General features: G+C 34.4%; 15 protein-coding genes, 4 long non-coding RNA genes, 1 other non-coding gene and 2 pseudogenes across 29 annotated transcripts; 10 read left to right on the top strand and 12 right to left on the bottom strand.

Moving 5' to 3' along the window:
* The first annotated feature begins 5,852 nt into the window (after positions 1 to 5,852).
* On the top strand, positions 5,853 to 10,267 carry LOC142525322 (uncharacterized). 2 transcript variants are annotated; one of them, XM_075629581.1, is made up of 13 exons: positions 5,853 to 6,075; positions 6,233 to 6,322; positions 6,644 to 6,709; positions 6,805 to 6,878; positions 7,319 to 7,398; positions 7,852 to 7,949; positions 8,258 to 8,331; positions 8,708 to 8,792; positions 8,894 to 9,051; positions 9,164 to 9,206; positions 9,435 to 9,500; positions 9,707 to 9,784; positions 9,965 to 10,267. In XM_075629581.1, the coding sequence occupies exons 1-13, from the start codon at positions 5,977 to 5,979 to the stop codon at positions 10,031 to 10,033; spliced, it is 1,080 nt and encodes a 359-aa protein (XP_075485696.1). In that variant the 5' UTR covers positions 5,853 to 5,976; the 3' UTR covers positions 10,034 to 10,267. The 2 variants fall into 2 exon arrangements, with proteins under 2 accessions (XP_075485696.1, XP_075485697.1); XM_075629582.1 differs by having other exon boundaries at positions 5,855 to 6,075; positions 6,233 to 6,298.
* A 2,843-nt stretch (positions 10,268 to 13,110) lies between these two features.
* LOC142524415 (protein BYPASS1-LIKE-like) lies at positions 13,111 to 15,170 on the top strand. The gene has a single exon (XM_075628400.1). It carries the CDS (start codon positions 13,792 to 13,794, stop codon positions 14,956 to 14,958), a length of 1,167 nt encoding a protein of 388 aa, XP_075484515.1. The 5' UTR covers positions 13,111 to 13,791; the 3' UTR covers positions 14,959 to 15,170.
* A 1,137-nt stretch (positions 15,171 to 16,307) lies between these two features.
* LOC142525540 (17.6 kDa class I heat shock protein 3-like) lies at positions 16,308 to 17,773 on the top strand. The gene is made up of 2 exons (XM_075629855.1): positions 16,308 to 16,498; positions 16,773 to 17,773. Exons 1-2 carry the CDS (start codon positions 16,357 to 16,359, stop codon positions 17,207 to 17,209), a joined length of 579 nt encoding a protein of 192 aa, XP_075485970.1. The 5' UTR covers positions 16,308 to 16,356; the 3' UTR covers positions 17,210 to 17,773.
* Positions 17,774 to 17,866: 93 nt separating this feature from the next.
* LOC142525538 (uncharacterized) lies at positions 17,867 to 20,299 on the bottom strand (annotated as a pseudogene).
* A 2,536-nt stretch (positions 20,300 to 22,835) lies between these two features.
* On the bottom strand, positions 22,836 to 25,625 carry LOC142524618 (putative mediator of RNA polymerase II transcription subunit 26c). 3 transcript variants are annotated; one of them, XR_012814918.1, is made up of 8 exons: positions 24,987 to 25,625; positions 24,795 to 24,863; positions 24,608 to 24,690; positions 24,458 to 24,528; positions 24,252 to 24,352; positions 24,063 to 24,153; positions 23,269 to 23,412; positions 22,836 to 23,162 (listed from the first exon to the last, which is right to left on the bottom strand). XR_012814918.1 is itself a non-coding variant. In XM_075628653.1 (8 exons), exons 1-7 carry the CDS (start codon positions 25,338 to 25,340, stop codon positions 23,304 to 23,306), a joined length of 882 nt encoding a protein of 293 aa, XP_075484768.1. In that variant the 5' UTR covers positions 25,341 to 25,625; the 3' UTR covers positions 22,836 to 23,162; positions 23,269 to 23,303. The 3 variants fall into 3 exon arrangements, 2 of the variants coding, with proteins under 2 accessions (XP_075484768.1, XP_075484771.1); XM_075628653.1 differs by having other exon boundaries at positions 23,269 to 23,416; XM_075628656.1 differs by lacking the exon at positions 23,269 to 23,412.
* A 1,818-nt stretch (positions 25,626 to 27,443) lies between these two features.
* On the top strand, positions 27,444 to 36,020 carry LOC142524879 (sterol 3-beta-glucosyltransferase UGT80B1-like). 7 transcript variants are annotated; one of them, XM_075629023.1, is made up of 18 exons: positions 27,444 to 27,653; positions 28,269 to 28,830; positions 29,115 to 29,257; positions 29,970 to 30,224; positions 30,365 to 30,476; positions 30,758 to 30,928; positions 31,059 to 31,122; positions 31,240 to 31,297; positions 31,393 to 31,570; positions 31,813 to 31,943; positions 32,019 to 32,121; positions 32,396 to 32,472; positions 32,679 to 32,726; positions 32,921 to 33,070; positions 33,533 to 34,524; positions 34,734 to 34,781; positions 35,274 to 35,619; positions 35,967 to 36,020. In XM_075629023.1, exons 2-15 carry the CDS (start codon positions 28,407 to 28,409, stop codon positions 33,737 to 33,739), a joined length of 2,121 nt encoding a protein of 706 aa, XP_075485138.1. In that variant the 5' UTR covers positions 27,444 to 27,653; positions 28,269 to 28,406; the 3' UTR covers positions 33,740 to 34,524; positions 34,734 to 34,781; positions 35,274 to 35,619; positions 35,967 to 36,020. The 7 variants fall into 7 exon arrangements, with proteins under 7 accessions (XP_075485138.1, XP_075485145.1, XP_075485139.1 ...); XM_075629030.1 differs by having other exon boundaries at positions 27,447 to 27,653; positions 28,723 to 28,830; XM_075629024.1 differs by lacking the exon at positions 27,444 to 27,653 and adding an exon at positions 27,805 to 27,938.
* Positions 27,454 to 27,884, bottom strand: LOC142524882 (uncharacterized). Its single transcript, XR_012814985.1, has 2 exons — positions 27,797 to 27,884; positions 27,454 to 27,695 (listed from the first exon to the last, which is right to left on the bottom strand). It is a non-coding gene; the product is annotated as an uncharacterized LOC142524882 (long non-coding RNA).
* On the bottom strand, positions 34,647 to 35,267 carry LOC142524881 (uncharacterized). Its single transcript, XR_012814984.1, has 2 exons — positions 35,054 to 35,267; positions 34,647 to 35,017 (listed from the first exon to the last, which is right to left on the bottom strand). It is a non-coding gene; the product is annotated as an uncharacterized LOC142524881 (long non-coding RNA).
* A 531-nt stretch (positions 36,021 to 36,551) lies between the features above and the next one.
* On the bottom strand, positions 36,552 to 39,425 carry LOC142524880 (phospholipase A1-IIgamma). Its single transcript, XM_075629031.1, has 4 exons — positions 39,218 to 39,425; positions 38,672 to 38,721; positions 37,549 to 38,189; positions 36,552 to 37,353 (listed from the first exon to the last, which is right to left on the bottom strand). Exons 2-4 carry the CDS (start codon positions 38,682 to 38,684, stop codon positions 36,748 to 36,750), a joined length of 1,260 nt encoding a protein of 419 aa, XP_075485146.1. The 5' UTR covers positions 38,685 to 38,721; positions 39,218 to 39,425; the 3' UTR covers positions 36,552 to 36,747.
* An 8,173-nt stretch (positions 39,426 to 47,598) lies between these two features.
* On the top strand, positions 47,599 to 48,965 carry LOC142524509 (uncharacterized). Its single transcript, XM_075628534.1, has 2 exons — positions 47,599 to 47,932; positions 48,632 to 48,965. Exons 1-2 carry the CDS (start codon positions 47,684 to 47,686, stop codon positions 48,809 to 48,811), a joined length of 429 nt encoding a protein of 142 aa, XP_075484649.1. The 5' UTR covers positions 47,599 to 47,683; the 3' UTR covers positions 48,812 to 48,965.
* A 6,633-nt stretch (positions 48,966 to 55,598) lies between these two features.
* LOC142525431 (abscisic stress-ripening protein 2-like) lies at positions 55,599 to 56,868 on the top strand. The gene is made up of 2 exons (XM_075629723.1): positions 55,599 to 55,920; positions 56,531 to 56,868. The coding sequence occupies exons 1-2, from the start codon at positions 55,675 to 55,677 to the stop codon at positions 56,672 to 56,674; spliced, it is 390 nt and encodes a 129-aa protein (XP_075485838.1). The 5' UTR covers positions 55,599 to 55,674; the 3' UTR covers positions 56,675 to 56,868.
* An 8,237-nt stretch (positions 56,869 to 65,105) lies between these two features.
* LOC142523994 (protein FAR1-RELATED SEQUENCE 5-like) lies at positions 65,106 to 65,970 on the bottom strand. Its single transcript, XM_075627719.1, has 2 exons — positions 65,838 to 65,970; positions 65,106 to 65,752 (listed from the first exon to the last, which is right to left on the bottom strand). Exons 1-2 carry the CDS (start codon positions 65,968 to 65,970, stop codon positions 65,106 to 65,108), a joined length of 780 nt encoding a protein of 259 aa, XP_075483834.1.
* A 5,126-nt stretch (positions 65,971 to 71,096) lies between these two features.
* LOC142525563 (cellulose synthase A catalytic subunit 6 [UDP-forming]-like) lies at positions 71,097 to 77,680 on the top strand. The gene is made up of 14 exons (XM_075629875.1): positions 71,097 to 71,707; positions 72,266 to 72,461; positions 72,554 to 72,780; positions 72,921 to 73,023; positions 73,101 to 73,272; positions 73,956 to 74,222; positions 74,299 to 74,644; positions 74,896 to 75,033; positions 75,126 to 75,251; positions 75,362 to 75,574; positions 75,689 to 75,962; positions 76,111 to 76,307; positions 76,390 to 76,740; positions 76,811 to 77,680. Exons 1-14 carry the CDS (start codon positions 71,627 to 71,629, stop codon positions 77,390 to 77,392), a joined length of 3,273 nt encoding a protein of 1,090 aa, XP_075485990.1. The 5' UTR covers positions 71,097 to 71,626; the 3' UTR covers positions 77,393 to 77,680.
* Positions 77,681 to 77,848: 168 nt separating this feature from the next.
* Positions 77,849 to 80,526, bottom strand: LOC142523995 (uncharacterized; annotated as a pseudogene).
* Positions 80,527 to 81,959: 1,433 nt separating this feature from the next.
* LOC142524834 (uncharacterized) lies at positions 81,960 to 85,536 on the top strand. The gene is made up of 3 exons (XR_012814973.1): positions 81,960 to 82,167; positions 83,194 to 83,856; positions 85,097 to 85,536. It is a non-coding gene; the product is annotated as an uncharacterized LOC142524834 (long non-coding RNA).
* Positions 85,537 to 86,351: 815 nt separating this feature from the next.
* On the bottom strand, positions 86,352 to 87,869 carry LOC142523996 (peroxidase 12-like). The gene is made up of 2 exons (XM_075627720.1): positions 87,729 to 87,869; positions 86,352 to 86,615 (listed from the first exon to the last, which is right to left on the bottom strand). The coding sequence occupies exons 1-2, from the start codon at positions 87,867 to 87,869 to the stop codon at positions 86,352 to 86,354; spliced, it is 405 nt and encodes a 134-aa protein (XP_075483835.1).
* Positions 87,870 to 88,294: 425 nt separating this feature from the next.
* On the bottom strand, positions 88,295 to 89,936 carry LOC142524830 (uncharacterized). The gene is made up of 4 exons (XR_012814972.1): positions 89,719 to 89,936; positions 89,603 to 89,626; positions 89,298 to 89,364; positions 88,295 to 88,714 (listed from the first exon to the last, which is right to left on the bottom strand). It is a non-coding gene; the product is annotated as an uncharacterized LOC142524830 (long non-coding RNA).
* A 2,514-nt stretch (positions 89,937 to 92,450) lies between these two features.
* On the bottom strand, positions 92,451 to 94,310 carry LOC142525448 (phytosulfokine receptor 2-like). Its single transcript, XM_075629744.1, has one exon. The coding sequence runs from the start codon at positions 94,095 to 94,097 to the stop codon at positions 92,967 to 92,969; it is 1,131 nt and encodes a 376-aa protein (XP_075485859.1). The 5' UTR covers positions 94,098 to 94,310; the 3' UTR covers positions 92,451 to 92,966.
* A 2,697-nt stretch (positions 94,311 to 97,007) lies between these two features.
* Positions 97,008 to 100,735, bottom strand: LOC142525449 (uncharacterized). Its single transcript, XM_075629746.1, has 2 exons — positions 100,298 to 100,735; positions 97,008 to 97,564 (listed from the first exon to the last, which is right to left on the bottom strand). Exons 1-2 carry the CDS (start codon positions 100,526 to 100,528, stop codon positions 97,328 to 97,330), a joined length of 468 nt encoding a protein of 155 aa, XP_075485861.1. The 5' UTR covers positions 100,529 to 100,735; the 3' UTR covers positions 97,008 to 97,327.
* A 4,975-nt stretch (positions 100,736 to 105,710) lies between these two features.
* Positions 105,711 to 106,286, top strand: LOC142523997 (uncharacterized). The gene has a single exon (XM_075627721.1). It carries the CDS (start codon positions 105,711 to 105,713, stop codon positions 106,284 to 106,286), a length of 576 nt encoding a protein of 191 aa, XP_075483836.1.
* Positions 106,287 to 108,443: 2,157 nt separating this feature from the next.
* On the bottom strand, positions 108,444 to 110,597 carry LOC142525447 (uncharacterized). Its single transcript, XM_075629743.1, has 2 exons — positions 109,966 to 110,597; positions 108,444 to 109,444 (listed from the first exon to the last, which is right to left on the bottom strand). The coding sequence occupies exons 1-2, from the start codon at positions 110,450 to 110,452 to the stop codon at positions 108,681 to 108,683; spliced, it is 1,251 nt and encodes a 416-aa protein (XP_075485858.1). The 5' UTR covers positions 110,453 to 110,597; the 3' UTR covers positions 108,444 to 108,680.
* Positions 110,598 to 119,630: 9,033 nt separating this feature from the next.
* On the top strand, positions 119,631 to 119,737 carry LOC142525707 (small nucleolar RNA R71). Its single transcript, XR_012815157.1, has one exon. It is a non-coding gene; the product is annotated as a small nucleolar RNA R71 (small nucleolar RNA).
* Positions 119,738 to 121,896: the final 2,159 nt, after the last annotated feature.

Below are 121,896 nucleotides of genomic sequence, written 5' to 3' on the forward strand. Positions count from 1 at the left end.
GTTCTGTTATCATTTGAAATTATGATATTTGAGAAATTATTATTTGATCATTATTATGTGTTCTGGGAATACTACACATCGTAGAATCGAAGTCAGATCGAAGAACAGATTGATTATGGAATTGTTATGAATTTCTGATTATATGGACTAAAAACCGGACAGATTTAGATTATTGATTGATTACAGATTATATCGGATATGGGTTATGATTTGTAATTGATAGTTGTTGATATGGTATTCATGGGGATATTGAGATTGTGCCGTTATGCCGATGATTTGAATTAAATTCAGATTAATCAGATTCAGTGGTAAATTGAGAATGGAATATTGATATTATGATTCTCGATATATCGTTTCAGATTTACAGAGACAGTCTTGAGTTCAGAACTGATATTGTTTCAGACCGGGACTACAAACGAAAGGTATAAGTCAATGTGGTACCGGGAGAACGACTCGAGTATGATATACTTGAGTTTCTCTAAATCACATACTTATTGTTATTATATGCATTGATTTGATTATTATATGCTGTTCTATTGGTTTATAGGAAGCATGTAATAGATGAGTATTAGACGAGTGATCTTGTGACAGAAGTGCCTAATAGTGGTGGGATCGCCACGGGCACATTGCACGATGTCACAAGATAGTGTGTTGGCGATTGTGCCACAGTCTGTGACGGATAGGTCAAGACACTGGATGTTTGGTTATATCGACGTGGATAGAATCAGAGTTTCTTCTATTATTGCTGGTCGATATAGGAATGCCAACGTCTGGAAATCGGGATCCCTAGACTAGGATTGAGTCTAGTCTGAGTCGTGGAGTCACGAGCATTGTCGACAGTTTTATATTGATTATGTTTCAGATTTTGATACATATTGCTGTTATCTGTCCATGCTTTTATGTTTATCATATGATTGCATGTTCGTTGATTTATACTGGGATTATATTCTCACCGGAGTTATCCGGCTATTGTCGTGTTTGTATGTGTGCATGACAACAGGTGGGACATGTTCAGGGTCGAGGAGACGAAGATAAATCGTGATTAGAGTGGAGACCACAGACTTGACATTGCTATAGATAGGGTTCAGACACTTGATACCTAATTATTAAACCCTAGTTTGAATGATTGTATATATAGTATAGGACTTGTACTTTAATACTGATATGTGTATTAGATTGAATCCCATTACATTCCGCATTTTAAAAGAAAAAAAATTTTTAGACCCTGTTTAGTATAATTGATTAATTAGTCCCAATGATTATTAAGAACATGATTAGCGTCCGGGTCCCCACAGTTAATATAACTAAATACACATTTTTTTACATGTTCATAAGGACTCAATCACTAACTCATATGAAAAATATTTATCGACATACTATATTGAAAACATTCTAATTAATTCAGCGCATTTGCAGAAAATTTTCTAATTAATTAAGAAAAATTAATTTACAATAATCATATTTAATCTGTTTGGGCTAACACCATTTATTTTATAAGATATTCATCGTAATTCTTTATTTGTATGTTAATCTTTAAATCTGAATTATGATGTATATTGTTTTTCTAAAAGTTCTTAAATAATGATTTAATACATTTATTCGACATTTCAATATTAACATTTTAAAATATATTAATTTTATATTATATGCGTGCAACACTTCTAATCGTGATTATAAAAATTTATAAAAATTCTAAAAATGAATTAGATCAAACATAAAAAAAATTACACAATTAATCAAAAGACAGAAAATAAAAACTAAATAATTATCTATTACCTATAAACTACTAATATCGATTTTTAAATATTGAATTCGGTGAGAGTGGAGGCCACTATGTACTAACAAAAAAAAAGTTAATACTTGAATGAGTCAGACTGTAAAATTAGTTGAAGTAAAAACCAAAGACAAAATGAGTTAATAAAAATATTATAATGGATTAAGTTGAATGAGACTTATATATATAAGTATCTCACTTGATCTCACCTTATGTTTTGTCACTGTACAAAGCGAAAGTTCATGCACTGCAGTGTTCTATATTTTCTTAATTTTTCTCTTGATTTCAAATTTAATTTCATCATCTATTGGTCTTCAAATATTTATTAGAATTTTTTCTAAGCATCTAATCTTAAATGTGATCAATTAACCAAATAGTTATTATACTTTGTATATAATAATAAATAGATTAATATATTTGAAGATAGAAAAAATAATGTATTGAGAAGAATAAAAAAGAATGTTAGAATTAATACTATAATTATCTAATGTCAATTTTAAATTTAACATCCTACATTCGAAAATATGTTTATTGAGGTAAATAATATGATGATAAACTAAAAATAATAATTTAATTATCATTGTAAAATAATAATAATGTGATCGTTATTCGGAATCAGAAAATGATGTACTTTGACTTTTTTTTATTAAATTGTATAAACAATTCTTTCGATATTTTTAGTGGATAAACATGTTAAATCTATTAAAATTAAATAGTAGAATTTAATGATGAATATGAATGTATTAATTCAACTTTCGATTTGAGTTTCGGGATTTTGTCAATATATATATATTTATTTATTTATTTATTTATTTTTCTTTTATTTTAAAATATAAATTTTCAAATTGATGAAAAATGTTTTTTTTTTCTCTACTACTTATGTAGAATATCAAGTATATATTCTACTCAAATGTCTTATAAATTCATATGATATAGTAAAAGGTTATTTGCATAAACTTATTTGTTGGGTACAATAATTGATCATGTTGGGTAGAGTGATTGAAATGTTGTGTTTGAGCTGTTGTACTATTTAAAATGTTTGATTTGTACTCTTACCATAATCTATAGGTTTTGATTTTCATTGATTGCAATTGGTGCAATTATTAGGAGATAAATTGTCTGGTACAATAATTGTCCACGATGGGTAGGCGTTTGAGTTGTTGTATGATTTAAAGATTTGACTTGCATAGTTACCATCAACTATAGCTTTTGGTAAAGCGACAAACGGTCGATCCTACATTATTTGATTGTAAAGCTAGAAGAAACATGTTACATCAACTTTTAGTTTTGAATTGATCCCTTACATGTTACTCGATTTTTAAATTTAGAAGCATTCTACAGTTTTCAACTATTATTATATATTGAATTATAATTTATCTCGTTCAAATTGGATAAATATACAATTAAACTCATGTATATATTATTAACAAAAATATTTAAATGAAATATTTTTTTTGTCGATAATCAAAATAAGAAATAAAAAATTTTTTATCCTCGAGTGAGAAATAAGATATTTAAATAAAGTTATAATTGCTACAATGAAATAGTGCACATATATGCATTTATCACTGTATTTTGCAACTAAAATGTCAAAAAATTCCACATATTATTCTTATATCATATTTAAAATAATTATAAATCCTAATTTTTATTATTTTGAGTTGGCCTTTGTTATGAAAAATCATTGTGAATAAATTGAATTTGAAAATTCTTATATCTATATATATTACATATTAATATATCAACCTAAGTCCAGGTAATAAAAAACTACAAAATGAACTTATTCATCTTCAATGTACACAAATTATATAGTAAAGATATATGACAATTAAAACAATGAAGTAGAATATATGTTCAAATATAACAAAATATATAGACAAGAAAAAATAAAAATATTTTTCTAGATATAAATATTTTTAATAACTTTTTACAGTGAGTTGGAGAAGATAAAAGATAAAAAATATTAACTCTTTTGGGTTACACAAAAAAAATAGAAATGGAAGAAGTGTTTGTCATATAATGAATTCAGTTTCCAAATTAAATGTATACTATAAAGTTATATTTACCATTCAAACTTTATAAATGCAATTAATTTTTCTCAAGATAAGGATACACGAATGATCCTGTTAAGATATTTAAACAATTAGAAAAATTAAATATATTATTTTTCTGGAGATAATACTAATATGACATTAGTAATTTGATTGTGCTAATTATACTTATAAGTTAATATGAAATATTAAAATAAGTATCATAAGAGTCAGTAAAAAGATGATTTATTGTCAAAATTATTATTATTATAAATTACAAATAAATGACAACATTTAATCAATATTTTTTCAAATCAATTCATCAATACTTTTTATGTGATGATAGATTGTTATAATAATTAGGGGTGAACATTCGGTCGGTAATTAGTCATAACCGGATCGAACCGAAATATTTAGCAATAACCAAACCCACCGAATTAATTTTCATAACCGATGAAAACTGAACCGAATTAAAATCGCTAATTCGGTTGGTGTTCGAATTACCGATTAGTTTTTTAAAAAATTGTGATTTAACTTTAATTATATATATAATTTTTTTGAACACTACAGTCTACATAAATGCATAAAAACATAAAATCATATACATCACAAATTTTTCTTTAGAATTAGGTCTGATTTTAAAATTAAAAATTAAAAAATATATTAAAATTGATAAATAAAAAAATGTATTAAATAATAGTATTTATTATATCGGTTAATTCGGTTAGCTGATTTCAAAATTTTGAAAACCGTAACCGAACCGTATTAACCGAATTTTTTTAATTTGAAAACCGAATTTCCGAAATAACTGAACCGAATTTCCGAATTGACTCGGTTCGGTCGGTTAATTCAGTTTAATCGAAATTTTGCTCACCCTTAATAATAATGTGTAGTTTATATGTTATCAAATACAAGTGTAATAAATTAAAGGTGAATAGGAAAGTAAAAACATTCAGTAAAAATTGTTGTCAATTTACATGAAAGAGAATAATAATCAAACAACATTGTAAATAAAAATTTCATATCAATTATTGACAAAAAAGATTGTAATAATTGAATATTATAATAAAATATATGCATTATTGAAAGAATATGACAAACAAAAAACAATATGATAAAAAATATATGAGAAAATTTTAGTAGTTGTCCAAATCTTTTTTTAAAATTAAAAAAATATGTTTTTTTCAAATTAGTTACATATGTTAATTAACACGAATTTTCAAAATTTACAATACTATTATCATTATCTTTTGTTGAGTTAACTAATTTTGTTTCAAATTCTAATTACTTAAACATATGTTTTTCACGTGCAACGCACGTGCATTATTTCTAGTATATATATATATATATATATATATAATTTTTTCCAAGTGTCAGGCACCTTCCAATTTGTGAGGATCACCAACCCCCTAATCGTAATTATATTGGTGGAAACATGGTAAATGGGATATCATATTTTAAATTAGTCTTGGCTGGCGTAGTTTTAGAAATGGAGCCTATTATGACATCGTTTGATTCGATGAGATGATAAATAATTTATAATATAAAAATTATAAATTAATATATTTAGATAAAAAAATGTTATATAACATTAATTTTTTTTAGAATTTAAGCAAAACAGAAATTTATAATAAATCAATATATTATCATTTACACCAAGTTTTGTCGATCCATTCTACACAGTTTGTAGTTGTTTTTTTAAGTATTGTTTTATTCGTGAGAAGAGATGGTTAATAATATATAAATTCGATACGAAAAATCAACGTATAAAAATGAAGGGTAAAACCTATTTCAATGAGCATATATCGTTTAACATGTAAATCCCAAACATATATCTCAATTTATTTAACGGCAGAGGTCTTAAATAAAAAAAAAAAAAACATAAGATTCTTACTAGGCTGATAACCCTTCTTTAGAAAAATAATTTGGATCCTGAGAATCCGACCCGGTTGAGGTATATTTTAATCAATTAAAATAAAAAATTTAATGAAATAATTATATATATATATATATTTAAAAACAATGGGTAAAACCCAAACCCGAATAATCCGATTATTTCGGGTCAGCCATAAACCCGTGCCACCCCTGCCTTGAACACAGCCAATCTCCTCCTGTTCTCAGTTATTAAGCTTTGCCGCCGCAGCCAGCCGCACGGCCACTGGACAGCGAAGAATGTTGGAGGCTAAGAGGTTGAAGAAGGCAGTAGTCCCAGAATCTCTCTTCCGCCACCCTTCTCCGGCTCACCTCCAATCCACCCGCCTCACTCTCAGTGTCTCTCCTTATCCTTCTCCATTTCCACATCCTCTGCTACGAATACACACGCGCACTACACAAATAAATCCAAAAGAAAATATCTTGCTTTATTGTGCCTTGGTGGTGTATGTGCTTTATTTCAATATTCATGTGGGTGGTAATTGTGTGGATTCAGGTCAACGAGGACGCGACTTCTTGCTGGGTTTACATTGCCCAAGGCTCACGAATATACAAACTCCGGGTATGCACCTTAATGCAATCGGATGTGAGAGATATATATGAGCTTTGATTTTATGCCAAAAAAAATAAAGTTGGAGTTGGTCCAGGATTATGTTAGTCTTGTTTTCCTTGAATTTAAGTGCAAGAATAATAAATTTTGATTCCCGCCTCCTGTAAGTAATTCGAGTTTCTGAAAGGATTATTTGTACTGCATTAACTTGTTTCTGTAACTCCTCTACATATCGACTTTCAATATTTGTTAGAAGGGAGGTCAGGTTCGGATTATGGAACTAGAGTCTATAAAGAGTTGCTTATATTTAGCTGAAATGGGATATATAGTAGCTGATATTTTCTCATTTCTTGTCAGATTTCATTGGAGGATTCATTTGTGGGTCGAGGAAAGGAAAGCCTTTTAATCCCTGAACAAACTCAGGTACTCTTATTCCATGCTCGATGCATTGCCCTTGGTAGCTTTATCTTTAAAGACTATAAATCTTCATCAGCTGATCAAATGAGGTGTTAGTGAAGGTTTTAGATGCAGCAGTTGTCAACCGCTGCCCTCACCGGTCTGAAATTCAAAGTATAGTGTGTGCAGAAACAGAAGTTGAGTGACTATTCCCTGTAGCAACTTCATAATTTTACTTTTTCAAGTTTGTACATTTTATCATTATAGAAATTATTGTTGTAGATTATCTCACAGTCCTACTCTGTTTTATCTTTTTGTTCCTTTAACTATTGTGGCAAACATTTGACTAGGATTTGACCTTAAGAAATATGTTTGGTTTATGTTGTGCCCCCTCTTTATCAGGCATACATTTTTAATCTAGTATAACATCTGAGAAAATATTCAAGTAAAAAAGTTGGAGTTAATTACAGTATCTTTCTCCTATTAACTGAGTTGAACAAATAGCATGTGTTTGTTTTTGGGTTGCCTTGCTTGTTTGAAATAGTCTAAGGTTGAAATTATTAAATCTTATTGAATTTAGGCTTATACCGCATTTGTGTTTGTATTTTTTTACTATTGTATTGTTGCCACTCATGCAGATGTGGGTTGCTCATTGATGGGAAGTGTGGACTCCTATGGCCACCTTATTGTTTCTAAAATTGAATCTGGCAATACAGGTGATTGTCTCCTTCACACTAGTGTTCTTTAACTCTTTATTACTTTTCACCTTGTTGAGTTGTTGTGTGTGTATTTCTACGATTTTAATAACCCGCGATGCTGAGTCTTGGGCCATGTAATTTTGCGTGTCAGTTACTGAGATGGTGGTGATTACTTTTGTGCCATTATGAAGTCATGTTGGTCAGTTTTTCTAATCCCTGTTTCACTTGTAGTCTTTTGCAAGCATTTTTTATAATAATTATAGAAGAATCCAAAGTGCTGATGAAGCTAATATGACAGGTTTCTGGCCAACCAATTTATCTGATGCCTGACTTAGACTGACTGAAAATTCATTAAGTTGAGAGCATTGTGAATAGGCTCTAACATCTTTCATGCACAATTACTGTTGGAGGCACAGAACTGCATCTGGTTATTTTACGGGTGGGACTAAATGATATGAATTTTTTTTCCAGATGTAGATGTACTTACATATTCGGTATCTCCTTTGGAAATTGGTGTCGGGGAAGGAAGCTGGTCTGGACTTTGCTTTAATCCAAATCAATTGTCCATGGTACATTATTTCCTAGACCGACTTCCAATAATTAGGTGTACGCATTTTCTTGTTCTGATGCCCATTCAGTTTTTGTTTTTGTATCCTTTTCCGAATTCTACCTTTGCTCATTATATTTTTACGTTGTTTGATTTCAAATACTTGATTCTGGGTCACTTGTTTGATTTAATTTACTAAATATTCAGAAGCAACGGACAATCAGAAACTAATTGCTCTAAAGAGTTTTTCTATTTTAAATTCCTCTTATATGTATAAATTACTACTCTCTTTAGATAATTCTTTGACCTGCTTTTCTGCTTTTGCTTCAGACAGCTGTAGCAGTCAGCTTAAATAAGAGCATTGATGTTTACGACCGAGATATTAATCTCCGCACTTTACGTTCGTGAGTTTTTCATTGCCTTTGTACTCTTTTAGCATTCCTTTTTTAATCTTCAACTTCTCCTGTTTCCTAAATTTTTAGTTTTTTTTTTGCCTGGTAGCAACTAAAAGAGTCTAAAAGACAACAATGTGCTTTTTCATAAAGAAAAAAATCCATCTAAGTGTCATGTGGATTTACAAGAATTAACTGATGTTAAATCAGTTAAGTGTCATGAATGTTATCCTCGCCATGCTGTGTTGAAGATGCATAAAGTTCCATCATCAAATAGGATGTGATACTTATCATGAAAAACAGCAACTATCAGTTGTTTTTCTTTACATTTCTGTTAAGACTGGTGAATATTGTACGTTTATTCTTTCTTATTTTATCTCTGCTTCAGATTATGGTATCCATCTTCGCTCGTTTTCATGAACAAATTTGGCGAGGGTACAAATTCTATGCTCTGCGTCGCAGAAGGTTCCCAGGTTCATGGGTTCTTTACTGTGTCAAACTTATTGAGTAAATCTCAAACGAACTGCTCCATGCATGGTGTTAATACATTGTCTCGTCCCATTACCTGCCACAGATTAGTATATGGGACTTGCGAACAAAAGAGAATGGGGGCTGTGTGCAGAGAATAGTGGGATCCGTTGGGGATATGTTATATGCAGTCAGTACATCTTCATCTGGTTATATTGCTACTGGTGGAGCGGATCGTACTGTGACTGTCTATGATCCTCGCAGGTTTGTGGAATTGTCAAATACCTGAACTAAGAATTGTCCCATGAAATGAGTATATTATAATGTGCCAGTGCTTGGATTAACAGTCAGTCATTTTGTCCTAAACTGAGTGCAGATGGTCAGCTGTGGCCAGGTGGCTGAACTGCTCGAAATATGAGGTTAGCTGTCCCTCATGCATTGTTTTTTTTGTAATGCAAGTCAACATGGTCTTTACGTATATGGAGTCTCAGTAACCATGGCACTTTGCTACTCAAATTGTATCTTGTAACAGTGAACTTGGGCATAAAAACTTATTATTTTATACAAGTATGTTGAATGTTCTATTTGAAATTTTTTGGGCTAAATTTTGATTGACTTACATTTGCTCGTCCTCCCATATTCTGCAGATTACCGGACTTGCTTTTTCATCAGTTGATCCTGGTTATATATACGTGCAAGGAGTTGATTATGAGGTTAGTGCTTTTGCGATAATCCGCCAGTGATATATGAACCTCAAATTTTGACATCATATTTGGGGGATTGCTCCTTCACTGTGTACTATTGCTCAACTTAAATGCAAATAGTGTGATAGATGTGTTTCGTGAAGTCAAAGTGTTTTTTCCTAATATTACCCTGTAATGATTTTTCATAACTGGTTGGATTTCAATTTGCTTTGCAGGTGTTCTGTGGACTATGGAGAGAAAGCAAGAAATCATTTTCGTTCAGGGGAGATTCTAACTGGCTTGGATTCGGCAAGGTTTTTTCTTTCATCACCCTGACCTGATCCTTTTTATCCCAAACGTATCAGCATATGTATAACTTCGTTATAATTAGTACTTGTGGTGCGGTGGGATACGGCCATGTAGGCAGAGTAGAACAATTTAAACTGGCTGTTTTTATCTTCTCGACTTCTGATTTTTGTCCATTTCTACTGCAGTGTTCCAATAGGGATGTCTTAGCAGGATGGTGCGACTCGGGTAGCATATTTGTTGCTGATGTCTCCTAGAATAATGTCCTGAACACCGGCGAAAACATCTCTAACAGCCACCCACCTATGTTTCATCTCAAGTTTTACAAAAGAATCATTGATGCAAGAGCAAAAGTACCCGCAACAGTCCCAAAGGATCACCATTCTCGATACTAATGGTAGCCCCTTAATCTGTAATGCTTTCTTATGTTTGGCTGTTGGTTGGCTTGTATTGAAGTTCTTAATCAATTATAAACTTAAATTTGTTTGTCTTTTTTTTTTGTTTTAAAATTTTTTTGCTACCGAATGTGTTCCAGTACGGTGAATCTAATGGGGGTTGAACTTTGAACATTTCAAAGCCAATAGAGCAAATCAAGCAAAGGAGGAGATAGGGTGTCATGGTTGGCCAAATTTTGATATCAGAAAGGGGCCCACTTTTAAATGAGAGTGACTTGTGCTTTAAAGTTTAATTTTGGACGTTAGTTAAAAAGGACCAAATCTCAATTTTTGATTGATACAAACATTTGGTATGAGCCCTTGCAAGTTGCAATTTATAAGCCCTGCCCTATGTACAGATCTCTCAAATAACAATCGCAGCAAATGTATGTAACCGACGGCTCTCTCTGTAGTTCTCGGGCCTTCCTCTTTCGCGTCATTTTTCGAGTTTGACACTTGGCTCGGAGACTGAATCACGATCCGACCACTTCAATGTTCGTGTAACTAGCCGTGGCTGTAATTTGGGAAAAAGAAATTCAGTATAGCACGTTAATTTCCGAAAATTGAAAATAAAATTAGTTGGGAATAAGGGAATAAAATAAACGATAATTGTAGTTTATTTATCTTAAAAATTAAAATTGTTTTCTAAAAACAAAACGGTAACTGGGTAAATTTCTTGGCAAAAACTTGTATGAGATAATCTCACAGTTCATATTTTGTGAGACATATATCTTATTTGGGTCATCTATGAAAAAATATTATTTTTTATGTTAAGATTATTACTTTTTATTGTGAATATCGGTAGGATTGACCTGTCTCACAGATAAAGATTCGTGAGACCGTCTAACAAGAGAACTGGTCAATTTTCTTTCCCCTCGGGAGATGTGATTACATTCCTTTTTCTTTTTTTCCTTTTTTTCTAGAATTGCGATTACATCCTATTTGTGAAATATACACTAATGATTTGCTGTGTAAGGATAAAGTTTACTATTTTTTAACATAAAATAACATATACTTTTTGTTCTGTTTTTAAGCGTGTTTTTAAATATTTTCAATGAATTTAGAGTAATTTATTTTAAATATATATATGATTGGTAATTTTGTCAACAAATAGTATGTATATATACACATGTATAGACACACTAATGAAGTATTATTTGATTACTAGAATGGTACATCTATCTCTATTAGCCGTATGATCAATTGCCAAACTAAATAAAGCAGGATCGACAGCTATTGCCTTCTTTCTTCATCAGTCCCCTGACTATCTTTTCTTGGATATTGGTAGGCCAAATTCAAATTTAGTTTCTGTTGGCACTTGGCAGCTGTATTTCTCTTTTAAAATATATTTTTTTCCCCAAACACATATTATTTATTGATCTATATATATATTAGATTAAAAATATAATATTTCATTTTATCAATACAGCGTATCTGAACAACGTGATTTGTAGACTAGTGTGTCTGTTTCGTGAGCATGCGATTGAGGTACAAACAGCCTACTATTAGATTAGATAGGCATTTTATTATGGATTAAATATGATTTCATTGACTATTCGCTATTATTCAAAGTATTATGCCAAAAAATAACAACTAAGATTGAATGTCAACAGCAGTATTTGACATGCAAGGGCAGTCATGGACACAAGTCATTGTTTTAAAATATAATAAAAACGTTGTATAAAGAAAGTCAATCCATCCAATTCGATGCATATAACCCTTTCAAAATAAAGATTGATGCGACATAGTTGTAGATAGATTATAACTATAGATACACTCTATATATATATATATATATATATATATATATATATATATATATATTCTCAATCTAATTGTGTAATATCGATTATAAATTTATAATATAAAACTAAAAAAATTACATAAATATTCAATATATATATATATATTTTACAATAGAAATATAGGCATTATTAGTATCCAAATGCGAAATTAATAATTGTAAAGATGAAGGGTTGTTGCTGCAATGGACTTAGTCGTGAGTGGGCCGTGTCCCAAGCTTAAGAGCCAACCAAGACCCAGCTCACCATCGGCCCACGTGTGCACCATCAATCGCTTTCCAATGACTTTTCACACGTGGTCAACTAATTTTATGTATCATTTTATTTTCCACAACAATTATATATATATATATATTTTTATATTAAGAAATAATAAAACAATTTTATAATTTTTACTTCATTCGCTAACAAAAATTCTGCAACGATTGGAGACACTAGCAATAATTGAACTTCACGAAAATAATATGATTAAGTGTAATGAGTCAAATTTATAATACAGATATCAGAGGAAATTTATGTTATGAAAAAATATTATTTTTATAATATTAATATTTATGATATAATGGCATGTCACAGAGGTGTCACACAGTTAGACCTGTGGATATTCACCGTACTCGAGATTTTCTATTTTCCGTCAAAATTTTCTTTTCATAAATACATAAAATTTATGTCTTTCAAATTCTACTGTGCAAAGCTCTCACTAGCCATAAATAATTCTAGTAACAATTTGTATAAGACGATTTTACAGGTCGTATTTTGTGAGACATATTTTTTATTTAGGTCATTCGTGAAAAAATATTATTTTTTTATGCTAAGATTATTAATTTTTATTGTGAATATCGGTAGGATTGATCCGTCTCACAGATAAAGTTTCGTGAGATCGTCTCACAAGAGACTTACTCAATAATTTTAATATATATACACACGCATTAATAATTGATAGATTGGGTAATATTTTCCAAATTTAGTGTGGATTTTTTAAAAAAGATTAAATTGTTTGGATTTTTCAGAAAAATCAAAGTGTTTGGAATTTGGATGACGGTAAAATTAGGAGATCAGACCCATTCCTCAAGATAAATGAATATTCGCTTCCTTTGCCAACAGGCATTCAATGCACGGTCCAAATCTTCGCCGATATAAGCCACTCCTCTTCATTAGGGTTTCAAAATATCCCCTTTCAAAATTGTTCTCTCCTCCTTCGCTATGTCGGATTATTTTGATCCTAGAATCCTCTTTTCTGTTATTTTGATCTTTGAGTTTACTGGGATGTTCATTTAATACGTAAAGGTTGAGTTTTTGGCGTGCGTTTGTGTGATCTTGGTAGTTTTGCGGTGAAGATTTCTTGATATTTTAACGTCTTCGTTTTACATTTATATCAATTTTTAGATCTTTTTGGTGATGTTTTCAATCTTGGTTCTTCTGGCCTTGACTTAATTTTTGTTTATTGGAGGAGGAGGCAGGAAACATATGTATTCTCTGCTTACCTAATTGTCTGGATTTTCAGCTTGGTTTATTTTTTTTATTCCCAGTATTTACCCCTATTCAGTCGTGTGCCTGTGGGAATTCAAGATTTTATATGTGTGTTTGGTATCGTCAGCTGAGGCTGTGTGCCTTTTGTCCCCAGAATTTTTCGCTTGAGCAAACTGTACCAAGGTTTTGACCAAAAATCAAAAGTTCTTATCTTTAAGATTGTAACTGGTCCCTTGAGTCTAATCTGCAGTGTGCTTCTTCAAGATTTTTGTTGAACGTTCAGTCTTTCGGTTATATTTAATCTGAGATATGCCGGCGACAGAGTTTCAAAAGTCGTCCTCGTCGTTATCTTCACCGTTTGGAATTTCCATTTTAAGCAGACGCCGTGATCAGGTCCATTCCATGGAGTCTCCACACGAAGGCACTGCTCAAGAAATGGAATTAGTAGCCTTTCAGAGGCAAGTAGCTGAAAGATTCCAAGATTTGGCGGCGGCAGATTCCGATGAGCTGCTCTCAATACCATGGATTCGGAAACTTTTGGACGCATTCCTTTGCTGTCAGGAGGAATTCAGAGTGATCGTCTTCAACAACAAGGCCTGTTTGAATAAACCTCCAATGGACAAATACATTTCAGAGTTCTTTGAGAGGAGCGTAAAGGCTTTGGATGTTTGTAATGCTATCCGTGATGGGATTGAGCAGATCAAGCAGTGGAAGAAACAGCTGGAGATTGTTTTGTGTGCGCTGGGTAACCAAAGGAGCATTGGTGAAGGTCAGTTTCGCCGTGCGAAGAGGGCACTAATTGATTTGGTCATTGGAATGCTTGATGAAAAAGAATCAAACACGGGTATCGCACATAGAAACAGATCTTTTGGTCGCAATAATGTACAGAGGGAGAGGTCTTCTGTTCATTTCAGGTCACTCTCGTGGGGCGTTTCAAGGTCTTGGTCTGCTGCTAGGCAGCTCCAATCAATTAGCAGCAATTTGGTGGCTCCACGAGCGAATGAGATTGCATCCAATGGACTAAATGTGGCTGTTTTCACTATGAACTATGTGCTTCTATTTGTGATGTGGGCGCTAGTGGCGGCAATCCCCTGTCAGGACCGTGGCCTTCAAACACATTTTGTTGTGCCAAAGCAGTTACTTTGGGCTGCTCCAATAATTTCCCTCCGTGATAGAATCTTGGAGGATTCGAAGAAACGGGACAGAAGAAATGCTTGTGGGTTGATGAAGGAGATTCATGATATTGAGATATGCACTCGGCACATGAATGAATTGACTGATTCGATCCAGTTCCCATTGAATGAGGAAAAGGAAGGAGAAGTGAAGCAAAGGGTTCAAGAATTAGGATTAGTTTATGAAGCTGTTAAGGATGGACTGGATCCGTTGGAACGCCAAGTTAGAGAAGTGTTCCATAGGATCGTGCGAAGCCGGACCCAGGGCCTTGAGTCAATATGCCTAGCAAATACTCCTACTTGATGTATCTTTGAATATCATGAAAGTGTTATGTATGAATCTCGGGCAATGGAACTGACTTGCGTAGAATAAGAAGCGTTGAAAGTATTTTGATATCAACAAAATATCTTTATGTAAAGAAATTAGGTTAAAATGATTGAACTTTATGGTGTCCATGATGCTTTGCTCTTGATCTTTGCTTTTGTATAATAAAATTATTCTGTATATCTGCTTTATCTGGTGTGTGGCCATCTTATGTTTACGTTGGATGGTTGATAGCATTGGTGTCATTACATTTTATTCGCATCTCATTCAATCATTATGCATGTTGAAGCCACAGACTTCACTTTTTTACTGCTACAGATGTCGATTATATACTCTGAAACACTACATGGGAATACAAATTTGGAACAGAAAGTATGAATTATTAAATATTGGGAGCCTTCTGTAAATAGTTCCAGGCAGTTTTTGAAAACCAGTTGTATTTGTTGCCATTAAATGAATTAAAATTGAAGAAGATAACTTATATTTAGCCATATAAAAAAAAATCATCCGCTTTACGATACTGACACGTTTAACGATTTTGACTGCGTGTCGGGTGAATACAGTAAGTCACAACTTATGCCAACAGAGCTCGACTCATTTTAATCAGTTCTTGAATTTGACTACTAAGCGTGATGATTTTCCCCTCTCTTAATTATAACATCGTACTTTTTTTTGAACTAGATAAACTACCACTTGCATCGGTATGCCAGCTCGTGACGATTAATGAAAACAAAGAATCAAAGATCTTAAGATTTGAGCTCTAAATTCAATACCCTTTCGATTTCTAGAAGAAACATGGCTGGCATGTGGAAGACCTAGTTACTGAACAAACTTGAGAGGCCAAGATTGACAGAGGACGTGTCTAGGTGTAACGACAATACAGCGTTTTAAATGCTAAAAGTTGTTTTTCGTGGGCTAAAATCAACAATACATTTTACTCTAGTATAGCTTCTGGGGCCATCAACTCCATTTCCAGCTTTTAAATTGTCATCCAAAAAAAGGAAGCCCGCCTAACAAGCATATGACAAGATAGCTGCATCATGCCTTCATTCAATAAAAAATAAAATTGAAATTTACGAGTATTTTTTGTGAAATGCTCTTCAAAGTTCTTGTTCAAGTTTCTTCGTTATAGGAAATCGGACAAAATTGAAAATTAGAAAATTAATATGTGAAGATACACAATAAATTTAATAAATGAAATTTCTTAACTTATCTCCACGGCAGAACCAATGGAAGAATATAATCAAAGCAACTGGCTTTTTCACAGTTCCATTGGCAACTTCATCAAAGCAAAGCATAAGTTCTTTGCTTGCTTATATACACTTTTTATGTTCTGTTAAAATACATAGCCCTGTCCCCAACTAATGCGATTCCAAAATGGAGCTGGAATTAGGGATCAAACTTGCCAGAGTTGCTGATGAATTCACCTCCGAATTTCAAATCTCTAAAGACCGCGCCGGTCCTGTGTTCTTGTCCCGAGAAACAGAAGCCATGTTCATACTCACTTCACATCTCCACGGTTCTTTCATCATTTTGTTTACTATTTTATTTCTTGATTTCTAAGAGCTTTAGGAGCTTACTTTAAGCGAGATTCAAAGTTGCAAACTTGCATATTCATAAATTTTAACTAAAAATGATAAATTTTGTGGAAAATTTTCACTTTCTTTATATTTCAAAAGTCCACCCAAAAAAGTAATATTTCGAGCTCTAACTCAACATTTTCAAAAATACATCTGAGCAAAGATGATTACCTGCACCGCTGTTATGAACTGTGATTGAAAAAATTTGATCAGGTTACAGGAGAGGGAACATAAAGATCGACATAAACGAGGACGGGACTTTCATCACAGCAAGCGGTGAAAGGCAGGTAAAAGAGACCGTGATTGTGGGGTGGAAAGTGCATAAGAAGGACACTGAGACAAAGGCATTCAAGAAAGCTTTCAAAATTCCTGCAAATGTGAATTTGGACATGATTAAAGCCAAATATAACGACAATGAATCAACTTTAACCATTTCCATTCCAAAGAAAGTGAAGGGAATTCAGGGGATATCTGTCGAGGAAGTTAAAGAAGTAGTTGAGCTGGCTAGAGAAGGATCTGGGAATTTGCAGATTTGGGATGAAAAGGTTGCGAAAAACGAGACATCAGACCAAGAAAACAATGAAATAGCAAAATCCGGGGAGCAAGAAGATAGTGGAGACAATGAAGAAACTCAAGAAGAGATGCCTTAAAAAGAAACTAAATCGGTTCTGGGATCAGAAGCAGGAGGAGATCGTCTGCAAGATGAAGTACATGAAAACGGCTTTCATGGGAAAGTAGTTACCGAGGAAACAAACAGTTTACCATCAGAACAAAGTAAAGTTCCGTGTGTGGAAACTGATATGCCAAAACAAGAATTGAAAAATGAGAACACAGAGGATGATACACGAGAAAGAATTGAGTCTAAAATTGATTTGGGTACAATGCACCTGAAAAATGAAGCTCAAAATGAAAATGAAGAAATTCAAGATAAAGAAAGTGAAAGACACACCAAAGAAGAAGAGGTTCAAGAAGCTGAAGCTGGAAGAGCAGAGGAGGGAGTGCCAAAACAGGGGAGTAAAAGGTGCAAAATGTGTACACCCATTGTTGCAGCAGGATCGGCAATACTTCTGTCAGTTGTAGTATTTGTTATCCACTTTATCAGAAGTAAGAACCAAACTAGCAAGAGGAAAGATTGATAATTACATAAATAAATTATCATGAATCGTGTTTGCTCTCCATTGATGACATGTTAAGTTTGCTTAGGGACTTTAAATTTATGCTCATACCTGTTTACTGTGAAGGCGAATGCAGAATATGCTTTTATCAGATTTATGGCGTTGCAGTATAACATCGAAAGGCAAGAAATATAACAGAGGGAACAAGTAAACTTCATTTTGGAAGTGTCAACCAACAAAGATGACAACTACATTCCATAGTAAAGTTATCTAACACATGGTTTTATCACCACCCTTGGAAGTCATTTTAGATTGATGAACTCCTATATTTCAATTCTCAAGCCTATCAGGAGCATCGGAACTATGTAACTTGAAGCTCGTTGCAAGGTGGAAAATCCCACAACCTGCATCAACACAAAACATATTATCCAGTCCAACAAAAAACAGTGGCCATCACCTACCAAATTGCACATGCGTCATTATCAAATTCAACACGGAAAATCAAAGCACAAAAAACTTAGTGTGTCTATACAAACAATTTTTATTAATGTCCATGTTGGATACCTAAACTTTCCTCAACTATCGCAAAATAGGAATGTCTTATAAAAAGCAGCAAAGATGTTCATTTTTTTTATTTTTTCCAGACTACCTTGTTATATCTTATGGGCTTGCAATGGCCAAATGGCAACAAATGTGCTCGATATCAAGAGAAAATACTAAATGGAGATGAATTCTTTTTATCATCCCACATATATTAGACAGTTCTTTACAACGGATTGGTGAAAGCACGTGCATGATGCATAGATTCATTTAATATCATCCCCGTATATTACAAGATCATAGCTACCATGAGATTACATGAATAGTTTTCTTACTGCATAATAAGAGAGTAGATTAGAATGAGCTAAATTTTCCACGATTTAGTGTTTCATTTAGAGAATTAATTGCATTAAACCACCTTCTTTTGATACTCCAAAAGCTAAAAGCATTGATGTTATCCACAAGCTACAAAGTGGTATTTCTGGTCAATAGTCAATAATCAATCTTAATATTAGTTTCTGCTAAATTATATTGCTTCAGAACAGACTTTTCCTCTTTTATCCAATAATCCCACCTTAGTAAGGCAGGGAGGCTCGCAAGCTAGTTTTTCAAGAATCAAACACAAAACCCACCAAAATTTAAAAAATACATAAGGCTAACTATTTAAGAGTACCTGTTTAGGTCGTAAATCACCAGATGTAGACCAAGGACGAATAGTGGCAGAGTCGACTTCACCGGTAGGCAGAGGCACCACGGGATTGCTGTTGATAAATGGGATGCCTTCCTCTGGCCCCATTGGGCTAATGGCAGTCATAGATGAATCGGGTGCAGGGCCCGGAGATGTGGCCTCTCGGGGCTGAAATGGCCAAGGAAATGCTGGAGAAGATGCCACAACCCCACCAGAACTAGGTTGGGGAAATGGCATGATTTTGAGTTGGTGGCAAAGAGACCTTCACAGCCAACTTTTGACCTTGTTGGCATAATTTGTTTGAGCCATTGTAGTAGGAGAAGTAGAAGAAGCCTGCGCGAGAGGTGTGCCACTTCAATTTGCAGAGTTGTTCACAAATTGTTAAAATTCAATTTGCAGATCGACGTTTTAAACAAAATTTAGATGATACAAAACTACTTATACTGCAATGTCTTGTAATTATCCGAACGCAACTTTTTTCTAATATTGTCAGAGGAATGAAAAAACCAGAATGTGAAGATAATGTTTGCTCTTGTAAAGGGAACATTCGCGCTTGAATTAAAAAAAAAAATTGAAACCATCCCTGATTGTTACATTATCTTCGACATGGAAACAGCATAATTTGTCACTTCTCTATTAATACAAACACTAAGAATCAAGTATCCAGACAAACAGCCTCAAAGGTTGGAAGTATAAAAAAATCCAAATCATACATCTGGCCCATTATTATGCTTAAACAACTCAAAATTGAATTCTAAAGTCTAAACAAGAAAATGAACATGAATACACACAGAAGAAAGTGTAACCTTACTGTGTAAGATGTAGAATTGGGCTGCTTCAAGAATGTAGCTTGGGTAAAGTTACAGAGACCGAAGGCTTTCTGGTTCTGGAAAACGTAGAGCTTGTACTCATATTTGTTCTGAAAAACTTGCAAAACAAAAAGCAATTGAAAGTCATTTTTCACATTTACTGCTCTAGAAAATATCCAGTAGCCACAGTTAAAAAAGTCCCCAGCTTGCGTGAGAAAAATCAAGAAAAACTTACTGACAGAGTCTCCAACTTGAACCTGTGGATTTTTCCAGCCCAAACTACCAGTCACCACCACTGTGGCCGACTCAGAGATTTGATACAGTATAGTGACAAAAGCGAAGATGAAGATCAAAATGGAGGAAAATCCCATGAAATTTTATGGGTTCTTTTCCCTTAAGAAAAACACTTGAGAGTTGTGGTGAAAACTGAAATTTTAAGTCGAGGAATTCAACAGAGAAAACTTGAAAGAAATGTGTGTGTGTGCGGGCTTAGAGAGCTGCCAGGCTTGTATAGACAGCAGAGCTTTATGCAGTAAAAGTATATAAATGCTTGACAGGACAATGGAAACAGTATATTTATGACTAATATTTCAGATAATAATAAAAGATTAAAATTCAAGTACCTTTTCATGCCAATGGTGATGGAGATTATCATTCTTAAATCATTAGTGTTGTGAGTATGAATCTCGAGTACGTATTTGGCAACAGAATCTATGCTCTCTTTACGAGTACGTTTTGACAAAAAATTCAAAATCCTCTGAATATCCCAATTTTGATATTTGCGTGTTTAAAAACCCAATATCAAAGGTGCGCATTCGTACGAACAAGCAAAAGAACACGTGTAATTGTGTAAATGTCCAGTCTGATTGTGTCTTAAAGACATAAAAATTAGGAGTGGGAAAAAATACCGAAATATCGAAAAATCGTACCGAAAAAAAATACCGAACTTACCGAAAAAATCGGTATACCGAACATTTCGATACGGTATGATACCGTACCGAAATTTTCGGTATCGATATCGGTATGAAATATTTTTTTTTTCGGTATTTCGGTATATACCGAAATATCGAAAATAATTTTTTATTATTAATTTTTTTAAAATTTAAGTTCGATATACGACATTTTGTCGGGTTTTCGGTACAACGACATTTTTTCGGTATACCGACAAAATTTTCGGTGTCGATACGGTACCGGTATGAACTTTTCCCATACCAAAAATTCGGTATACCGAATTTTCGGTATCGGTATACCGAATGTGCGGTATACCGAATTTTCGGTATCGATATCGGTATGAAAAAATTTCATAGCGATATTTTCGATACGGTATATGGTACCGTAGTTCGGTATGGTATACCGTACCCACCCCTAAATTAAAAACCCAGCCTTGAACGTGGTGGATCACTCTAAATTACACAGTAAACACCAAAAAGAAATAACTATGGACCAAAACAAATACCAGAAAACAAGCCAAAAAAGTGAACTTCGAAACTTAAATTGGGTGTGAGGAGAAGTGTTTCTTCTCGACTTTGAAATTTGTATTAGTATTTGATGAATCACGATGTATGTGATTTGTGAAATGGAATAGGTAGCAATGATTGTCCAGTTCACGGATTTTTCGAGTTTGTTCAAAAAATATTTGATTCGTATTTGTATTCATCAAATTCGAATTTTTTTCTAAATCACAGACTTTGATATTTTATTAATATATATATATATTAAACAAATATATTTAGAGTCTTTTAATTATTTATTTTCGAACAATAGTTCGAATATCTCGCAAACATGTTAAAATATTTCGATATGAACTCGAACTCAACAATTATTTGAATCGAACTCAATCAAAAGAAATTTACATTTTTCTTGTTTCGAATCGAATTCGATGTCGAATATATTTATTTCGAGCCAAATTTGAACATTATTTTTTTAACATATTCGACTTGATTCGATACATTTAAACTTACCATCCATTTTAGATTTTTATCTTAGTTTTTGCATATTTTTGTACGCTTTTTGATTATTATATGGAGAATAAATTATAGTTTAATGGGAATGGAATGTCGTCATCTCACATTATTTATCAAGAAAAATTCGAAGTATGGCTTGTGACAGAAAAAAAAAATAGAATTTTATTTAGAGAATTAAAGAAGGATTAAAATTTGGCTAATATTTCTATTTTTTTAAAAAAAAATCTCATCGAAAAAGAATTGTTAGAAGGGCATTTTAGATAAAATTATTATTTTTATAATGATAAAATCAAAATTTTAAAAGTGTCTTTTTAGATACTTTTGAGTGTGTGAGCTTTACAAAATGGACGGAACTTAAATATGCGTAGTCTACAATGTCCAAATAGGCCCAATCGTCCAGCCCACTGCAAATAATCTTTTGGTTGTCTAAATTTTATCATAATTTGAGTCTGGTCTCGCAAATTTATAAAATTCGAAAGTCTCCAGTAGATAATATACCAGTCTAAATCAAGTTATATATATATATATATATATATATATATAGTTTTTAAATTATTTATCAAATTATTTCTTTTTATTTAAATTTTATCGATAACAAATATAAAAGAAAGGATCTTTTTTTAACCGAGTGGACAGTGAACCGGACTAAACAATTTTGAACTTGATGTATCCAAATGACAAATTGGACTTCAAAGTCTTGCCCTTGTATCCATTTACACTTGACTTGGAAATCTTTGAGTTAGCATCCTCACCTAATTGGTAGCTGTCAAAAACCATTTATTTGACAATTATTATTTACCCATCTTTGATTCCATTCCACTAAATTACCCAATTGCCAAAAAAAAAAAAAAAAAGTGAAAAGGCAAGCAATGCATATGGTCACAAAAGGGATTCCACTAAAATGCTAGTCAATGTAATTTGTCTTGTTGCAAACTAGATTCTTAAAGCATTTGATGCCTATGTTGTCCCTATTAGTGTTGTAGGCATCAATAGTATTCTTTGACCATAACACTTTCACTAGTCAAAATTTCATAAAATTAGCTTCGCACTCACAACCACTCGGCAGCGGGTTTATTTAGTGCGCGGATGCGAGTTTCTCCGTTACCCAAAAAAAAAAGGAAAAAAACACGAAACGACATATATGGATTCAAAAAACACGATATCGTAACGATTTAGATTCATATTAAATTTTATAAAGATGGTGAATAACACATTTGCATGCTGTAGTGCCCCCTTAGAACTATACAAGTCTGCAGCTATTTGTCCACTGTTGAAAGCAATGCATCTGCCCACTCCCAACTCCACCGAACAATATCACATGGACTCCTCCCTTGACCTTCTCTAAATATTATAATCTTTAATCTTTATCTCATTATTACGTACTATCGTTATTATTCTAGCTTTATTGCAGCCACATGTGAAGCTTCAAATCAAATTAATGCATTCTTCTCCCACTTTTTTCACGTACAGCTAGCGCACTTCATAATCTGCTCAAAATATCAAACACTTAATGAAAAGCCAAAAAATATATATATAAAGCCAAATTACTGATTTTGAACTAAATGTGGGGTAATTAGGAGGAGTTAATGTTACCGCCGGAGTAAATGATGACAAATTTGTGCGGTGAATCAGCAGAATTTTACTGGTAGAGTGCTGGTTCTTCCGTTGTTGGTAATAGCGACTTTCTTGGATTTTGGCATGCTGTCAAACTTCATTGTTTGCTCTGTTCTTTGTCTTCTGGCTTCGTATACACATAAAACATAATACATCAGCCATCAAGCAAAGAGTTGGACTCACTGTTGAGTCACTCAATCAATTTTTTATATATATAAATATTCTTTTTTAAAAAAGTGAAATTAAAATTGAAAAAGTAAAAATAAAGTTTAAAATTTTCTGGTTTATTTCATCCTATCCATGTGGGCATTGCCCACATGATAGAATGGATGGCCAAGATTTGCCCATACATATGTAGGACTCATTTTTTTTTTGAAATTGTATGTGTGGCAAGATCTTACCCGTTGAAATGAAGTGAGGGTAGTATCACATAGGTAAAGAAAGGAAAGAGAAATAGAGGACTGACTAATTATTATTTTTATTTTACACAATGAGTATGATTAAATACTGTAATGATTTAAAACTAATAAATTAATTTTTCACGTGTGGTTATCTTTATGGTTAGTAAATTGGTCTAACCAATTTTTTTCATAATATATCCCAAATTTTTTTAATCATATAAACTATAAAACTAAGTTAATGATTGTTCAAATTTGACTAAAAAAATATCATAAACCAAGATATGAACTTGAAAATTATTAAAAAAAATTCCATCAAACTCGCTATTTACTTTATAGCACTATGTTATTATATCATATTCAACTCAAAAATACCAGTTTGAGTTTCTTGATGATTTCCATGAAGGCGCTTTGCAGATGACGTGTACAAGTTATCTGATTCAATTTGGTAATCTTTCACTTTTTCCTATTTCACAGCAACCAAACCAAATGATCCAATTTAGTGCAATGAAATCAACTTTTTTCTTGAAAATGTTTTAAGGGAAAAAAGATGATGATTCTGACCTTATAAGTTGGAGTCGAACAATAAGAAACTGAACCATTTTGTGCATTCTGAATGTTGTTCTTGAGTACTTGAGCTTGATGGGGTGGTGACTTGTTATCATCTGTTCCATTTCAGTAGGATAATGTGATATAATATATAGATTTAGACCAATAAATATTATACGTAGTATGCGAGAAAATGAGATTCATTAATTTCTTGATTTTACCGTTGAATGGAGTGATTTCTTCCTCTGTTACACTTAATCTCACCCATTCATCAACAGTGTCCCTCCATTTCCTGGAACACAAACCACCACGATTTAAAGAATATGGTGCAGTTTCTTGAAGAATGAAAAACCATTGTTTCTCACACAAACCTGACGAGGATTTTCACCAACCTACGAACTTCATCTGATGAATGTTTTCTCAGTCGAGTGACTTGTCTTCCAATGTCAGTTTCCTTAAAAATGTGCACATATAATCTTAATAACCCAATAACCAATATCGAATAGAAAACGATTAAAAGGGAAAACACATCGTTGATATAGTAATTAATTAATTCACCTTAAGTGCTTTGAATGTGATATTCATTACCACTAGCCTCTGAAGCAGGCCAACCAAACTCCCCTCGGACTAAAAATTCAGTCACCAAAAAATAAAATTTAATAGACTCCCAATAATTCATCAAATTACAAGTTAAAAACATTAACTTTAAAGCACATTCGATTAAATAATAAATTTTGAAAAATGGGAAACCTGGGTGGAAGAATCTAAGAGATTCTTGATTTCAAGAATCTCTCTCAGTTCGATACCATTCTCTTCCTCCTCTTCTTGCACTTCATTCTTTGACGCCATTTTTTCTGAGCTCATTTCTTGAGTTTCATGGCTTACAGGTTCTGTACCATTGCACTTTGGCCCTCTGAAAAAGTGATTCTCACAATTCTGGCACTTGGAAAATACTGGTGCATAAAGTTTCTGAATGATTCCGTCTCTTCGATTCTTCAACTCCTTTTCATGATCAGCAGATGCTAAAGAGATTGCCATATCAATCCAAGTCCAAACATCCAACTCTGAATCCACTACCAAAGAACGAAACTCATCAAAATCCATTCTTAATAAAAGATCTCTTCAAAAAATCGTCTTTCAGTTCAAGATTCTTGCGATAACTTTCTTGAAACAGCGCAACATATTGGCTAAGAATAGAGAATAGCTCATGATAAACAAGAACTCTAACGGGTTCCAATATATCTCGAACTCTTGTTGATTCTCTCGAATGATGTTCAGTAAGCACTGTACCTTGAACTTTGAAGCCGAGGAAACAGGACCAATTTGGGTTGTGTTTCGGCAGGAGAAGTACGGGTGTGTTTTGGATGTATTTAAATGCAAGTGGTAAAGTTTTCGATTTATTAGTATTTTTCAGAAAAATTTAAAAATAAACAGAAAAGTTGCAATTTGAGTTTTAATGTTTCTTACTTGAAGATTTTGTTAGATATATATTATCAAATTTCAATTTTATTTTTATTTGTCCAGTTTTTTTTTTTTTTTATTTGAAAAGCGAACATGAAATGAAACAATACATATATCAATATTACATTAATATTGCATTGACGAATGTATTAAAAAAGACTAAAATTTCAAAAAATAGCGGTTTAAGAATTTTAAAAAGTGAAACAAATTTTAAATTAGAGAAAAAATTTAATTAATCACCTTAGACGGAAGCAAACAAGTCCAAGTCCAACCGCAATGGGAGTCGACATGTAGACGTAGGCCAATGTTTTGAAGAATAATAAGGGATTTGTCCCCTTTTGGGCTCCATTTTCTCAAATTATGTGAAATGGCTTAAATGCCCATAACTAAAATCAACTTTTTATTGAGTTTACAGGTACACTGGTGGGGCTATATTTGTATATTAAATCGAAAGATAAGATTGTTGTTAGCCAAATTGAGAAAGTTGTTGGTCAATGGTAGTAATCGAGGTCATAAATAATCATTTGGAGCACTAATGGTTTTACAAAATTCTTGTTACATTACAATTAGAGTTGGAAAATTTTAGGGGATGGGGAATCGTGCCATTTCTTATTTTTGACTTTCGAATTTCTTAGCCATAAGCAATGAATTTACTAAAATGACATGGTTGGGTTTTGCGGGTTGTGTGGAAGGCCCAAAATTGGCCCAAATAGACAATGATGTTAATACTTTCAAAGTAAAAGTTTTGGTCCATTCAGGAGATCAAAGCCCATGGACCATACTCGAATGTGAGAGGGATCTCATTTTATTTAACTATTGAATGCTTTAAGTTGACCCGACCAAATTACACATAAACTTATACTAGATTTTTTCATATATCAATTTTGCGAAAAATATTTTTTTACATATCTAATTCATTAAATATATATTTTACGCTATAGATACAGATGAAATCGATTCTACTCGCAAATATACATCTGTTAGACCGTTTCATAAAATACTTCCGCACAAAATTATATAAGAATTGTGCTGCATAGATTTCATATTGGATGTTTGATCGTCTTTGTCCAAAAAGTTACTTTGTTGGAGTTTGATCTATGGAATAATAGTCAGACCGTCGAATCAGATGATTGAATGATATATTTATTTTTTCTACTTCGATTTTCATATGGTTTTTACAGTGATATCTATGTTATGTGTTTTGGTGTGTATTTTTCTTGAATTTCTAATTTCTCCAAGTACGATTTAGATTATTGTTACAATCTTATTATTATAAATTATGTAAAAAAATCTTATCATTATAATTTTTTTCATGGATATTTCCAATTTACTAGAACACCAATAATTAGTTTTTGGCAACCTCTTTTGCAAGCGGGACCCATAATTTTAAAAGAATGACCAAAGTTCAATGCTAAACGGGAAAGCACAAACAATAATGTTCGGAGATTGAAAATTTAATTTAAAGATTAATTAACTGTATATTTCAAATATATATATATATAGTTTAGTTTTCTATGTTTAATATTATTTTTAAATATTTATATATATATGAACTAAGTTTTAGAAAGATATAAAATCGTTTATAAATTAATTAAATAATAATAAATATATAAAATTCTGACAAAAAAATAAATAAATACGAGGGAGTATCTGTATTTGACCCCAATCAACTGCCCATGTCATCCACCATCAGAGGTTGGGATCTTTACTAAAACCTTACTACATATTTGCTGTTCTTAAATAATAATAATAATAAAAAAAAAACTACAAATTTGCTGTACTCTGTATTATTATCTGTTCCCAGTGAAACTATTTTTACAGCTTTTGATTTCTTTAAGGCTGAAGGGAGAAAAGTATGAACTTGCCTAGATTCCTTAGCCACAACGTAAATGATCCCTTGATTCCCTAGAAACCCAAGGCGGCTGGAAGAATCTTCTTCTGTCCCATTTCGTAAAGGTTTACTCGCCACCCAACCCCAATCCAAAAGTTTTCGTCTTTCTGTTAAAAAATGAAAGAATTTGTTTATTAGCAAAAAATGAAAGAAATTGTTTATTAGCAAAAAAATGGATCTTTCCGAGTTGGTAAAAAATATTTCGCACTTTTATGTATTTTCAAGTGCTGGCCATTTTCTTGGATTTTAACGCAAAGTTTATTTGTAAACTTCTACCACATAATAATTGAGCTTCCATATTGTGATCTGTTCGCTACATCTGCTGCATATATCCGGTCTTGTTATTGATGGTAGGTATGGTGTGAAACCTTGTCGAATTTCTGAGTACAACTGTTCACCGCGCATTCAGCGCGTGGTGTTGACCGTTAGGTGGTGGTCTTGTTGGTTTTAGTCAGTCTTCTTAATGTGTGATAAAGGTTTAAAAGTTTCGAGGGTTTTAAAATCTTCGATCGCTTTTTTTGGTGTGCTAGATCGTGAGCTTTCTCGTGCTATTTTTCGTTTTCAGCTTTAAGATTTTGGAAGTTCGAGGATAAACTTTTAAATACTGCTATTTGAAGTGTCATGGACTCACGGGATTGCTAGTTTTTTTATGGTATTTTATCCTATGGATTTTTATACAGAGCGTGAAGCTGAGTACTTTGTTGAAGAAAGATCTCTTGCATCACTGTTAGTTTGTTGGATGGATGTCAAGAGTGGTACTAGAGGGGGTGGAGCAGTTTCTGTAGCAATTGAATTTGATTTGGAGTGAATCAGATGACATGAATGGTAATGGCATTGATAAAATGCCATCGGTGTTAGAAAATAAGGCTGAAAACAACCTGAAGATTTTGATGGGTGTGGGCCGAGTTTATGGTTATGATACTCCGATTCATAAAAATAAGTTTCCAGAAAAAGAGCTCAATCGTGGTGTATTAACAGGGACAGTGACAGTGACAGAGGATAATCCAATGGAAATAACAAGGATATATCCAGATGAATTATCTAGTGTTGATCCAGATTTAGCATATCAGAAGAAAAAAACAGTATTTGCATCCGATGATGAGTCTTTAACTGAACAATCTGATTTGTGTACAGCACCCGAACAGAACCAGGGGAGGACAAGTTTGTTGGAGTCATCACCCGTTGACGAGGTTTCACCGTCAAAAGATTTTAGTAGCGGTTCACTACCTCGGGCGCGAAGAGGTTAGCATTTACAATTGTTGGTAACTTATCCAGTTGATTTTTGATATCTGATTTAGTTGCCTTGGCATGGCATCATGTGAAAATTTTAATATAAGCTCAGAACTGGTATTAATGCTGTTGGTGGCTTATTTTGCTGTTTCATCGGTTTTATTTCTGGTATATTTCCAGTATTTACATGGTTCTTTCTCTCTTTCTGTCCATCATAAAGTCAATGTTAAGTAAAGGGAGACTTTCTGTTTGAGATTTGAATGTGTCTGATTGTGCATTTTCCTTGTCATCTCAAGATTTGGATTACTGCATCACAGCACCAGTGCAGAGAACTCTTTTTCTTGACAGCCAAGAGGCCACAATTTCAAAATCTATGATTGAGAGAAGGGTTAATCCAAGGCCTGATCTAAAATTGGATAGACTATCTGAACATGAGAAGGTGACATGAACATCAATGGAATTATATTTCTTTGTTGAATTTGTGGCTTTATTATTTGTTATTTATATTTTTCGTGTATCTGTGTGTTTGAACTCCCTCTGTTACCTTGCATGAGTTCCATGTAGAAGCTACAAGATCACTACAAGGACACTTGCATTTGGTAAATGTTTCACCCTAGGCATATTTCATATTCATTGACACATGTCCCATGAAATTCAATATTTTTGCACACGAAAGCTCTTAGGACAGATTTCTTTGTGATTGCACTTGTGCCTGCTAGCCTGTCTTTCCTTTGTGCTATTCATGTATTATATCTCTGTAGTGTTGAAGAACCACTCATAACTAAAAGGACACTCTCAAAAAGGATATCTTGTCCTATGCAATTAATAGCTCTGTGCTTGTGACCATTATCTGCAAGTGTATTATCTGCCTGGTTTTCCAATATGATGATTTTGTTTTCCTGTAATATATGCTTTCATTCGCTATAGTTTGATGTCTCTTAGCCATTCCTTTAGCCCGTGGAAAAGATCCGTGCCTACTTTTTTTCCTAGTTATATAGTAGGCTTGACTTATTTGTAGCCCATGCGATGATTTCTGCTAAATGCGATGTGCACCTTATTCTTCAACTGTTTTTTTCTTGTATAGATTAAAAGGATATACTAGACTGATGTCGATTTCTTATAACTACTGCTTTTTTACTTTTCGTACCCAGAAAAAGCTAATAGTGAACTTAGTGAAGATACAAAGTGATGGGACTGTGGAGGTCGACCTCACGAAGGGTGCTCATGAAGCTTCTGAGTTGCTAGAGCTCCAGCCAGACCTCCAGCCAGATGAGGCAATTCCTCGTACTACTGATTATATCATGACTGGTTACGACAAACCTATTCCAAAATTAAAGATCGCCCTGCTTATTGTTGGGACAAGAGGAGATGTTCAGCCTTTTCTAGCTATAGCTAGGAGACTTCAGGTAAGCCTTCAAATTTTGGAATTGCTCGAATTTGTGATATTTAATTAATGTTTTCACAATAGTATATAGTTTACTTTTTCATGAAGAACTTTGTGAAGATTTTGTTTCAAATGTTTAACTGACTTCGTATGTAACAACAGGAATATGGCCATCATGTTAGGTTGGCAACTCATTCCAACTTCAGTGGATTTGTCAAGTTAGCTGGGGTCGGTTTTTACCCGTTGGGTGGTGATCCTCATGTTTTGGCTGGATGTAAGAGGTCCTCGACATGCTTGTATTCCTGTGAATATTCTTGGAATTTAATCTAAGATATCCTTGCTGCTGATTATTTATTTTCGCACTAGTAGCTGTTGATACTTGTGTTTTTTGTACTTGGTCCATAACTATAGTTTAAGATTAAAACTATGTTTCATATTTCTGAATTTTTTACTATAAACTTGTAGCCCTTGTAATGCACTTTGCAAATTTTTTATTTTTTCATTAGTTAATTAGCTGATAATAATCTTGACTAAGTTTTTTTAATACAATCACAGATATGGCAAGAAATAAAGGTCTTATTCCATCTGGTCCAGGAGAAATTACCATGCAACGGAAACAAATAAAGGCCATCATTGAATCTCTCCTTCCAGCATGCACAGAACCTGATCCAGTGACGGGTGAGCCATTCAGGGCTCAGGCAATTATAGCAAACCCACCTGCATATGGTTAGTTCTAAACTAAAAGCATTTGGGAACTTTCTCTATCCTTTAAAAACTTATTTGGTAAATATATATCCAAAAGCCACACTTTTTCTTTTTAGTTCGTCTTAAACATATTAGGTTTTTTGGTTATCAGGACATGCACATGTGGCTGAGGCTCTTGGCGTTCCCCTGCACATCTTCTTCACGATGCCTTGGACGTAAGTTTGTATATTTTTGCCTGATCTCTATTCCTGTCTTATCTTTCTAACAAATTGAATCTTACTTATAAGAAAAAAAAAGGAAAAAAAATATTTACACGTGTAATTTATTTTCAGGCCAACATATGCATTCCCTCATCCATTGGCAAGAGCACCGCAGAGTGCAGCATACTGGGTATGTTTCAATTTCATGAAATGCTCTTCTTTAATTTGGATAAATTTACTGAATTTCATGATAAATGTAGACCTTGTATTTCTTGATTGATCCAGCTATCATATATTCTTGTGGATTTACTGATATGGTGGGGCATAAGAAGCTATATTAATGACTTTAGGAAAAATAAGCTTAAGCTCGCCCCTATTGCATACTTCAGCACGTACCATGGTTCGATTTCTCATCTTCCAACAGGCTACATGTGGAGTCCCAATGTCGTCCCCAAGCCAAATGGTAAGCATTTTCCTCTGCTGGTATTATTTAATCAGTCATTGATCTTTACATTATATGTTGATTAATATGATTGATATCTTTGAGATTTTCAAATTATCCAAGTATTTTGCCTTTTTCATTTGGTAAAATATTCCTGTTCCACTTTTCATAGTTCGGTTTCGTGGTATAGACTATGGGTTCTAGATATATTTATATTTTAATGGTGATCCATCACAACTGATATTTCTTTTTCTAAAATGCAGACTGGGGTCCCCTGGTTGATGTTGTTGGCTACTGTTTTATAAATCTTGGATCAAAATACGAACCGACTGAAGAATTTCTTCAGTGGATAAAAAAAGGCGATGAACCAATTTATATTGGCTTTGGAAGCATGGTATGTCGGTTAAATGAGAATGTTTCATATTCTGTAATGGGATCCTTTATGCGTTAACTTTGATTGTTTGATTAGCCTCTTGAGGATTCAAAGAAAACGACGGTTATTATCTTGGAGGCATTGAAGAATACAGGGCAGAGAGGAATAATCGATCGAGGGTGGGGCAACCTTGGTACTCGTATGTTTCTTTCATCTGTTATATGACTTTATCATTTTGCATTTTATTGCTACTCTAGTGATGTCATATGTTCAGGAGTCAGTGTACATCTGATAAGTGGGTTGAAATTTTATCGCGAATCGTTGGCTTGTAATCATCCTACCTTGTATTTGAGCATAATTTGAGAATATAAATCTGCACAATCATATAATATAACCTTTAAAATGTAACATACTCGTGCTCAAGCACACTTGTTCTTCTCAGTAACATTATTTACACTTTCTTTCTATTGCAGATGAAAATATCCCGGACAATGTTTTCCTTCTTGTGGACTGCCCGCATGATTGGTTGTTTCCTCAGTGTTCAGCTGTGGTTAGTCCAGATCCGAAGCTGCATTTGTGTGTATATCTTCTTCTTTTTTTTTTTTTTTTGGGAAGGGGAGTTTGAAATAGTAGCTTTAACATCAATTGATTATCGTTGTTGAATTTAGAAAAATGTTCGAGTACAGATTTTTCATAGAAAGAACTCTGTTCATTATATCCTGTTGCACTCATGAAGAATAACATTGCATTTTTTAGGTTCATCATGGCGGAGCTGGAACCACAGCCACTGGACTACAAGCAGGGGTAAGCAAGAGATTAAAATGTCCATATGTGTTTTGATTAATTAATGATTCAGCATATGCCCTCAAGTAAACTACCCACATTTCTGTACTCCATTGCCATGAATACAGATGTGCATGTGACTTATCGAAAGAAAGGTTTGAATTTTACTGAACCATTAGACAGCATAAACACGGAACGAGTTTATTGATATGCAGTGTCCTACAACCATAGTTCCGTTCTTTGGAGACCAGTTTTTCTGGGGAGAAAGAGTCTATCAGAAAGGATTGGGACCTGCACCAATTCCTATTTCACAGCTTAGTGTTGAATCTCTTTCAGAAGCTATACAATTCATGCTCCAACCAGAGGTACGTATTAACTTAGTCAATACCTAAAACGTTATGGCATAAGTGAAGCTTATGGCATAAGTGAAGCATAAAAGATTGAATCTCATTGTGCACGTGAGTTTCTCTGCCAAGGCTTGGAAATTATCCGAACATTCTATGTTCGACATAAGAGGGAGTATTAGAATTTACTCCCTATGGTCATTGTCCTCTTGTGACTAATTTTGTGGTGGTGTCACATTTAAGTTGATACACGGTTGAGTAGCTACTCATAATTACCACCAGTAACTTTTGGAATGTAGCAGCAAGTGCGCAGTACAACATTGTCATAGTGTAGAACCGTTTAAACGGCAACCATTGTTTCCAATACATATCTGATCAAATAGACCTGTTTAATACCGTTGGCCATGAGCTAGTAGGACTTGAGGGTTGCTGTATTACATATTGTCAAAGCAATATCTTTTAATGCTAAAAAATCATCTCCAGGTAAAATCACGAGTGATGGAATTAGCACAACATATCCAGAACGAAGATGGTGTTGGAGCCGCAGTTGATGCATTTCATCGTCATTTACCGCCTGAGCTTCCAATGCCATCACCACCACATTCAGAAAAGGATGAAACTCCAAGTCCGCTGCAATGGATTTTCATTCAGATTGGAAGACTGTGTTGCCTACCATGTCGTGGTTCTTGAATTTCTTGCAGTATTCATATACTCCATTACGCTGTAAATAGTCACCTCTTGCTAGCAATTCATTTCATTTTTCTTGTTTGTTTTGCTTCTTTGTTAATTATTTTGACGTATTTGCTCAAGAAGTTTAACCTTCAAGCTCCCATGATATTTTTTAATCACATTTAACGATTTTTGTAGCAGACTCATTTTTACATTTTAATTGAAATTAGCACTACCACTAAACACATTGTCTTGGCACTGGTTTATACCGAATTATTTGAGATAAATCTTCTGGGACGAGCTCTCGAATTTATAACAAAACATTTCCTCCGATCAAATTAATAATTTTCATATCATTTTCTTCCAAATCAGATTACATCTATTATTATATCATGAAAATAAATTGATTTCAATTTATTAGAATAACTTATAGTTGAAATTTTACTTTAGGCAAAACAGTGAATAAAATTTAAATTTTCGTAGTGTTAATGATATATCACATGTCGATGTTTTCAATTTCACACGTTTTTTTTTTTTGAAGTTTTCTTGGCCACTAATGTCACAGTATAAAATTATCTCCAAAGTAATCGATCCTCTGTGTATTCCCGTTTCCCTCTGCAAAACAGCGTAAAATGTCCATTTCTGCGGCGCCCACAGTCCCCAGAACCGTCGTTAAAACATCGTTTTCTTCAACATCGACGATTTCGAAGCTTCCGCACTTGACCTCTCTTCAGTTCCCAACGGAGCTTCGCACCTTTCAACTCCGGAGCCAGTCCCTTAAATCTGAGCCAAGCCGACGAACTCTGGTAAATGTGATTTTGTTAATGAAAATTAGCAACTATGACCTTTTTCCAACAATTTGTGATGTGGTTTAGAAATTTATTTGAAGGTTCGTTGTGGTTTATTTTTTATTCTGGGCAGGGAAAAGTTCTGTTTTTTTTGTACGATTATGAATTGGTAATTGTACATGGTGACGTTGGTTGGACTTGTTCTAATTTCAGTTTTTATTTTGTAGTTATTTTTTTATCCACAATTGAAATGGTGGTGTTTGGTTTTTGCGGAGGTATATTCCATTTTTCCCTTGTAATATTAGTGAAAGAAAGAGGTTTCGAAATGCAAAAGATTGAGCTTTCTCCATATTTATTTTCAAGAATTAATGAGATTATCTTGGTAAAATTCTTCTCGGAGTTGTAGACATGGTTAAATATGCTTTAGAATTAGTATCATTACTTGTGAAACTGAAATGTATGGAACTCGAGCTACAAGGTCATAAAGAAACAATGAACAAAAGCACCGCACCTTGTCATAAAGAAACAACGAACAAAAACACTGCACCTTGTGTTTCCCCTGTTCCACAACAAGAAAGCTCGATTTATAAGGTCAGAATTTTCTACCTGTAAGCATTTTGATGGCAGACTTTTCAAGATAAAAAAAATAATAATAATATAACTAACCAAGAAATAAAAGCTCTTTCAAAATAGTTGATCTTGACAGTATCAAGGCTTTTAGATTTTGTCATATGTTGGAGCTAATAGAATGAATGTCATTGCATTAGGTTGCATCAAAGCAGCAGACATTTTCTTCTTTTGATGAGTTGTTGGAAAAATCTGATAAACCAGTACTTGTAGACTTTTATGCTACTTGGTATGTCTCTTTGTTACTTTCAACTTCAGATGTTCTATGTGATAAGTATTGTCCTGATTCTGTGTTTGAAATTTTTAGGTTTGGTCCTTTGCCAGTTTATGGTTCCTGTTCTAGAACAAGTCAGCTCTAAAATGGAGGGTAAGATCCTAGTGGTGAAAATTGACACAGAGAAATATTCCAGCCTTGCAAATGAGTACAGTATAAAGGCGTTCCCAACTTTCATTCTGTTTGTGAATGGAAAACCAGTTGATCGCTTTGTAAGTAGCATTTTAGTTACCTTGGTATTCTTCAAATATTTGCTTGATGCTTGCAAGATTCAGCTCTGTCTTATTATATTATTGACTAAGCCAGAGAAGACAAGTGAAAGATTGTGGGAAATGACAAGAAAATTTTCTTTTATCCCATAGCTTTCAGATTGTCTTGGATCCCAGTGTCACAACTCACAATTAGAAATAACTGGTTTGATATGTGTGTGGATTAACACCTATATTCTTCATTCATAAAAGCTCATCATGATTACTATGTGGTGTCAACTGTCAACTTTTGAGGACTGTTTGTGGTTAAATGTATTAATATCCTATAACATACATAAATCAATTTTCAGGAGGGTGCGATGACTGCCGACAAGCTCATTGAACGCATTGAAACTTCACTAAAAGTTAAGCAGAGTGGAAGAGGTGAGATAATTTGATTTCCATCCTCTCACACACACAAAAGAAAGGAATTACTACTCCTGATTATATATTACTCTTCGGGCAGGATTGAAGTTATTTTAAAATTTGAGAGATCAATGTAGAAGGTGCAGGCCACCTAAATTTGTGGATAATGCTTACTTTGAATGTGGTAAGGTTTGATTCTTGCCTTTGGAGTATTAATCATTGCTTACGTTGGTTCAAACTTTTGAGTGCTTTAGTTTGAGCATAATGTTTTTTGAACTTCTAATGTACTTATTTTAAGACGGAGAATGAATTTGATAGTTATTTTACTTGTTCAGATTTAACAACCTTGATTGCCTTGGAATTGTTTCATACGGCAATTGGAGTACAAAGTCAGGTTGAGTTGAAATAAACGGTTTTTTTTTCAATTTCTTATTGTTGACATTGTATTCTTGTTGGTGACTTTATAAGAACATAAATATGTTGCATATACCATTTATTTTTATATTCACAATGTGAGGGGTTTTTATGTAAAATGTTTCATTAGACACAGTGGAGACTCAGGAGCTTCGATGGAGATGGCTTAGAAATTCTTTAATGTAATAAACTATTTTGTATCTTGATACAGCCTTGAATAGAATTGTGGAAAATGTCAGGAGCTGACTGCTCTATGCGAATCTTTCTTCCTTGGAGATACTTGAATATGCTATACAGTAAGACCTCGTTAAATCAAAAGCCATCATCCTGATGATCCATCAATGCCCAAGATCCATCTTCCTGCTGCACCATACCTTTATTCTTCTCACACCACCACGAAGCTGGTACACAATGTTCGTCCTTCAGCACATCCATGTACTTGTTAACAAGCCCGATATCACGATTAACTTCGAGCTTGAATCCCCCTTTACTCCCCTGGGTGCCTGCAACTCCATGCAAATAAACTTCCAAGCTATGCCAACTGTTTTCGTTGCCTGGATTCTTCAAGTAGTCCGATTCCTCGGTGTTAATGACCAACTCTTCACCAACATCTGTGTAGTTTATCAAGGGGTATAATGTAACAACATCTAGTGCATTCTTTGTGCGCAGAACATGAAGATTCTTTAGGTTTGCATATAGTCTACTAAAATCGTCATTCCCCACACGAGGACTGGCAAATACGAAGGCTGTGACAGGACAGGCCTTGTTAGGCATTTCCCGAGGCCTATTGTATCCATTAGCAACTATGTCTACTGCATTTAGTGTGGCGACCGCTGCTCCTAAGCTATGTCCTGTTATAGTTATGCTGATTTCTTCATTCTTGTACTCGTCCACCAATCTTCTTACCTCGGTGAGAACCTAAGGACATTACAATTGTTCAAATTAATCAATTATGTCTGCATGTACACACACCGAGCTGATCAAAGATAGTAAACCCCTTCCACGTAATTATGTTTTAGCTATAAATTTTCTTCCCGCCTCCCTGATTTTTTCTATTTTATTGGATACTGGATATGAAGATATTTTTGGTTGCCACTTTATCCATTTACTTGCCTGGTTTCTTGCGCTGGTCTTGTTAAATAGTGATCTTGGATCTTCAGAATTGTATATAGAATACCAGCCTAGATGCACCTTGACCTCAGCATTAGTTCCAAAGATATTTGGAGCAGGAACTAAAACAAACTCCAAATCATTCGCCCATTCAAGAGCCTGAATTGTCCCTCTCCAAGCTATCAAAATATCCCTTCGCCCCAATGCATTTTTCCCTTCATCTGTAGCCACAGCAACATACCCCATCCAATTCGATTCCTTGCTCCAAGCCTCCCTAGACCACGATTTCACAATAATGGCCTCGGAAACTTCAATAGATGAAGTCGCATAAAAATATTTTGTAACCTGATACTTAAACTCCCTGCCTTTATCTATTCCTACTTTAGAAAAGAGATCATATTCTGCATATCTACTGCTTCCTGCATATTTTGATGCCTTTTCGTGGTTGAAAGTGTCATATGTTACTTGGGCCATTTCACCGTAGTTGATAATATATCGACGAAGGTCGCTGTCGAGAGGGTCCAACAGACCTTGCCAGTGGTTTTTACCACTTAGAAGACTCCATCTTTTGGCAATGTCGCTTTTCACTTCTGTGCTGCTGACTTCTCTCCTCTGCTTCCTCTCGCAGAAATGGATCACCTTGTCTTCGCCACATTGCACCAAAAAATTCAAGCATTATTATTATTTTCTTTTTAAATCCATTGTTTGTTTCATGGGGAAATTATCTATCATATAATATGAAACAATGTAAAAGTCACGTGTAAATTTTTTTTTATTATTTAAGTCTTGTTTGTTAACGAACAATATATAATATATATATATATATATATATATATATATATATATATATATATATATTAAAAAAATAATTTTATATTAAAAAAATAATTTTCACCTTTAAAATACAATATCGTCTATTCTCATTAAACTTTTAGTTGCCATCTTGAAATCGTTGGATAAATTAATTTAACAGACTGGTAGCTAATCTCTTACGCACATTTAATGGATATAAATAAATTAATTTAGTAAGACTGGTAGCTACAGTTTTTCTTTTTTTTAGATATCTTCCGAGTAAGATTTTAGGACACTTTACATTTATTCAACAATTTTAGATTGAAATGCTAACCTTTCAGAGTCATATTCCCGTTTAGAGTGTCTTCGGAAACGGAGATATTCCTGTTAAAAAACACAAAATCTCACCAAAAAGTAAATAAGATCAAGAAACGACTTTGACTAATCAACAAACACATCCATGTACGGTTTTGTTGATGTTACCCACATGGGTAGTGTTTTTATTCACTCAACGTATGATACGTGTACTGAGTAGATAATTCATCGTAATTCATTCAACCATGATATATGGATGAGTAATAATGATTCATCACTCCACACACGTGTTATGTGCTGAGTGGATGAAGAAACTACCAATATAGTGAGCACCCATAAATTCTCTAAATTCCATTTGCTGCATGCATGGTAAAAAGATTGCCAAATGATGAAAAATTGCATTCTACTGTTCTCTTTTGAAGGGAAAAAAGCCATAAATTTGTCTAAAATATTGGGGGCTACATCAAAAGACGACTGAGGTCCTTGAATAAGCAGGGGCTTATCGAGTCAGGACCCAAAAATTTAGTTATATATGATCAATATAATACAAATAATAAACGATTACCCTGTTTGATCGTGTTTGCGCTTCCTTTAATTTTGTCCCGAGAAATTCTGAAAATACCTTTCTGTATGTGGTGTTGTAGGAGAGAAAATGCAAGTATATGCGTATATATAGCTAGCCATTCTTCTATGGTTAGTGAGTAGTTGCCACACACAAATTCTTACATATCATGATCGTATGGTGTACAAATTGGCTACAGATAACCTCATTCATCTCCATAACCGTTTTAAATGTTCTTGGACTCCAAATGCAAGCAAACCCCAATAGTCTTCCATATCTGTTAAAATTCATATTTGTAAGTAAAGTAAATTTGTTATCATACTTTTCGTTCAGATCTATAATACTAAAGAGTGAACAAATTCAATTAATATAATATTAATACCTGAGATCTTATTCATAATATTTTTCAAAAATTTATATATTTAACATCAAGCATCATTCTTAGAGCATATAAGTTTTGTTACGGTCTTCATCTATGTACTCACAATGAGGTGACATTCACTTATTGGATGATCACTTATTTGAACTAAACTTTTTCTTGAGGGTTAATTCAACTCAGTTGTATCATTATTATATCTTGCTTCCAAGTTACAATTTATCAATGTTATGGACGAAAGAAGATTCTTGCGAGAATGAAAGGCAAATAAGTTAACATGAGCTAAATATATATTGACGAAAATGCATGGCAAATGGAATAAAATAAGATGCTTTTGAGTCCAATAAGGTAAGCCTAGCTCCAATTACATTTTTTTTCCGCGTTTTGGGCGTAAACGCATCCTTATCCATCTAGTACTTTACAAATTATAATTTCAAATTCCATAAGTAACCCTCAGTTTTTTTTTAAAAAACAATTATTAATTAATCAAATCTTCCTCAAATTCTTATTAAATTTTTCAATCCAAATTAAAGTATGACATCTCTTTTCAATATCTCACCAAAATACAAAAATAAATACCACCTCAAGTCGTTACATTTAGGATCGTTAACTTTTACTCATGCAATATATATAGAGTGGGTCTCATGTGACCGTGAGACGGGTAACCTTACCGATATTCACATTAAAAAGTAATACTCTTAGCATAAAAAGTAATATTTTTTCATGGATGACCCAAATAAGAGATCCGTCTCACAAATACGACCAGTAAGACCGTCTCACACAAGTTTTTACCCCATATATATACACACACATATAAAGAGAGCTTTCAAACCACGGACGTCAGAAAGGAGATAAGATGGAGGCATATGCATGGGATAATGTACAGAAGAATAGTTACGTAGAGCTATTAAGTTCTACGCAATATATGACAAAATTATTGAAAGGATTTAAAAATTTTGATATTATACCGCGTGTTCAGATTATACAATTTACTTTTTAATTAGTTTTGATATATTGCACACACAGTGCACACTTATGTGAACACAGATGGTGTGACATTAACCTATTAGATGTGATTAAACATAGAAAATTTGTATATCCAATAGGTGAATGTCAAATCATCGGTGCTCACATATGTGTACAGTGAGTGTGCAACATATAAAATTTGTGTGTGTGTGTGACTCAAAATATGCATATATAATTCGATGGAGCTCCATTCAAGCTATGACATCTGGAGCCGAAGGGCGCACGAAGTGAACGCCGATGCCATGAAGTTGCACGAACAATGAGCGCTACTGACATACTTTTGGGCGAATGGAACATCAATGAACCGATCTCACACCAGAATAAGAGGGACTCCAATACTGTTCAGGTATGAGATTGTGCAATTTAGATGGGCTTAAAAGATTTGATATGTAAGAAAGATGATTGAATGGAAATATAATTTCTTAATTTAGATGATTTACTTAATATTATCTTTTACTTGTTGATTTGATTGAGTATAATATATTTAATAAGATTTTGTCTTTCTAGATAATGAGATAATTATGTAAATATTATCATGATATGATATCATTGTTCAAAAGGAGTTTTGTTCCTAATTAAACTCATATTTTCTTTGCGAAATAGGTTTTCTTGTGGAGATAAACTCTAGGAGAGAGAAAGTCTATAAATAAAAGAAACAAGGACATTGTTGTGGCCTCTTCTTGATTGATCATTCATTTCAGAGAAATACATTCTACAAGGACGTTGCTGTTTTGAAGAGTGATGTTTCACGTGTTGCCGTAATTGTTGGAGACATTTCAGACAACACGCGTACAAGTAGTTGGCTGAAGATCGGGTTTTGTTGCTCCAAGTTTTTGGCATCACGTTTTTGCATTCATATTTGTGTTTTAGTATTGTTGGTTGTTTTAGAAAGCTATTTATTTTCTCAATGTGTTGAGGAAATTGATTTTAGTAATAATCACTATTGGTACTGTTTTAGTATAAACTCATTGGTTTTATAGTGATTAATTTTTGCCCTGAGGCATCGTACCTTGTGCAAATTTAATCTTGTCCATCATATTTATTTAAAGTTAATTTGTGTTACAAACTTTAATATTCTGTTGCATGTTGTCTTAAATGTTGTAACTAAAGAGGTTGAAGGAAATAATATATTCACACGTTCCATTAGTTGAAAGATACATCAATATATACACCTATAGAATTCTAAAATAGATAGCTATCCTAATTGAGAGGATTACAAGAATATACGGAGGATAATCTAATTTAGCTAACTATCCTAAAAGAGAAGATTACAATAAAATCATACTAATTAACAAAGATTGAATAAGATATGGTAGCCTAATAGGCCCCCTCAAGTTGGTGCTCCAACGGTGACACCAATCTTGAATGAAAGATCCTTGAGCCGATAGCGAGAAAGTGGCTTGGTTAGTGCATCGGCCAGCTGATCAGCAGAGGAAACATGAGATACTATGAGATTTCCATTCTGCACGAGTTCTCGAACAAAATGATAGTCCAAAGCAATGTGCTTCATGCAAGAATGAAATACCGGGTTTGCACATAAGTACGTTGCACCAATGTTGTCACTGTAAAGCGTCGGTGGAGAACTGACAGAGACACCAAGTTCATCAAGGAGAGAACGAATCCATTGAAGTTCTGCTGCAGCCGAGGCAATGGCCCTATATTCAGCTTCTGTGGAAGAGCGAGCAACCGATCGTTGTTTCTTAGAACTCCAAGAGATTGGATTAGGACCAAGAAAAACAACATAGGCACCTGTAGATGTCCGATCATCTGGATTACCTACCCAATCGGCATCACAGAACGCGTGAAGTGACAATGAGGTATGGCATTGCAAGCGAATGCCATAAGTTCGTGTACCATTTAGATAGCGAAGAAGACGCTTAACCGCACCCCAGTGAGTGGCTGTGGGAGCATGCATAAACTGAGATAGTTTGTTGACAGCAAATGCATTGTCAGGACGACTGATGAGCAAATATTGTAAACTACCAACTACTTGTCGATAGAGGGTTGCATCTGCAGGCGGTGACCCGTCATTAAGGCACAGAGAGGAGGAAGTGGCCAGAGGCGTTTGTACAGGATTAGAAGTGTTGTGCTTGGAAAGAATGTCGAGTAGATATTTCTGCTGAGTAAGGCGTAGGCCTCCAGAACAACAAACAACCTCAACACCAAGGAAGTACGATAGGTGGCCCAGATCCTTGATTGAAAAACGAGAACCCAACTGCTGAACAAAATTTTGGATGACCGAAGTATCATTTCTTGTGAGGATCGAGTCATCAACATACACAAGGAGATACATAGTGGTGGTTGAGCGCCGATAAATGAAAAGGGAGGTGTCAGATTTTGAATTTGTAAACCCAACATCAAGAAGAAATTGACGAAGTTCATGGTACCAAGCACGAGGTGCTTGTTTAAGACCATAGATGGCTTTACGGAGACTGCACACATGAGAGGACAAATCTGGAGCAACAAAACCCGGAGGCTGAGCCATATAAACCTCCTCATTCAAATGGCCATGTAGAAATGCATTATTAACGTCCATCTGACGAAGAGACCAACCACGAGAGATAGCTAAAGAGAGAAGTACACGTACTGTCGTTGGTTTAGCCACCGGGCTGAAGGTTTCATGATAGTCAACTCCCGGGCGTTGATGGAAACCCTTTGCGACGAGTCGAGCATTGTAGCGATCAACTGATCCATCAGGGTTTCGTTTAATACGAAAAACCCATATTGCAACCAACAAGATTTTGGGAAGGATTTGGAGGAACCAAGTCCCAGGTTCTATTGCGAAGAAGAGCATCGAATTCTTCAGACATAGCGGCACGCCACCGAGGGTCTTTTAAGGCCTGGGTATGAGAGGTCGGTTCAGAGTCAGTTGGGAGGGTGGTAATGGTGAGGCTGTACTTGGGATTTGGTTTGAAGATGTTGTGTTGTGACCGAGTGACCATTGGATGTTGGGATGGGGGTGGTGGTGTTTGAACAGGTGGTTCTCGGAGAGGAGAAGTTGGTTGCATGGTAACAGGTGAGGAATTTGTTGAAGCTGTCTCGGGTAGGGTTGGGTGAGAAGATGGAGTTACTGTCACGATGGTGGAATTGGGAGGTTGAGTGGTTGGTGAAGGGCGACCCGGCACGACAGCCTCCTGAACCACCACAGACGGTGGCACATCCTGTGGTCTACTATGAGAAGAAACACTAGCCGGAGAGGACGAGGGAAAAGGAAACTCAGATTCGACAAAGACAACATGTCGGGAGACATAAATTTTATGAGAGGAAAGCTCATAACAAAGGTACGCACTTTGAGTGAGAGAGTAACCTAGAAAGACACATGGGAGTGATCGAGACTCCAATTTGTGGGATGTGTATGGGCGCAGCCAGGGATAACAGAGACACCCAAAGACTCGGAGTCGAGAGAGGTTGGGAGGAGTGCGATAGAGGCACTCAAAGGACGACATCATGGAGAGATTGTGTTTGGGCATACGGTTAATAAGATAGACTGCCGTGGCAAAGGAAAATGGCCAAAATGGGGAAGGAATGGAAGCTTGTTGAAGTAAGGTGGAGCCTGTTTCGACAATGTGGCGGTGTCGGCGTTCTGAAAAACCATTATGTTCTGGTGTGTGTGGGGGAGTGGTCAGGTGCGATATACCATGAGTTTGGAGAAAGGTTTTAAGGGCAATGTATTCTCCGCCATTATCTGTATAGAGAGTGATGGGGGTTTGTTTAATCGTTTTTCGACAATGGATTTAAAGCATTTAAATACAGGGAGGACATCAGATTTATGTTTGAGGGGGTAGAGCCAAATATATTTGGTATAATGATCGACAAAAACTACGTAGTACTTGTAACCATCATAAGAGACTATCGGAGAGGTCCAAACATCCGAAAAAACCAATTCAAGTGGAGAGTTGGAGTGAAGAGAAGAATCATGAAAAGGTAATTTATGACTTTTATTGCAGTGACAAGAATTACAATTGAAGTCGAGTGACTGCCTAGGGGGGAAAGACACTAACTTAGAAGATAACAAATGACGCATAACTTTATTGGACGGATGACCTAGACGATTATGCCATAAGTATAAAGACACATGAGACAGCGGAAAGGCTAGTGGTGACGTTGTCTTTCCCGAAGACGGAGACCAAGAGTAGATGCCGTCTTTAAGTGGTCCTTGATGGAGGATGGCCCTCGTGCGGGAATCCTTCACCTGAAAATGGGTCGGAGTAAAAACAACAATGACATTGTTAGTGGTACATAGTTGGGAAACAGATAAGAGATTTTTGTGCATTGACGGTACACAAAGAGCATTAGAAAATTTAAGGGATGAAGGATTGTATGATGGAGAAAGAGAGCTGGTATGTGTTATTTTCAAACCTGTGCCGTTACCAACGACTACATCATCAGACCCAGTATAAGGAGAGTGAAAAGAAAGGTTAGCAAGATCTGTGGCCACGTGATGGGTGGCGCCTGAGTCTAGAATCCAATCAGAAGAAGCTGAAGTATGGGCAGCAGTATGGGCGGCAGCAAGGGCCTGAGGGCTAGCATATGGCACCTTGGTGGGAGGCTGCGAAGGTGCATAATGTTGCCACGAAAGGGATTTGAGATTTGGACATCTCTTGGCAGAGTGTCCTTGCTCGTCACACAGCTGACAGCGTCCGAGGTAAGGGCAAGGAGTACGTTGAGTCGGTGGTTGCGATGAATGATGAGCCCATGCACCTGTAGATCGAGAGTGACTGGTGTTAGATGGGTTGGACGCGCGGTAGTTTGGCTTGTGCGATGTGGCAGCCTTGGCGATGGTGTTGGCAGTGGCCGGAAGATGGATGTGAGTGTCCTTTTTAGCAGCGAGAAAAGCTTCATGATTGAGAAGTTTTTCATGCAATTCTTCAAAAGAGATGGCTGTCTCTCGTGCTTGTATGGCTCGGGCTAATTCTCTGTATTCATCGTCAAGGCCCTCAAGAATTTTAATAGTAAGATCTTCAATATCAACGGGAGCATTCATCAAGGAAAGTTCATCTGCTTTTGTTTTGACATTTTGCATAAATTCAGTGATTGTCTGGGATCCCCTCATCGGGTGGCTGATTTGTGTTTTTAGTTGCGTTATGCGACCACGAGTTGGTTTGCCATATGTGTGAGCAAAAGTGGACCAAGCATCAGAGGATGTACGGGCAGTCACGATAAACGGGATTAATGAAGGAGATAATGAACCAATAATAGCATTCAAAATGAGTTGATCTTGACAGATCCAGTCGTGATGTGCGGGATTGACAGTGGGAACACCATAGACCGTGATGATGTGCTCAGGACACGGGTGAGTGCCATCAACAAATCCGAGCAGATCATAGCCGGTGAGAAGGGTGGTAAACTGTAGGCGCCATGAAAGGTAATTTGAGGCTGTCAACTTTAATGGAGCTTGTGCAGCAATATTAAACGATGTGATGGGGCGTGATACTGTGGTATTGGCATTTCTGCTGACACTACGTGTGACTTCAGAAAAGGAGTCATGAGTCGGTGAAGACATTGGATAGGCTTTGGGCTGGGAAAAAAAAATTGGAGGAAAGGTGAAAGTGAAGCGGTGGGTTTTGTTTGCTAAAACTTGATTGGAGCTTGAGCTAGTTGCTCTGATACCATAAAGAGGTTGAAGGAAATAATATATTCACACGTTCCATTAGTTGAAATATACATCAATATATACACCTATAGAATTCTAAAATAGATAGCTATCCTAATTGAGAGGATTACAAGAATATACGGAGGATAATCTAATTTAGCTACTATCCTAAAAGATAAGATTACAATAAAATCATACTAATTAACAAAGATTGAATAAGATATGGTAGCCTAATAGTAACATTTAGCACAACACTTAATTCTGATAAAACATAAATCTACAATCTTACATTGCTACTGTTATATAAACTCACATCTGTCAAGCAAGATCCCGTACAATGATATTTTTTTGGAAGCTCGTTACATAAAAAGTATAAAGCTAAGCATGATAGTGATCACCGTTGAGGTTTTCTATGGTGCGTATAAGGATCACTCATTAGAAGTTTCTAAGGTGCGTCTGAGTAAATATATAAATATGTTGAAAAAACTCGTCTTGATACAATAGAAACATTCATCAAATCTGAGACATTACACGAGCGATCGTCACCTATGCTCAAGAAGCGTTTATGCCTCGCATGTCAAACGTTTGATTTTAATTATTTATTTATTTTACTAAAGAACTTCATTCAACTTCCTTCATTTATGAGAAGAAATTTGAGAAAGAGATATGTGAAAACGAGTCTTTGAAACAAGTTGCATGCTTAACAACTAAGTCACGTTATTTAATTTTAATGAATTATTTCAGAAAATATTTTTATTATTTATAATTTTTTTATCATTAAAAGCATCCACTGTAATATGTCAAAAACTGAATAAGTGTCCTTAATCCAATTATTTTCAACTAAAAAAAAATTCGATTTTATTGAGGTGTAATTTATTATTTTTCTACACAACTGAATATAAATTTTTCTACACAACTTTTGTTCTTATTTTTTAAAATAATTAAATTATTTTTATATAATTTTAAAAACAGCAGTCGCAGCACGTAGCTAGTGAGAAGACTCCTAGACTCGATAATACGCGTTGATATTTATGTGAGCAAGTTGCTAATCAGACAATACTTATTTAGTGAAGTTTATGACCAATTACTAATCCAGACATAGTTGGTGTATTTTTTTTAATTTTTTTTATAGAACAAATTTTGCAAGATTGTCATTTTTTTTATAAATATATATATATATATTATATGTTTATAAAAATATTTTTGAATTTTCATTGAGTAGCCAGTTTCGCTCCATGTATGAAAGAAAACTTTGGCTTCCTCCCTAAGAATATATATTTCTTTATTTATTGAATAAAAACCAATCCATTCATGTAATATTATAAAAGAATATTACATGAACATTTATGATCTAAAATATAAATTTCCAAGGTCGACGGAACGGATAATTTCACATTTATAAATAGCAAACTTCAGCCATGTCTATTTCATCTCATATCCAATAAAGTCTTCACCTATAACCACTGTCATTAGCATGGCGGAAGAAAAGCACCACCACCACCATCGCCTCTTCCACCACAAGAAGGAGGAAGAGCAGCCGGTTGAGGCAGTGGTGTACTCGGAAACCGCCTACGGGGTTGATGCTGAGGGCCAACGCTACGAGACTACAGAAACCGTTGGTCACGTTTCAACTCAACTAGATTATGAGAAAGAGCGAAAAGCTCATCAGGGCAAGGAACACCTCGGTGAGCTGGGAACTGTGGCTGCCGGTGCTTACGCCTTGGTAAATTCCTTAATTATTGCCTACAATTTCATGTTATTCTCAACTTACCATGCATGACATTGGATCGTGGAATAATACAAGATTTTAACATTAGTAGATTTGATATAAGTTGGATTGAATTAGCTTGTTTGAATGAATAAAATTCAATTAGAATTTAAATTCACTTTATGTCAAGTTATGCTATTTCATTGGAAATTATGACTGATTTACAACTAAGACGAGTGTTATTTGAAATTTATCAATTAAACGCTTCCCAAATCAAATCCCCCTCTAAATTAAATTTCATCAATCCAATCGCAAACGTATTATTTTGACACGACATCGCAAGATTGAGGTTCACACAAATGAATTCTTCCTGTGTGCATCAATGATATATCTAATTAATTCTCATATATATTAATCTTACAAAATAATTACCTCAAATTCTAAGGAGACTACATTATGATTATATAAATTTATTCAGTCCGGGATATATATGACATTAGGCTCTCTCTTTAAATAAAAGTTAATAATAATAATGGATCGTTCATTTTGTGATCAAATCGGTGAAATCCAGTGTCTGGGAATCCCATCAGTTTCATCACCCTAAATACAATTAGATATAGGTAATCAAATAATAATCATTTACCAAATTATATTGTGTTGAAAAATTCAATTACCATTATATTAATTTTGACATATTTACATGAAAATGATCAGTATGAGAAGCATCAAGCCAAGAAGGACCCAGAGCACAAGCACAGGCACAAAATACAGGAGGAGATTGCGACAGCCGTGGCGGTGGGAGCCGGTGGCTACACATTCCACGAGCATCACCAGAAGAAAGAAGCTAAACATGAACAAGAAAAGGCTGAGGGAAAGCACCACCACCACCATTAGTTATTTTTGGCCTCCCACAAATTTTATGTCATTATATTATTGTGGTTCTTACATATTGTCACAGTCCATTCCATCCTACTCTAAATAAAAATTGTGTGTGTGGGTCTCTATTGTTATGTATGTGTATTTATAGAGAAAAATGGTTTTTTGGTCACCTAATTTTTTCACTGTGTGATTTTGGCCTTCTATGTTATCAAATTTCAATTTTAGTCTTATACTTTTTTTATTTTTGGCAATTCTAAATATTTTTCATCGTGAGTGTTGATTTGACACAAACATGTCAGCGCCACATCATCATTGCCTTGGTATCACGTCACCGTCAACTCGGAAAAATTAAAGACTAAAATTGCAACAACAAAAAAAAAAGCAAAAATAGCAAACTAAAATGAAATTTGACAATATAGAGGACATAATTTCAAAAAGACAGATATATAGGTAGGGATGTAAATGAACCAAATCGTTTGTGAGCTATTCGAAGCTCGATTCGATAAAAGCTCGTTTGAGCTCGTTTAATGAGGCTCGTTAAGATAAACAAATCAAACTCAAGCTTTACAGTATTCGGCTCGTTAGCTCGTGAACATGTTCGTTGGTAAGTTCATGAGTAATCTTTTAGATGAAAAAAAATAGTTTTGATATTTAATTTATTGATTTTGCATATTTATGAAATATATAGAAAAATCTATTAAATTTATTTATTATAATAAATTTACAAATTTTAATAAGAATAATATATTTTTCTTTATATATATAATTTACTTTTTAATTAATTTAATGAAAATTTAAATGTATAATTCATATTTATTAAGCTTGTTTAGGCTCGATAAATGTTTGAATAAGCTCGTAAGCCATACATATATTCGTTAAATAAAGCTCGAGTTCGGCTCGATTATAAACGAACCAAGCTCAAACATTCAAGAGTTCGGCTCGGCTCGACTCGATTACATCCCTATATACAGGGAAAAAAATTTCCCAGTATTTATATTTATATTTATATTTATATTGTTTTATATATGTAGGAGAATACGTTTTTGAGTGTATCATGCCACATTTCACATGGTGTCAATAAAGCTCTTATATTTTCTTGTCTATTAATGGATATCATATCAAGCTGGAAATACTGCAGAGAATATATATAAACAGTCTTTACAAAGTCATCATTTCTAAAACATATACATGATTAATGAAAAATGTGCATCAACCATTATTGGGCTGGGTCAAAGCCCATTTTCAGGCATGGGTTACAGCCCAGTAAGTAAGCATGAAAGGCCAACACTCAAGAATGAATCCGAATGGCCCGAAAAATACAGCCCCAATGAGACGACCCTCTATTCATAAGAAACAATAACATTTCATTCGAGCGCGCTCAAAAATTCATCGTGCCCCTTTGTGTTTCGCAGTTCCTCCAGCCTCGTCCGCTCGCTTGATTTGCGGCGTTCTTGATGTTGCGGTCATGGTTAGGACCAGCCAAAAGAGTTTTGCTAGGAGTGGAATCTTGGGAGTAGTTACCATTTGGTCTTTTTTGGGTATTTAATTTGTGGGAAATTGAATGTTATGTCTGATGTGGAATGAGCTTGAACTGAAGAAAGTTGGTGTTATGTATAGAAATAGGTTAATCCAAAGGTTATATATGTTGTGAAATGAGTTTGAGCTGAATAATAAATACAATTTTCAAATATAAATATGAGCCAAATGTTTGGTAAATGAAATTTGATCGACAATTAATGTGAAATATTCGATGGATAGATGTACACTATTTAGATGCAATCTTGATGTAGTGTCTTAATGGTAGAATCTCATTTTTTGACTTCTTTGTATAACATACATAAATACAAAGCAATATGGAGGGTTTATTTTTAAAAAAAAAAAATAGAAAAGGTTAAAATCATGTTTGATTTCATTGATTAATGTTAGGGAATCATAAGAAATAATTCATTAAATGATTTATTATTTTTAAAAAAAATAAAAATAAACCCTCCATATTTACATCAGTGTGGCTAACAAGTAATTTACTTTAAATATTTAAAAATGAAGTACAAATTTACGGTATTTTTTTTTTTCTTGTTTACGTTATGTAGAAGCATAGCAATATATGATTTTTTAATATAAAAAAAAAACAATTTTCTTATTTTCAAAAGCAACCATTGTAAAATGTCAAAAACTGAACATAAATACCGGTGATTTAATTATTTTATGACCTTGACGAATGTATATAATATTGATCACCAAAACCAAATATTCATATGTATCTATTACCAAATATTAAATAGGATGAGACGACGTGAATACTTGTAAATATCAAACAAGTGTAAATATTCACTGTATTATTTGTCATTTGAGTGGAAGCTACACTTGTTTTATTGTATATATTTTGTCTTTAGTCATTATTTTTTGATTTTACGACAACATTTCAGTAAAATGTGATTAAAATTTTAAAAATATTCAAATTGCATAACAAAAATCGTGAATTAATCGATATAATTTAACAAATAATTGGAAGACTAGACTTGATCATAATACGCGTTGCAATTTATGTCAGCAGACCAAACAATAATATTTTGGCGGAGTCATTATTATCATTTACTAACTCAGACAAAACTAAGATTTAATAATTAACTCTTTCGAATTGTGATGGTATATAGCGAGTCATTTTAGATTAAGGTGTAAAAATTTACATTTTTGTATTAAAAAAATTGCAAGATTGTCATTTTATGAAAATTATAAAAAAAAATAAAAATTAACAGATCGATCGAGTAATGTGTGTTTTTTTCCTTGGATACAAAGGAATTTGCATTATTGGATTGATTTATTGATTCGTTTGTGCATATTTGTCAAAATGAGAATACATTAAAGATAATATATAAAAGGAATACATTAAAGACCCGTGAAGAATATAAAATTCCAATCTGCCCAATTAATCCGTGACATGCCCCTCCACGATACTCACGATATTTATTAGTGGCAGAATCTCAGGGCTTTTTTTAAAAATATTATTCTTTTAAAAATAAATCATTAAAATATTACAAAATCGAGGAGTTTATTTAAATATTGTAATCCGTCTAATACTGTCCCGGATTCTTTTTAAAAAAAAAATAAGAAAAAGAAAAACAAAGGTGTCATGGAGGAGTTGACAAGTGCTTTTTTTTTTTTTACAAGTAAATGATTTTAAATAGAGGTAGATTGGTAAAATAGTCTGAAAAGTACTACTAAATATAGAAACGAATTTTATAATTGAGAGGGATGAAAAAAAATACAACTTAAATGAATGAGATGAAGAGAGTTTTACAATTATCAATTATTCATTAGCATCCACATTTGAATATTTACAACAGAGAAAAAAAATAATTTTATTTAATATAAAATATGTAATTATGTTTTGTTGATATAAAATATAAAATTTGTTATATCCTGATTTTTTGTTTGCAAGATGGTTGAAAATACGAATAATGTGTTATATTTGCGGGATAGACACATTTCAAATAATATCAACGCTGAAAACATGGATGCACTCATACATCCACGTCGGTCTGACAAATATATGTGGAGATTGCATAATGCTGGGATTCACCTCCGTGTCCGCCTATGTCTAGCACGTATGGGTTTCTATGGTGTAATTCAATGTGGTCCTATTAAAAATTATGATAATCATTTGCTTACAGTCATCGTTGAGAGATGGCGTCGTGAGACACACACATTTCACCTTACAGTTGGCGAGGCAACAATCACCCTACAAGACGTTGCCCTTATTTGAGGATTGAATATTGATGGCATGCCCATCACTGGTGTAGATACCGCGTAGAATAAATATATTTTACAACAGCGCTGCGCAACTTGGTTGGGTTTTACGCCTACATCTTATCAGATTAAAGGTTCACATCTTTATCTGACCGCTGTGCTAAACCATTGCCTAAATAATATGATTAATGATCAAAGCACTGAAGATGACGTGACACAATATTTTCGTTGTGTTGCATTAATGATCATTGGTGGTTTTATGTTTCCGGACTCGGAAGGTGCTGCTGTGAAACTTATGTATTTGCAGTTTCTTGAGGACATATAAATGGTTAATACATTTAGCTGGGGTTCTGCTATGTTGGCATATCTTTACAGAGAACTGTGCGACACATCAATCGGATTAAAGGTCGATTTGTGTGGGCCTATTCAGATATTGTAGGTATTTTTACATAACATATGCATCTATGTCACAGACACGCCCAGCTCATGTGCAAACTCCACCGATGTGGACACGAAATGAGTTTGAACCCGGACCATCAACTTCAAATATGACATACACTACTCCGCCTGTGATTAGGGATGACAATTTTTCCCGCGGTTTCGGGGCTCCGCGGGGAAAACCCGAAATGGGACGGGTTCGGGGATATGTTAATGGGTTTGGTTTCGGGTTCGGGGATTTTTAAAAATCCCCGAAATATATTGGGACGGGTTTGGGAATCCTATCCCCATATCAAACCCTCCCAAACCCACCCCGATAACATATATATATATATATATATGTATATATATATATATATATATATATATACACAGTTATATATGTATATAAATACAGTAATATATATATATATTATATAAAAAAATTATATACAGTAATATATATATATATATATATATATATATAAATACAGTAATATATATATATTCGGGTATTTCAAACGGGTTCGGGGACGGGGACGGGGATTTTATCCCCGCGGGTTCGGGGACGGGGATTCCCCGTTTAGGTAGATCCGGGGATGGGTGCGGGAATGAGAGCGGGGATAGAATTAGAGAACGGGGATAGAATTAGAGAACGGGGATGGGGATGGCAAATCCGTCTCCGCCCCGTCCCATTACCATCCCTACCTGTGATCAAGCTTTCCATCGTAAAAAATAAAAACAAACATTTGGTACCTAATCTGGTACAAAGGGCAGGTGGGCAAATCAGAGTCAAGAAGTTATCTTATATTAAATTAATTTAATTACATTAAAAACACTAATCTTGAAATATTTTCAAAAATCACAAAATCATATTTATTATTTTTTTAATATTCTACTATTTTTTAATATCGCGATTAATATTAAAAATATATTATTTAACTAAATTATACTTAATCATATAATGTTAGTGAACAAAATTACAATTATATTAATATAATTTAAATAATACAAATAAAATATTAAATAAATTACTTAAATTATCTTCTCAGAGGTAATTATACGGAACTTGTAATAATATCAACGGACGATCCTAATATCTGAAATAAATGACAAGTATTATCAAAAATGAAAAAAAAAATTTACTTCTTAATATATAATTATAATATTATCAAAGAAATTAAACATTACATCTTGATATTTCTTCGAATGAAATTGATGAGAAAATCAACAAATAATATTAATACAAGGTTGAAGGAAAAAATATGAATTTTACGCATATGAATCGGAGGAAAGAAATAATGTGTGCGAGAATGAATCGGAAGAAGGCGTTTCTATTTAAAAGGGGAAGACATGGTTTGTACACGGTGTCACGTCTGTCACGGATTCCTAGAATCCGTGACTCTCCTTGTTTTTTTTTTTAAAAAAAGAAGAATCCGGGACAGAATTATACGGATTGCAATATTCTTTTTTTAAAAAAAATTTAAAAAAATTTTTTTGAGCCAAGTTCGAACGTCAAGGAATATCATTTTGAGCAGCAAGTCATTCACACCTATTTCAATAAAAGAACAAGTAAGTGGGCTTATAAGTATGTTTTAAAATAATGATGTTCCTGTTGATTTTGAAAACTCAATCATACACTACACGTTTCATGACATTTGATTTTGTATATGTTTCGTTCCGCATGATCTCTTTGCTATGCTATGAAATCTTAAAAATTTACTATTATGATTCGAATAAAAGTGATAAGAACATTTCGGAAACATGACAAGGTAAGGACCTGATGCAGTGGGTTATAATAATCGATATATGGTCTCACTTTCTTAGAGGAGTAACAATTAGAGACTGATCATTATATCATGGATCAGAAGATGAATAACAGTGCTTTGTATAAGTTGATACTCCAATTACAATATGTTTTGATACCTTGTTTTGAATTCTATTTGTCTCATGTATTGATTCATGTTGTGACATGTCACCCTTGAACTCAAATTATATGTATATTTCGTATTTTTGTGTACTATTGTCCCACCATATACTCATTATTTCTCCAAACACCCACCCCCTTGCTTCCCTCTCCAGATAAGGGCGAAGATCAAGTGGAAGAAGGTGAACAACACATTTTTGGGGTTGGTGATCAAGTTCGAGACATGAAGTTTCAAGCATCGTTTTTTGTTTTATTTTTCTTTACGTTATTGCTTTCGCAATTATGATATGCACTGTAAAAACAGTTATGATTATGGAATAGACTAGCTATTGGCTATAAATATTTTATATACTACGTGGTTTGTTGTTTTGCGAATTTAATTGTTAAACAACGTTGATTACACGTCTCGGTTTCTGGGGTGACAATAATCATAAAAACTAAGCAAAATAAGATAAAATTGGATTAACTAAGTTCATTTATTTTTATCTAAAAACATGAATGAATTGAGTAACCATGCAGTTTAGCTCCGTGTATGATCACTTTGGCTTCGTCGCTAAGAATAATTCTTTATTTATTGAATAAAAAACAGCAAATTCATATAATAATCCAAAAGAATATGTAAACAGTTATGATCTAGAAATTAAATTAATTTCCAACGCCAACGGAACAAATAATTTCACCCTTATAAATAGCACACTCCAGCTATGTTTATACCATCTCATATACTCAATAAAATCTTGACTAGTTCAAATTTTGCTGAGGTGAGCGATATATATATATACTCAGCATGCAAGAAGAGAAGCAACACCACCACCTCTTCCACCACAACAAGGAGGAAGAGAAGAAGCCGGTCGAGGCGGTGGTGCACTCTGAAACCGCCTACGGGGTTGATGGTGCGGGTCAACGCTACGAGACTACAGAAACCGTCGGCTACGCTACAACTCAACCAGATTTTGAGAAAGGGGGAAAGCCTCATCAGCGCAAGGAACACCTCGGTGAGCTGGGAAATGCGACTACTGGTCCTATTGCCTTGGTAAATTCCTTAATTAAGTATTGCCCAAATTTCATGTTATTCTCAACCTACCACGCACGACATTCGACATTCGATCATGGAATAATACAAGATTTTAATATTAGTCAGATTTGATATCTAGAAAATTAATTAGTATCACAAATTAAAAATAACCGTGTAAATTATTGTACTGTTATTTTCGTACGTCATTATTATATATGTAATCGTGTTTACAGACCAGACTTGTTCCAGATATTCTTTGTGTAATAGAAAAATTATACAGTTGATCAATCTGAAATATGTAAAATGATAACAACAAAATACAATTATATGTAGGTAATTAAATAAATCATTCTACCAACTCGTGAGCACTCGAATATATGACTCGCGGCTCGCAAATCAAATTCTCTACAATTAAATAAATGTACTAGCTAGTAGCCAAAGCCTAATTACAATTAATGACTATACTCGAACCAATCAACGCAAACTTTTGCAAAAAAAAAAAATAAATCAATCAATTTAATTAATTTTTGCTCGATCATTGTATTACGTTGAAAGATTCAATAACCACCTTGATCCGTCATCTTATCTCACATATATTAATTTTGACGTTTTACATGAAAAATGTCAGTATCAGAAGCATCAGGCCAAGAAGGACGAAGTGCACACGCAGAGGAACAAATTAGAGGATGAGATTGCGACGGCAGTGACGATGGGAGGCGGTGGCTACGCATTCCTGGAGAATCATGAGAAGAAGGAATCTAAACATGCATGAGCAAGAAAAGGCGGGGGGAAAGCACCGCCCACCACAATCCATCCTACTCTAAATAAAAGATTGTGCTTGTGGGTCTCTCTTGTTATACAAGCATGTTGTTATATATATATATGTAAAAGAAATATGTTATTGAGTGTTCATGTGGTATTATGCCATGCATCATTCACATATGGTGTCAATAAAGCTCTTACATATTTTTCTTGTCTATTAATAGATATCAAACTGAAAACATGGCAGAGAATATATATAAGCAGCATTCATAAATTCGTCATTTCTAAAATCTACACATGATTACTAGTACGAAAAATGTGCATCTACCATTAGCCCAAAGTCAGGCATGTGACCCAACTGAAGGTAGAGTGGATGAGACGCTACGGTGATGGCTTAATAAGGCCAGCCGAGTGAAGTCAGCATGGAAGGCCAGCCGAGTGAGTGGTTATCTGAATGGCTCGACAACAATCAATCCCCAAATGAGACCTTCCATTCAGAAGAAACAACATTTCATTCGAGCACGACTTTAGCTCCAGAAACGCGCCCAAACATTCCATCGTGCCCCCTTCGCGCTTCGCAGTATTTCCAGCATCGTTGGCTGGCTTGATTTGTGGTGTTCTTGACGTTGCGGTCACGGTTAGGACAAACCATGGGAGTGTCACTAGGAGGGGAATCTTGGGAGTTACCATTTTGCATTTTTTCGGGAATTTAATTCTTGGGAAAGTGAAATGTTATTTCTGTTGTGGAATGAGTTTGAGTCGAAGCAAATTGGTGTTACGTGTTGAGATAGGTTAAGCCCAAAGATATAGTGTGACTTTCCATTGGGCTTGCCCCCGAGGATTTGCGACATTTTTTTGAGTAATAAATACATTATTCAATTCAATATAAATACGAGCAACCAAAAGTTTGGTAACTGAAATTGATTGACAATTAATGTTAAATATATATGATTTCATTCATTGGTGGACCGATGGTTCGGTGCAGAGCAATATCGACTTATTTGTATAGAGAACATACATATATACCGGCCCTAGTAGATTTTGTGTAGAACTTACTCACACATAATTTTATACACGCACACACATGCACACATACACGTACTCAAAAGTGTAACGTTTGGTCGATGTATCTAAAGCTCACATCGGAATTTAATTCCTCGAGGGCTAACAACTTAACATTTTCGATGTAGAAGGTTGTGTCTGGCTTACACTTAATCTAGCTTAAACTCTTGTACGTTTAAGTTCGATTAAACAATTATTTTTTATAACACACATTTTTTATAGATATTTTCGAATGAAAACGATATTTCTTTTCATTTTTTAATATGTCGATATATTCTTCCAAATTTGTGTGAGTAGAAATGCTTCACTGTGTTATATCATAGTATTATATATTTATATTATGTTCTTACCAGAAAATTTTAAAAAGTAAAACGTTACCGAGTATTATTCAATGAGAATATTAAACCCGGAGGCTCCTAAATTAATATTTGGTTTACAGCTCATGAAAGTGACTGGCCAACTGGGATTGTGTAATGGTGGGGCCCATATGTATAACCGTGGCTTGTTTAAGACCGTCGATCTCTTTCGGTGGAGGCGGCGAAACATTCCAGCACAAATTTAATCTATGGGCTAATATCGGGCTCAATGGGTTATAAATTTTTGGGCAAAAAATTGCGTGAGACGATCGCACGAGTCGTATTTTTTGAGACGGATTTCTTATTTTGATCATCCATGAAAAAATATTATTTTTTATGCTAAGAGTGTTACTTTTTATTGTGAATATCGGTAGAGTTGACCCGTCTCACAGATAAAGATTCGTAAGAGCGTCTCACAAAAGACCTACTCTTTTATATTTTAAATTTGTCCTTTCATGTCATTTTTTTAGTTAATTTATGGTTTCCTTAATGTAAAATTTATTTTAAAAAATAATTATATATCAAGAATTATATAAAATATTTGATCTAAATGTATCATTAAAAAATTATAGTATACACACAACAATAATGTAAAGATAATATTTTAAGAGTAAATGATGAATAAATCTCTAATCTCATATTTTTATTTGTATTCATTCATTGTCGAATAAAAAATGTTTATGTACTCATGAGGCTCACCTATGTTTTCTCGAATGAAATTTGGGAAAAAATATTGAAAATTCAATACTAATATATGATATTTCGTGTACAAGTGTTTCAGATGTGACAATAATACATGATTTTTGAATACTCGTGTATTGATATTAATGACAAATATTTTATCGTATAAAAAGCGATACAAAAAAATTATAATACTAATATATAATATTCAAGTGTTAAATCTTTCAGATCTGGTACTAATATATGATTTTTGAATGGCTAAACATATATAACAAGTATTGATATTAATGACACATGTTTTTTCCGGATGAAAATCAATAAATATTAAAAATATGTTACTAATATGCGATATTTCAGTATCAAATATTTCAGATATGGTACTAATATATGATATTTGAGTATTCAAATAAATGTATTAAATTTTGATATAATATAATTGTTCTAATTTTATACTAAAATTTTTATCTTTTTGTACTAAATTTGAAATAATTAAAACTCAAATATAAAATATCAATACCAAATTTTAAATTTTCACTACTAATTTAATCCAGGCATAGACTTGGGAATGCACCGATATTTTTTGTGGGAATCATAAAAGTGAAGAAAAGTTTTTTCGTCACATAACTTATGTTTGAATTCGTAGGTTTACCATCAAATCTACCATATTTTAATGTTTCATTCACGAAAACGGTGATGAAGCGCGTGACCTTACAGTGACCGACAGTCTGCTGCATGCGTGGATGTACGTTGGTCCTTAGATGCTGTACAGCGCCTTTGTTGGATTGGCAAAGGGATTTCATTTTATTTTATTTTATTTTAATAAAACTTCACAAAAATCTCGGTCACAATCATGGGACTGTTTGACTTTTCACGATTGACTGTTAGAAAGCTGCAATTAAATTTTTTTTAAAAAAATATGTCACATTAAATAATCAATACTTTCTCGCAAAATTTCATATAATTATTTTTTAATTTCTCATTGAAACATTTTCCACACCACTTTCATGTTATCTGCATAATTATTATATTATATTTCACCCGAAGACAACTATAATTTTAAATTTGTAACCTCGTAGGTTTAGAATGTTGTTTATTTATGTTTGTTCGCGATCATCATATTTGTGATTATTTGACTTTACTTATATTGGTTCATCAAACTTGTTTTATTTTCGGTAATTTAATTATTCTTTCAAATAATAACTATCCCTAATATTGATTTAAACAACCATGCAATCAAAGTTAATATAAAGTTAGCTATCATACATCGGTTGGAAGTTGTATATATGAACTTGGACAATACTCTCTCCTTGAGCTAGTTTTTTGGGTTGAGTTAGATCCAAGTCTTAATCTTAACATTGTGTTGGAGACATATTTTCGATCCCGATCAAGGTCCATTGTTATGTGTTAGGCTATCAATAGTTGGATCGTTTTTGTAAACTTTACGCTCCAGATGTTCATTACTGGGCATGAGTGATTTGTTATTAGTCTTACATCAGGTTGAATAAAATTTATGGGAGTTGCAAATATGAACTTGGACAATCCTTCTCATTTGAGTTAACTCTTGTGGTTGACTTAGATCCAAGTTTTTATATTAACGTATACAAAGTTTCGTTTTTTTAGTTGAGAGGGGATTGTTACAATTAGTTTTCGAAATCGAAACTTCGTCCCATATTTGAGATTTTGGTGCCTAGGTGAACTACAGTTCGTTAAGATAATAAGACAAGAGATATAATTAAATTAAGTTTATTTGACCAAGTTAAACATCAACATTAATTAAAAGCAACGTACGTCAGAAGATGCTATTGAATGTATATATAAAAATAGAGGGACTCCGATGTAATCAACATGATTCTATTAATAATAACTTAAGTGGTTCGAGATAGCACATTAACTAGTATAAACTATTAATCTTCATTTAGTCTCTTATAATTAGTTATTAGTTGCAATGTCAGAAATTTTATATTAAAAGAACATATATATATATATATATATATATAGAGGCTTGTTACCCTGCACCCAATGGGTGGAGGGTTTTCGTGGGCGCCACCTGTGCAGCTTTCTTTTAATTTTTTTTAAAAAAAATTTAAAAACAAAAATCAGCAAAATAGGCTTTTAATTTACGCACAAAACCCTCCACCTACCACCTTCACGAACCAGAACAAAATGAAAGAAACACACCACACGATCGGGAGCTTCAAGTGATCGCAATTCTGGAGATCTTGTGCAGGCTTTTTCCGGGCACCTCAAATCAGAAGGTAAATCGAGGTTGTTGGAAATTTTTTATTCCGAAGATTTTTCGAATTTCGGATTTTGTAGGTAGAATATGTGCGTGAAAAATCAAACACTTAAGCCGTCGGAAATAAAAATCGGGTTCGGTGTATGTGTGAATGTATTCGGATTTTCGAATTTTGAATTACTCCGTTGTATCCAAAATGGCTTTTATTTTTAATCTAAAACTACAGAATGTGTTTGCGACCGTTAGTTTGTTTGAGTGTGAGAATGTAAAGCATATTTTAAGAGATAGGGGCAGTGAACGTGCTGCTGTTTGTTTTCGACAACTGAACTAAACTTCACGCTTTTCTGATTAGAATCTATATATGATCGGTTTTCTATTGTTCTTTCATTTTTATACTAAGAAACCCCGTTTGGAGTCTTTGAGAGAGTTGCTCACTTCTTGAGAATTGGGCTCTCTTTCGTCTTTTGAGGCTTGCACGGCCATGCTTTGTTCCTCCCAGACTCCGTGAAAATAACTCAACTTTTATTTTGCTGTTAAATATTCTCTTCTTTTTTGGGGGTTACTATTTGGGTGAAATGCACATGATTTTTAATTTACACGAGACAGACATTTTTATTGTAATGATTAAAGGAGTTGGAGTTTGATGTTAAGCACTTTTCCACCATTCCATGAAAAGTGAATCTTGAAAAGTTTTTGCACAAGCTTGGATTGAAATATTATACATGTTCTAGTGCCAACTCATTTTGCTATGCACAAGACCATAATTATTGCCGTAATTGTTTTGCTGAGTTTTGACAATGGTGAGTTATAAATTATTAATTGTTTATAGTTATAATATTTTGTGTTTGCGTGCTGAAAAAGTTTGTGAATTTTTGTACATTTTAGGGGAAAACATATATTGTTTTTTTTTGGACGTGAACCAGGTATTTATGATACGTGAGGAGAAGCATTTTCTAAAGTTACCGGACATAAGGGTGCTGTCCACCAGTCTTTCAAAAATAGAGATGAGGCAGAAAGAACTTATGACGCATTTATGGTAAAACAAGCTTCATGCACTTCTTCCAACTCTAGTGCAAATGAAAGTTGAAGTTCACCTACATTTTCAAGTTCAAATACGAGGGGAAAAGTTTCGCAGACAGAACAAATAAAGAAGTTGCAAGGGATAGAACAGAACTTGGATGAATAAAGAAGAATTTGGAAGCGATTGTAGAGAATTTTAAATCTCTACAAATTAGTGACCATGATTAAATATGTTTTTGGAAGTTGTTACCTTTGTTTAATTGGAAAATACATTATCAAGTTTTAGTCATTATCTACGTATGGTTAGCAGCAGTAAGCAGCATAGGATAAATAGGTAAGACCTAAGACATGTTGGTATGTGATGTTTATATTTAAGAATTGTGGAATTTGTTTTTTTTTTTTCTACATAAGAGCAAAATTCAAGAGCTTGCCTGATTGCCAACCGTCTACCACAATCGCACAAATTTGAAAATGAGAATCAACCATATTTGGTGACGAAACAGTGTCGTTTAATGAAGTTTTGTCGTCTCCTTAATTTTATGCTTATCTTCTTATCTTTTCTAAACACACCTTCATTGTGGAAGTTTTAAATTATACAATCTAACCATGGTTAAAAAAACGAACATGATATAATAAACTTTTCTTAATTTAAAGTCATATTTATTTTATTTTTTCGTCTGCATGGCTCCTATGGTAGTGAACTTGTTCAAAGTGTAATGATCCGACATATGCTCTTCAAATTGGTATTAACATCAACCATAGGTATACATTTAGTGTCAATTTGTAAAATTTTTCTGCACATTTCACAAGTGGCATCCTACTTGATCCACTTCCAGCAGATCCAGTATTCTAATAGTTTAAAAATGGATTGTGATATGTTCTAGAGCTGATATTTCAGCTCCACTAGATTAACAATCTAAATATCCAAGTTCTGTTTGAAAAAAATTGGTTTATTTTACACATAACCCCATATACCAGTTACACATCTGACCTCAACAACATGAATACACAACACAAGATCGAAATTCCTCGATATAAAGGTGCACAACGATAGGAAGCATCAATGAACTCGACAGATTTATGATCAAGCGCTCTGGACTCGACTTATAACAACTATCAATAGGACGACAACGGAAAGAAGCAAAGAAGTTCTAAGCTTCTCCTCGACAGGATCCATAACACAATCTCTCTTGCCTGCGTCTGAATGATGAAAAATGTCATGCACGATCTCAGTGATCTTGTTAATCAGCTCCATGATTTTCGCTCTAGTGTTATTGAAAACCCAATCCATAATATCCTTCAATGGATTGGATCCATCATCAGGGGAAGCCTCAGCGCTTTCCCTTACTTCATCATCAACTAATCGAGAAGTTTAGCAATGAAACACGAGTCACACAAAACATGTAATTAAAGTTTAACTTTAATATAGCACAAACATTTTAGGGGAAAACATATGTAATCAAAATTTAACACCATACAAGCACCAACAGCAGAAACATAAATACATAAAGATTAATTTCAGTCATCAAAGCCCATTCCAGTTGTCCACATGTTTGTAGTACTTGCAAATATGAAGACGATGATTAGAAAAATATTATCAAAAAAACAAAATTTAAATGCATAAAATAATTTATGTATTTGAGTTACCATCTATTGATCCAAAATCTTCTTCAATCTGAGTTCTCATCTGTGTTATCATTATTTACAGTTGACCTGATAAACGAACTTTGTCATCTGTACTAATATTAAAGAAATTATTAACTTTTTAAAAAATTAATCAATACATACCCGTCTTTCAAATTTGGACAGTTGCGTTTGTCATGTGACACACCTCGACCACCGCATCCACGACTCTGTCTGCCCCTTGATGTTGACTTCTCCTTCGATGATTTTAGTCTCTTCCCACGTCCTTTTGTTCTAATTTCTGAAGGACCAATGATACCAATGGCTCTATCCAAGGTTCTCCTACTTTGAATTCCACTACGTAATGTTCTATTAATATTCATCTCCTTTATTTTGCTATCAATAGAATCAAACTGTTCAGCCAAGAAGTTTGTCCCCTCATCACTGAAAGATGCAACATTAATTAAAGCTGAAGCTTTACAAGATAACCTCATATGTCTAGACATCAAACACCTTTCTGGATCGTCGACCACATTTTGCTCAGCCATAGTGTATAGTACGCCAATCTTTGCATCTTTTGTCCACCGTTTGAGTATATACTGATCAGGTAAGTGGAACACTTGGTTGATACGAAAAAATGCTAACATATGCCTGCACGGAATACCCTCAAATTGAAATTTCATGCAACTACATGATATATCGTCTCTTTGTATGTCATGCGTAAGCAGCCTATGTTTGGCAGAAGAAGAACCTTGAATATTAATGACATTGTAAACCCCAAACTCAATTCCGATAGATGCTTGTTGCACATAATAACCATGACTCGGACTAATTTCATTTTGAAACTCCAACCATTTGTTTTTCGTGTATACATTCACCATTTGCAATTCCATTGGCCAGTTCGATTTAACCTTTGGCCGCTCGTTCATATCAGTATGATCGGCAACTAACTCATTGTGTCTTTGGTGTCGAAGTGCCTTATTGAAACGAAGTTATAAAACCCATCAATGAGATCTTGCTACAGACGTACCTCTTGAAAAATGCATGTGAACTTTCAGACCTCTGACTACTTGACATTCCTGCAGAAAATACATGGTTGAAATATTCCGGCACCCACTTATGTCGCAACTCATACATCAATGACATTCAATCATTTTCTACCAAGTTAGCACAATTCATAACCTCTTCCCATGATCTCTCAAATTCAATAGAAGTCGTAGAATGTACAATGACATTTTTTATGCTTTGATAGTGGTCACGGAAAGTCACCGGGTTCAATTTATCTGGGAATTTGTTTAGAATGTGCCACAAACAATATCGATGAATTGTTTTAGGGAAAACTTCACCTATGGCTTTCGTCATAGCAGGATCTTGGTCAGTTATGATCAAGTTTGGTGCTCCTTTAGGCATGGCTTCTAGAAACTTATTAAGCAACCAAACAAAAGAATCAGTTTTCTCATCACTCAAAAATCACAACCAAAAACAAGAGTCTGATGATGATGATTAACTCCTACAAATGGTGCAAAAATCATCCCATATTTGTTGGTGTTATACGTTGTATCAAACACCACTACATCACCAAATGCAGTGTATGCCCTCCTTGATACAGGATCCGCCCAAAAACACCGAATAAATCTATTGTCTGAATCAGTCTCGTAATCAAAAAAGAAAGTTGAACTCTTGTCTTTCTCAGACAGAAAGAAATCAATCAATGTTTCGGCATCAATACCCTTGTGCTCATCCCTAAGCGTTTTCTCGTAGTTTCTTATATCTCTTTCTGTGCAACCTACATGTTCAGGCCCTCCAGACTCTATTTCAAACAATCGCATTTGTTGACAAGTAGGTACATTTGCTTCTGCAAACTGTTGACTCAGTGCTTTCTTTGCTGCAGAAACAGTACGATGTGAGCGTAACAAATGGACCTTTGAAGGAGTTGATAGTGGATGATTATGACTTTCCATGAAGGTACTAACAACCCAACCTAGACCAATTTGTTCCTTCACAACTGAAATCTTTGACTTACATCCCGTTCTAATCTCACCACGAGCTCTTTCCTTTACTGGTTCATCACTTTTTGATTGTTTACTCCATATGTTTGCATCTGTATGTCCTTCTTTAAAGAATACAAATTTTTTCCAGATAACTTCTTTTGTTTTGTTACTTTTTTTTGCTATTGCTCATTTTTGCACTAAAACCAGATTCTCGTGCGTATTGGTTGTAGAACGAAAACGCCTCCTCTAAAGATTCGAATTGCATCCCTATTTGTGGCTTTTGATTGTCTCCAACTTGGGGAATGTATGACAGTTCATCGCCGCTGTTTTCTTCCATTCTATAAATATGAAATTTAAAAAATTAAAATTGCTACACATACTATGCTGGCTAGCTCTACAAACAATTGATGCAAAATTCCGAAATTTTATTTAATAATAAGAATGGCTTCATGCTCGAGGTTTTCTAATACATTCACACATACACCGAACCCGATTTTTATTTCCAACAACCTCGATTTACATTCACGCACATATTTTTATACCCGAGGTTTTCTAATACATTCACGCACATATTCTACCTACAAAATCCGAAATTCGAAAAATCTTCGGAATAAGAAATTTCCAACAACCTCGATTTACCTTCTGATTTGAGGTGCCCGGAAAAAGCCTGCACGAGATCTCCAGAATTGCGATCACTTGAAGCTCCCGACCGTGTGGTGTGTTTCTTTCATTTTGTTCTGGTTCGTGAAGGTGGTAGGTGGAGGGTTTTGTGCGTAAATTAAAAGCCTATTTTGTTGATTTTTGTTTTTAAATTTAAAAAAAATTAAAAGAAGGCTGCACAGGGCTGGTGCCCACGAAAAAGGGTGCAGGGTAACAAGCCTATATATATATATATATTTATGTATATATGATTTAAGAAGAGAAGTGATGCAATGGCACCGCCAGTATCTAAGACTGAATCATGAAAACAGTGGATCAAAATATGGACAAAATTTGTCAAAATACAATTTAATGCAAGTTGGTTAGAACAAGCATGCTTTCCTTGTCGTGCTCGACCTAATGAGTCCTTTTGAATAACTAAACCACTAAAACAAATTCGAGTTACCGACTATTATGGAATAATATAGAGCCACCCGATCCATTTAATTGACAGCTAAATCGTCTACCAAATATATTTGTACCATGTCTAATTTAAGAGAGGCTACCTATATATTATTATACTTCTTTAGACACTACAAAAAAAATTATGTTTAACGACAGTTATGTTTAGCGACGATTTTTTAACGACGTTTTTAACGTCTCTAAAGTCATCTCGCTAAATATTGCGACGGTTTATCAAAACTTGTCGCTAATTAGCGACGGTTTTGAGAAACTAAACCGTCGCTAAATTAACGATGGTTTTAAAAAAAACTGTCACCTATTTAGCGACGGTTATTGAGAAAATCGTCGCCAAGTTTAGCGACGGAATATGACCAAAACTGTCACTACTTAGCGACGGTTCTAGAATTAAGTCCGACTTCATCTACCAATGATCTTTTGTGTCTAATGATAAGAATGAGATTCCAAACTCACATTGTCTTGATTTCAAATCCACTTATATGAGCATGTCATATTTAAGATTAAATAGAAAATTTTATATATAAAAAATGTCGGATGTCAATTATAATATATTCAAGTTTTAGATCATAATGACTTCCAAGTATATCAAGAAGCATGGAATGAGGAAATTTCATAAATATAAGAATATTTTTTTCCCAGCGGTTATTCATCAATTTGAATACGAAAATAGAAATGATTAATTTAAATGGATTCTCAACAATTGTTTTAATAACAACAAATAAGAAAAATGATATATAATATTATATCGCGGCAATATAAATTAACCTTTACAAAGATAACTTTAAAAAAGTGAATTAATACCGCTCTGTTAGCAATCAAATAAAGATAGAAATAATTAACTTCAACAAATATATGTAGGGATGCTCGTACGACATCATTACCTCACAATCAAGGATACAACAGACAACATTTGAAGAATACAAGGTTAGAGCTAGGTATGAAGAAATTAATTCAATCATCAGATATGTTTTCCATCAACCTTTCCCATCTCTGTGCTCATCAATGAGGTGATATTCACATATTGGATATACAATTTTGATATACTTCATCGCATCTAATAGATGAGTGTCACATTATTTGTGGGCACAGAAGTATTTATGGTTAGGTGAAGTAGAATTTTTGTTTTCTGCTTATTTTATTCCATTGATCAAATTACGTGGAACGAATATAAAGTTGAAAAATTATATTTGGAGGTGTCACGTAAAGAAGCATTGAAGAATGGTGGACCACTTTCTTGAATTTTTTTTTACCAGAAAAACTCCAATGCGGGCATGTGGATTCATTCATGCATGTACACATGCTTCATCTTCGAATATTTCTATTTTATGTGCAGACCTTACTATTTCTTTAATTATTAATATTACCTAATGTTGATTTATTTACACCTTTTTGAGTGTAACATTTAATCAATTGACATTGTATAATTTAGATGTTATAATGTGGTTTTCAATTGTCTCCTAGACAATATAGTACATGACATGAACAATTAACCTTTACCTCAAAATTCACAATTATTTAAAATGTCTATGAGCAATTGCAAAAAAGTAGATAAAACAAAATGTCATGTGTATATCAATATATATATATATATATATATATATATAGCCAACCTACTTAGTGGGATATAGACTTGTGTTTTGTTGATAGAAGCGGCTGCAAAAACTAATGATTACCAATCTAAATGTGGTTATATATGTACCAAAAATAAGCAGAGACTTGAAAATTGAGTCGAGGGATTATCAATTATCTCTATACCCTAAGTGGTGGTTGTTTACTTTTTTAAGTGGGGTAATAGAAAATCATATCATGTATCATTACTCTACACTTTTCACATAGGCTGTAATTTGCATTTAAGCAAAGTTTTGCTTTATCATAAATATTTATTTAGTACTTGGTTTTTTTTCCAATTCCACAATTGAACAAGTTAAAACTTAACGTTCGAAGTGGGTTAAAACCCTGTGAAATGGGTTGTCGAGAGGGACGAGTCCGAGACAACAAGTCCAATGACGGGTCCGAGACGAGTCATAAGTTTGTGGGTCCAACCCGAGTTGAACGGGTCGGAATTTGAGATGCGTCGGGACGGGCTTAAAAAAGAACGAGACATGGTTGGGTCTAATGTCCTAATTTTCTTTAGTAGGGCATGACCAAACCCGTCTCGTTGTCATCCTTACATGCAAGTGTTTACATTTTGTATGATTTTTTTTAAACGCACATACATTTTCCAGAATTTTCTCAATCAGACTTACAAATAAAGGGACAAAACACGCTACACTCTGATTAGATTAACTCGATTTTTAAAACACGATTTGTTCGAATTATTATATTTTTTTCACGGTTACTCTCTTATTTTAAAATATAAAAAATAAATATAACTCATTGCCAGCTCAACATCAAAGGCGATAAAATATTTTATTAATATTTTTTTAGTCAAGTCAAAATGGGTGATCGGATTGTATATGGCGTTCTATGGTTAGTGTATAATTTAGTTGACAATTACTGAGCATCCATCCATCCATCCACACTAAAACCGTGAAACACAATCCCACAAGGAAAGTAGAAGCAAACAAACATCCTATCTCCTTTGGATAGTTTTCATTTTCATCTTTGTTACCTTATATATATATACACACGCGCACGAGCGTGACAAAAACAATGAAAACATTTTTAATATCAAAATATATAAAAACAACACATTTAATAATATTCATAATTTTTTTTTTAACAAAGAGTGATAATTTTGTTTTTTAACCTTAGTTTAAATTTTTTACGCTTGAGGATGTCATTTTTTTAAATAAATAGCTGACCAATGTTATTTTGCAAATTTCCTCAAAAATTACACACACACAATATATATATATATATATATATATATATATATATATATATATATATATATATATATATTCACATAACACCATTTATAAAAAAAATTATAGTTCTAGTTAAAAGGTTAATTGGTTTTTATAATTTGATAGCAATACTTTAAGGCATAGTTTGGTACATGAGATAATGGAGGGATTGATAAGTAATATTCCTTATCTCATGTTTGATACATTTTTAAAAAGCTCGTGATAATATCATGAGCCCTTGATAAATAAATTTTTAGAAGGATAAAATGTCCCTTCTATTAGGTGTGATAATTTTAATTTTATGATAAAATACACTACAAATAACTTAATTACCCTCAATTTATAAATGATTTTTATAAATCTATGCTAGTAGGTAGAAATTAAAATCAAATAAATATTTTTATTTATTTTTATATATTATATAATATGATAATTATATAAATGAATTCGAGATAATTATATAAATAATTTTTATAAATCTCAATAAAATTATTAGTATCACCCGATTAACCTTAAAAATTGATATTTGACTTGACTCACAAAATCAAGGGTTCAATTATCATATTATATAATATATAAAATTAGGTAAAAATAAATAAATCATGCAAGCACTATCGGCGCATGAACAGATAAAAAATATGAACTCAAGCAACAACTTTGAAATTATAAAATTTATTATAATAAGGTTAATTTTGTCATTACAATCTAATATATAAATTTAATCACTCTTATTAAAATAATACCAAACATTAAATATAATATCCTACATATTATTTATCCTTAACTTGTCCTTATATTATATATCACATGTTTATCTTATTATGTGTACCAAACTATGCTTAAAAGAACTTGATACGTCAATAAAATCTATATCTATTGAATGAATATAGATTTGTTTTTATGCTCAATAATTTTTAAAATATACAAAAACTTAACTTATATTAATTTCAATCTATCAAAGTTTTGAATTTGAAAAATCATTTTAATACATTTTTTCCATGTATCCATGTTTGAGTGAGTCTATGTTATACCGATAGTAAAAACTCTCTGTGTGTTTGTATAAGACGATCGATCTATCATCTCACCGTAAATTAAAAAGTGTCGATGAACCTCACATTTTTTGTTTTTAAGTGAGATAATCGGATGATCATATTATAAAAAATAAAAATAAAAAATATATCTCTCGATGCTTTGACAGTTTTTTCGTCCATAAGTAATAAAGGTTTAGATCTATATTATATCGAGAGATATATTTTACTTTGATTTTAATAATAAATCAGTATATATGGCATAAATTTAATGGAGATTTCTAAAATATTAAATTAAATAATAATACAAGCGGATAAATCATAATCCCTGTTCTAGTACAGTACGCGTTCAAACTTCATGTTTCGGTTCTTTTTCTGTCTATTTTATTACCAAATCCCTGTAACTCTTCCATATTTTATTTTTCATTTTCCTTAAATATTTTTTTCTCTCTTGGTATAAAGAAAACATAGATCTTACGCAGTATATATATATTTCTTTTGTTGATGTTGATTTCTTCCTTCTTCTACCCGGGTGTCTTTTAGTATTTTGATCCACACAGTACAACCCCTTCACAGCTCATACATCACCAAAAGATTGTAAAAAATAAAAGAGGAGAGAGGGGGAGAAACCCTTTCATCGAAAACAGGGGGTTTCTCTCAAGAAAAGAACCGGAAGAAATCCACCGAAATCCCTCTTTAATTGAATCCCACATTCCCATTCACCAAATGTGATTGTAGTTTTTGTATTCTTGTGTTGTCCGTTCATGCATCACCGTTAGTTGATTGTTTAATGCGAAGGGCTTTGTGGGTAGTGAGAGAGGAGAATAAATCAGAGGACTGAGGACCTGGGTTTCGTCATTTCCCTGTGTGTATGCAGATGGTTCTTGAGTGAAGGATAAAGAATCGATTTTGTCACTCCTTTTCTGTAAAGATTGTGATTTGTGAAGGTTGGCGTGTGGAATAGGAAGAGCTTTTTTTAAGGTTTATTTTTTCTGGAATGGATACGAAAGGGAGACTTGTGGCGGGTTCACACAACAGGAATGAGTTTGTACTCATCAATGCCGATGAGATTGGAAGGGTCAGCGTCTTATAGAATTCGTATTCTCTTGTTTATTCAATTTTTCTCATTTTGGTTGCGTTAAGCGAAGCTTTTTTGCGTGACTTTGTGTTCACACTGCTCAGTCACTCCGCGTTGGCTAATTTCTAGTTTTAAGTTTGCGTGCCATTTTGGTATGAGATCTTCAAATTTACTGGTTTGTTGGAAATACTTTTTGTTTTGATTTTCTGTATGCAATTCGGAATTTTCGCAGTTTGATTTTCTGTATGCAATTTGGAATTTTCGCAGTTTGGCTAATTCAACTGCTCTGCAGCATTTTTTCGTGTCGTTCATATTTCTGTGTCATTCTTGATGCAGTGTGTGTGATAAGCAATTGACTTTCTTGATTTGTTCTTTTTAACTTTTTCAGATTTCACGGTCGGTCCAAATTGTTCTCACTTGCTTTATTGCAGTTTATCCTGAATTCACTTTGAATTTGTTGGAGTCTTAATACAGTCGCATTGTCTTGCGTCGATCTTTGTTTCTCAGCACATAATCTCGATCTGGTGCCAATTCTTACATTAGTGTTGGAAATGGCAGGTTACTTCTGTCAAAGAGTTGACTGGACAGATTTGTCAGATTTGTGGAGATGAGATTGAGTTTGGTGTAGATGGGGAGCCATTTGTCGCCTGTAATGAATGCGCATTCCCTGTTTGCAGACCTTGTTATGAATATGAAAGACGAGAGGGTAATCAAGCTTGTCCTCAGTGCAAAACCCGATACAAGCGAATAAAAGGTAATTTTTCTTCTTCTCATTATCTCGGATGTTGCTGCATCATATTTTCTTGTTTTAGTAATGATGTCATTAATGAGCATTTTGATCTTTAGGGAGTCCGAGAGTCGATGGAGATGAAGAAGAAGAAGAATTTGATGATTTGGAGAATGAATTTGATTATAGCAGCAATGAAAGAAGAGATCTTCATCAGATTGCTGAGGCAGCACTTGCTGCTCGGCTTAATGTTAGTCGTGGTTCTTCTGGTATCTACACTTCTTCATCAGAATTGGATCCCTCGGCCGTTAACTCAGATATTCCTCTCCTTACTTATGGTCAAGAGGTAGGTTTCTCCTCGTTTATCTGACGTGGTTCTCCCATAGGGAATTTGAAAGAAAATGGGAATCGTGAGAATGGATTAAATAGTTTTTCCAGTACTGTCGTTCTGATAAGAATGTTTCATGATAATGGTTCCTAATGAAGGATGATACAATTTCTGCGGACAAGCATGCTCTCATTATCCCTCCGTTCATGGGTCGTGGGAAGCGAGTCCATCCTATGGCATTTTCCGATTCCTCCATGACCGGTAATCTTTCAATGTTAGTCCTAGATGTTCAATTAGTTTCCTAGATGTCGAACTTCAATTTTTCAACAAAATTGCAGTGCCACCGCGTCCAATGGATCCGAAGAAAGACTTAGCTGTATATGGATATGGTACTGTTGCTTGGAAGGAAAGAATGGATGAATGGAAGAAAAAACAAAACGATAGGCTTCAGTTGGTTAAACATCAAGGAGACAAAGGCGGGGATGAGCTGGATGATCCTGATTTACCTATGTAGGTTCATTGTTTCGGTTTCCTTTTTCACGTTCCTTTTTATATTTCTATATTATCTGTTTGCGTGTGAGTCTTGGTATTGCAACTGTAACTTTCAACTATTTGTTGCTAGTGAAATTAATCTTATCTTGACCTGCATGTGCCATTACTCTTGACAAGAATTTGCAGATACCGTGAGTTTGAAAGAGAATCTCTGAAAGAGAATCTTTTGTCTTTGTTATGCCTAGATTAGGCACCTAATGGAATGCAAGAAAAAACTTTTACATATTGAGCATCCTAGGCTATAAATCTTGGATATATTTTATCCTCATTTCTGTTTTCTTCTATAAAAGGACTTGCATGTGCTTCTTTTTTGTTCAACCTTTGCTCTTATTTTTATCTCAGTTATGTTTGAGGCATGCAAATGTAGTAGTTTGTTTATTGTCACTATTTTCTGCAACTCTTAAGATGTAGGAGTAACTGTAGAAGCCAAGTTGCTGTATCATAGTTAAGCAAAGTTTGACAGCCATTGATTCATAACAAAATTTATAGATAATGTCAATTGATATATGACCCGATAACTTAATCATATGCAAGTATTAAAGTGATCAAAATATATAGTTAATTCGATTTCTTTCAACTGTACTTCTTTTGCTTCCAGTTTATTTACCTCATATCTTGATGTTTTCTATCGTAACTTACAGGATGGACGAAGGCAGACAACCTCTTTCGAGGAAGCTACCAATACCTTCAAGCAAGATAAACCCTTACAGAATGATCATTTTACTTCGAATGGCAATTCTTGGGTTGTTTTTTCACTATAGAATTCTTCATCCTGTCAATGATGCATATGGCTTGTGGCTAACGTCAATTATATGTGAGATATGGTTCGCTGTCTCATGGTTGTTTGATCAGTTTCCAAAGTGGTCTCCAATTTTGCGAGAAACGTACCTTGATAGACTTTCACTAAGGTAAATATTTCATCTAATTTTTCTGCCCATTTTTGTTTATTCGTCTTGCTGATAACATCCGACTTCAATGTTCCAGATATGAGAAAGAAGGAAAGCCCTCTGAGCTAATGCCTGTGGACATATTTGTGAGTACAGTTGACCCCATGAAAGAACCGCCACTCATTACTGCGAACACGGTTCTTTCTATTCTTGCCGTCGATTATCCTGTGGACAAGGTTGCTTGCTATGTCTCAGATGATGGTGCTGCAATGCTTACTTTTGAAGCTCTATCCGAAACATGTGAGTTTGCCAGGAAATGGGTCCCATTCTGCAAAAAGTTTAGCATAGAACCCCGGGCTCCTGAATGGTATTTTGCCCAAAAGGTCGACTATTTGAAAGACAAGGTAGAGCCAACATTTGTGAGGGAACGCCGGGCAATGAAGGTGTTACACCTTTTCCCTTTTTATCTGTTTCGGAAATAATGTCTCATCATTGACTTGATGTGTATTTTTCGCTAGATTCGGATTTTACACTACCTTTGGGTTTATGGAAAAGAAAAATAGGTCAATAACTCATGTTTTCATTTAAGATGACCACACACTATTTATAAAGCACCCAAAAGTAGAAATTTTTTTACATTTTGGGTTTGAAGTTTGATGGCTGAAACTTTTTTTCTGCAATGCTCTTCATTCAGAGAGAGTACGAAGAGTTCAAAATTCGAATAAATGGATTGGTTGCCACCGCACAGAAGGTTCCTGAGGATGGTTGGACCATGCAGGACGGAACACCATGGCCGGGAAATAATGTCAGGGACCACCCTGGAATGATCCAGGTATAGTGAACTTGCTCTGATTTTATGCTTCCTTTTGACAGAAATGTTATCGACTAGAAGAATTTCTCATTGTATTTTGACTTTCGCAACAGGTGTTCTTGGGTCAAAATGGTGTCCAGGATATTGAAGGGAATGAATTGCCTTGTCTCATATATGTTTCGCGTGAGAAGAGGCCGGGTTTTGAGCATCACAAAAAAGCCGGTGCTATGAATGCTTTGGTTACTATCTTCTGTTCTCTTCCTTCCACTTCGATTATGTTTACGCTTTCCAGAGTAATTTGTTGCATCTTCAGCCATCTTATTTATAATTCATGTTTTTTTAATTCCAGATACGGGTATCGGCTGTCATCTCAAATGCTCCATACCTGCTGAATGTTGATTGTGACCACTACATAAATAACAGCAAAGCTCTAAGGGAAGCTATGTGTTTCATGATGGATCCTCAAGCTGGAAAGAAGATATGTTATGTGCAATTTCCTCAAAGATTTGATGGAATTGATCGGCATGATAGATATTCAAATCGCAACGTTGTCTTTTTTGATGTATGTGTGATTTTTAAGGGTGTTCAGCGTTCTACTACAAACTATGAGTGTTATACGTGCATAATTCTATGATGTTTTTTTGTAAAAGGCTAATTTTATCTCTACTGCTAATAGATAAATATGAAAGGACTTGATGGGATCCAAGGTCCAATTTATGTCGGAACTGGATGTGCCTTCAGGAGGCAAGCGCTTTATGGATATGATGCTCCCAAGAAGGCAAAACCGCCGGGTAAAACTTGCAATTGTTGGCCCAAATGGTGTTGCTTCTGCTGCGGATCTAGAAAGAAAAGTAAGAAAGCGAAATCAAAGAATAATAAGAAAAAGACTAAGAGCAGGGAAGCTTCAACACAGGTCCATGCTCTTGAAAATATTGAGCAAGGAATAGAAGGTGAGTGAGTAGATTTCAACCGGCGTTATTTTATAAGAGTACTTAAACACTACTAATGACGTTACATTTAAAGAAAAATTAATCAAATTCCCTGGTTTTTTGTATTGATTTTTTGGTATTTATGTTGTAAATTTCACCCACATGGCAGGAATTGAAAGAGAAAAATCAACCCTCATGCCCCAGATTAAATTTGAGAAAAAATTTGGTCAATCACCGGTTTTCATTGCTTCAACACTTCTAGAAGAAGGCGGTGTTCCACCTGGAGCATCATCAGCTTCCCTCTTGAAAGAAGCTATTCATGTCATTAGTTGCGGTTACGAGGATAAAACAGACTGGGGGAAAGAGGTATTCTGTTTCCATGTAGAGTCTTTTTCCCAACGATCTTATAGTGATTTTTTGCATTAATACTCGTGTTCTTCACTATCAGGTCGGATGGATTTATGGTTCGGTTACTGAGGACATCTTGACTGGTTTTAAGATGCATTGCCATGGCTGGAGATCCGTCTACTGCATACCACATCTGCCTGCTTTCAAAGGGTCGGCCCCTATCAATCTATCGGATCGTTTACACCAGGTTCTTCGATGGGCTCTGGGATCTGTTGAAATTTTCTTTAGCAGGCATTGCCCTCTTTGGTATGGATACGGGTGTGGTCTGAAACCATTGGAAAGATTTTCTTACATAAACTCGGTGGTATATCCATTGACATCACTTCCCTTGATCGTTTATTGCACCCTGCCAGCTGTTTGCCTCCTTACCGGAAAATTCATTGTCCCAGAGGTGAATCTCTCGTAGAAAAGTTAGTTTGATAATCGTTTTGCTGACTCTTATCTTGTGTTATAATATACAGATCAGTAACTATGCGAGTATAATTTTCATGGGCCTTTTTATATCAATTGCTGCAACGAGTATCTTAGAGATGCAGTGGGGTGGTGTTGGAATCGACGACTGGTGGAGAAACGAGCAGTTTTGGGTGATTGGTGGTGTGTCATCTCACTTTTTCGCTCTAATACAAGGTCTGCTTAAGGTTTTGGCTGGTGTAAGCACGAACTTCACTGTTACATCCAAAGCAGCCGATGATGGAGAATTTTCGGAGCTTTACCTCTTCAAGTGGACATCTTTGCTAATCCCTCCAATGACTCTGATGATCATAAACATTATTGGGGTCATAGTCGGGATCTCAGACGCCATTAACAATGGCTATGAATCGTGGGGACCTCTATTTGGCAGACTTTTCTTTGCATTGTGGGTGATCGTCCATTTATACCCCTTCCTCAAAGGTTTCATGGGGAAACAAGATAGAGTACCCACTATAATCGTGGTTTGGTCGATTCTTCTTGCTTCTATTTTGACGCTGTTGTGGGTTCGTATCAACCCATTTTTGTCTAAAGACGGGATCATTTTAGAGGTTTGTGGGTTGAATTGCGATTAGATACAAAGCAGAAATTTTATTAGTTGGATTCAAGTTTATAAGTAGAAAGAAGGAAGTTAAAAGATTTTGATGTCCCTGTATGTAAGCATGGATATTGGTTGCATAAGGGAGTTTGAAGATGCTCTGGGGTGACCTGTTGTAGATAAAAAAAGAAGCTACGGACGACCACTCTTTTTTACGTTGTTTTTGTTTAATTCTTTGGACAGGTTGTGTTCTGTAACCCCAAATGAACATAAAGTTTGGTTAATAAGTTCTATTCTATATTAAAAGTATTCTTTTGTTGTTTTATTCTCTTATTTGCTGTGTTTTGTTTCTCTGGGTATCGATTTATCCAATGTTTCAACTTAACGTATTTGTTGTGTTTTGTTGCAACATTTACAATTCTTCTTTACATAATTAATCCGAATCCTTCTCCGTTTATACCATGTCAGGATACTTGTTAACAGCTATTCCCATTTAACCTGCCTTACAATATCCATCAATCATGGTATTATGTCACAAGGTTGAGGATGAATCCCCTAACAAACATGGAACACAGAAGCTGTTTGGCTCCTGATATATTGTCGTTTCTGCAAAGATAATTGATTAAAATATTTTAAGGGAAAGCTATGTTTGACAAGATTCAGAGCCCAGCCATGAAACTTTAGAGCTTCAGCAACATGACCATTCCCGCACAGTTCTTTTGCAACGATAGAATGGGTGAAATGATCAGGAGATATGTAATTTTCCATTATATTGGATAACAAAGAGAGACTACACTGGTATAAAACCTTCCACATGTATCCAATGAATTATACGTCACTGAATCAAGCATCAGACCTTTTTCGACCATAATATCACAAAGTTTCAAAGCCGCCTCCAAATACCCATGCCTCGCATACCCACCAACCATAGTAGCATAGGTCCTAACATTAGGCACCACTTCCATCTTGACCATTTCAACTAGAATTTCTTTGGCGCAATCCATCTTAACTCATCTTGCAATAACCATTGATGAAACAATTGTAACCAACTACATGAGGCATACACAACCTCTGGACATATCACCCATTTTCTTCACAAGTTCGTGAGCTAAAGTGAAGCCCTACACGCTTCATCAGTTAACATATTAAAACTGATGACATTTGGCAAAAACCCACTTCTCAGCATCCTACATAAATCAATGATTATAAATCATAAGATTCAGCGAATTCAAATTTTCACAACATCGATATGATATCATTTCATATTACGCTATCCAAAATCAACCAACTTCGTCTAGCTTCAAGAGAAGGTTAAAAAAATTGTTCCATCCATGGATTGAAATCCAATGACCTCTTGATCTCAGTTTCTCGATCACAACATATGCATCCACTGTCGCCCCAAGTTCTGTACAAATCCTAATCAATGAATCAAAAACTGCACTGCTTTGAAAAACTCGCATCATAACTATTGACCAGTGGTTTTGAAATTTCCAAAGGTAAATAACCTTTTGATATCATCAATTTTTTCGTCAAACATAATGCATCGTCAAAGAATCCACCATCGCATGAATCAGAATATAAAACAAGACTCTAACGAATCCAAAAGGCATTCATGTACTCTTATTCTCTGGTAGAACTCTAAACTAGATTTGGAGATATCTGAAACTCTCGAAAAACACGGCAAATAAAGGAATTTGCGAGTGTTGAAGACAGCTGGTTCACAAAATCCCATTTATTCCGCTTTAAATTCACACAAACAGCTTTGCAAATAATATTTTCAGCAACTGAAATGGTTGCCCAAGTGAAAGCCTCAGACAAAAGTATCCCTCTTTTTTGCTGGAAGAGACATGGAACAGAAAACCCAGTTCATAACATGACCTTTTCCACCTCAAGAACAAAATTAAAGAACAAAAGATACATTAAGGCAATGAACAAATAAAACTCAAGCAAAATATACTAAGCAAGATATGACCACGTTAAATTAAAACCTTGCTTCAGAATGCAACAACAGCAACCGATAAAATAAAATTCCGTCAAGAATTAAATGCAGAGCTCACCAGTTCAAACTCAGAGGCGCACACTTCGATCCAATATCTATTCCCAGAGATCCAAAATACATACAGAACCGCATGGACGGATGCAGTAATAAAAGTTGGGGGCTTGAAGTCAATATGATAAGTTATATATTATTAAAAAAAAATTACATTATATCGTTCAACGAAGTTGTGCCCTACGAGATTTTAAAACATAAAATTCATCAATAATAGAATTTACATCAATATGTTTAGCTAAATCTCGTTCAATACAGAGTGTCAAACAATCGGCAAGAAAGTCATCCTCCATTTTATTGCGAAGTGCCGTCTTCACATGCTTCATTGCTGAAAAAGCCCGCTCAGTAGTGGCAGTAGACACAGGTAAGATCAAAACAAAATGAATCAATCTAGTCAACATAACATAAACACTTGACCGTCCACTCTCGGTCAATTGCTGACACAACTCAACAAGAATACAGAAGTATTTATCTCCAACTTCTTCACGAACCATCTGTCGTACTCTATTGGCCATAATATGTAAAATCTCTTTCTGAATTTCTGGAGCGATATATTGGGCATTTTTTGGAGCATTCTCAAGCACAACTTCATCAATTTCTATATTCATTTTTGCAAAAGCCTTCACCAATTCAAGAAAATTTCCACGATTAGATGAAGATAGAGATTCATCGTTACCTCTAAAAGCACAACCTTGAAGTGCTAGCCAACGAACAGCTACAATTGAGGTGCTCAAACGCAGACGATTTTTCTCTTTTTCCTCTTTAGATTGTGCATGCATCACTTTATCAATATGTTGTGAGGGCCTCATCAAATTTTCAGCCCTTCTCTCACACATAGTATGAGGTGAAGAAGCTGCAGAACCAATATGAGCAAGAAAAGCACATGTTTTTCCTTGGTTTACCCTTTTCCAATTGTCAAATCCTTCATTGACCAATGCCGAGATATTAGATGAATTAACATCATTCAGGAAAAGAAAACAATAGAAACAATATGCCTTATTTGTTGAAGGCGAATACTCCAACCAATAAAATTTCTGAAACCATTTTTTCTGAAAACGACGATTCTGGCTTCCAAATTTTGTACCTGGATACTCCAACATATCTGGTTGATAAGGCCCCATATTTAGATATGAACGTCTTATCTCATCTCGTACATTAACATGATATTCACATATCTGTTTTCTTTTTCCCGTATCTCGTTCAATAAAAGTAGACGAAGACTGATGATCGTCTCTAGGAGAGGAACATGAAGGAATTTGGATATTGGGAAATAGAAGACTTTCACTGGATTGATGTTGCATTGTAAGGACCGTAGGAATTGAAGTATCTTCACTAGCTTGACGATCTCTCTTCTTAAAGAAAGAGGATATCAATGTTTTTCCTTTCTTTGCAGCAGATTGATATTCCATTTTGAAATAGTTCGATTTATAATCCTAAACAAGAATAAAATAATTATTAAACAAATAAACAAGTAATAGTCAATCAACAACTCAACAACAAACAATCAAGAAACCACAAATCACACACAGAGAAGCTATAAAATAAAAAATAAAAAATGTATAGCCGATTCTTACCTGGATTGTTGCCTTGCCGATGAGCAATTCGATTTCTTCGGGAGTCCGCAATTCTATTCTGTCGCTAAAGGGCTTGGGACTTGGGAGAGAAATTTTGTAGAATTGAGGTGGGGCGGATCAGAGGATAAATTTGGTCTCATCCTTGTAAATGGACGAGACTTGATTGGACTAAGACATTGATGTACGACGGTTTTTGAAACTAATAGCGACGATTTTTCAAAAAAAGTCGCTAATAGCGACTGTTATTAGCGACTGTTCGAATAAACCGTCACTAATAGCGACGGTATAATTAAAACCGTCGCCGATCCACATTGGCGGCGGTTTTACTAAAACCGTCGCAAATATTAGCGACGGTTTTCAACTCTGACAGAACCGATGATAGCCGATTACGCACTAGACAATAACAAATATATAGTAATTAACAAATTAAAAGAAAATAAAAAAAAGGTTTATGTAGGGTTTTAATGTGTGAAAATCAGAACGAAAAAAAAAAACCTAAAGAAGCTCTCACTTTATATCTGCCATTTTTAAAGAAAACGATTTTATTATTAATTAATTAGATTATATCATATATATGATAAAAATACTTTAAAAATATTATATTATTTTGTGAGTGAAAAATATTTATTATATGTGTTGAACAAAGAATTTTTTATAGTTCTATCCATTCGGTTATTAATTGCTGCTAGTAAACGATGCATAAATATTGAATGTGTTATTATTATTTTTATTTTGATTAAATAATATTAAACAGTTAACACGAAATTATTTTCAATTTAGAAAAATTATTCGATTTAAAATAAAAAGTTTTGTTTAGATTTTTTTCTATGCAAAAATGAAGTGATTTGACTGAAGTTTTAGTATCATGAAAATATAATTATGAAATTAAATATTTGGACGTTAAAAATAATTATTTAAAAAATCTCATATTTAATATTAATAATATAATATAGATATTTATTATTCCATTCGTTTCATTTCCATTGGCACCGCAGTTTTACTCACATCTCTCTCACTGCAAAAAAGACCATTAAATAAGAAATCTTGTGTTTTTTAAATCTTAATTCCGACTATAATATTCATACAAAATAGCTTTGAGCTTAATCTTTAAGATTAAGATATCTTGTTAGCGATCGGAGATGCAGTCTTCTACCTGCAGAATTGTCATTGGAGATAGCTCTCAGATCTGTATGTGTCTCGCTTCCGCTCAAATCTATCTACTCGTGCTATAAATAGTATCTGCGGCTGTTTGTATTTCTTGATTTGCTTTAATTGTTACTGCTCTTTTTGCGAGATCTTTCACCATATTGTTGACTGTTGTCGGGAAAATATTGCGGAATTTAGTTTCTGCGTTTTGTTTTCATTTTGTTCTCCCCAGGGATTGTGCAATTCGTTTGGAGGAATTTTATTTTATTTGCGAATTTCTAGTGAATATGATTTCTTTGGCGCTTTGTAGGTGAAATTATCTTGTTGAATTTTACCTTTTCAGTTCTTTTTATCAGTTTTACATTTGTGTTGATCTTAACTTGTTAAAATTGTTTTAAAAAAATAAACTTCTAATAAATTAGTGTTGTGGCATCAGTGATCTGTATGTAATTTGAGAACTTCTAATAAATTAGTGTTGTGGCATCAGTGATCTGTATGTAATTTGAGGTAATGTGGAATGCCGAGTAAGATTCAGGTCTTTCTTTACTTGGATAAGCACCGCGTCCAGAATACTTAAAAATGGAAATCTCGTCCTGGTTTGTTTGCGCAAGGACTTTACAAACGTTTTACAAGTGTAAAAAACTTAAAGAATGTCTGGATAAGATTTTTATAAAAATGTTTTTTAAAAATATGCTCTTCAAGTATACTTTGTAAATGACAGTTGAGATGTTTTTTTGTGATGTTTTTAGAATTTTTAAAACATTTTTAACGGTAAAAAACATTTTTATAGAATAGTTGTCCAAACTTATATTTATTTCTAAAACAACTTTTAAAATATTTTATAAATTTTTTGTAAATAATTCTTTTATAAAAAGGTTTTATAAGTATTTGTCCAAACTGTGTCTTCCATTATTTTTGCCTAACGGAGCAACCAGTAGTTATTCCATTTTAATCAGGAAGTTGATGCTTTATAGGATTAGGTCTGAAGCTGGTGATGTTTCATCTATCTTCATATTTTCAGTCATACATTGCCAAATATGTGAGTCTGTTGTGTGTTGCTTATGGCAGGTGAATGATTGTGCTCGGATTCAAATAAAGCTTAAAAAAAGGGAATTAGGTTGGGTGGTACCTGGATGAGAAGAACTAATGTTATTTGCAGTAGAAGGAGGAGGATTTTTCTCTTCTTCAGCTTCTGGATACAGTAAGGGCTTGGCTCTTTTGTTATTGGGTCAAAAAACCGAGGCAAAACCCATGAGAGTAATTCCGTGGAATCAATACCAGTTGGTGGACCAAGAGACGGTTCCTGATCTCCAGCTGGCCTTCTGGTAAGGATAGAATTGCACGTGGGTGCGCCTCGTTTGGATGTTTTAGCCGTGCTGCAACTGGACTTGAGAACTCATCTCCTCTGAAAGTTGGACCTAAACAAAACCAAGAAGTCTTGTCGGGACCAGCAGTTTTAGTTGAGAGTAAAAATGAAAGGAACTTAGCTGATCCGATTGATGATAATCCTAGTGCTAGGAAAAAAATTAGTTTAAAGAGCAGTTTTAAGAAATCGACAGATAGTTCTCTGTCTCTAGTGGCGTCCGCTGGTGTTGGTTGCACCAATAGAAATGAACATGAAGCATTATCTGAAATGAATGATGCTGCTGCTAGTCAAACGGGGAGGAGGACAGTGCAGTGGACAGATGCAACTGGGGGAGAGCTTGTTGAGGTTCGGGAATTTGAGATGAGGTACGAGAGCTTCATATGCTAAATTTTCCAATGAAAATATTACTACGTTTATTGAACCTGTTCATACACTTTAATGGTTTTTTGCTAGTATATTTGGTGTCATAAACTGTATTTCCTTAGCTTTTGGCTTTGCTAAAGTATGTGGAACTTACACCATTGGGAGAGATGAGAAGTGACTACATGACATCAATTTAAATACAGATTTAAAACTTCTACATTGCTTTCTTAATTGTCAAAACTGTGGGTATCTATAATTTGATTGGCCCTGCTTCCTAGTGCATGTGATACAAATTTCCTCTTTTAAACATCATGTCAAGGTTCAAACCACATCTTTGAATTCTTGGCAACTGAAACTTCTTTAAATAAGAACTTGGACTTTCTGGTCATCAAGTTTCTGAAGCCCAAAGTTTTCAGAGTCGAACGGAAGGTCTGCGACGATGCAAAATTTAGAGATTTAAGTTACAGTATTAGTTGTCTGAGGAATGTGGACGTTCGACCATGCTGATGTTTTATGTTTTTTTTAAAAAAAATTAAATAAAGTAAACTAACTGGATGTGGTAGGTAGTGCATGTACCATGGCACCATGGACTTGGCAATTTAGTTAAACTTGTGAAAGTTCACTCAACATCTGATGTTCATTGCACTTCTAGTGCTCTTTTGAGGAATTTATTATCAGTCATTAATTGAAAAAGGTGAATTTTACAACTCTGTACGTGATGAGAAATATCTTGGCCGTACCAGTGTCAAAGATAAAGATCTACATGTCTGTCAAGATAAGAAATTTTTCTAATTTGGTGAAGATGGATTCTTTTGTTTAAGCCTTTTTGTTCGCCTGAGGACTCGAATTCTGAGTTGAGAGGGTTGTATGAGAATGAGATATCTCTGCATCTTTCTTTTGTATAGCTTTGATTTTCTTGTTTTATGCTCTTTCTAATTTGGTTTAGATGAATTGTTTTGTTTAAGCCTTTGTGTTCATCCGAGGCACTTTGTTTATTTGTGTTTTTGGGGTCACTTGGGAAAGTTTAGACTTGGAGTTCCAAATTCGTTTTTTGTGAACCACAATAAATATAAATAAGTTTGTGACATATATTTGAATGCCAAAACCACACTTTATTATCTGTTCTTCATTTGAGTGGAAATTGATTAATTTTGGTAAAACACATGTAGAGTCTGTTTTCCCGTAACATTTGGGGAGAGAGAACTGACCTCTCTACTAATAAGGTGTTACGTGTTATCTCAGTGAAGATGGATTGGATAATGAATACAAAGACGGGAATGAGAAAACTTGTTCCTGTTCGATAATGTAGCTATTGATTTTTACCCGGGCCTTTCATCAACCTTGTTTCAATAAGAAGGCAACCAGCGAGATGTTGCATTAAATCCCATGAACGAAAGACCAGTTCATCTTTGCTTAGATTATCTGAATTTTCAAGGCGTGGCAATATACCAGCCAAGGACGGCCAGCAAATCTATTGTGTCCATATTATTGCTTGGGTTCCAATTTTGTTACGCAGGGTATATTTTTTTCCATGCAGTATTAATGTTTGCAGTCTTTCTATGGGGTGTCACTTTGATTTATTTCTATGGTATTTTCTTCGACTTAGGAGACGACTGAGATACAATTTTTTTTGTTCTTTTTTTTGGGTATTGTGTAGTTGTGAAGATACATTAGGATTTCAATATTTGAAAGCGTAAAATTCATATTTATGTTGATATGGAAGTGTGAGTTCTGATATGGAGATCAACATATTTTCCAGGATTCCCTAGGACAAATCCAGGATCTCACAAACCGCAGTAACTGAGCGGTCCTTGTAAGAAATATCGGTAATCAATATTATTCTGAAGTATTTGTCAGTATAATGTAAACAGAAGATATATATCTCTACATATATACAAGTATATGTGTGTAATTATTATGTTATAATAATGTAAACTTTCCGGAAATAGGCTATATAATATTTGGGTTCAATTTTTTTATGTATTAGGGAAAAGAAATGATTTCAGAATATAAAAAGTGACGTTTGTTATTTTTAGATTGGATAGTGCACATCGAAGCATATAAGATTAATTTAAGGGGGTATTAACTGTCCAGAAAATATTAAATATTTTACTTCACCATTTTATTGCATATTATTTTAATACATGATTTTTTCTTACATAAACTATTACAAACAATATAGAATTTACCCCAAATTTTAAAATTTGGAAAACAATATTTGAAGTTCGTCTTTCAGAAAAGAATTAAAAAATACATATCTTTTCAAAAGCTGTTTTAAATCCAGATAATTTAACGTATACCATTTACACCTTTTTTTTCCTAACACCAATATTTTCGTAATAAAAATGAATATTTTCAAAAGTTTTTTTACATTCAGATAATTTAAAATTTTAATGGACCTAACTCGATATTAGTATCTTATCTTTTTATTCCATTTTAGTATTAAAATCCAAGATTCTAACATGACATAATCAAGTTCGCATACGTACGCCCATCCTTAATAAATACAGTGCTTCGTCCCCTCAAAAAGTGCAGAGGACCCGCGCTTCATCGTCTCGTCCGCAGCAGAAGGAAGTAGCACGTTGTCCAAATTCCTAGCGGAGCAATTCACCCGAATCTCCCCTTCTTCCCCAGTCAACACATTTAGCTGCGACATCTTTATCATTGCACTAGCAAATCTGTCTCGATCAAAGGCAAAGCCCTCGGCAATCGCTCCAGTTCTATAATCCATGTTCAAATTTTCGTCCGAAGCTAACAACCCCTATCCATACAAGAGATCAACGTAGTACATGCTGTCAAATGTATACGGCGTTCGGATGTCTAGTGCGGCGGTGGTGTTTGAGTTTGCTGAGGGGCAAATTGCTTTCAGATATCTTGCAAATCTCTTGTCCATGGTGGGATCTTGATTAGGGTAGAGACGGCCACTGAAGGATGAGCAGCGGGCTCTTCTGATCATGGTTCGCTGTCGCGGTCGCGGAGATCGGAACGGATGCTACCGTTACAGTTACAATGAAATTTCGCGAAACCGATCGCGGAATGAGTATTTTAAAAAAATATTATAAATATATAAAAATTAAAAATTTTGAAAAATATTCAGAAATGTGAAAATTAAAATAAATATCGTTTAAATAGATTATTTGATGTAAATAAGACATTAAAATATTTTTATAATTTTATTAAAAATTTATTGAACACAATTTATATCGTCATTATATTTAAAATATTTCCAACCATATCAAAAATTAAATATACTATTAAAAATTATTTGTATTTAATTAATTAAAACTTTAAAATATTTTCGATTTGATATATATAAGTTCGCACAAATTTGAATCAATTTAGAGTGATGGGCTAATAATAAGCATCAAATCTTATATAAAGTGATGTTACAAATTATTTAACAAAATTAAAATATAAATATTTTATAATTAACTTAGTTTTTTTCACACTTTGTAATGAAAATTTCTCAATAAAAATAGTTGACTTGCGATCTATTCTTTATTAGTCTTTCATTGATGGGTGCAGCGGGAAGAAGACTCAAGATTCACCATCTCACATTAACCGATGTACTTTGCTTTCCAATGTTCCTAGTGAAATTAATATTAAGCTTATTAAATTACTCATATCATATGATAATAAAATAACAATTTGAGAAATGAAATATAAGTTGATGAAAACAAACATTTATATTCAAGCCATCAACCTACAAATTTCTTCCCTTCCATTCCGTTCCGTTCCGCGTGTCCCGTTCCGTTCCGCCGTTAAATTCCCATTTTCGGTATATGAAACGCCGATACAAGCCATCAACCTACACACCCCGGAACCTCGTCAAGGTTGCATCCGTTCCGGCCGTTCCGTTCCCGTTCTTGCGAACCATGCTTCCGATCATATGGGCGCCGGAGAGGACCACCATTTCGGTAATGGTGAAGTTCTTGGGGGCAAAATAAGAGATCATGTCATCGGTTTTGGTCGACGATGGCGGTATGCTGATTTGTAGATCCTTCATTGCTACCATCTTTAGGCCGTGGCGTCTGCCCTATGGAAAACGGTAATAAGGCCACCGGACTGCAACGGGATTCTGGAATGAGTGCTATTATTCCAAAGTTATAATATATAAATAATTTGTAATAAAGTTCAAAAGATTCGTTAATTTACGATAGAAATAGCATCTCGGGCAGCAAGGGCAAGAATATCAGCGCACGAAACAACTCTCCCACACTTTCGTCCCAATTCACCTGAGACTTCTTCTGTGAAGCTGAAGGCCTCAGCCTTCAAACTTAAATCTGGACGCTTTACGACGTCGTGAACTATATATCATACGAGTTGCAGAGGCACCAAGCAGTGCTGAACATCGCATCCCTGCAAATCCATATGCGTCCATTTCTTTATCATCAGCAAATCCAATACGTATATTTACATCATAGCTAGCTATTAAGAGAGAATGTGTGAGGGCCCGTTATCCTAATCACGATTTATTAACATGCAATCTTGATTAATTAGTAAACAGCGGAAAAGTGAGTTAAAAATTTGCGTTTGGGCCTATAAAAATTTCGACATGACCTTCCCGTAAATAGGATATACCAGAAAATTAAATACTCAAAATAAACAACATATGCCCTTAATAAACACAACAACATACACATGTGTCAGCCAGACACGATCATGACATATCCAAACCAAAATATCATAGAGCCGACAAGCTCGATAATACCATAATACAATCCTCCAAATATATACATAGAGTATCTGGGAGACAGCAACACCACACAGTACCTAAATACAACTGAGTCTACTCTCAAGGAGCTCTGGTACTTCCTAAGGCTTCCTCTCGAGCGCCTGAGGTCGAACCACCTGTACCACCTGTCATGTCCACACACAAAAGACACGACAGCCCCCTCTCGGGGGTCAGCAACCCCAGTACGAGACATCAAGAAACCACGATATATGACATAGAAATGTAATGATGCCATGCATGAATGCAATGCATGAATCGGTGCAAGATATCAGGATATCAGGAGTCAAATAATCGATATCAACAATCATACATTTATGCTCGAGCTGGTCCACGACGCAGCGGACCGTGCCTGGGATATGGCCCAGTCTCGAAGCCAGCAACTACCTAAGCCGGACCGAATCAAGGTAGCCAAACATCTCCAGAACACCATAACACATCATACATATATAATGGATCTCAACCGAAATATAACTGGATCTCAATAACAGATAGGCTCAATATGATATGTTCAGTGGTATTGATGTGTCTAACTAAAATAAAATGTGTGTGAACAAAATAAATATTTTATTTTATTTTGCACTTCAATTACCAACTGATAATATTCGAGTCAGCATATAATATCACATAAATCAGCAAATAGCAAATAAATCATACACAGGATCATCAGATGCCTCTGTCAGACATCGTGAAAATAACCGATCTACGTACCTCAACTAATTTACCAGTAACTTAAATCCTCAAGAAAGTCATGGAATTGCCAACTCAGAAAAATTACCTGAATATTAATTTAAATGATCTTATTATCATTATAAAAAAAATTTCCATAACCATTTAAATTCACTAAAAATCTAATTCCAACTATTTAGGCATTTTAAATTTCTAAAATTTCAATATTCGATTAAAATGCCTAAAATCAATCATTTCTATTTTAATTCGTCGCAAAGCATCGAACTAGCTGATACTCGATTTATTCATCTCATTACTTGTTAAATATTCTGAAATTTGTTCAATACCTCGAATCAACTCAAAGTTTGTACCTACATCAAAAATATAACCAATATCAATATTGATATCAAATTTAACTAAAAATGGAGCAACCCTTAAAAATTTATGGAATCATAATTTATACCTCAATATATATATCAAAACGAAGCTTATGACTAGAAGAACAAAAGCGCTCAATCAATTTCCGAACTCCGGCGACGAACGGCGAAGATTCAACGAAGAAACGGGCGACGGGTTTTCGACGGATTTTCGGGAATCTCGATTTTTGCTATCAAACGTGGTATCAACGGAAAGCTTACGTCGAGAGCTTTCCAACCGTATATTTACTTGAATTTTAGGAGACCGGTGCAGCCACAATCGACGGTCAAAGGTGACGAAAATGGGTTAGAAAGTTTCGAACAACAAGTTACGGGAGAATGGCGCGGTTTTCAACGAGGAATTCAGTATGATAGATTTTCTTTTCTATAATATATATTTATATTCAGTATTATATGTGTGTTTATCTTTTCGAGATTCGAAATTTGACCTGGTCTATTTTATTTCAACTCTCATGTGCTATAAATTTTAAATATACATTTTAATATCGTCTATAAACCGATATTTTCTAATATATATTTTAAACACACTAATTAATTATTTGAAATTACTCGATTTAAAATAATTAATCTTAATTATAGCCAAAGAACATATAATTAAATCGGGTCATTACAGAATGTGTGTATGTGTACATTGAGGAAGCAGTCATAAATATGAATACGAAGAAACGCGGGAAGTAGGTTTTTCTTCATCGAGAAGTTATCCGTCAGCTGTTTTCTGATATTGGTTTCCACCAGAGGGCATGAAGATTTGTAGAAGTCCCATGAAAGTCCCTCAAATATGGGTTGAGAGTACCCCTTTTGAGCCTCTGTGAAATGGAAATGTGTGAACAGAAGAAGATAATTAGACAGCAAGAGAAGGGAAGCCAACAAATGGGAGAACTATATTGTGTTTGTTTGATTTTGTTTATTCGGAAAATTAAAGTCTCAAGGCATATACATAATATATAGGCATGCGCATATAAACAAATAATTATGTGTCAATAAAACATAAATTATATTATATGCACAATTTTTCTAAAGATAAATGTTATTGTCTCCACATGACTTCAAGAACAATGAATTATGTATATTTAGGGATTTTGATATGTTAGTTTTTTAACATTAAAAATTGATAAATATATATATAGTCTTGATATGTTGTTATTAACCATGCTCAGCTAATAAATGTATATGCATATATAATGTGAGATGAGTACAATTATAGTGTGAGATGAATACGTTTGATGGATAACATATCAAAACTCCACTGGTAAGGAGCCACTTACCAATGTGATGTGGCATGCTTCTCCTAATATCAAAGGAAAGTAATGGCTCTATACAAATCAAGCTAATAGAGCAAAGAAACCTTTTGATTCTGTTTTAGTATCAATTTCCCATGCATAAAATTCCACCATGATTGTAGAGGCCAAGTCGACTGAGATGATGGAGGTAAAAAACAATTAGATTCCAAGAGGTATCCCGCTTTGACTGAATACTTACCACCCTTACTTCCCATCCAACATCGTGTATCTTCACTTGCCCACCTATTCAAGGGAATATATAAGATAGCCTCTACTTCATATAGTGTAAAATCCTGCCTCAACTCCTCTTCATTCCTTCCCGGTCCTCTCGTACTAGGGAAAGGTCCTCTCAATGCTCTAACGCCCACACCGGATATGGACCGAACTGTCTCACGACGTTCTGAACCAACCTCCCCATGAGTTGGTTATTCCTAAACGAATCCGGGTGTCGCCTGATCAAACAAAAAACCCATTTTTTTATTTATTTCATCTATTCCATGACCGGAACAGGGGAGGTCCCTTGACCAACTCCAGATCCGATAGAAGCAAGCCCTACGGCTAATCCAGCAGCAATATTTGAAATGTATCTTGCCACTTTAACATCCAAACCCGAAGTTCTGTTTGTGCAGCTTGCAATCGACGGAATCCCCGGAATCCACTGGTCTCGGTGATCTAGAATAGTTAGCCCATTACCTACTCTCCAACAAAGACCTTTTTTAAGAGGCTCTCGACCCCAAAGTAAAGAAAGCCAAATGTAGGATGGATTAGTAACCAACTCGGCCGTCATAATATCTGAATTCTTAAAAATCGTTTATTACACTAAGGGGAAAAACACTATATTTAAATGAAGATTTGCAACTATATAGTGATCGATTTAATTTCCGAAATAGAAAATGTGTTGCTGGAAAATGAGCCGAATTGTCACGATTGTGCAACGTGTTTCGCGTAAGCTTTCTGATGGGTATTTTTTTTTTTTTTTTTTTTGGAGAGGGTTGGTTTGGTTTTTGGCAAGAAGTTATTGTTTTATTTACTTATTACAAATATATCATGTTTATTGGATTAAATCTTTGCAGCTTGTACATATGAATAACCTTCATCTTTGAGCTAATTTTTTAGATCGAGTTAGGTCTAATTCTCAATTTTAACATGATATTTTAACATGGTATCGGAGTCGAAACTCATCGTTATGTGTTGGACTATGATATTGACCATTCGATAATGTCTTATAAATTTCTTGTTCCGATTGTTTATTCTTAGCATGATAAGATGTGTTAAATATATCAGATCCGCTCATGCAGTTTCGTAGTCATTTTATATTACTTTTGAAGCTGCATGAACAATCTAATTCGATGTTAGATCATAAAAATGATTAAAAAAATATATATTACTATATCAATTGGAAATATGTAAATATAATTTTCATACTGATGTTCATAAAAATGAAACAGAGAACGAACTTGGCTTTGATGCCCCGTAAATAAAATCAGATTTTCGATGAGATTCTTCTGGATTATTCAACAGCAACCATATGAAATGAAAACTAAGCCCAATCGAGTACATGAATTTGCAAATTCATGTAAAAACCGTATCCCAACAAGAAATGTCCAAACATAATGCAAGAACAACAGTAGTACTAGTCTAGGCCAACTCAAAATGGGGAGATGTAGATAAAGAATCCACTTCCTTTGCAATCACCTTATGCTTCACACACCCCGCAAGTTATTGCATCTTCCATTACCTCCACTGAAGCAACCATTATTATAGCAAAAGAAACCCCATAGGCGTCCCTTCAATTCCTCAGCCAAAAGGATGACACAACTAATGTATCGTAGAGCGATGAATATACAATCACGATGCATCACCAAACTAGTTAAGAACAAATCTTCCACCTCTAAAATACGACAGGACAGGACATCTCTCACTTGTCGAGCATCCAACCAGCATATAAAACATTTGGTAAACATCTATCTTGTACAATGTAACTAATTACAATTTCAAGCCACAACCTTATCCAGCTCCTCCACAACTTCCTTCATCGTAGGCCTAACTTTCCATTTCTCATTAGCACATTTCAAGCCAATTTTGAAAACCTCCACAACCATACTTTCTTTGATCCCATCCTTCAAAATACTAGAATCCACCATTTCCATGTAACGATTCTGTTCCACCATGGAATGAATCCACTCCATTAATCTAACTTCCTTTCCATCATCCCCGGGGAATGGGAAACTCGGTCTCCTCCCTGTCACAGTCTCTAACATTAGTACCCCAAAGCTATATACATCCCCCGGCATGATAGCCATGGTGGAGCCATTGATGTACTCTGGTGGCATGTACCCCAAGGTCCCCGCTACCTGCGTGGACACATGCGAATGAGACCCTTCCATAGATCTAGCCAACCCAAAATCCGCAATGTGCGACTCGAAATTTGAATCAAGTAAAACGTTACTAGCTTTGATATCCCTGTGAATTATAGGAGTACTCAAATTATGCATATAAGAGAGGCCCTTAGCTAATGATCTAACAATCTTGATCCTAGTTTGCCAAGATAGTCGCGACCTTAATTCTACTTCACCACTCTGTCCCTCTTCCGAGTATGACGACTCGTAAAGCCATTGGTCAAGACTTCCCTTTTCCATAAACTCGTAGATTAATAACCGATCGGAACCGGCGACGCAATAGCCGAGTAGTTTGACGATATTGGGATGCCTGATCTTCCCAAGGGTCTCCATCTCAGCCCGGAACTCGCGCAAGCCTTGAAAGGCATCCGTGGAGAGCCTTTTCACAGCAATGAGTTGGCCCGAGCTGAGCCGGGCTTTGTAAACAAGCCCGAAACTTCCATCTCCGACAATTAGGTCCGGGGAGAAATTCCTGGTCGCATCAATCAAAGCTTGCATCGATATTTGGTTCATTGTCGGGTCAAAACTGGCACTCTCGCCTACGGAAATCGAAGAAAGCCCGAAATTGATCTCGGCTTGGGGCTTCGAAGAGTCCCAGCTGCGGGGCACAGAATCAGATCTCGCACTTTTGTTTTCTCCGCAGATAACCAAGATGGTGCCGATGATCAAGCTTATTAAGAAGAAGCTGCCAATAGCTGCGAGAACTCCTTGCAGCGCTGGATCCATCTCTGTCCACACGCACAAAATATGGTAGGGTGTGTATTGTACTGTGTGAATTTGAAAAAAGAGACGAAAAGTAATACATTAATGTCTCGAAAGGAGAATATAGAGTCGCCTCCGTTAAGGCCACGGGGTATGATATGAAGATTGACTGGTAGTTTCTGCTGTGTGCAGCGTAGACTCAGGCTGAGTCAACGGTTTGGCCCTTGTTGAAGCTTCCCATTCCCGACATAAAATTCCAATATAACCTAATTCTAAATTATTCTTATTAACTAGCTACATTACACACACGATGCGTGTATCTACAGTTTTTTTATAATTATCTCTAGAGATTAAAGTGCTATTTGAATAGTTGTAATTTTAAAAAAAAAATTTAATAATATTTTTTGAGATTTAAAAAAATAAAAAAAAATGTATTTTTGATATAAAATAAAGGTAAAATTGAAAAATAAAAAAACAGATCAACTTTTTTGTCTCTATTAGAGAGATTCTTAATAGATAGTAACAGATGAGATATGAATCCAATATTACATTTTTTTACGATAATGAAAACTGAATTTTTAGTTTTTGATGCACATTTGATAAATTTTTAGATTAATGTAGTAGCCTACAATCATGACGACAGTCACAATGATGAAACTTCAAATTTTACTTTTTGATGCATATTTGATAAATTTTCAAGTTAATGTAGTAGCCTACAAATAAAGTTAGTTTGATAAAACACATGTGCGACATACTTCTCTTAAAAAAATATTGATACTAAGATTCAAATATCTGACAATTAATCAAACATCCATATATTTCATCAACTCTACCAACTCCTCCGGACAAACCCAAAACTACTTTTGTTACTAGGCTAAAAAATCTTTGACGATTTTTTTTTTAAAAAAAGTCATTATTTTGTTCCATTTAAAAAATTAAAAACCCTATTTTTAAGATTTGCAATGTATCAGTTTTCATTTTTCAATTTTAAAAATATTTCTCCATCTTTTTTCCCATATCCAATTCAAGGAAAGTCTGTATCCTGAGCCCCAAAACAAGTGTGAGCCCAAAAGTCCAATTCCAACACCTGAATAGACATCGTAATTTTTTTTTATTTTTTTTTAAAAAAATTTTATCGTGACTTAAACACACACACTTGTCACGTATTCAAATGAGATATACATTAAGGGCAAGTTATTTAATGAATGCAATAAAGATGGATTTACTTTACTATATACTATGTAATGTAACATCCGCATTAATAGAATTACAAAATGCCACTATATATAAACTATCTATTTCACCTCAAATGTGGAAAACCAAATTTTTCCAGGAGAACTAAAATGGTTTCTTCGAGAAAGGTACTAATTTGCCTTGTAATCGTTCTTTCTTTCTCCACCCTTTCGCTTTCACAAACCAATGGACAAAAAACGAAGCCAAGCAAAGATTCCATCCCTGCATTGAAACCACCCACGCTTCCAAAATCATTTATAGAGATGGACATTGATACAGTGTTGGGCCCGGAGGCGGAACCGGAATCAGAATCGGACTCTGGTCTCATTCCACCCTCAGATTCAAAATCGTCCTTGCCACCAAGTTCTGGATCAGCCTCGGCTCCACAATCAACCACTCATTCAAAAGCATTCATGTCACCATTACCAAGCTCTGAATCAGACGATGGTCTTGCACCAAGCTCTAAACCAAAACCAGATTCTGATTCAGAACCGTCCACAGAACCAGATGATGGTCCTGCACCAAGCTCTAAACCAAAACCATCCCCTACACCAAGCTCTGAACCAGACTCTGAAACAGAACATCCCACAGAACCAGACGATGGTCTTGCACCAAGCTCTAAACCAAAACCATCACCTGCACCAAGCTCGAAAGCAGAACCGCCCACAGAACCAGATGATGGTTCTGCACCAAGCTCTGAACCAGACTCATCCTCTGCACCTAGCTCGAAACCAAAACCAGCCCCTGAACCAAGTTCTGCACCTACTGAATCAGACAATGATCCGAATTCAACCACAGGACCAGCCTCTGAACCAAAACCAACAACAGACCCAGTCCCCGATCCGAAACAAGACTCAAAATCACCCCCTCAGCCAACACCCTCCGAACCAACAACAAAATCGGCATTTCCATATCAAACCGTCAACAATTTCTGTCTCTACAAACGACTCAGTGTGAATCGGATATTCTGTCTCAAGGTGCTCAAGAACCCGAAAGCTGCCAATGCAACTGCGGATGACTATACTCCCCTGTTACAAGTAGCTATACATGCAACAACACGCCATGTTATCAAAACCTTAAAATACCTCATCACACTGTACAAAGACAAGAATGCGGATCCGGCTGTGAAACCATCCATTAAAGAATGTGTCATAGCTTATCAAGAAATAGCAGAATACATCAAACTTGTGTTAGCAGACGCGAGCCAAGAATCGGCTATTGCAGGATTAGATGGTCAAGTGATCGTACAAGATATAAATCGTTGTGTTATGGCCATGCCAAAGAGCAAAAATACAGAGATTGGCGAAATGAATAAGATTGCTAGGAATTATGCTACACTCCTGGGTGACATTGCTGATAATCCCTGAAGGGGAAAAATTGAATAAAAGACATGATAATGAGAATTCATGGTCAAGTTAACGAGTTTTGAGTAATTAATATCTCATAGAAAAACGGATGTTTATGATCAAGTTAGTGAGATACACTCTTATTTTTATCATTAAAGTATACATGTTTGAAGAGTTTATTCATGTTTGTAGTGTGTGAATTGGTTACAAACAACCACGGACTTCTCGAATCGCGCTTATTTTAACACCCAGTTCCAAATTTTCCCAATAAAATTCAGTAGTTACATATAAAATAACACACTCATAATCGTATGGGTAAATAACAAGGATACTAAAGGAGGACTGCACAAGTCAACCAAACTAAAGGAGTAACCGGTGTAATTTACCCTTGTTTGTTTTAAATAGAGGTAGTCGTCCTTCCGTTGCTCAACAAAACACCACACAAAATAGTTCAATAGCAGGGTGGTGAAAAAACACTTCAGATGATGCACAGGCCGTTATCCATAGAGGAATATCAATGTTCTTTATCCTTTTTTGCGTTGAAAATGAGCAACATAATCAGACAACACAATATTCAAGAAAAATTACTATATTGGAGATCCCTTAAAATAGTTGGGCCGCTGCCATAGATTTGATGATGTTGAGGCATTGGTTTGATTGTTTCATAATGGTCATTTACACCCACTCCTGCCTGCCATGGTGTTCCACGAGATGCCGAATCCTACCATTTGGTAAGAGTTCTTGTTTCTTAACTTCTGCACGTTTTGTGCTATGCTTCACTTTAAATCTTGGCAATGGCCTATTTTGCTCTTCCATGCTAGTTGAAATATCTGGTGAGTCCTCATCAAGAAACTCATCGGCGACATCTCCATCTTCATCTATTCTTAGGTGCTTTGCATACCAATTCAAGCCCTGAGCAATTAGGATTACAGACCAATATAAAACGCACATATTATACAAGTCACAAACCATAAGCATAATAAATCCAGAGGAAAAAAATAAATAAATTAGACGAAAACTAGATAAGGCAAACCATATGTGCATCCATATAAAAACTCTCCTAAAAATCAGCCCAGGAGCGGTGCTAACCGACAGCACCGAAAAAGTGCTAGTCGGCCAGCCAAGGTGGTCTTAGGCTGACAAAAATTATAATTTTTTTAGCTTCTTTTTAAAAGTTTTTTGGGCCTTAAATTTAAATTAAAAACCCAATTTAAAAAAAAAATGAAAAGTAACTGTAAACCAAAGTACCAACAAAAAAAATGATTTGTTGGCTTGCCCTATTACACCAAACTTCATCTTATTATGTAATTACCATGGAATTGCCTAGTGGCTCTTAGTTCCCGCCTCGGGGCTAGGTGCTGGTCTGGCGCACGACTAGCTCCTAACGAATTTTAGAACCTTGGATATAAATAAGAAAATTTGGATATGAACTTCGGTCATACACCTCTAACCAGCAGTATATTCTATTAAAAGGCATGTTGTGGGATACAGGACAATATAGGTAGCTCTTCACGTAAATGGAGATTTTATTTAGCAAAAACTAAAAACAAAAGAACAGTAAAGCATAGTTTGGTACATATGATAGGATAAACATGTGATATATATTATAAGATAAGTTAAGGATAAATAAGATGTAGGATATTATATTTAATGTTTGGTATGATTTTAATAAGAGTGATTTAATTTATATATTAGATTGTAATGACAAAATTAACCTTACAATAATAAATTTTATAATTTCAAAGTTGTTGCTTGATGTTCATATTTTTTATCTGTTCATGCGCCGATAGGTACTTGCATGATTTATTTATTTTTACCTAATTTTATATATTATATAATATGATAATTGAGCCCTTGATTTTGTGAGTCAAGTCAAATATCAATTTTTAAGGTTAATAGGGTGATACTAATAATTTTATTGAGATTTATAAAAATTATTTATATAATTCTCGAATTCATTTATATAATTATCATATTATATAATATATAAAAATAACTAAAAATATTTATTTGATTTTAATTTCTATCTACTAGGATAGATTTATAAAAATCATTTATTTCCTTAAATTAAAATTATCACCCCTAATAGAAGGGACATTTTATATTTCTAAAAAATTATTTATCATGATTTTTTAAAAAGGTACCAAACATGGGATAAGAAGGATTATTTATCAATCCCTCCCTTGTCTCATGTACCAAACTATGCCTAAATATAAAATCTCCGTGATCTACATATCCAGGTTAATGCTTTTGCACATAATTTGAAGACCACTATGCAGATTAACACATTTCTGTCTGCGCATTCTGATGGGACCCTAGATTTTCTAGCTCAAAAAGGTCTAAAGGCTTGATATCATACATTTCCTAGGTAGTCCAGGTGTGAAATACATATTAAGCAGAATGACATCCACACACTAAAAGTTAACATTAGCATGCAGCCTGTCATGTTTAGCACTCATTAAAAATTAACCTCTAGATTAATTCGAGGATACAATCGAATCAAGAGTGACTGAAACTAAATTTTTGCTATTGCTACCAAGAAATCGAATGTAACATACAAAAATGTGTTACTGCGAAAATAATACAGCATGCTAGCTGTGAATATAATAAGAGCCTTGGCCTCTTGGCCAGCATTCCTTTAAATCAACCCTTTTCAAGCTGTCCTACACTTTAATCTTGATTGTTGAGAAACCATACTATTTTTTAAGAAATGCAAATCCACATGTTGTCTCTATTCTAAAATGACCATTACATAACATAGAATGAAAGTCGACATCTCAGAATCTAAACTGTGGAACGAATATTATTGTTTAGCTTCTGAACCACAAAAAAAAACTTTCTTAAGACAACTTTCACATGAAAAAGCTGGCTGACAGAAGAATACAAGGTATTTTTTCTAGTAATTCAATTTTATTCATATTTGTTATTTAAAACTTCCGGCTCTCCTTAAATTAGCACCCTTTTCCTTTGGTCTACACATGCAAAGCAAATTGTAGTTCTGGCCTTTGTCTTAAGATTCTGGAGAATATGATTTCCTATATTTCATACATATATCTTATAAAGCACCTACACCCTCTTCCAAAAATTATCTACAGTCTGCAACTGCCAATTATTTAAAGTCATCAACACTGCCGAAAGATTAAAAACAACTCTATTTAGTGGAATTTAAATAAATGAGAAATAAATCAAAGCATTTTCAGAAATCAAACAGGAAATTTAAGTCATGTCCCAACATGACAGGCCCTGCTGGAACCGTACCAAGTAAAAAAAAAAAAGCACAAGTTATTCGGCAAGGTATATACTTTTTAAACCAGCCAACTCCGCAGGTGATTATTTATCTCTGGAACATGACATTATGCAATATGAAACTCACAGAAGCTAATGGATTCTCAGCATCGTAAACAATTAGCAATCAGAAAATCATCATATCTCATATACATCTCATCACACGACGTGCAACCTGTCTTAAAGAACAGAAGACTACATACACAGGAAAATCAGACCTTTAAGAGCAGACTTGCTATCAAATCTCCAATAATAAAAATACAGGATACAATCCAACCGATTCAACTTGGACGAACTTTGACACAAACACATTATCACAAATCATATTCATAAATAGGGGGAAAAAACAAACAAAAGAACCTGAAGTCCACCGTCTCCTTCGGGGCAAGGTACAAGAAGGGGAGGCAGTGGAGCCCGCTCCACGTGGACTTGAACTGGTACACCGAAGCCTTTACGGGGAAGATGACGAGCTGCTGGAAATTCAGAATCCACCGGTGAAGATCCCGATGCAAAACTTGCGTCACCAACGGCCCCGTGATGTTGTTCCTCGTCTTTCCCAGAGCCAAAAAACCATTTTTTGATAGCCTTCATCCTCCCGATTAGGTATAGAAAATGCACATTTACATACAACCCAGAAATTTGGTCGCACAAATTGACTGAGAAATTAGGATTTCAGAAATTGAGGAGAGCAAAACCACAGCAGGCTGCGAGGTTTGTAGTGAGGATTGGGAAAATGTGAGGAATGGAGAAGATGAACGAACAATCACCAAAAAGTCTTCATATCATCGTATTGATAAATTCAGGCTTCGGCTTATATTTCATGGCCTCATTTTTTATTTAATTTTCGCCTTTAATGGATCATTAATTGAACACGAGGCCCAATATGAAACCTATCGGGCTCCCTGAAACTACTTTCACTTGGGCTGGCCTGTAAATTCTTCTTTTGATACCTTCATAATAAAACCAACACTACATTAACATTCGTTTTTATTTGTTTTCAAAATCAACTTGTCAGTCACGGACTTATATTAATTTAATTCAAATAATATGCAATTTCGAATAAAATCAACTCTGTAAAGTCTTCTAAATATTTCATTGAATGATAACTTTGATGAAGAATATAAATTTAATAATGGAGGCCTTTAATTTACGCGAATTATGTGCGATCAAGTATACATACAACGTGAGTAGGTCGATGATACCATATGGATAGTACCTCGAATTTTAATTCTAAGACAGTTCAATAATATGGGTCTATGAGATTTAATTACATTTGGGTTGAGTATAATATAACATACAATATAATAATCTCCCCCGAATCCCAAATTACCTTATTTTGTGCATGTGATTTCATATTATCGTGTTTTATGCTTATCGTATACAGAGTAGGTCTCTTGTGTGACGGTCTCACGAATCTTTATCTGTGAGACGGATCAACCCTACCGATATTCACAATAAAAGTAATACTCTTAGCATAAAAAATAATAATTTTTCATGGATGACCCAAATAAGATATATGTCTCACAAAATACGACCCGTGAGACCGTCTCACACAAGTTTTTGCCTAGTATACAAATCTAGTATCTCGGATTGACACTCTTCTTTCCTCCTTAGCACCCAAAGTTGTGCATCATCGTTATTAAAGATGTATGTATTAGTACAGAAGTTCCCATCGACCACTAATTCTGCATCGAAATTCTCAACTACGAACCGTGTGTTGTATCTGATTCGGATTTGTTGAATATATATGATTGCTGTAATTGAGGCATGGATTTCATATGTAACGAATAGAAGGAATAAATCGTCAAATCGATCGAGTGTCGTGTAAATTGTATATTTCATATTTTATAATTACTACATTATCGATTTCACTTCTAAAATTTTAGCAAGTTTTAATCTTTTTCATCGATTGTGCTAATTATGTGTCATTGCACACTTCAACGTCATGTCAGTTTTATATCAAGCTATCAGCGTTGTATCGATACCACATCATGGAAAACGACTAAAATCATAAAAAAATAATAATAATAAAGATATCGGACCACAATCAAAATTTGACAACATAGTGTATCAAAAATCATAACAAAGGTAAACACAAAACCAAAAATGCAGTTCTTTTCTATTATAAGCAATGAAATTATATGCTCCACTTTGTGCAATGTTTCTGAAGCAAATATATGTGGTATGACAATTTCAACTGTGTAGAGAGATTACATCCCAAACAATTAAAGATTAGACAAATGAAAAACATGAAAATAATATAAATTTCTCTTCAAAATTGGCAAAAATATTGAAACTCATAACCGAGTCTAACCTATTATTAGATATTTGAAATAAATGAGCATATTATAGATCATAAAAAATATTTTTAAAATATAATCTATTTTAAATTATTATTGGGGTTAATCTTTATTATTTTTTGCAATTCTATAACTTTATGTTATTTTTGCAATTTTATTTATTTTTCAAACTGTAAAGTTGATGTGGTACTAATATGACGTGGATGTAATATCGATATAGTATTGACATGTGCAATCTTACATCAACACTTCAGTAAAAAAAATTACTAGAATACCAAAAATGGAAACGTACGAGGCTAATATTGAAAATTGACGATATATTAGACTGAAATCGTAGAAGAACAAACATATTTGATCAAAATTATGATTTTTCATAAACAACTAAATTGTATATTTAAAAATATCAGGTTAGTTACCATAAAAGGAACTACTATAAAGGTGAAATAAAAATTCAGAAACATGCATAATCCAATTTTCTAATAAGGGAAATAGTAATCCGCCTTACTTATTTTGTCAAAGTCGAACCAAATATGATGCAAGTTTGATAACAAATCTGAGAATATCCCCTATATCTACATTCTTTGTCAACTATCCGATATCCTGGAATCGTGGATTCCTCAAATCATTTCAAAATTACAACCAATCATGAAGTACTAAATATGAGTAGGTCTTTTGTAAGACGGTCTCACGAATATTTATCCGTGAGATGGGTCAATTCTACCGATATTCACAATAAAAAGTAATACTCTTAGTATAAAAAGTAATATTTTTTCATTGATAACCCAAATAAGATATCTGTCTCACAAAATACAACATATGAGACCGTCTCAGACAAGTTTTCGCCACTAAATATAAGATGATGCTATACCAAAATTGATAATAATGAAATTATAACCAAGTATGAAGTCATGTAAATTCGACATCCAATCTAATAATTATTTCAATATTTACTTTCTTTTTCGAATCATTCATGGATGTACTAAAACATTTCAAAATTAACAAAATTTATATACTTCATCTTATTTTGTGCATAATCTGTATTTTGCAATATATATGTAATCCCATGCATATCGTACAGTTCAATCAATATCAACACTGAAACAAAAAATGGCTTGTTCGATCGGTTGTTTCAGTAGGCATGACCTTTCTCGCATGGGCACTTGTTATTTCCTCCTCGATGCCAAAAGTTGCTAGCATCTCTCCCGCATCGTCCCTTATTAAAGATGTGTGTGTCGGGAGAGAATTGCCCATTGACTTCAATCTCTGCGTCGAAATTCTCAACTCTGAACCTCGTGTCGTATCAGCTTCCGATCTGACGTGTATAGCGATTGCTATAACGGAGGCCGGGCTTTCAAAAGCAAAGAAAACACAGTGGTACGTGCGAAAGTTGCTGAAACAGCCCGGGAGAACACCTGATTATGGTTACGTATTGCAACAGTGTGATGGATTTTCGAAATGCTTTGGATTCAGCAAAATATGAAGACTACCTCTCAGCGGCTTATAATCTAAAAGCTGGGTACACAGATGATATAAACCAGTGTCGAAATGCTCAGAGTTCCAGGAAAGTTAAAGATGCCGTGATTTCGAAAGGGAATGAGCTTATGCTTATGTTTGCAGATGTTGCATTCCAGACCGTTGATCGTCTGATAACTTGATAATTGAATTCCATTCGTAGATTATATACATAAAATTTGGGAAAACTTCTGCTGGGAGTAATGCACCAGCTCTTTGTAAACACAAATAAATAGAAACGACAAATTTTTTTTTTCTATTTCGAAGTATTGAGGTCGTATTGCTTTATTTTTCTATATTAACATCTTTCATATTTTTTTAATTTTTTTTTATGTATCCATATATCTATTTTAAACATTTTTTTCCACACCATATTATAAAAAAATTCTCAATTACGCCCTATTGTTAATGAATCAGTGAAAAATAATGAGTTAACTTTGGGACCTGATTTGTCAGGTCTGTGTCTTAATTGTTGAACATTTCATGTTAATTTTTCCGGATTAGGGATATATAAAGCGAGGTAAGCGAAAAACGATTTCAATGTTTCATGATTATTTTTAAAAGTTTTATTAATTATTTAGATTTGAATTGATATTTTTTAAAGCAAAAATAGAAATTTTTTATATTTGACAAATTTGATTTCAAATTACTATTAAATGAGAATGCATTTAAAGTAAATTTTAATCGTGTGATAATAACATCGATTAAATTATGTATAATCGATTAAAAATTTAAAAAATATGACAATTTTATATATTAAAAATAGAAAATTTTTATATTTGAAAATTTTGATTTCAAATTACTATTAAATGAGAATGCATTTTAAGAAAATTTTAATCGTGTGATAATAATATCGATTAAATTATGTGTAATCGATTAAAAATTAAAAAATATATGACAATTTTACATGTTACAAATCAAATGTACCATAGTAATTCTAACTATTTTTAGTTTTCATTTTTTCATATTTTTAGTATCTTTTTATTACAGAAAGCAATGTTAATCAAATATACCATAGTAATTTTAACTATTTTTAATTTTCATTTTTTCATACTTTTACTATCTTTTTATTACTTAAAGCAATGTTAATCATATTTTTAGTATCTTTTTATTACTTAAAGCAATGTTAATCATATTTTCTTGATAGTATAAACCTCAAGTAGTTAATCCTAAAATAGATTTAATTTCCATATCCAAAGATTTTACTGGTAGTCCTCTGTTTTAACTGAGTTCCTAATTCACCCTTCAGTTTAAACTAATAACACGGTAGAATTTGGTCAATATCGTCGGTTATTTCACATTTTTATTTTAATAAAATATCGCAATCAATAGCTACTGCCTACCATGTTAAAACGTTTCGTTTCACCGTGGGTGAAATTTGTGGTTCAATAAAAATTAAAGATAAAAAATAGAAACATAAATATTTCGATGAATAAGTTTTTTGTGAGAAGGTGTCACATATTTATATATGTGAGATTATAGGTGCGATAAGTGGACTCGATACAAATTTACTATAAAAAAATATTTTTGATATAAAAGTGAAATTTTTGCATGAGCTAGATTGAGTTTGAGATCCGTATTCGTAAAATTGATTTGTGAAACGATTTCACAAGAATTTTTTTACTATTCAAAACTGTAACCAAGGTTATGGTAATATGAAATTACTCATTTTATTTTGCATGTATAATTAACCAAATATGATGTAAATTTGATATCAAATCTTATAATATCTTATATATCTGCATTCTTTTTTAACCATCCAATATCTGGATTCACGTATTTCTTAAAATTGCAATTATTTAAGTGCTGAATATTACAATTAATAACGTATTCCAAAATAGATAATCCCATTTTATCTTATCTGGCGCACATATATATATATATATATATATATAATCACTCATTGTATAGCCCCATCAAAACCAATACCCTCGTATCATCAGTTTGGAGAGAGAAAAAGAATGGCTGATGGGGCTGTTTCAATAGCTATGATCACCTTTCTCTTGTCGACCCTTCTTCTTTCCTCGATTCCCGAAGTTGCTATCTGCACTTCTCCGTCGCCCCTTATCAAAGATGTGTGTGGTAGTACCGCCAAGGAGGTTAAACTTGACCCTAAGATCTGCGCCGAAACTCTTGTATCCGAACCTCGTGTTGTAGCTGCATCAAATCTGGTGAGTATGTCGATTGCTCTAATCGAGGCCGGGATCTCAAATGCAACGAAGACACGGTCTTATGTGCAAAAAATGCTCAAAAGGCGCGGATTAAAACCAGATTACAAATATGTATTGCAACAGTGTGACAGTGGATACGAACACTTTGGTTGGTCATTTGCAAGTGCTCTGGGTGAAGTTAAAGAAGGGGAGTACGACACAGCAACCTATGACATCAAAGTTGGGTATACAGATAATATAGATGAATGTCGAAATGCTCTGAGTTCCAAGAACGTTAAAGATGGTGCGATTTCGAGAGGGAATGCCTTTCTCTTTCTGATTGGAGAAGTTGGATTCAACACCGTCGACCGTCTTCCTTCGCATTAACTCTGATGATCAATTATGTAAACTAGTCTTTGAATATTTTTCATATAATAATAATAATTTTATCTATTAATTTGCGTGAATTATGTGTTTCTGAATTGAACCAAATGACCAAATATATATTGTTTTATTTTTTGTCATTTAACTTTAATGTTTTTTTTTTTTAATTTCAAACAAAATGAGCTCCGATCATGATAAGATCTAAAGTGAAAAAAATACAAATTACAGTATTAAAAATAGAAATCCACCGTAACATAATCAAAAAATAAAAAAATATAATATATTATTAACATGATCATCAGTGTGAACAAATTACAAATTAATATATAAATATATATTATAATTAAATGGCATCCAAATAATAGAGCATGTATCTTAGTGGTATAGATGATTTTAAGGATTTGTTATACCCGAGTTCGAATCACATCATTCCCAATTTTTTTCCCTTCCTCCGTTTTTTTTTATTATCAAATTTATCCTTTAAAATAATATAAAATAAAAACGAAAATAAATAATAAATAACAGAAAGGGGAAAGTGAGCTTGATTCATGGCCAAATGCAATTCATAACATTACTCTTTCAAAAAACAGATTAAGCGAAAAATCAAGGAAAAATCGGGTTCTAATTTACGATTTGTTTTTAGTCATGTTATCGTGCCATTTCACTAATTCAATTCATTAAATTGCATTATCCCTTCATTTTTAGTCTTTTTTCACCAAATACACACCTCAATACTCTGCCGACACTTTTTCGAATTCAATTCAAATTCTATAATTACAAATACAAGTCAAATATTTATCGAACTGCGTTTCCACTTATAGGTGAGAACCATGAGAGTGCATATAGTTTATGCGAGTCTACAATAGGGTTTAGATAGTAAAAAAATATGACTTTTGGTCAAATCATTCGAAGGATAGGTATATTTTTGGTGGGTTTACAAGAAGGTTTTTTGAGATTTGGTCAAACAGTTTGTTTGATTTCTAAAATCAATGTTTTTTTTTCCATCTATATTGTACAAACTCGCAAACTAAACACACTACAATTACGATGGAATTAATTAGCAACCGATATTTAGGAAATATTTTATAATATTGACTTTGTTCTAAGATTGAGATCACGTGTAAAATGCTAAAACATTGTACATATTATGAGGTTATATTTCAAACACATGAGCAAAGGATGTTAAATTTCAAATTAATAATCCGACTTGTTAGAAGCAATCACAGATGTAGTGTGAATATTACTGGTATTTAAGAAAAAAATGTCATTATATTTTCTTTTTTAACTATATAATTATCTGCATTCATGGATTTATTAAATTATTTCAAAATTACAATCAATTTGTCCAGAATTTAATTTGGTTTCATCTCTTACTTCACGTTTATTTTTAGTTATTATTTATTTTTTTTTTAAAAAAGGGTCGCCATCACAGCTACTATGTCAACATGTTTCACAATTTTGTTAATTGTGTTCGTCAAAATGTTGAATTTTTAAATTTTGAAACATGGAAATGAACATATTCATTAACACGTTATTATATTTTAAAACTATTTTGCCTCGGTAATTGTATTTGTTCTATTTGTCTTTGGAAACTATTAAATCTCACATCTTTGAAATTAAGAAAATATCTCTATCTTCTAATTGTGTAATTTTAATTTTTAAATTTTTTTCTAATTAATTAGTTTGATACTTAAATTCACTCACTTCTACTGTATCCGAATACAAATTCAGTTATGAATAAGATTCATTTGGACATGTGAAGTTCATGTATTTTTAGTATTCCAAATCAAAATTATACCTTATTCAATTAAATATCTAAAAATATATAAAAGTACATATTTTTAAATAATTTGACTTTTGTCAATAAAAAATTCAAACAATTTGGTTGTACTTTATATCCCCGTATATTATAGTATTTAAGGGAAGTGAAAGTGGCCTGAATGACGAAGCAAAATCCACTTTGACACGCAAAACCTCGAACTTAAAAAACTCTTGCATGCGCATTGTTTTCAAACGACTCTGTCTTGGTATTTTACGTAATCTAAATTTGTCTTCATAATTTAATACAATCCAAGATTGCCAGCTAAATCTAAGAAAAAGAACATAAATCTAGAACCGACGAAAACCAGAATTGTACGTTATGATCGATGCGCTTTATATTTACATGTTATTCATCCAATTATATTGAATTCAAATTGCATATTACAGATTTAAAAATATTTATGCACCCTAATAAAATAAATTGAGATAAATGAAAAGACTTCGATGTGTGTATAATCTTAACCGGTCGCTACGTACGTGGTGTACGAAAAAAAATATCACATCCATGGAATGTGTGCATGCATATAATAAATCTCCAAAAACCCAAAAAGTGAAAGAAAAAAAAATCATATAGAATCAAGAAGATGGCGGAGGATACTGCCCGGAGGTCCACGGCGGCGCTGGAAAATTCGAGCTGCTCCCTTGGTTCTGCTGAGTATCTTCTTGTGGCTGGAAACGTATCGTTTCGCCGCTGGAAAATTGCAGAGGATATGAAGAAGAAGTTGAAGAAGAAGATGCGAGGGACGAAGAAATAAATGGAGCCTGCGAAGATGATGTAAAAGTATTTGTTGGTATTATGTTCATTGAGTTCGACAAATACCAATCAGCAATTGATGCATTATGCATCATGTGTTCAAACAAATTCGTTGGTTGCTGTGTTTGAAAATTTCCGCCTCTCTGAAGCAACTGCGAGTATTCCCAGTAGTCTCTATCTGTCGTTTGGAAAATTTCAGACGGTGGTCGTGGGGGAGGAGCCGCCGCGGCGAATGGCTGAGTAGGGGCGGATATAGTGACTTGTGTAGGTTGGGATGGTGGCAAGATTCTGACGTTTTCTGGGAAGTTGAGTTTAGCTCGGTTGCCTCTAAAGCGAAACGCTGCCTCATCGTAGGCTCGGGCGGCGTCTTCTGCTGTTTCAAAGGTGCCGAGCCAGACTCTGGCGGCCTTTTGCGGGTCTCGTATTTCTGCTGCCCATTTGCCCCAGGGTCTTTGCCGAACACCTCTGTATCTTCTTCTTCTTTCTCCCGTTCCTTCCTGTGATTGTGTAGAGGCCTCCGGCTGCGAAGTCTGTTCGACGGCGGAGACTGTGGATGTTGTGGCAATATTTGAGCCTGCTTCGGGTTCTGGTAGAATATTCATGACAAATAATATATGATGAATAAATGATTTACTTAATTAAAAGGTTAGGGCCTCCTTTCTTATAATAAAAGGAGTTTAAAAAAAGGTTTCAGAATAAATTGTTAGAATAAGACTTTGGCCGGAGCGAAAAATTTATTTAACAAAATATATCTCCTGATAAGATAAGAGTCCTCCAATGCCAACCAAACATAAAGAACAATGTAAAATTAACAAAGTTGAAGATTCAAAACAATACTTATCATCTATATACTTTGTCAAACATTAGAATAAGGGAATCGAAATTTGATTAAAAAAAATGAACATACAAAACAAGACGATATAAAATCATTCAGCCAAAAAAAATCATTCAAATAGTAGTTTTATCTTTCCAAGGGAAAAATAAAAATAAATTTTCGGAAACGTCAAATTGATTAAAACGAGAAGAAAAAATATAATAATAACAAAAAAAGGAAAAAATACTAATTAATGTAAGAAAACAGAGCAGCTGCGTGCTATGTAAACTAACCAGGTTTAATGGAGGAAGACAAGTCCGCAAACCCTGGATAAACCTCTTGTTCTGAAATCTGCGTCACGCTTTCGTCTTGATTACGCCTCCTTTTCTGCCCAGCCCACGAGCCAGAGCTCGAAGAAGAGTAAACAGGGGAGCCAGTTCCCACGGCGGACGGAGCAGCAAACGACGACGTAAGGGCGCTGGTCATTTGGTTTGGACGTAAGAACCACTGGCCGCCTTGTCGCTGCCCTGACACCACGTGTGTTAGTGCACTTACCATCGCCGACATATCTCTTGACTCTTCATACACTGAATGCAGCGGCAGCGGCGCGACCGCTGATAATAGATAATCTGGTTGTTCATGCTGTTGCATGGGAAAATATGGTGCTGAGGCGGCGGCGGTTGAGCTCGTTGCGGCGGCGGTATTTTCTGTATTGGTCGTTGCCTGAATTCTGGCATACTCGCTGCTATCTCGTCGGTTCGCCACCTTTGAAAAGCACATGTACCCGATATTTTTCGGATAAAATTACAGTGAACCTTTTGAAATTCTCTCCAAGAAATTCACCAGTAATAGCACAAATTGTCAATCCCAAATTCAACTTTGAGCTGCCGCCTAACTCTAAATTTGACAATGACAAGTTATATAACAAGGGAGAATGGAGAATATATACATTCAAGAACTCCTGTTTAGCCGCCAATTGAACAGTAGAAAATAAACAAAAACTCTGCACAAACGTGCTTCAATATGGACCCGTACAAATTAGTACACATTCGTGGGGAAATCCGAAAAATTAAATAATTTTCGTTTCTTTTAATTTAATCTGGGTATGTTCGAATATAATAGTAGAAGTTGCCGACTCGAAGAAAGCTGTATACGTTCACACTTGAAATCAGTATCAATCGCAAAAATTAGAGGAGCCTTCGTCAATGTCGGTTTCCGATGCTCGTGCGTGCGTGCGTGTGAAAGAGAAGAAGCGGAAACCATATTTGAATTTAGCTCCTTGCGTCATCAATCCATTAATCTTTGATTTGCCTTTATTTTACCGACATAAGTTTTTTACAAGCTTCCCTTTACGTACGGTCCTTCGATTAAGGTGTTCTGATAATTAGATACGATCCATCAAACCGACACGGTTCAACCTGAAAAAAATCAGATTTGAGTTTGAGATTTTTGAGTTCGGGTCAGATCGGGTTGAATTCAATAGCTGATCCGAAAAAAATGATCGGGTTGGGTTTGGTTCGGGTTGACCCGATTTGACCCGAAAATTTTAATTTTTTCAAAAAATATAATTAATAAATATTGCCTACATTTTTATATATTATATGTCTGAAAAAATATTTATTGTATATTTATATCATAGATTTTCATAATTTAATATTTATTTTGAATTTTTTTTTAGTTTTTAAACAATTATTTATTTGATTAAGTAAATATACTTTATTTTTCTATAATTAAACCTTCAAATTTAAATCATATATATGACGGAGATTTTGTTATTATGTGTTTAAAGTAAAATACTATTTTAAAATGTTATTGTATTTTAAAAAAATTAAAAAATTCAAAATCAGGTTAATCGAGTTGATTCGAGTTTGGGTTCGGGTTCGGGTTGACAGTTTTCGTGTTGGTTCGGATTCGAATTGTGTCATTTTTTAATAGTATTATTATTAGACCCGACTCAACCCACCCGAATTGACACCTCTGCCCGCAACAGAAAAAATATACCATCTTATTTTAATTTATTTTAGAACTCAATTGCACATATCAGATACTAAGTGTAAATATATTATGCAAAAATTGCTACCTCGAAATCTTTATCTTTCGAATAAAAATTAAATTTATGTAAAAATATAAAATATAAATCATACTAACAAGCTGAAACACTAGGATGATATACCAATTGAATCCCGGGTGGGCGAAATTGAAATTTTTATCAAATACAATAATTTGCATTTGAATTCAATCCATAAGTGAGAACCAGTCTGCAATTGTACGTACAACCGAGGAAATATTTAACGAATATTCTTTTTCTTGGCTTGAGATGATATGTGGTCAAAAGCACAGTGCTTACCAAATAGTATTCTTTCGTTATTTATTAAAATATTATCGTCATTTATTGTAAGCCACACGTAAATACGAAGGAGTCTTTTTCTCCACTCTTCCATACGAATATGATAAATGCGACACTTGAACATTAATAGGGATTTATTTATTTGTTTCACAGTCGAAAAGATGTGCAATGTGGTCAAATCACGTCTCTTTCATTACTCTCTCGATTAAAAAAGAAATGGTTAAAGTCAGCTAACTAGTATTTTAAAAAAAATCATGTCCATTTAGATTAAAAAAAAAAATGGTTTAAATTTAGTACAAATCCTTAATATCATGATAAAGTTAATTCTTTAATACTTATATTTTGTTGGAATATTCTGGCATCTAATTAAATAGTTATATGTCTACAAATGAACTTGTTAATTTACCATACAACCTCATAGCTAAGCAAATTAGGAAAAACTGCGGTGGGGTTGAAGTTATCCATTCATAAGTCGGCAGAATTTGTCGTGATTGTGTGTATGAAAACGATAAGGATGAGATTTGTGGGGTTCGTTAAATGTCCAGGTTAGGACCCTGACTCAGTTTTGATTTAATAATGTTTTGTGTGTGCGTGTAAAGAAGAGTTTGATTGGAATTTGGAGATGTTTTAATTAATTTAATGGAGGCAGAAAATAATTTCGAGATAAAATTAAAAGATTTATGGAGAGTTTGATGATTATCGATAAAATAAAATAAAACTTTGTATTTAAGTATTAAAAAGGGAGGATTGGATCGAAGTAGGTAGCTTACCATTTATATGCATGGTCAAAAGATTAACTAAATTTGACTCTAGCAGTGGATTGAAAACGTAGGCTTCTTTCGTATCACACGACATAAATTTTGTGAAACACAATCACTAGAAATTTCTAGGAAAGAGAGGGGCATCGGAACACAAACTACAGAAAATTCGATTAAATAAAAAGGGATCAAGGCGTGACTCACGGGGATATAAAATTGGATGCAAATTAAATAATTTAGCAATTTCTTGGACTTACTTTATTTCCCTATAAATTTAATATTATTTACAATTTAGATGCCTGTTTTGTCTTGCTACAGTATTTTATTTTAATTATTTATCCATGGACTAGATATATATCTTACACTATCACGTGATAGTGAGTTTTAGAAGTCAAGAAATCAGCTAGAAAATATCTTCAATTGTACATAAATTTTTAGATTTATAGGGTTCATAAATTTGTATATTTCCTTTAATTATTTAGTTGTTTTAAATATACTATTTCAATTTTACTTTATTATATAACAATTAAGTGGCATTTTTTTTTAATTATAAAAAGGAGAAGGAAATTAAACCTTAATCTAAATTAGGCAAGAAGCAGTGGGCGAGACCAGAAGTTGTATGGGGTATTAAATACTAAGTCTCAGCCTCCAAAGTGTGCAGCAGATTCACGTTGAACACCACTTGTGTGATAAGTATTGAGTGTGTGTGTGTGTGTTTTAAAAAGTTTGAATTCCTTAAAATCAGTGATTTGACAGAGATAAGTAGATTCGATTAATGCTGTAATCATGATTAATTAATGAATGCAATAATTGGACCACAGGTTTACATTAATACTACGTATGTAAGTGTGCACTTGTCACTATCACAAAATCTTCGTTAGCACATTGTCGTGCGCTCACATTTAATCACGTGTACGTGTAAAAGTTGATTGCGTGCCACTAGTGAAAGTAGAGCTACATCGGCGTGGATGATTGTTTTTCTTATGCTTTAATTTTTTTTAAAGCAAAAATACGGATTGTAGTTCACGGAAATATGATTTTTGAACCCCTTACATTATTTTTTCTTCTTCATATTTTAGAGTCTTAATTTCGTTCCAGTCTAGATCCGTACTCTTAAATGTGACACACAAAGATTTGCCTTGACCAACTCATAGATTTTTTGGTCCCACGGGTGAAAATTGGGTGCACAAAATACATGCATATTGGGAAAGCAAGAAATTTTCAAGGGTGTATGCGATGAGAATTTTTTTTATTAACAAAATAAAAAAAAATTCTGAACAAATTCACTATACCTTGATCATTCCAGGGTGGTCCCTGACATTATTTTCCGGCTATTAATGGTGGAGTCAGGTTTTCATTTATATCCGGGCTAGAATTTTCTAAACCATAGTTGAGCTAATATTGACTAGGAGTCCTGGACTATCAGAAAATAAGACAAAATTTTATGTATAAAAAATATCTGAAAAAAACAAGTCACCCGGGCGGCACATGGCTCCGTCCGTGTTCCCGGCCACTGTGTTCCGTCCTGCATGGTCCAAACATCCTCGGGAACCTGCTGTGCGGTGGCAACCAATCCATTTATTCGAACTTTGAACTCTTTGTAATCCCTCTGAATGATGAGCGTTGCAGAAAGAAAGTAATTTCAGTCATCAAACTTCAAACTCAAAATGAAAATATCTATGGAAGAGCCATCGTATTCTTTGGGTGCATGCTTTATAAACAGTGTGGACATCTTAAATGAAAACAACAGTTACTGACCTATTTTTCTTTTCCATAAACCCATAGGTTGAGTAAATTATCTAGCAAAAAATTATATATCAAGTCAATGACGAGAGCTTAATTATTTCAGAAACAGATAATAAGGGAAAAGGTATAACACCTTCACTGCCCGGCGTTCCCTCACAAATGTTGGCTCTACCTTGTCTTTCAAATAGTTGACCTTTTGGGCAAAATACCATTCAGGAGACCGAGGTTCTATGCTAAACTTTTTACAGCACCATCAGCTGAGAAATAGCAAGCGACCTTGTCTACTGGATAATCGACGGCAAGAATAGAAGGAACTGTGTTTGCAGTACTGAGTGGCGGTTCTCTCATGGGGTCAACTGTACTCACAAATATGTCCACAGGCATTAGCTCAGAGGGCTTTCATTCTTTCTCGTATCTGGAATAATGGAGTCTGATGTTATCAGCGAGACGGATAAATAAAAATGGGCAGAAAAATTAGATTAAAAAAAGAGGAAATCTTTACCTTAGGCTGAAAGTCTATCAAGATACGTCTCGCAAAATTGGAGACCACTTTGGAAACTGTTCAAACAAACACGAGACAGCTAAATGTATCTCACATATAATCGACGTTAGCCACAAGCTTTCACGTCCCGATACCGGGGTGAGTTGATATCCGGCGTTATTTTACAATTATTCAATCGTAAATCAACAAGCCTCGTAGTACAGTGTACAACCAAACCAGCCTTTTTCATAAAACATACATTGTCTTTACAACGTAATCAACTTAACAAACGAGTGCGGAAGCGAACAACGTAAAAATAAAAGATAACCAAATTCCAAAGTATGTCTTGATAAACTGAAACCTTGTTACCATCCCCAGAAATTCATTTGCTCTTCTTCTTCAACTTGTTTTTCATTCTTATCTGGGAGTGAGAGGTGTAAGGGTGAGTATTTTGTGAAATACTCAGCAAGTGGAGGCCGATCGATCATAATAACACAAGAATATACATATATAGATCTTAACAATTCGAAATTTGCCGTGTCTCAACAAACGTCGGGACAATAAATAGACAAAATGATAGACATGACATAACTTATATATATTTTTATGTAAATATTAAATGAATTTCATGTCACAATAATAATTCATAACAAAAGTCAAGACCTGATATTAACCATGAGCAAACATAACATATCATATATTATTCGAATTGCACTGTTATTTCATCTTATTATTCATGGTGTTACTGATTAGTCCCCTATATGTAATTCCTCTAAGGGGTGAGGCCATATATCGGTTATTATTACCCACTGTTGAGTATTTTCACTACCGCAAGTATACGGTGTCAAGTTTTAGTACTGGTTAGAGTACAGATATCGATCCCACGAAGAGTAAATATTTAAAACTGTATATTAATTACCACCATTGACATAGCTCAACTTTATTTAAACGAATCAAATAGTTGGTTTAAAATCAATTCAAATAAAATAACAATTCTTGTAATTCTAGCACGCAGCAGAAAATTCACTGAGGAAATAAATCTAGAGATATGATTTCGTCTAATCTCCCCTATGCTAAATTAACATTGACTAACATTTAATTAAATTGCACCATGTTTATTAACCAAGAACTCACAGTATTTTCTCTTCCCTCTATCGAGTGTTAAATAGAAATGTACTGCCTATTACTGATTTTAATATGTCTATTCAAAATCACGTAACACGTAATAAAAGTAAACAAGGTTCTTTTATGGATTCGTCAGAGTTATACGTCTTTTGCACGTTATAAATATCTAACGATGTGATTTCTTCTGTCCTAATTTCAATCCCCTCTGTCGAGTGTTAGATTTCAATTATGTAATCAATCGAATTATGGCCAGTAATTCAAAAGCATTAAAAACAAGAAATCACAAATAAACACGATGAAATAATTCAATGAAAATTCAAATCGTCGTTCACATAGGTTCAACCACGACTACATCAATCTCTAGAAAATAAAATTAGTTCATGCACGAATTTAAATCACCACAAAACCTGTTTGTAATAATTAAAAACGTAAAAGTAAGAAACCGAATTAAGAACGTGTTGGCGAGAGATGAAAGTGCTTCTCCGTGTCCGGATTCACCGTCTTCTATCTCCGTTCTTCGCGTCCCGTGATCCGTACACTCTCACTTTTTCTCCTTTCTCTCGAGTGGTGTGACGGCTGTGCTAAAAATATTTCGGAACCCCTAAAAAAAACACGTCGAAGCCTATTTATTTCTGAATGTACGCTCCGCGCGCATATGCGCGCCATGAGCGGCGCATATGCGCGCTGCTCTCGGTATTTCACTTCTTGGGGCATTGCTCGCGCATATGCGCGATCTTACTCGTGCATATGCGCGAGTCTCACTGTATGGGCCGCGCATGTGCGCGGCTTTGAGGGCGCATATGCGCCAATCTTTCTGTCCTAGTTGCGCATGCTTGGCTCACATCTCTTGTACTAAGCGCCATTTTGGTTCATTTTTCACGCCCATGTCGTGACCACACCTAGCTACCTGGAATCACACCAAAAACAACAAAAAGCGCGTAATTCCGCCCAAAAGACTAACAATCTATATGAAATATAAGAATAATCAAATACCCCCAAACTTAAACTTTTGCTAGTCCCGAGCAAAATCAAAATGAAAATAAATAAAACATTAACTAGACTCGACTAAACAAATCCAAAAAGAATAAATAACTAAACGAACAAGAATTGTGGAATAAAAGGATAACCACTAGCCTCAGAGATTACAGCTTCCATGATTTTGAATCAAACACATGCCACATTACTCACAGTTCACGTGCGTGTGTGTTTTGCTATTCTCGTTTACCCAAACCAAATGCCAAAATAAGTTCATAACTTTTTCTTTTTCATAAAATTCTGGACCCCTCGACACACACGTAATTAGCAAAACCATTGAAGCACACATTCACCTTCACAAATCAACAGGACTTATAGGGTAACATTTGGCTAAACAAAGTCGTATTATGAAGGCAACAATTAACCAAATAAAATCCAATATCATGAGATGCGCACATGTACACAATCAAATTCTGTGTTTATCGACGGTATTTTTCAAGTGTCCATAGGCTTAACTTTGACATCTCTTCTCCACTAGTATATTGGGTACGTGTGACTTGGTTAATAGGTCTTTTAAGCTTATAACGTTAGGCTATGGCTAATGGATTCAAATGAAGGTCGGGAGTCAAAAGTGAGAGAAAACAAACCAATTTATTTTTCAACACGCGTCTCCTTCCTTTTGTTTCACTTCCACTTGCCTTGCCACAACATTTTCACCATTTTGTCCTCCTTTTTACATCACATGCCATACTCTTTCCCTCTTTATTCAACATTTTTTTTTTTGCAGACATTTCTTTCTTTCTTTTCACCTTTTCATGATATTCTTATATGCACACAAGGGAGAGTAACTTTTGTAGTGATACACAGGTTCGTTTTCTCTCAGTTTTCGGTAGGTACTAGTGTATATGCTCAAAAGTTGGTAGTTGACGTAGGAGTTTAGAATTGATACGAATGGGGGCTTTTGTGTGCCTTGGCACACTCCATTCGATTTTCATTAAGCTCAAACATGGGACACTAGGGTGTATATGATGTTATGGATAGGCTTGAAAGGCTCAAACGTTCCAAAAATCGCCCAAATCATCCCTAAGTCACACAATACCCGTATCTCGCCTCGAAGAGTGACAAACTAAGTTCTAGACTACTTTCAATTTACCCATCAACAAACACAGACAGATCATGTTTTCGGGTATTCAAACAGAACAAATCACATCTCATTCTCATTTAGGCTCAAAGGGCTAACAATTGACAGTTTATTCAAGGAAAAACAGGCCCAACATAAATCAAAGACTGCCTGAATCATTTTTGTGTTAGTGAACATATAGCTCAACAACAAGAAACCACATGCCGGTTTGGAGTCCGCTCATTCATTTCAAATCACAAACCACATGAACACTCTCTCGACATCGTGTGTATCAACAATCATAACAATCGTGATTTAATGTGTAAACGGTTAAGTAAAGATGGCATGCATTCGGATTGGTAATCAAGGAACAACATGAATTTCAGGTCAACTTTCATCATTGTTTGGTTATTACCTTAATTCCACAATTCCAAAAAAAAAAAAACAATTAACGACTACGAAAAGAAAAACATAAAGATTAAATGAAACCTTTTTTTTAATTAAACATAAAAAAAATAACATCAAAGCTGGCACACTCCATTCGATTTTCATTAAGCTCAAACATGTGACACTAGGGTGTATATGATGTTATGGGTAGGCTTGAAATGCTCAAACGTTCCAAAAATCGCCTAAATCATCCCTAAGTCACACAATACCCGTATCTCGCCTCAAAGAGTGCCAAACTAAGTTCTAGACTACTTTCAATTTATCCCATCAACAAACACAGACAGATCATGTTTTCCGGTATTCAAACAGAACAAATCACATCTCATTCTCATTTAGGCTCAAAGGGCTAACAATTGACAGTTTATTCAAGGAAAAACGGGCCCAACTTATCAAGACGGGACTCAGTTCTCGCCATTCTCTTCCCAGAATCAGTCACAAATGTGTCAACTAGATCTTCAAAAGATGGCTTTCCTTCCCTTTTTTGTGTATTGAACCCCGGTGGGGGATTCAACACGTTCTTGTTGTTTGCATAGGAGAAATTCTCGTGATTCCTCAAACCAGGATGATAAGTATTAGGGGGAGGATTACCTCGATAACCTCCAAAGCCACGATTGTTGATGTACTGAGCTTCCTCCACAACTGGCTCTTCCTCAGCAGTCACCAATGCTACATCAGACGTAGATTGGCCTGGCTTGTTCATCGCTGCAATCTGTGCGGTCAATGCCGAAACCTGTGTAGTAAGTGATGTGATTGGGTCTACAGCATACACTCCAGCACGTTTCCTTGATCCAGATCTTTCACTCGGCCACTGATAACTGTTGATGGTCATCTGTTCAAGCAAATCATAGGCCTCATCAGGTGTTTTAGAAAAAATAGTACCTCCGGCGGCTGCATCCATATTCTCTCTGGTTGGCCCATCTAAACCATTGTAAAATAACTCAATCTGCACCCAATCTGCATAGCCATGATTCGGGCACTTCCTGAGTAATTCTTTGTATCGCTCCCATGCCTCATACAATACTTCAAATTCTCTCTGCCTGAAGTTGGTGATATCTATTTTCAGCTGAGCAGATTTAGCAGGAGGAAAGTATTTTGACAGGAACTTCGTAACCAAATCTGCCCAAGTAGTAACACTTCCCAGCGGTAGAGATTGGAGCTAGCTCCTAGCATGATCCCTGAGAGAAAACGGAAACAGACGCAATCGAATAATTTCGTCAGAAACACCGTTAATTTTTACCGTATCCGTGATCTTCAGAAAAGTTCTGAGGTGAAGATGGGGATCTGCGGTGGCTGCTCCTCCAAATTGGTTCTGTTGAACCATGTTGATGAGTGCGGGCTTTAGCTCGAAATTATTAGCAGCAATAGTTCCACGAGCTATTCCAGAGTAGTGAGCGTTTATGACTGGGCGGAAATGTTCCCGGATTGGCACCTCTCTTGGGAGCTCATTCTGATTATCTCTGTTTTCAGCCATCGCTTTAATTTCGTCTCTCCTTGCTTTCCTTAATCTCCTGGCAGTTCTTTCGATTTCCGGATCAAAAATTAGCAAGTCGGGATTTTGAAATCTTCGCATGCACTGCAAAACAAAAAGATTATAGATTAACAAAGTAACTAAAATAAAATAAAATAAAGTCTAAATTAAAGTAAAGACTAATTAGTAATGATATCAATATGCAATTAAATAGTTTACTCCCCGGCAACGGCGCCAAAAACTTGTTGAGTATTTTCACTACCGCAAGTATACGATATCAAGTTTTAGTACTGGTTAGAGTACAGATATCGATCCCACGAAGAGTAAATATTTAAAACTGTATATTAATTACCACCGTTGACATAGCTCAACTTTATTTAAACGAATCAAATAGTTGGTTTAAAATCAATTCAAATAAAATAACAATTCCTGTAATTCTAGCACGCAGCAGAAAATTCACTGAGGAAATAAATCTAGAGATATGATTTCGTCTAGTCTCCCCTATGCTAAATTAACATTGACTAACATTTAATTAAATTGCACCATGTTTATTAACCAAGAACTCACAGTATTTTCTCTTCCCTCTATCGAGTGTTAAATAGAAATGTACTACCTATTACTGATTTTAATATGTCTATTCAAAATCACGTAACACGTAATAAAAGTAAACAAGGTTCTTTTATGGAATTCGTCAGAGTTATACGTCTTTTGCACGTTATAAATATCTAACGATGTGATTTCTTCTGTCCTAATTTCAATCCCCTCTGTCGAGTGTTAGATTTCAATTATGTAATCAATCGAATTATGGCCAGTAATTCAAAAGCATTAAAAACAAGAAATCACAAATAAACACGATGAAATAATTCAATGAAAATTCAAATCGTCGTTCACATAGGTTCAACCACGACTACATCAATCTCTAGAAAATAAAATTAGTTCATGCTCGAATTTAAATCACCACAAAACCTGTTTGTAATCATTAAAAACGTAAAAGTAAGAAACCGAATTAAGAACGTGTTGGCGAGAGATGAAAGTGCTTCTCCGTGTCCGGATTCACCGTCTTCTATCTCCGTTCTTCGCGTCCCGTGATCCGTGCGCTCTCACTTTTTCTCCTTTCTCTCGAGTGGTGTGACGGCTGTGCTAAAAATATTTCGGAACCCCTAAAAAGAACACGCCAAAGCCTATTTATTTCTGAATGTACGCGCCGCGCGCATATGCGCGCCATGAGCGGCGCATATGCGCGCTGCTCTCGGTATTTCACTTCTTGGGGCATTGCTCGCGCATATGCGCATATGCGCGATCTTACTCGCGCATATGCGCGAGTCTCACTGTATGGGCCGCGCATGTGCGCGGCTTTGAGGGCGCATATGCGCCAATCTTTCTGTCCTAGTTGCGCATGCTTGGCTCACATCTCTTCTACTAAGCGCCATTTTGGTTCATTTTTCACGCCCATGTCGTGACCGCACCTAGCTACCTGCAATCACACCAAAAACAACAAAAAGCGCGTAATTCCGCCCAAAAGACTAACAATCTATATGAAGTATAAGAATAATATAAGTGCATAAAATGCACTTATCACCCACCGCATCAGGGCCATAAACTTGTCATATCTTATCATATTTTAGGAAAATTTTCCTTTTTACCATTTCTAACTTGAATCATAACAGTGCTTTTAAACATAATTCTTAGAATACACCAAATTGGTATTTAAGAACATATATTAGAATATAACATGAAACGAAGACAACATAATTTTG

The sequence above is a fragment of the Primulina tabacum genome, chromosome 14 (assembly GCF_025594145.1).
Source record: "Primulina tabacum isolate GXHZ01 chromosome 14, ASM2559414v2, whole genome shotgun sequence".
Lineage (NCBI taxonomy): Eukaryota > Viridiplantae > Streptophyta > Magnoliopsida > Lamiales > Gesneriaceae > Primulina > Primulina tabacum.

Coding starts and splice junctions, on each gene's coding strand:
- LOC142525322 (XM_075629581.1), top strand. CDS start 5,977: ATGTTGGAGGCTAAGAGGTTGAAGAAGGCAGTAGTCCCAGAATCTCTC. Junction 6,879..7,318: donor ATAGTGTGTGCAGAAACAGA/AGTTGAGTGACT, acceptor TGCCACTCATGC/AGATGTGGGTTGCTCATTGA. Junction 7,950..8,257: donor ATCCAAATCAATTGTCCATG/GTACATTATTTC, acceptor CTTTTGCTTCAG/ACAGCTGTAGCAGTCAGCTT.
- LOC142524415 (XM_075628400.1), top strand. CDS start 13,792: ATGCCGGCGACAGAGTTTCAAAAGTCGTCCTCGTCGTTATCTTCACCG.
- LOC142525540 (XM_075629855.1), top strand. CDS start 16,357: ATGGAGCTGGAATTAGGGATCAAACTTGCCAGAGTTGCTGATGAATTC. Junction 16,499..16,772: donor ACTCACTTCACATCTCCACG/GTTCTTTCATCA, acceptor AAATTTGATCAG/GTTACAGGAGAGGGAACATA.
- LOC142524618 (XM_075628653.1), bottom strand. CDS start 25,340: ATGGATTTTGATGAGTTTCGTTCTTTGGTAGTGGATTCAGAGTTGGAT. Junction 24,864..24,986: donor TCTTAGATTCTTCCACCCAG/GTTTCCCATTTT, acceptor CTGAATTTTTAG/TCCGAGGGGAGTTTGGTTGG. Junction 24,154..24,251: donor GTTCGACTCCAACTTATAAG/GTCAGAATCATC, acceptor GCTGTGAAATAG/GAAAAAGTGAAAGATTACCA.
- LOC142524879 (XM_075629023.1), top strand. CDS start 28,407: ATGAATGGTAATGGCATTGATAAAATGCCATCGGTGTTAGAAAATAAG. Junction 28,831..29,114: donor ACTACCTCGGGCGCGAAGAG/GTTAGCATTTAC, acceptor TGTCATCTCAAG/ATTTGGATTACTGCATCACA. Junction 30,225..30,364: donor CTATAGCTAGGAGACTTCAG/GTAAGCCTTCAA, acceptor ATGTAACAACAG/GAATATGGCCATCATGTTAG.
- LOC142524880 (XM_075629031.1), bottom strand. Junction 37,354..37,548: donor AGACCAGCGCAAGAAACCAG/GCAAGTAAATGG, acceptor TAATGTCCTTAG/GTTCTCACCGAGGTAAGAAG.
- LOC142524509 (XM_075628534.1), top strand. CDS start 47,684: ATGGCGGAAGAAAAGCACCACCACCACCATCGCCTCTTCCACCACAAG. Junction 47,933..48,631: donor CTGCCGGTGCTTACGCCTTG/GTAAATTCCTTA, acceptor GAAAATGATCAG/TATGAGAAGCATCAAGCCAA.
- LOC142525431 (XM_075629723.1), top strand. CDS start 55,675: ATGCAAGAAGAGAAGCAACACCACCACCTCTTCCACCACAACAAGGAG. Junction 55,921..56,530: donor CTACTGGTCCTATTGCCTTG/GTAAATTCCTTA, acceptor GAAAAATGTCAG/TATCAGAAGCATCAGGCCAA.
- LOC142523994 (XM_075627719.1), bottom strand. CDS start 65,970: ATGGAAGAAAACAGCGGCGATGAACTGTCATACATTCCCCAAGTTGGA. Junction 65,753..65,837: donor CCAATACGCACGAGAATCTG/GTTTTAGTGCAA, acceptor TCTTTAAAGAAG/GACATACAGATGCAAACATA.
- LOC142525563 (XM_075629875.1), top strand. CDS start 71,627: ATGGATACGAAAGGGAGACTTGTGGCGGGTTCACACAACAGGAATGAG. Junction 73,024..73,100: donor TTCCGATTCCTCCATGACCG/GTAATCTTTCAA, acceptor ACAAAATTGCAG/TGCCACCGCGTCCAATGGAT. Junction 75,575..75,688: donor GCAACGTTGTCTTTTTTGAT/GTATGTGTGATT, acceptor TACTGCTAATAG/ATAAATATGAAAGGACTTGA.
- LOC142523996 (XM_075627720.1), bottom strand. CDS start 87,869: ATGGTAGCAATGAAGGATCTACAAATCAGCATACCGCCATCGTCGACC. Junction 86,616..87,728: donor CCCATATGATCGGAAGCATG/GTTCGCAAGAAC, acceptor TTGTATGGATAG/GGGTTGTTAGCTTCGGACGA.
- LOC142525448 (XM_075629744.1), bottom strand. CDS start 94,097: ATGGATCCAGCGCTGCAAGGAGTTCTCGCAGCTATTGGCAGCTTCTTC.
- LOC142525449 (XM_075629746.1), bottom strand. CDS start 100,528: ATGAAGGCTATCAAAAAATGGTTTTTTGGCTCTGGGAAAGACGAGGAA. Junction 97,565..100,297: donor AAGGAGACGGTGGACTTCAG/GTTCTTTTGTTT, acceptor CTAATTGCTCAG/GGCTTGAATTGGTATGCAAA.
- LOC142523997 (XM_075627721.1), top strand. CDS start 105,711: ATGGCTGATGGGGCTGTTTCAATAGCTATGATCACCTTTCTCTTGTCG.
- LOC142525447 (XM_075629743.1), bottom strand. CDS start 110,452: ATGTGCTTTTCAAAGGTGGCGAACCGACGAGATAGCAGCGAGTATGCC. Junction 109,445..109,965: donor GTCTTCCTCCATTAAACCTG/GTTAGTTTACAT, acceptor ATATTCTACCAG/AACCCGAAGCAGGCTCAAAT.